The sequence below is a fragment of the Aquarana catesbeiana genome, linkage group LG06 (assembly GCF_042186555.1).
Source record: "Aquarana catesbeiana isolate 2022-GZ linkage group LG06, ASM4218655v1, whole genome shotgun sequence".
Classification (NCBI taxonomy): Eukaryota; Metazoa; Chordata; class Amphibia; order Anura; family Ranidae; genus Aquarana; species Aquarana catesbeiana.
In genome coordinates, this window is record NC_133329.1 from 14,790,070 (window position 1) to 14,934,248 (window position 144,179).

Consider the following 144,179-nt stretch of genomic DNA (forward strand, 5'->3'; position numbering starts at 1 on the left):
TGGTTTAATGTTGCTACATCAATGTGTCTATAATTTATTTGACTATATAGATTAGTAGCTCACCAAAAGTTTCATTGAGATGTTGGAGCTCCCTGTCGTACAGAGAGTCTGTGACGTCTGTGACGTTGAGTCTTCCTCTTCTCTTGGAGTGGTAGAGGATGGCAAAGTTACATTTGAATACCTCTTGCTGAAACTCAAAGAAGTTGTTGGTGATAACGACCGGGCGGACATCTTTCACTACAGAAATGAGGAGAAGAAAACGGACCAGCCACTGGTACAGATCTGGATGCTCTCGGGTGAATATCCCTACAACATGCTTTGTAGAAACCATTTTCACCAGAGGACGAGTTTCTAAAATGAAACACAATTGCAAGGTTTCCATTAGAATATGATCGTCATCACTGGAATATGTGTGATCGGTCACTTAGAGGACGTTATACAAATGAGAAACAAAATTAAAAACAAGTAAACATGATCGCTTACTGGTTAGTTCTGGGACTTTGCAACGCCAAGGGTTCTCCTTGAATTCCCAACAAGAATTACCGTTATGGCACAAAGTTTCTGGGCACTTCACCTTCATTTCTACTATATGGCCAAAAGTATCTGGCACCCCCTCGAAATGATTCAGGTGCTTCCAATGGAGACGACTACTATTGATGCAGTATACAAAGACATTGTAGTCTATTTTGCTTTCAACACTGCAGTATTAGTTTAGTGAAGGCTCTTTTCTTTTCCAGCATAACTGTGCCCCTGAGTACAAAGGCAAGCTCCATAAAGACATGAGCAGGCACAAATACCAACAGATACACTCCAAAATCATAGAAATCATGGAAATCCCGCCCAGAAAAGTGGAGGATTTAATAGAAATAAAGGTGGTGGTAGTTGTGCTGCAACTCCATATTAATGGCCATTAAACTCTATGATTATAATGGTGGAGGCTTTGTAACATGATAACAATGCAGGTGTTCCGTCAGATAAGGCGACCCGTCAAAACTTGTAACGGAAGTGACGTTCCGTGACGGCCATCTTGGTACACCCCGCACTCAGCCACAGTAAGCTTACAGTCTGAAGTCATAGAAATGGTGGAAAGCCCACCCAGAAATGTGGAGGATTTTATAGAAATAAAGGTGGTGGTGGTTGTGCTGCAACTCCATATTAATGGCCATGGTTTTGGAATGGCATGTCCAACAGGCTCATATAAATGTATATAAAGGTAGGAATACCGCACTAACAGAAACAATAAGCCGCAGCATACAGTGCGATTACACCAATATTTAAAAATCTTGTAAAAAAGCTGCGCTAAATTGAAATTAAAGTCCATACAAATAACATCAAAAGGAAAAAAAAGTCCTTCAAGAGCATGAACACCACCACCGTGCACCTATAGACAATAGTGATAATCCACCGTAGTAGTTGATTCAGCTTACCAGATGGCAAGCTTAAAAGGGCAAGTGGCTATAGCCCAGCCAAGGCCTTTTAGCTTGCTGCCGCTCCCGGTGTTCAAATGGCGGGGGGTAAATCTCCAGGCTCACTCACGGTGTCCACATATCCACATGTTGCAATGGAAACCCAGATAGCTCAGAGGAAAGAAAGACTTCATTGCTTCTGGGCTCTCTCTCTGCTCCACCCCCTCTTCTTTCTTCTTTCTCGCGTCATATAAATGTGAAAGCCAGGGGTCCTTAAACTGTTGACCAAACAGTATGAGGGGGTGCTGATAAGTATTGAGCCTTACCCAGAAAAAATTGAGCTAGGAAGCTGTAAATTGCAGGGTGTACTGGCCAATTTATTTGTATACAATGGTGCAAAAATCAACTACCTATGATTTTAACTTATCTTTCTTTTTCAGGTCAAAATTGAACATGGCAGCGCCACCATAAAAATTCAATGTGGAAGAGCACAGGACCATAATCAAGTTCTTGTTTCTCCAAGCGAAAGGTGCGAAGCAGATCCATGATAAAATGTAACAAACTTTGGGTGACAGTGGCCCTTCATATGCAATAGTTGGTTATCAATTTTAAAACGGCCATTTCGGTGTTGAAAGTCAGAAACCCAGTGGAAGGCCTGTTTCTGTCTCTGTGCCTGAAAAAGTCAAAAGTTTTGGGAACCCCTGTGCTGCAAGCTTTCTCATTTCCAAGTCGTTGTGGATAATGGCACCAACTCTCTCACCTGATATTCCCAGATATGTAGCAATACTTTTGGCTGACATTTGGTGGTCCTCCATGATCAATGTCATGGATGGCTTTCACATTTGCAGGTACAGAGACAGAAACAGGCCTTCCACCGAGTTTTTCACTTTCAACACCGAAATGACCAGTTTTAAAATTGACAACCCAACGTTTAACATTTGCATATGAAGGGTCACCATCATCCAAAAGTTGTGACATTTCATCATGGATCTGCTTCACACCTTTCCCTTGGAGAAACAAGAACTTGATTATGGTCCTATGTTCTTCCACATTTAATTTTTCTGGAGGTGCTGCCATGTTCACTTTGGACCTGAAAAAGAAAAATACCTTAAAACCAATCATGCCATACATGGCATGATTTCTGACATTTATAGTCCACATTGGAGAGGTTTACCTGCTATTGCAATTAGTTTGCAGTATTTTAAATGTTTTTTATTGTTATGTATTAATTGTTAATAAAATATTATTGTTTATTTTTCTATGATTGGTGTCTGGAAAGTAAATTTTTTCAACTTCCTTTATTCATTTAACTAATATTTCGAACGTGGCACTGCGCTACTTTAGGCTCCCACTGTTCCATCCTGTGTTGGTGCCTTTTGCAACTCTTTGATTCAACACAAGATTTAGGAGGTTCTATATACCTCATTTACTATCTGGAGAAAATGATGTTACTCCCCAACTTCAACATTCAAAAACAGAGGGGATGGAGGTAATAAGACAGAGAAGGTGGGGGAGAGAGAGAAGGGATGGGGGTAGTGGGGGCTGGATGGGAAGAGGGAGAGAAACACAGTGAGAGAGGGACACAGAGAGGAAGGATGGGAGAAAAGAGACCAATGAGGGAAAAAAAGGAGGAAAAAAAAGAGGAAGAGAGAGGGGAGAGTGAAAAAGGAGGAGGGGGAGGTAAGGAGAGAAAAAGGGGGAGAGGAGAGAATGCAGGGAGGGGATGGGTTAGGGAGACAGAGTAGATGGGGAAAAGAGAGGAGAATAGAGGAGAACAAGAAGGAGGGAGGGAGGAGGAGAGGTGGGGAAGAGAAAGGAGAAGAGAGAGAGGGAAGGAGGAGGGGGAGGGGAGAGATGAGAGAGGAGAGAGGAAAGGAGGAGGGGAGAAGTAAGAGGAGAGAGAGGGGGAGAGAAAAAGAAGGGGGAGAGAGAGCGAAGGAGGGGGAGAGAGGACAGGAAGAGGGGAGAAGGAGGGAGAGAGAGGGAGAGAAGGATGGGTGGAAAAGAAAGGAGGAGAGAGGAGGGGGGTAGAGGGGGGACACAGTGAGAGAGGGAGACAGAGAAGAAGGATAGGTGAAGAGAGACAGATGGGGGAAAGAAAGGAGAAAAAATAGAGAAAAAGAGAGGGGAGAGTGAAAATGAAGAGGAGGAGGAGAGAAGGGGGGGGGGGTTGGGTAGGGAGACAGAGTATATGTGAAAAAGAGAGGAGAAGAGGGGGGAGAATAGGGGAGAAAAAGAAGGAGGAAAGGAGAAGGGGGGGGGGGGGTTAGAAAGCAGAAGAGAAAGAGGAAAGGAGGAGGGGAGGGGGGAGATAGGGGGGAGAGGAGAGAGGAGAGAGGAAAGGAGGAGGGAAGAGAGAAGGGGGAGAAAAAAAAGAAGGGGGGAGAGAGAGAAGCAGGGGGAGAGGGCAATAGAGTTGGAGAGGAGGGAGAGAGAGGAAAGTAGGAGGGGAGAAGGGGGGGGCGAGAGGGGGAGAGGGAGGGGCAGAAAACAAAGGAGGAGGGAGAGAGGAAAGAAGGAGGGGAGAAGGGGGGGCGAGAGGGGGAGAAGGAGGGGGCGAGAGGGGGGAGAAGGAGGGGCAGAAAAAAAAGGAGGAGGGAAAGAGGAAAGAAGGAGGGGATAAGGAGGGGATGAGAGGGGGGAGAAGGAGGGGCAGAAAAGAAAGGAGGAAGGAGAGAGGAGGGGGAGAAGGAAGAGGAGGAGGAGAGAGGGGGGGAGGGGGCGGAAGAGAGAAGTGAGGGAAGAGGGCAAAGGAGGAGGGGTGAATGAGGGGGGAGAGAGGGGAGAGAAGGAGGGGCAGAAAATAAAAGGAGAAGAGAGAGAGGAGGGGGAGAGAGGAAAGGACGGGGGGGTAGATGGTGATAGAAAGAGGGGGGAGAGAGAGGAAAGGAGGGGGAGAGGGGGTAGGAGGACAGAAAAGAAAAGAGGGGGAGAGAGTAAAGGAGGAGGGGAGAAGGAGGGGGTGAGAAAAAGAAGAAGAGGTAGAGAGATGGGGAGAGGTAAAGGATTAGAGAGGAGTCAAGAGAGAATAAGGAGAATATGGAGGGGGAGGAGAGAGATTGGGGGGGGGGGAGAAAGAAAGAAAGAAAGAAAGAAAGAAAGCAAAAAAAAAAAAGCTTATCATCATCTATTATAAAGTATATCTAACATAAAACACAGAAAATAAAATATAACACAGGAATGAAGACTAATGCCGCGTACACACAAGCGGTTTTGCCGTCGGAATAAACTCTGAAGGTTTCTCCGACGGAATTCCGCTCAAGCTGTCTTGCCTACACACGGTCACACCAAAGTCCGACCGTCAAGAACGCGGTGACGTACAACACGTACGACAGGACTAGAAAAAGGAAGTGCAATAGCCAGTAGCCACCCTTTGGGCTCCTTCTGCTAATCTCGTCGGAACTGCAGACAGACGAGCGGGTTTCCCGATAGTAATTAGTTCCGTCGGAAAAATTTAGAACATGTTCTCTATCTAAGTCCGTCTGAATTTTCAACGGAAAAAGTCCGAGGGGGCGTACACACAGTCGGAATATACGATGAAGAGCTCCCATCGGACTTTTTCTGACGGACATTCCGCTCGTGTGTACACGGCATTATAGTAGATGTAAATCGTTTCTCTATAGAGGTATTATATATCACACACTTACTTGGATGTGTATTGCTCTTCCTCTGGTTACGTTTCCAGTATTTGCTGTTTATGGAAAAAAAATTTAATCAATTAGTATAAAATGTTTCCGATCATCGGACGGAGGAGATGCTGCTGACTGCTCCCAGTTCTGTCTTCTATATGTAATATAATGTTACTGACATTGAACTTTATCCTGAACAGCAAACAATAAACATTCTTGTTCATAACGAAAGGGAAAGCATTCCACACTATTCCAGGTTTTTATATGAATGTATCAATAGTTTTAATTATATACAATATGCTGACAGATGAAGCTCTCTGTGGTCATTCCATGTATATGTGATTAGGTGGTCGGTATTGATGGGCACACTGCAGTCTCAGATCATTGTAACATCAACTGACATACAACATACAAGGTAAATCTGACTGACTGCAGTACTTATGAGTTACTGTAGATGGCAGCAGACATATTAAACTCTATGATTATAATGGTGGAGACTTTGTAACATGATAACAATGTTTACAAAACCTTGCAGGTGTTCCGTCAGATTAGGCGACCCGTCAAAACTTGTAACAGAAGTGACGGTCCGTGACGGCCATCTTGGTACACCGCACACTCCGCCACAGTATGCTTACAGTCTGAAGTCACCAAGCGGACATTTTTTTACACCCACCGGAGTCTTGCATTTCACACTTATTTTTACCAGTAAGCTCAGTTTATATTGTGAAATACAGGATTTAGAGGTCCGCGACACTGTTTTGATGTTGAATTTTAAAAGCAGCGGTGTTCTGCCAAATGTGTGAGATTAGCAGGCTTGCCGCTGCTTTTAAAATTCAACATCAAAACAGTGTCACTGACCTCTAAATCCTCTATTTCACGATATAAACTGAGCTTAATGGTAAAAATAACTGTGAAATGCAAGACTCCGGTGGGTGTAAAAAGATGTCCGCTTGCCGACTTCAGACTGTAGGCTTAGTGCGACCGAGTGCGGGGTGTACCAAGATGGCCGTCATGAAACGTCACTTCCGTTACAAAATCTCATGGGTCGCCTAATCTGACGGAACACTTGCTCAAACAAAGTCCGGGTACAAATGTGTGCTGAAAAAAATAAAAAGTATCTAAATCCCAAAACAAGAATGTCATATATTACTGATTACCAGATGTGGTGGCAGCATTAGTTTTCTTTTTTCAATTTTTTTCCGTCTATTTATATTCACCTACTAATCCCGCCAGTAACACACTTCCTGTTTTAAGGTGACAGCGCTCTCTGTACTTTATCTATAGAGGTGTAGAAAGCTTTCTCAAATCAAGAACAGGAAGTGTGTTAGAACTACATAACATCTCCTCTGTCTTTATCTCCATTATATGGGGGGGGTTGAAGTTCACAAAAGAATGTTGAGATTTCTGTTCATATAAAGGGACAGGGGTGCTGGATTTCTGGCAGGGCCAACCTTTTCTTTCAGTACTTGAAGACAATGTATTAAAGGAGAAGTACGGGGAAAGCTTGTTTGGCTGTACTTGTCCTATGGATCATAGGATTGCAGTTCGTTCTGAACTCCTGTCACCCGTTTTCAACAGCAGCAGCGTCCCCCCATCCATGTGTCCAGCCCGCTGATCTACATACAGGGCGCCGGACTATGGATTCCAATGATGGGGGTGTGTTTTTTTGAAGCATGTGATTAGAGCCAGAGGCTCTAATAGGCTTCAAAAAAAGGGTGGGCTTGGAGTGCAGACGGGTGAGGCCCATCATCCAATTGGCTGAAAGGACAGGCGATCCTATTGGACACCTAGGAGAAGGAGGGAGGAGCCGCACTGCGGAAGCCGTCGTGATGCAGAGAGGACACAGGACACATTGCCCGCAGCCCATTGGGGCCCGTGTCCTGCCCACTGACCACCACCCGTAGGAGCGCACGGGGGATGCTGCCAACTGACCAACTGCGGGGGGTTGGTTGTTTGCCGCCTGAAACCCACCGTCACAGAGCCGGTCCAGGCTCGGGGGAAAGATTGCGACCATATCGGGATCCTCCCACATGTCTGGACCGGCACCCGGCTCAGCCTGTTGACTCCTGAGCCGCCCCCACAGTCCAGTGCTGAAGTAAAAGGAGGGGGCGGGGCAGAGCAGACAGCGGTGACTGACGGTTACTAGCTTTTTGTTTAGGGAGCTGTGAGAACCAAGCGATCGGTGGGGTTTGATCGCTCAGTTGCCAGTGTTAGAGCTGGCGGGGGACAGATGCTGCATACAGCTAGGTAAGTATGATTCTGAAAAAAATGTATTCCCATACTTCTCTTTTAAGTCTGAAAAAAAGGAAACTAATACAGCTGCCACATCTGAGGACTGGTAAGCTCCAATAGATGAAATTTTTCTTCTCAAGTTTAGAAGACTAGAGTTATCCAAGTCATAGGAAGGAATTCATATCTGTACAGGAAATGCCCAGCATGCTGGTCTCAGTAGTTCATTCATATTGGCCAATCTTCTTATGGGAAGACCTGCTGTCTGTGAATACACACATTACATTGACCTCTGCTCCAACCGCCATAAGTAAAGCTGAAAAGGACAGCAGCTGTCCCTTTAAAGAGAGGGCAGGGCCAATCTTCTCAGCATTGTCATAGTCTTGGTTCTATTGCCCCGCCCCTGAGGACTCTACTTACTGGAAGAGCAGAAGGAGAGGCTTGTAGCATGCTTCTCAGGGCAAACGCAAGAACTGAATGAGTACATATGATACCATCCAAAATAAAATAATGTTTACCCTGGAGCTGAGCTTTAACTAAGAGCCATAGGACACTGTGATGTGCACCCCTATATACTATATCATGTAAAGGGGCGTAACAGCACGGTGTCTTATAGCTTTGTCGCTCTTAGTTAGAGCCCAGCTCCAGGGTAAACATTATTTTATTTTGGATGGTAGCGCCCACAACAGCTTGTACAGACTTTTAAAAGATTTTTATTTTGGAAGATCCAACGTGTTTCGGGGGCCCTAGAGGATAAAATGGTGGTCATTGCAACGTCACACTGTATTTGCGCACTTTCATGAATTTTAATGCAAAAAAAAAAACCACAACATATAACCCAATTTTTGGTATAAAAAATAAAAAGATGATGTCAGGCCGAGTAAATAGACACCCAACGTGTCAGGCAGTAAAAATTGCGCATGCTCGTGGAATGGCGATAAACTACGGTACTTAAAAATCTCCATAGGCGACACGTTAATTTTTTTTTACCTGTTTAGCGTTACAAAGGAGGTCTAGCCCTGGAATTGTTTCTCTTCCTGCAAAGTTTGCGGTGATACCTCACATGTGTGTTTCAAACACAGTTTACATAAGTGTGCGCGACCTACATATGCGTTTACATTAAAATATATTTATTTATTTTTTACGCTGTCCATTAAATGTATTTCTTTTTTATCACATTTACTGCTATCATAAGAAATACACAAGAAATATAAACATTCCTTGTGATGGCAATAAAGCATGACAGACCCTCTTTATGGAGACATCTGGGGTCTATAAGACCCCAGATCTCTCCTCTACCCTTAAAAGTAAAAAAAAGCAAGTAAAAGCAAAAAAAATTAATAAATAAGAAACACACAACATTGATCTCATGTTGTCTATTAAAAAAAATGGCTCAGTTTACATTTGCCATAACTGGAAGTGACAAAATGCTCATTGCTTCCGATCCCCTAGAGCAGTGATGGCAAACCTTGGCACCCAGATGTTTTGGAATTACATTTCCCATGATGCTCATGCACTCTGCAGTCTAGGTGAACATCATGGAAATGTAGTTCTTAAAACATCTGGGGTGCCAAGGTTCGACATCACTGCCCTAGAGCATAGAGATGATAGGGGACGTTCCAGTTCCCGATCACCTCTATTGTAAGCGGCCTGCAACTGCTAGATCGGATCCCAGGCTGCCCGGTGCGACGGGAGAGCCCAGAAAATAATGTACGTGCGGCGAAGAGGGGGGGGGGGGCGACCCCTCCCACTGTTTGTAAAAGTCATCCAGCAGCTAATCAGTCACTCGGATAACTTTTACAGGTTAGGGAATCTCCGGCTGAAAATGCTAGTACCAGGGTTATGGCCGACAGCTACAGCCATGGTCCTGGTAAACCATGTTGAAACAGCAACATATATATATATATATATATATATATATATATATATATATATATATATATATTGTATTGTGGTCATTAAGTGGTGCACAATTAATCATTAAAAAAATCGCGATCTCGATTCAATCCCCTTCACAATCTCTATAGCAGAGTTTCCCAATTCTTTCATATAACAAGTGTAGAGACTTCTCTGCTCACTCAGCTGTCGAAAGAAAAAAAACAGGCAGTCTGCCAAGTTTGTAGCAACATTGTCTGTGCTAGTAGATAACTAGAAACATTGCAACTCTTCCTTCATAGATCAAAAGGGATAAACTTCTGTCTGTAAATGCAGAAAGTCTAAACCTTTTTCTGACACTTGTTTCTTACAAAGTTAAAATCTGTATTTTTTGCTAGAAAATTATTTGGAACCCCCAAACATTATATATATATTTTTAGCAGAGACCCTAGAGAATAAAATGGCGATTGTTGCAATATTTTACGTCACACTGTATTTGCACAGTGACAGTGGTCTTTCAAACGCAATTTTTTGGGAAAAAATACACTTCAATTACTTAAAAAAAAACAGTAAAGTTAGCCCAATTTTCTTGTTTAATGTGAAAGATGATGTTGACGCCGCGACAATCACTATCTTCTAAGTAAAAAAATTGTGATTCTCATTTTAGCCAGAATCGTGCAGCTCTAGCAGTCATTAGGTGGTGCAGTTGGAATGTATTTTTCCATACAGATACTATAGGTAGTGGTACCCAAATCTATCTTACTGTTAGCTCGATATAATCCATTGTACAGCAACACTCAGACTGAAGGTCTCATTCAGTGAAGGGTCCTTTATGCACTGCTGGGGAACCTCCCTGTACATTGGGAGTTCCTCTAAGACTAAAAACCAGAACTTGGAGTCTGTTGGGCAGTGGTGGACCGTCCATTAGGAGCGCACGGCTGCCGCCCCCCCATCCATGTGTCCGGCCCCCAATCTACATGCAGAGCACCAGACGCAAGGATTCCAATGGGGGTGGGTGGGGGGTTAAGCCCATGATTAGAGCCAGAGGCTCTAATAGGCTTCAAAATAGGGTGGGCTCTGGGCACAGAGCACTGCGCCCCGAGCTCACCCAGTTGTGTGACAATAGCAAATAAATATTGCCACACTGATCCTCCTTACACCCAATCAGGAAGCGGGAGACCTGCCACCCAATTGGCTAAAAGGACATGCGGTCCTATTGGATGCCTAGGAAGAGAAGGGAGGAGATGCATGGCAGAAGCCGCTATGATGCAGAGGACGAGGAGGCGCGATAGAAGCCGCCACCCATAGGAGCGCTGACTGCCGGCAACTTAGATGGGGTAAGTGCACGCAGGGCCGGACTGACCTACCAGGATATCGGGAAATGACCCGGTAGGCCGCCTGCCCCAAGTGGCTTTGAGCTGTGGCTGCAGTGCTCCCCTCCCTCCCTCCTCCTCCTCTTGTGTGTTGTGGAGCTGGGCACTGTAACAAGGTCTCGCCCCCCTAAGCTGTCTCGCGCAATAGATTGAATCAGTGTTCCACCTATCACACAAGCCCCTCTAGGGGGTGGGACCTTGTTAGCGCCGCCTAACACACACAGACCCAGCTCTGCGACACACAGCGGGAGATGGTCGCTGTGTGTGATCCAGGAAATGGTGAGGCTGCATTGGTGGGCACAGAAAGGGTGCATTCATGGGCACAGTGAGGCTGCAATGATAGACACAGAGAGGCTGCATTAAGGGGCACAGTGAGGCTGCATTGACGGCCACAGTGAGGCTGCAATGATGGCCTCAGAGAGGCTGCATTGATGGTTGCAGTGAGACTGCATTCATGGCCAGAGTGAGGCTGCATTCATGGGCACTGTAAATCTGCATTGATGGGCACAGTGAGGCTGCATTGGTGGGCACTGTGAGGCTGCATTGGTAAGCACAGAGAGGCTGTATTCATAGGGCACAGTGAGGCTGCATTCATGGACGCAGCGAGGCTGCAGTCATGGGCACAGCGAGGCTGCATTCATGGCCACAGAGAGGCTGCATTGATGGGGACAGTGAGGCTGCATTGATGGGCACAGAAAGGCTGCATTGGTGGGCACAGTGAGGCTGCATTGGTGAGCACAGTGAGGCTGCATTCATAGGACACAGGGAGGCTGCATTCATGGGCAGAGCAAGACTGCATTAGGGGCACAGAGAGGCTGCATTATGGGGCACAAAGAGGCTGCAATGATGGGCACAGAGAGTCTGCATTGATGGGCACAGTGAGAGTGCATTCATGGGCACAGTGAGAGTGCATTCATGGGCACAGTGAGAGTGCATTCATGGGCACTGTAAAGCTGCATTTGATGGGCACAGTGAGGCTGCATTTTATGGGCACTGGTGAGGCTGCATTGATCTCTTGTACCATGTCTGCAGTCTCTTACCATCTCTTGTACCATGTCTGCAGTCTCTGACTATCTCTTGTATCATGTCTGCAGTCTCTGTATATCTCTTGCATCATGTCCTCAGTCTCTAACCCTCTCTTGTATCATGTCCTCAGTCTCTAAACATCTCTTGTATCATGTCCTCAGTCTCTAAACATCTCTTGTATCATGTCCTCAGTCTCTAAACATCTCTTGTACCATGTCCGCAACCTCTGACCATCTCTTGTCTTATATCATGTCTGCAGTCTCTGAGGGGAAGCTGGAGAGGAGTCAAGTGTGGGAGTGCCGCCGGGATGGGGATCATGGGAGAAGTCAGATGTGTGTGGAGTGGACTGTGGAGAGGAGACTATAGGATAAAACCAGAGCCACCAACCTGGAGCCATCTAACTGAGCCCTGCATGGTGTACCTGAGAGGAGGTCAGTGACAGCGGCACCAGGCCAGTCTGAGGGGGGGGGGTCACTGATGTAAGGGGGAGTGAATACAATAATGTAAAGGGGCACTGATATAAAGGTTTCCCCCTTATTTCAGTAACTCACCCCCTTACCTTTGTGTATTCTTTCTGCGGAAGGTGGTCTCAGGAAACCAGAGTCTCCCCCCACCCACGTTCATAGAGTTCCTGGGGTCCCCCTTGGTGATTGAGTGCAACACCGCCCAGAGGGGGGGGGTAGTGCCTCCCCAGAAGAAAAGCCCACCAGCTGCCACTGGCTTACAAGGTAGCTGGATCACAAGACAGAGAGCTACAAAAAAGACCTCACAGACACTGCAGGTTGACTCTGTAGGTAAAAAGTACCACAAGGGAGCATAAAGGTGTATTGAATCTGAGACATATTAAAATATGCATTTATTTAAAAATGACATTTAATCTGCTGATAGTTTCCTTCCCGTCTCCTCCCTCCCCCTTAATTAACATGCTCATGACATTTTTAAATAAAGCCTTTCCCTTTTAATTGTATGACATCATCATTGTTCATCTCTAGGTTATGCCCACATGTGATGCTGAGCCTCCATGACTGAAGTAACTGAAATCCAATAAATGAAAGGTGCAGGGCCAGGGACAGTCAGGCTGGGCAGGAAAGAGCTGGACGATGTTGGACATTCTTCAGCCAGGAAATGAGGTGGGGCTCTATCTAGCTTGCTGCAGCTTCTAATGCACATTGTTAGATGCTCAATAGGGTGCAGGAATATCAGAATAAGGAGTTTCAGTCCAGGAGAGATTTCAGTTGAGATTTCAGATGTTTATCCAGAGTTCTGCTTGAACCTGTCCCATGTCTTGGTTTGTCATTTTCAGAAGTTCTCACAGGGTCTCCTCCAGCAAGGTGAGGACTTGAAGGTTTTCTTCTTTTCTAAAACTATAATAGTGGAGTAGGAAATATTCGGAACGTTCCTGCAGGTCCTCTTGAGGAATCCAGGTTTGACTCTGAAGATGGTCTGTGGTCTTCAAGAGGAGACGTCTCCGTGACAAGTCCGGGGGTTCAAAAACTTCATTTCTTTTCCTCAAAGGCGACAATTATAATGATGATAACAACTACTGTTATCACGAAACCAATCAAGAGTACAAGAGTCTGCAAACCAAAAACAAGACACAGTGAGAAAATGGATGAAAAATATGAAGCTCAAAGTACACAAACAGCTGAATAACTCCCCCTCCACCCCTCCCTTCCTCCTACGCTATTCATATGTCAGGTATGGGATGGTAACTATAAACACAATGATATAAAATGGAAATAATATCAGCGTTTAGGAACTAGGGTGCTCATCTACAAAAAGAGTAGGGAAGGTATACATATTTTCAAAGAGGTTTTTTTTTTTTATGTCTCCGATCACACTGGGGAGATTTTTCCTCATTTCCTGTGACACCTGGGCAGGAAGGGTCTTTGGAGTGTGGAAAGAAACCGAAGTACCGGGAGGAAACCCACACAGGCACAATAAGAACATACAAACTCCAGGCAGGTAGTGTCATGGTTGGGATTCAAATCGACAACCCTAGCACTGCTAGGTGGAAGAGCTAATCACTTAGCCACTGTGCTGCAAATACATATACACACACCTACATATATACACATATATACACACCTACATATATACACACACCTACATATATACACATATATACACATACACACACCTACAGATATACACATATATACACATACACACACCTACATATATACACATATATACACATACACACACCTACATATATACACATATATACACATACACACACCTACATATATACACACACCTACATATATACACATACACACACCTACATATATACACATACACACACCTACATATATATACACATACACACACCTACATATATACACACACCTACATATATACACATACACACACCTACATATATACACACACCTACATATATACACATACACACACCTACATATATACACACACCTACATATATATACACATACACCTGCAGTCGACACATCTGCAGCAACTGTGTGATGTTATCATGTCACTATTGAGCAAAATCTCTGAGGAACATTTCCACCCCCTTGTTGGATCTATGCCACCAAGAATGAAGGAAAAAGGGGTTCCAACACGCTACTAGCAAGGAGGACCTAATAAAGGAGGTCCAACCTGCTACTAGCAAGGTGTACCTATTAAAGGGGGTCCAACCCAGTACTAGCAAGGTGTACCTATTAAAGGTGGTCCAACCCAGTACTAGCAAGGGGGACCTAATAAAGTGTGTTCAACCCACTACTAGCAAGGTGTATATATATTGTGACAGCAGGCAGGTAAAATCACCTGGTTGCATCCAGGATAACAGATGTGTGTCCTAGATTAAGGCTCTATGCAGATTTTGAGTCCTGCAGGGGTAGAGGTAATGAGCCCAGCTGAATTAAGTTGGCTCATTAAGGCCTCTACAAAAACTCCCAGCATGCTTAGGGAGTTGTGCCATCCTGGAACCTGGTTTTGTGCCTGTTTAGACTGGGGAGAGTGATACCTGCCTGTGGGGTGGGACAAGGCCTGTGTGGCAAGCCTCTTTAAACAGGGAGATAGGTGCTGCCCCCAGCACAAGGCTGCACCTCGCTGATGGCCAGGGAACCTGTGTGTGTAATAAGTGGCCAAGTTGGCAAGGATTTATTTTCATGTTTCTTTTTGTTTTGCTGTTTTTTGTCCATTGCTTATAGTGTAAATAAACCGCACCTGTGCTTTTTCACCTTCACCCTTCCTGATTTTATTTATTTTTTATTGCATATTTGTTACACTTAAATAATTCAGATCATCAAACACATGTTAATATTGCACAAAGATAACCCCAGTAAATACAAAATGCAATTTTAAAATGCAGATTTCATTTTTCAAGGGAAAAAAGCTGCCCAAACCTGCCTGGCCCTATGTGAAAAAGTAATTGCCCCCAATAACTGGTTGTGCCTCCCTTGGCGGCAACAACTGCAATCAAGCGTTTGCGATAACTGCCAATGAGTCTTTCACATCGCTGTGGAATTTGGGCGCACTCTTCTTTGCAGATTTGTTTTCAGCCACATTGGAGGGTTTCCCAGCATGAACGGCCCATTTAAGGTCATGCCACAGATTCAAGTCCGGACTTTGACTAGGCCACTCCAAAACCTGATTTCAGGTTTTTTTTTTGAGTCATTCACAGGTCAGAGATGGACTTGCTGGTGTGTTTGGGATCATTGCCCTGCTGCATAACCCAAGTGCGCTTGAGCTTGGGGTCAGGAACTTATGGCCGGACCTTTTCCTTCAGGATATTCTGGTAGAGTGCAGAACTCATGGTTCCGAGTCTTCCAGCCCCAAACCATCCTCTTACCACCACCGTGTCTGACTGTTGGTATGATGGTCTTTTTATGAAATGCTGTGTTTGTTTTACCCCAGATGCAAACCTTCCAAAAAGTTCAACTTTTGTCTCATCAGTCCACAGAATATTTGCCCAAAAGTCTTGGGGATAATCAAGATGTTTTTTGGTAAATGTGAGATTTGTGTTCTTTTTTGTCAGCAGTGGCTTTGGAACTCTCCCATGGATTGCCATTTTTTTTATTGTTGAATCATGAACACTGATCTTACCTGAGGCAAGTGAGGCCTGCAGGTCTTTAGATGTTGTTCTGGGTTCTTTTATGACCTCCTGGATGAGTTGTCGTTGTGCTCTTTGAGTAATATTGGTAGGCCGGTCGTTCCTGGGAAGGTTCACCACTGTTCCACGTTTTCTCCATTTGTAGACAATGGCTCTCACCATAGTTCGCTGGAGACCCAAAGTCTTAAGCCTCGTACACACGGTACGATTGTTGGCCAGGGATTGTCTGTTGACAGACTGCTGTCCTAAAATCTTACCGTTAGTATGCTTCTTTTGACAATTGTTGTCCAATAGGCTAGTAAATTTTTGGCGGACAATGGTTTGACATCAGATTTCCGTATGGCGAGTACACAAATCTGTCACACAAAAGTCGAAAGTACAAACACGCATACTCGGAATCAATGCTCACCAAACACGAAATTCGCAGAAGGGACCCAAAGGGTGCTGCTCAAGAGCTGAAATTCCTCATAGTACGTCACTACCTTCGTATTTTATTAAAAATTTTCCTTCGCGCTGGTAGATTTGAAAATCAATAATATGGTGACTAAATGATACAAAATGGTACAAGTGTAAATATTGCAGCAAAATGAGGGTGTTCACACCAACACTTGGTACAGTAGATATTTAGAATAAATTTTGCGCAATATTACCAATATTAAATGAATATGCGTAAAAGTGTACGATAAAGTAAAAGCTTTTATATAGTGGTTGCTGCAGCTGTAGTTGCTAGGATCAGCGATCTCTGTGTTGCAACATGTGGCAGTTCCCACTATTTAACAGTGAAGTGATGGTGCTATAGTAAAGTGAAAAACATGCAAATAACTATAATTAAGGATGAGCTTCGTGTTCGAGTCGAACCCATGTTCGACTCGAACATCGGCTGTTCGGTCGTTCGCTGAATTGCGAACGATATGGGCCGTTCGCGCCAAATTTGTGTGGCGCGTCACGGCCCATAATTCACTGTGGCATCGCAGTGCATTGCTGGCTGATGATTGGCCAAGCATGCACTATGACCCGCATGCTTGGCCAATCACAGCGCCGTCTGAACAGAGAGACGTAATTGGCCAAAGCGAAGGAGGCTTTGGCCAATTATGGCTCAGGGGATTTAGTACACGCCCCACACTATATAAGGCCGCCTGCACGGCAGCCCTGTGTAGTGTGTGTTCCGGCGTTCATTCAGAGAGAGAGAGAGAGAGAGACAGACAGTGACATTTGATTTGAGTTAGATAGATTAGGCAGAACAGTCAGTCAGTTAGCTGCACTTACAGTGTATTGTGTATATATATGCATCCCAGGTGTTGCATATATATATTGTGACATTGGGGATTGTTCAGCTCAAGTGGATAGATGCGTTTTAGTGCAGTGAGTCCACATCAGAGAGGCATTTATAGTTAAGGGCCTGGTAGCCCACGTTTATTAAAGGAAAAAACAACAAAAGTCCATCCAGGAATCCCACGCAGGGGTCCAAGCTTCAGCAAGTAAATACAATAGAAAATCCAAATGAAAATGCTAGCCCACCTGGCTACTCTTCAGCAGTATTGCTGCTATAGGGAACAGGCCCCTCAAACAAGCTGCTTGGATGCACACAGTCTTAGGCTCCTTGGTCACACACAGTTTCAAGAGCTTCAATGCACACAGCTTCTGGCTCCTTTGACGCACACAGCTTTACAGCCCTTCAATGCACACAGCTTCTGGCTCCTTTGACGCACACAGCTTTACAGCCCTTCAATGCACACAGCTTCTGGCTCCCTGGACGCACACAGCTTTGAAGCCCTTCAACGCACACAGCATCTGGCTCCTTGGACGCACATAGCTTTGAAGCCCTTCAACGCACACAGCATCTGGCTCCTTGGACGCACATAGCTTTGAAGCCCTTCAACGCACACAGCATCTGTTCTCACACAGAGACAGTTACTAGCAGCCACTGCTCCAACTTCACCTTCCTCCCCCCTTTCTGCTCTCACCAGTCCCTCGTTATATGGGCTGTGTGCACCTGGGCACACACCCTGCTGGCTGTCCACAAGACCCGGACACAGGGTTGGAGATCCCGTCCCACCCAAGACTCTGAAGGATCTCCAAATTACAGAGCCCCATAAGGAACTAGCAAAACCTGGAGAAAACTGCCAGAGCAGTTTTCTCCATTTCAAATTTACACTCTGTAGCTCTGCACTCAGCCAATATGCAGACTCTGTGTCCACTTTAACCTCATTTTCATAGTGACAGAGCCTTGCTCTGCCACATATCCCCCCCTCTTGTTTCGATCCGGAGGGAGAAACACCTGCACCCACCATAGCAGTTGGGACACTTCTGTGCTGGCCATCAGCCACGTAGGCCCAACCCTTTTTTCGGGTGTGCTTCCAGGTACGTCCCACCTTGGATCTTAACAGGGTCCTATAATTCCGTATACTCTGCCTTCCCTTTCTTCTCTTGGGGTTCCTGAGCATACTCTCCTCTCTTGGGGAAACTCTGCCTTCCCTGATCCTACCTTTCAGCTTACAGAAGTCAGTTTTATCTTTCACCACAGTACTTTCAGGTTCAAAAACCTCTCTCTGGTTACCCACGGCAACCATGTCATTATTAACAGCACCAATCATCAGATCACCAATTTCAATGACATCCTGTCGAACACATTCAGTGCCATCTATCTCAGTACTTGTTAGGACCAGACCTGAGGAGGGACAAAACACAGGCAAGCGATTACACCCCAAGGGTCCATAGCACAGCTTCACCTCACCTGTTGTCCAACACTCCATGGGTAACTGATCTAACAAATGACACTGATCCAAGCACAAACTACTTCTTTCTGATGTACACATTACATTTTTGCAGCAACCAACATTAGCACTTTCCTTTACAGTGTCTCCGGGTACTTTAAGTTGTACCTCTTTCTGAGTGATAAAAAGCATCTCTGCTAGTGCGTCTATTTTGGGCCCTACCTTCTCATGAGGTTTAGCGGGTGAAACAGCATCCACGCCCTCTATTGGCCACTGCTCAGCCGCACCTCGGACCACACCAGCAGAGATGTTTATAGTCACTACACCAGCCGGAGAGACCTTTGATGCCTCCAACAGTTCTCCTGGGCGCCTTCCATACCACTCAGTAACTGGGAGCACCCTCTCAGAGAACCTTAAGACTATTTGCCACACTGTTAATAAGCATTGGCCCCACCAATACCATTGTAGATCAAGACTTCCCAGCACAGTCTGTACCACCTGGCTCCACCCATTGGTACTACGCAGCACCACCTGGTCCGACTGCGGTGGAGACACCCAAGTGTACAATGAGTGCGTTTTTACCAACTCCAGCATTTCAAATAAGGTCTCTGTCATCTCTAAACATCCCATGTCTAAATACCAGACCTTTCTAAGGTCTTTTTCCCTGTCCAAGACATGGAGGGGCTCATCCACTGCAGCTTTTGAGTTTGAGACATTTGAAGAGACCTCCACCTCCTTGGAGGTACCCCTCATCACAGCCTGTTGCTCCCCTGGAGCGCTGTCAGACACATGTCTCACACTTAACCCTTCTGCACCAGTGTCAGTGAGCCACTGCAGGTCATTACAAGTCACATTGTCACCTTGACATCCGAGCTGTTGGGCTGTGGACAACACATCTGCTATGCCAGCACCCTGAACAGTTCCTTCAGACTGGAGGGCAATAACCTTCACAGGGACAAACGTGTCCTTGAGCACCAGCCGATCTGCAATCCCTCCATTGGGCATAGCAGGTGTTATGTCCACCACATTATTTAATATTGCGATTGCATTCTCATACCAATTATCCCAGTCTATTGTGGTTCCATCACTTACTCTAGAAGGCCCCACAGGAACCTGGGATTCACTAGCCAAAACATCACCTGTGTCATTTCTATACATATCCCCTTGGGTTGACACATCATCTGACAAGGTAGGCTGTAATACATGCTTTTGCCCTACCTGCTCTGGGGGCGCTACTGACACACACAGCTCTGCACTTTCAGCTTTTGCAGGCTGAATTAACCCCTTGACAACTGGGTTACACTTAGGGTTGTGGGGCTGCGCCCGCACACTCTCACTGTGTGACTCAGTCTTCCTTTGCTTCACCAGAGTAGCACCACAGCCATCCTGGAACACCTCTGGCTCCAACACATGGAGACCCCATGAGACTTCCATGGACAAGCCTGCGCTTCTGGTTGTCACGGGAGATATCCTACTCCGATCATTGTCAGTGAACACATTTGCAACATTTTCAGACATGACATTAAAGGGAACACATTTTTCAATGTCATTATCACCAATACCATCACATTTGCCAACAGTAACACATTTGTCAGCATAACCATCTGAATTTTCATTACGTATAGACATAACTGCTACTTTTGTGGATTGTCTATTACCAACCACAGCCTGTGAGCCTCTCCTCACATCACCCTCTATCTTTAAAGGGGAACTCTTTCCTCCTTGGGCAGCTCCATAGCTGACCTGGGAAACTCTCTGCTCCATCACTGCAAGCTCCTCTGAAGTTTCCCTGGGCAACTCTGCAGCACCTGTCACTAGGGAACATGGCACAAGAACAGTTTTGGTCACCCCTAGTTTAACCTCTCCAGCACTCTGCTGGATTATAGCAGGCACATGCATAGTCCCCATGTTCATTTGAGTCTTTAACCTTGCTGTCAGCTGGTCTTCACCATGTGCCTCTCCACTACTCCGGTTAGCACAGTGCAGCAAGTCTATGTCCATTTGCACTGCGGATCTTCCCGCTGGACACACTCCCATGTCACTAGGTTCAGTCCCACAAACTGAAACAGTCTTACCATTTTCAGTGGCTGGCATCATACCCTTCACTTGAGTGCGCTGTCTCTCAGCTGCATCCATACCAGCTACTTCCTCTGGGTGGCCACAGGACGACACTGCAGCCTTTCCAGACTCTTCAGCGTTGTTCCAGAACCTTGGGCAAGTAAAAATTCCATGCCCCACTTGACCACATTCCAAGCACGGTACTGGTAGCTGAACTTTACTTTCTTGGAATCTCCTTGATGACTGGCTCTCTGTTGCCACAGGATACCACTGGTCATGACCATCAGCAGACAGACTCCTTGGATCCCCGACATCCCTGTTGGCCTGGACATTGCTTCCACAGATGACCATATTCCTCTTTTTCACACGCTGTTGTCCACCTGGCTTCCTGTTGCCAGGGGAAACTTCTTTCATTTCCTTTTTAACTGGGGATGACATGATTAATTTACCCCAGGTCACAGAAATTTCACACTTGGAAAAATTCTCTGGCGTGGCTGGGGCATGTGGTGAAATACCCTCTAGCCATAGAACCCTTTCCCTTGCTTCAGCAAGGATTGCTTCCTTTTTCTGTTTGGAACGCCCCATGCTTGCTGTCTTACACACAGCAACTTGCAACACACTTCACAGCAAAGAGAAAAAAAAATTATGTGATTCTCCTTTCACAGGTACACAACCTGCATGCAACAGAGAGAAAAAATATGTGATTCTCCTTTCACAGGTACACAACCTGCATGCAACACAGAGAGAAAAAATATGCGATTCTCCTTTCACAGGTACACAACCTGCATGCAACACAGTCCATCAAACTTCTGTGCAATGCTGTTCGCCTGGCTGCCACACACAGCTAGCAGTAGTTCCTGATGCGACTCACCATGGAGCAAGGACCTAGATTCAACCGTCTACATGCCCGCATTCGAGCACCACTTGTGCCATTGGGGATTGTTCAGCTCAAGTGGATAGATGCGTTTTAGTGCAGTGAGTCCACATCAGAGAGGCATTTATAGTTAAGGGCCTGGTAGCCCACGTTTATTAAAGGAAAAAACAACAAAAGTCCATCCAGGAATCCCACGCAGGGGTCCAAGCTTCAGCAAGTAAATACAATAGAAAATCCAAATGAAAATGCTAGCCCACCTGGCTACTCTTCAGCAGTATTGCTGCTATAGGGAACAGGCCCCTCAAACAAGCTGCTTGGATGCACACAGTCTTAGGCTCCTTGGTCACACACAGTTTCAAGAGCTTCAATGCACACAGCTTCTGGCTCCTTTGACGCACACAGCTTTACAGCCCTTCAATGCACACAGCTTCTGGCTCCTTTGACGCACACAGCTTTACAGCCCTTCAATGCACACAGCTTCTGGCTCCCTGGACGCACACAGCTTTGAAGCCCTTCAACGCACACAGCATCTGGCTCCTTGGACGCACATAGCTTTGAAGCCCTTCAACGCACACAGCATCTGGCTCCTTGGACGCACATAGCTTTGAAGCCCTTCAACGCACACAGCATCTGTTCTCACACAGAGACAGTTACTAGCAGCCACTGCTCCAACTTCACCTTCCTCCCCCCTTTCTGCTCTCACCAGTCCCTCGTTATATGGGCTGTGTGCACCTGGGCACACACCCTGCTGGCTGTCCACAAGACCCGGACACAGGGTTGGAGATCCCGTCCCACCCAAGACTCTGAAGGATCTCCAAATTACAGAGCCCCATAAGGAACTAGCAAAACCTGGAGAAAACTGCCAGAGCAGTTTTCTCCATTTCAAATTTACACTCTGTAGCTCTGCACTCAGCCAATATGCAGACTCTGTGTCCACTTTAACCTCATTTTCATAGTGACAGAGCCTTGCTCTGCCACAATATATATATATATATATATATATATACACTGTATTCAGTTTAGCTAGATCCGTTCCTGTTATCTTCCTACTGACAGGCAGGCTTGTCTTGTTACAGTATTTACAGCTACCTGAAGAAAATTACTGGTGTTCTTTTGATCCTATTAGTACCACAGTCAGGCAGCTAGACTATTTACAGTTAGTGTAGTGCGTCCTGCTCACAGTGTTCAGCTAAAACTACAAGTTAGTGCTGTGCGTCCTGCTCACAGTGTTCAGCTAAACCTACAAGTTGGTGTAGTGAGACCTCTGCACAGTGTTCATCTCAAGCTACAAGTTAGTGCAGTGCGTCCTGCTCACAGTGTTCAGCTAGATCCGTTCCTGTTATCTACCTACTGACAGGCAGGCTTGTCTTGTTACAGTATTTACAGCTACCTGAATGAAATTGCTGGTGTTATTTTGATCCTATTAGTACCACAGTCAGGCAGCTAGACTATTTACAGTTAGTGTAGTGCGTCCTGCTCTCAGTGTTCAGCTAAAACTACAAGTTATTTTTTTGCGAGCTCTGCACAGTGTTCACCTAAAGCTACCTGTAGAAGGTTGGTGGTGTTTTCCTGATCCTATCACTACCGCAGGCAGCTAAAAAAGCTACAAGTGAGTTTTTTGCGAGCTCTGCACAGTGTTCAGCTAAAGCTACCTGTAGAAGGTTGGTGGTGTTCTCATACTACAGGCAGGCAGTTGATTTTGCTAGCTGCAGTATCAGTATATATATATATATATATATATATATATATATATCCCAGCTTAGTGCAGCTACAGGCCATTAGTATGTCTGGAAGGCCAAGAAGGAGAGGCAGACAGTCACAAGCCAATAAGAGAGGGCAAGCAGGCTCTGTGTCTAGTGCTGGTCGTGGAGACGGTGCATCCTCGTCAGCACGTGGCCGTGGGACACGCTTGGCCTTTTTTTCAGCAGCTGGCCGTGTTGAGCCGCAACATGCGGAAGACTTGGTCGAGTGGATGACCAAGCCGTCCTCATCCTCCTCATCCTCTCACACCCATGCCCAGGGTACTTTGTCTGGCAAAGCAGCGGCCTCTTCCCTCGGCTCAATGTCATCAGTGACTCCTTCCCTAGCCCCACCATGTCCTCCTGAGGAGTCCCTCGAACTGTTTGACCACAGTGTTGGGTACATGCTCCAGGAGGATGCCCAGCGTTTGGAAGGCTCTGATGATGATACTGAGCTTGATGAAGGCAGTAACATGAGCACGGACAGAGGGGGTGCCCAAGAAGGACAGCAATCTGGCAGTCATGCTCCCCCTGCTGCAGAATACTGCCAGGTTTGCTCCAGTGATGAGGAGGGAGGGGATGATGAGGTCACTGACTCAACGTGGGTGCCTGATAGGAGTGAGGAGGAGGAGGAGGCACATTACCAACGAGGCAGGATGCCCTCCAGGGGCCAGCCTAAGGGCAGCACATTGACTGCATCACACCCCAAAGCTCCACATGTGCAGGGCGCTGCAGTCTCTGCGCGTTATTCAAAAAGTTCTTTGGTGTGGGCCTTTTTTGAGACGAGTGCATCAGATCGCACCGCTGCTATTTGCAACATATGTCTCAAGCATATCTCGCTGGCCAAAACATCTCCCGCTTGGGTACCACATGCTTGACCAGACATATGTTGACCTGCCATGAAGTTCGTTGGCAAGCGTATCTAAAAGACCCACACCAAAGAACAAAGAGGACCTCTCCTTGCTCCTCATCTGCTGAGATTTCCAACCCCACTAGACCTTCAGTCCTCTCTGAGACCTGCACTGAGAGGAATGAAGGTGTAGAATTAGGTGTGTCACAGCCAAGTACTTGTGGGCAATCTGCTTTTGGTACACCGACGTCAGATTGTACCAGGCAAATTTCCCTGCCCCAGCTGCTGCACCGCCGAAAGAAGTTTGCTCCCAGCCATCCACATACCCAGCGGTTGAATGCTAGCTTGGCAAAATTGCTAGCACTTCAACTGCTGCCTTTTCAGTTGGTAGACTCTGCCCCCTTACGTGAGTTTGTGGAATGTGCGGTTCCTCAGTGGCAGGTACCCAAACGCCACTTTTTCTCACGGAAAGCGATTCCGGCTCTCTACCGGCATGTGGAAGGCAATGTACATGCCTCGCTGGACAGGGCGGTCAGCGGTAAGGTGCATATTACCGGTGACTCATGGTCCAGCAGGCATGGACAGGGACGTTACCTAAGTTTCACGACGCATAGGGTGACTCTGCTGGCAGCTGGGAAGGATGCAGGACAAGGTGCAGTAGTGTTGGAGGTTGTTCCGCCACCACGCCTTCAAAATGCTAATGATTGTGACACACCTCTCTTCTCCACCCCCTCCTCTTCTTCTTCCTCCATGGCCTCTTCCTTTGCTTTGTCCTCGGAACCAGCGGTGCTCCGTAGCCGTTCAAGGGGCTACGCAAGTACGCAGGCCAAAAGATGCCATGCGGTGCTTGAGCTGGTGTGCTTGGGGGACAGGAGCCACACTGGGGCAGAGGTTCTGTCAGCTCTGCAGGGGCAGGTTCAGAGGTGGTTGACGCCACGCCAACTTAAGGCAGGAATGGTGGTTTGCGACAATGGCACCAACCTCCTCTCTGCTCTCCGACAGGGACAAATGACCCATGTGCCCTGTTTGGCTCACGTCCTTAACTTGGTGGTGCAGCGGTTCTTGGGCAGGTACCCGGGCTTACAGGATGTCCTGAGGCAGGCCAGGAAAGTCTGTGTGCATTTCCGCCGGTCATATAATGCCAGTGCTCGGCTGACGGACCTCCAAAAGGAGTTTAACCTGCCCAAGAACCGCTTAATCTGTGACATGCCCACCAGGTGGAACTCAACGTTGGCCATGCTGCAGCGGCTGCACACGCAGCAGAGGGCCATCAATGAGTACCTGTGCGACTATGGCACCAGGACAGGGTCAGGGGAGCTTGTTTTTTTTTCCCCACGCCAGTGGGCCATGATCAGGGATGCATGCACTGTCCTGTCACCATTTGAGGAGGCCACGAGGATGGTGAGCAGTGACAGTGCATGCATCAGTGACACTGTCCCCCTTGTCCACCTGTTGGAGCACACGCTGCGTGGAATAATGGACAGGGCACTTGAGGCAGAACAGAGGCAGGAAGAGGAGGACTTCCTTAGCTCTCAAGGCCCCCTTTATCCAGACAGTGTTCCTGCGTGCCCACCGATCACACAGGAAGAGGACGAGGAGGAGGAGGAGGAGGAGGAGGAGGAAGATTGTGTCAGTATGGAGGTGGAGCCTGGCACTCAGCATCAGCAGCAGTCTTTAAGGGATCAGTCCCAAGAAACACATGGACTTGTACATGGCTGGGAGGAGGTGGCTGCGGACCATGTCGTCCTTAGTGACCCAGAGGACTCCGGACCGAATGCCTCAGCAAACCTACGCTGCATGGCCTCCCTGATCCTGCAAAGCCTGCATAAGGATCCTCGTATTCGTGGTATCAAGGAGAAGGACCAATACTGGCTGGCAGAATTAATGTAATAGAAGGGTATGACGCTGTTCTTTTATCTAAATGATGGTTCCCTACCTGCGTATTTGTATATTTCTTAGTTCAAAACAAGGTACCTGTATATAAATTCCTAGATGTACCCAAGACGTATAAATATCAGATAGTAGTATCCTTAAAAAATTTCACAGTGTTGAACGAACTATATATATATAAATAAACCATAAATATATATATAAAATAATACTGGTGGTGGTGTCAAATTCAGATAGTAGTACCCTTAAAAAATTCCACAGTGTTGAACGAGCTATATATATATATAAACAAACCATAAATATATATATAAAATAATATAATAATAATGGTGGTGGTGTCAAATTCCATACATAGTATTACTAGTTAATACAACAATACAACGTGTCACGTGTCTTCATCTAGTCCCCAGATGAAGACACGTGACGTGTCGTAACGCGTAGGGATTGGCTGGAGCGGCACAAGCTGAAACGCAAGTGAGAATGCGCTGAGAACGCCAGACTTTTCACCCATTTTACTCTGCCCGTTTTTATTGTATTAAATGTAAGAGCATGATCCAAATAAACACCCCCCTTTGATTACAAAAACAATATCACACTAGTGGAGCCTTTCTTCTCTTTCCCTCCCCCATTTTTATCTCTCCTGATATTGAGTTACACCAGAGCGGAGTGACTGAGAAGAAAGCATGGAGAGATAAGCACTTAGAAGGAGAGGCTCCCAGACAGTGCTTCCACGCCTTAAGGATTTAATTACCAAAGCCTGATTTTTACAATTTTAAGGTGAGAGATCTGTGAGACCATACTAGGAGGCACCACTATAAGAATATTATACCCAGCACACAAGATAACACAGATCTGAATAGAAGAACTATTTTATACCTTTCCAACAGCGCCATCTATCTATGAATTTATGAACTTTTTATTTTTAATTCTGCAATGATATCACCTGCACTTTTAAGGTCACATTTAAGTGAATTGTGATTGCACTATTTTATAGATTTACTGTTGGCACCTTTTTTGTGTAAAATTTATTTTATTTTTTGACGGGTTGCACTTAATATTATTTATCCAGTTTTTTACAAGGATTATTTATTCACAAGCATTTATTTATTCACGATAATTTATTCATGATATCCCAGCTTGCTTTTATTCATGACAATTTTTTTGGCATTATAGATATTTGCACGTTTTTCACTTTACTATAGCACCATCACTTCACTGTTAAATAGTGGAAACTGCCACATGTTGCAAAACAGAGATCGCTGATCCTGGCAACTAAAGCTGCAGCAACCACTATATAAAAGCTTTTACTTTATCGCACACTTTTACGCATATTCATTTAATATTGGTAATATTGCGCGAAATTTATTCTAAATATCTACCTTCGTATTTGTTGCACGACAATTGTGTGCCATTAGTATGCAAGACAAGATCCCGGGACACGCCCCTTTGACAACAATCAGACGCTCGGTTGGCCAACAATCGTAACGTGTGTGCAAGGCTTTAGAAATGGCTTTATAACCCTTTCCAGACTGATACACGTTAATTACTTTGTTTCTCTTCTATACATAAAATTTCTTTAGATGGCGACATGAGGAGTTGCTTCTTGAGATCTTTTGGCGTGCTTCCCTTTTTTAGACAGGCTTTTTTTTTTTTTTTTTTTTTTTTTAAGAGAAGTTCCAGGCTCCTTCAAAAAAAGTAAAAAAAAAATCAGCAGCTACAAATACTGTAGCTGCTGACTTTTATATTAGGACAATTACCTGTCCAGGAATCCAGCGGTGTCTTCATCCGAGCTGAATTTTCAATCGATTATCGGGTGCTACCCAGTGGTGTATTTAGGTTTTGTGCTGCCCTAGGCCTGACTAAACATTTGCACCCCCCTAATTTAAATACTGCCCACCCCTTCCTGCCGAGGACACAACCCTTCCTGATTAAGACCCACCCTATCATCTGTAAACCACACCCCTTCCTCTTTAGGCTCATTTGGCACCTTTCAGGGGGGAGGGAGGAACGGGTACCTGTTTTTGACAGGCACCCTTCCCCACTCCCGGGAGACTGCGCTGCCCCCTCTGAAGTTCGGCCCCCTCCTCCTCCTTCCTCCACTGGGCCATTCAGAAAGTGCAACACGCTTCGCACATGTGCAGTAGGGAACTGACCGCTTTCCCTTACCATGAATAATGGTGGCAAAACCTGAGAGCCAATCCAAATATCGGCTGAGGTGTCGAAATTGCGGGATCCCTGGACAGGTAAGTGTCCTAATATTAAAAATCAGCAGCTACAGTATTTGTAGCAGCTGAGTTTGAATGTTTTCGGTGGGGGTGGCGGGGGGGGGGGGCGCAGAACTCTTAATGAGTTTGCATTGGTTTCAGCATTGATGGAGCACTTTATTGCAATATCATGAGCTGCATATTAATGCACTTTCACTAAATGTGGACAGTTTAATGAGTATGCATTTATTTTAGTGTGCATGGAACACTTTGCACATGCAAGTGGCCGCTGGTGCTCAAAATTTTTTGGGGGGGCGCAAACAAACTAAAAAATTCACAAAATAAGACATCAATTGCAGCCTCACTGTGCCCCATCAAACGTAGCCACTGTGCCCATCAAACTCAGCTACTGTGCCCATCAATTGTAGCCACTGTGCCCATCAAACGCAGCCACTGTGCCCATCAAACGCAGCCACTGTGCCCTCCACTGTGCCCTCAAAAGCAGCCACTGTGCCCATCAAATGCAGCCACTGTGCCCATCAAACGCAGCCACTGTGCCCTCCACTGTGCCCTCAAAAGCAGCCACTGTGCCCATCAAATGCAGCCACTGTGCCCATCAAACGCAGCCACTGTGCCCATCAAATGCAGCCACTGTGCCCATCAAATGCAGCCACTGTGCCCATCAAACGTAGCCACTGTGCCCATCAATTGTAGCCACTGTGCCCATCAAATGCAGCCACTGTGCCCATCAAACGCAGCCACTGTGCCCATCAAACGTAGCCACTGTGCCCATCAAACGTAGCCACTGTGCCCATCAATTGTAGCCACTGTGCCCATCAATTGTAGCCACTGTGCCTATCAAACGGAGCTACTGTGCCCATAAATTGTAGCCACTGTGCCCATAAATTGTAGCCACTGTGGCAAACGCAGCCACTGTGCCCATCAATTGTAGCCACTGTGCCATCAAATGCAGCCACTGTGCCTTCCACTGTGCCCTCCAACGCAGCCACTGTGCCCATCAAATGCAACCTCTGTGCCCATCAAATGCAGCCTCTGTGCCCATCAATTGTAGTCATTGTGCCATCAAATGCAGCCACTGTGCCTTCCACTGTGCCCTCCAACGCAGCCACTGTGCCCATCAAATGCAGCCACTGTGCCCATCAAACGCAGCCACTGTGCCCATCAAACGCAGCCACAGTGCCCATCAAACGCAGCCACTGTGCCCAAACGCAGCCACCATGCCCATCAAACGCAACCACCGTGCCCATCAATTGTAGTCATTGTGCCATCAAATGCTGCTACTGTGCCCATAACACCGATATAATTTATTCAATAAATTTTACCCGCTGCTGTCCTGGGGGTTTCCCTCATGCTCCTTTCTCTCTCCTCCTGCTCCTGACGTCACAGCCAGACCCCGCCCTGAGGTGCCGAGGAGAAGGAAAACATAAGGCTCCACCTCCGCTAATGGGGGCGTGAGTCACGCGCCCCCCCCACAACACTCTGCCAAGCACGCCCAAACACAGTGGGGCCGCTACAGCAAGCCAGCTGCCGTGGGCTGCATATGTGCGGGGCCAGCCGCAGGAGCCGGGAATAGGGCAGATGGGTGGGAGGGCTTTCTCTCATGCGCCGCCCGCCCTAGGCCTAGGCCAAAAAACAGCCCTGGTGCTACCACAGCCATATTCACTAAGGGAAACTGGCATTGAAGTCTTGTGCCTTTACAGCTGGTTCCCTAAGGCACGCTGCCCTCTGTGAATGGCCCAGCTGCGGGGAAAAGAGGTAAACTCAGTCAGAAGTGGGAGCGGGTACAGTACCTGTCAAAATCAGGTACCTGCTCCCCCCCAAAAGGTGTGGAGGAGGGGGGGAGGCAGACAAGCGGAGCTTCCTCTTTTAGGTGGAGCTCTGCTTTAAATGATTTCTTGATTCAATAGGTCTGGCACCAAGGGCAGGGGGGGGTTACTTTTTCACAAAGAGCCAGGCAGGTTTGGACAGCCCCCCCCCCCCCCCCTTAATGAATGAAATCATCATTTAAAAACTGCATTTTGTATATTACAATTTGTTTGATGATCTGAATAATTTAAAGTGTGACCAAAAAAAAAAAAAAAGGGAGTGGGGCAACTACTTTTTCACATCACTTTTATATATTCACACACACCTCACATTTTTGTAAATATTTTCTTCTATCTTTTCATGTGATAACACTGAAGAAATGACACTTGTCTACAATGTAAAGTAGTGAGTGTACAGCTTGTATAACAGTGTAAATTTGCTGTCCCCTCAAAATAACTCAACACACAGCCATTAATGTCTAAACTGCTGGCAACAAAAGTGAATACACCCCTAAGTGAAAATGTCCAAATTGGGCCCAAAGTGTCAATATTTTGTGCGGCCAACATTATTTTCCAGCACTGCCTTAACCCTCTTGGGCATGGAGTTCACCAGAGCTTCACAGGTTGTCACTGGAGTCCTCTTCCCCTCCTCCATGATGACATCAGGGAGCTGGTGGATGTTAGAGACCTTGTGCTCCTCCACCTTCCATTTGAGGATTCCCCACAGATGCTCAATAGGGTTTAGGTCTGGAGACATGCTTGGCCAGTCCATCACCTTTACCCTCAGCTTCTTTAGAAAGGCAGTGGTCATCTTGGAGGTGTGTTTGGGGTGGTTATCATGTTTGAATACTGCCCTGCGGCCCAGTCTCTGAAGGGAGGGGATCATGCTATGCTTCAGTATGTCACAGTACATGTTGGCATTCATGGTTCCCTCAATGATCTGTAGCCCCCCAGTTCCGGCAGCACTCATGCAGCCCTAGACCATGACACTCCCACCACCATGCTTGACTGTAGACAAGACACACTTGTCTTTGTACTCCTCACCTGGTTGCCCCCACACACGCTTGTCACCATCTGAACCAAATAAGTTTATCTTGGTCTCATCAGACCACAGGACATGGTTCCAATAATCCAGGTCCTTAGTCTGCTTGTCTTCAGCAAACTGTTTGTGAGCTTTCTTGCGCACCAGCTTTAGAAGAGGCTTCCTTCTGGGATGACAGCCATGCAGACCAATTTGATGCAGTGTGTGGCGTATGGTCTGAGCACTGACAGGCTGACCCCCCTTCAAACTCTGCAGCAATGCTGGCAGCACTCATTCATCTATTTCCCAAAGACAACCTCTGGATATGACGCTGAGCACGTGACCTCAACTTCTTTGGTGGACCATGGCGAGGCCTGTTCTGAGTGGAACCTGTCCTGTTAAACCGCTGTATGGTCTTGGCCACCGTGCTGCAGCTCAGTTTCAAGGTCTTGGCAATCTTCTTATAGCCTAGGCCATCTTTATGTAGAGCAACAATTCTTTTTTCAGATCCTCAGAGAGTTCACCGGGGAGGGAAAACGGCTAATTGGGCCCAATTTGGACATTTTCACTTAGGGGTGTACTCACTTTTGTTGCCAGCGGTTTAGACATTAATGGCTGTGTGTTGAGTTATTTTGAGGGGGCAGAAAATTTACACTGTTATACAAGCTGTACACTCACTACTTTACATTGTAGCAAAGTGTCATTTCTTCAGTGTTGTCACATGAAAAGATATAATAAACTATTTACAAAAATGTGAGGGGTGTACTCACTTATGTGTGATACTGTATATACATACAATACGCCAAACAGCACAGAGACAAGCCTCAAACCTTCTGGCACAAAGTCATTTGGAGTGATGAGACCAAAATTTAGCTTTTTGGCCACGACCATAAACGCTACATTTGGAGAGGAGTCAACAAGGCCTATGATGAAAGGTACGGAGGTGGATTGCTGATGTTTTAGGGATGTGTGAGCTACAAAAAGGCACAGAAAAATTTAGTCGAAATTGTTGGCAAGATGAATGTAGTATGTTATCAAAAAATACTGCAAGAACATTTGCATTCATCAGCCAGGAAGCTGCGCATGGGACGTATTTGGACATTCCAACATGACATTGATCCAAAACACAAGGCCAAGTCGACCTGTCATTGGCTACAGCAGAATAAAGTGAAGGTTCTGGAGTGGCCATCTCAGTCTCCTGACCTCAATATCATTGAGCCACTCTGGGGAGATCTCAAACGTGCCGTTCATGCAAGACAGCCCAAGAATTTACAGGAACTGGAGGCTTTTTACCAAGAGGAATGGGCAGCTTTACCATCTGAGAAGATAAAGAGCCTCATCCACAAATACCACAAAAGACTTCAAGCTGTCATTGATATTAAAGGGGGCAATACACGGAATTAAGTACTGGGGTATGTAAACTTTTGATCAGGGTCATTTGGGTAGTTTCTGTTGTCATAAGAGCAAACACAGATGATTGATAATAAATGGCTTCAGCCAAACATTAACCATGAGTGAAAGAAAAGTTTGTGTTATCATTCAAGAAATCATAAAATTCTGCCAGGGTATGTAAACTTATGAGCACAGACTATATATAGTGGGGACAGAAAGTATTCAGACCCCCTTAAATTTTTCACTCTTTATATTGCAGCCATTTGCTAAAATCATTTAAGTTCATTTTTTTTCCTCATTAATGTACACACAGCCCCCCATATTGACATAAAAACACAGAATTGTTGACATTTTTGCAGATTTATTAAAAAAGAAAAACTGAAATATCACATGGTCCTAAGTATTCAGACCCTTTGCTGTGACACTCATATACTGTATATAACTCAGGTGCTGTCCATTTCTTCTGATCATCCTTGAGATGGTTCTACACCTTCATTTGAGTCCAGCTGTGTTGGATTATACTGATTGGACTTGATTAGAAAAGCCACACACCTGTCTATATAAGAACTTACAGCTCACAGTGCATGTCAGAGCAAATGAGAATCATGAGGTCAAAAGGAACTGCCTGAAGAGCTCAGAAACAGAATTGTGGCAAGGCACAGATCTGGCAAAGGTTACAAAAACATTTCTGCTGCACTTAAGGTTCCTAAGAGCACAGTGGCCGCCATTATCCTTAAATGGAAGACGTTTGGGAAGACCAGAACCCTTCCTAGAGCTGGCCGTACAGCCAAACTGAGCTATCGGGGGAGAAGAGCCTTGGTGAGAGAGGTAAAGAAGAACCCAAAGATCACTGTGGCTGAGCTCCAGAGATGCAGTCGGGAGAAGGGAGAAAGTTGTAGAAAGTCAACCATCACTGCAGCCCTCCACCAGTCGGGGCTTTATGGCAGAGTGGCCCGACAGAAGCCTCTCCTCAGTGCAAGACACATGAAAGCCTGCATAGAGTTTGCTAAAAAACACCTGAAGGACTCCAAGATAGTGAGAAATAAGATTCTTTGGTCTGATGAGACAAAGATAGAACTTTTTGGCCTTAATTCTAAGCGGTATGTGTGGAGAAAATGAGGCATTGCTCATCACCTGTCCAATACAGTCCCAACAGTGAAGCATGGTGGTGGCAGCATCATGCTGTGGGGGTGTTTTTCAGCTGCAGGGACAGGACGACTGGTTGCAATCGAGGGAAAGATGAATGCGGCCAAGTACAGGGATATCCTGGAAGAAAACCTTCTCCAGAGTGCTCAGGACCTCAGACTAGGCCGAAGGTTTACCTTCCAACAAGACAATGACCCTAAGCACACAGCTAAAATAAGGAAGGAGTGGCTTCACAACAACTCCGTGACTGTTCTTGAATGACCCAGCCAGAGCCCTGACTTAAACCCAATTGAGCATCTCTGGAGAGACCTAAAAATGGCCGTCCACCAACATTTACCATCCAACCTGACAGAACTGGAGAGGATCTGCAAGGAGGAATGGCAGAGGATCTCCAAATCCAGGTGTGAAAAACTTGTTGCATCTTTCCCAAAAAGTCTCATGGCTGTATTAGTTCAAAAGGGGGCTTCTACTAAATACTGAGCAAAGGGTCTGAATACTTAAGACCATGTGATATTTCAGTTTTTCTTTTTTAATAAATCTGCAAAAATGTCAACAATTCTGTGTTTTTCTGTCAATATGGGGTGCTGTGTGTACAATATGGGGTGCTGTGTGTACAATATGGGGAGCTGTGTGTACAATATGGGGTGCTGTGTGTACATTAATGAGGAAAAAAATCAACTTAAATGATTTTAGCAAATGGCTGCAATATAACAAAGAGTGAAAAATGTAAGGGGGTCTGAATACTTTCTGTCCCCACTGTATAATATTATATAAATATATATATATATAATTTATTTATTTATTTTAATTTAAAAAAAAAACACACACACACGTACACATATACACAGGAGACATGCATATGTACTCTACTTACCACGTTTACCTCTTGTGCTGTAAAAAAACAAAAAAAAAAAATTAAAAAAAAAGGAAGAAGTCAGTCCTGGATCCAGAAATCATTTACAAACATTTCACAATGAGAAATATTTATCCATGAATGAATTTTACTTCCTGTAGTTGTATAGTTCTCTCCAAAATACAAAGACCTTCCAATTCTTCCCCTGAGGAGCTCACACTCTAATACCTATCCATACAGTACATTGAGGAATTTTTATCTTAGTTCTGATGATGTGGCTTCTTTCCCATTGATTTATGGGAAGGTGGTGGTGAGGAAATCTGTGATGTGCAGTCTCAGTGGAGTATCCATCTCCACCCACATAGGCTCCATAGAGAATCAGAATGTAAACCCCAAAAGCTTACTTTATACTTACAGTTATAAAAAACACAAGGCTGAAATACACATTTTTACTGCCCTCCCTCCAACTGCACCCCAATAACTTATGTTCTAGGCTGATTACTTATTATGGCCAGATATCTATAAGAAAATGGCCGCCGCCCCATTTCCGGCGACTCTAGCTACGGGAAAATGGCCACCGAACATATGAAATTACATGCACATATAAAAGGACACTTCCAGTGCCAATAGTTGTCCCCTGATGAAGTCACGTGACTGTGACGAACACGCATTGGGATGTTAGGCACCGGAAGTGACGTCGGAGAGCTTGCTGCTTGTTTTTGTTTTGTCTTTTCCACATACCGTATATATTAGAGTATAAGCCAACCCGAATATAAGCCGAGGCATCTAATTTTACCACAAAAAACTGGGAAAAGAGGGTAAACAATGCCAATTGGGTAAACAATGCATGCCTCACTGTGCCCATTTGCAGCCATACTGTAGGTCCCCAAGCTTCAAACTCAGTAGTTAAGGGTTCCTCGATGCCCCCTAGCTGCAGCCAAAATTTGGGGTCTCTGGACCCAAAGGGTCCCAAATTGACATTGCTGCAGATGGACACAGTTGACCAACTTCGGGGCCCCGTATGTCAGTGCCACTTGGTGCTAGGAACCTAGCACTACAACATATCCAAAGCTGGGGTTCCTAGCACCAAGAAGCCCCGAGATACCAAGCCCCAAAATCGGTTCAGAAAATGTCAAGCACTTTTTTGCAGCAGAGAATAACATTTTCCTAACTAAATTTGGGGCCCCGTATCTTGGGGCCACCTGGTGCTAGGAACCCCAGCTTTGGATATTTTGTAGTGCTAGTTCCACTGGGTTTGCACACCAAATTTGGATATATTGGAGATATGGGGCCCCATAGTCGGTTCGGAAAATGTCATTCTCTGCTGCAGAAAAGTGCTTGACTTGAGTATAAGCCGAGGGGGGCATTTTCAGCACAAAAAAATGTGCTGAAAAACTCGGCTTATACTCGAGTATATACGGGATTTAAATGTGAGTACCTTGTTTTATTTTTGCCGTTTTTCAATAAATCTTTTAAAATACTACACCATCGAGCCAGTGGCATCTCCAGCTTTCATATTTAGGGGGGGCACATGGGGGGACAGGGACAAAAGTAGGGGGCCAACTATAAAATGCAATATATATATATATATATATATATATATATATATATATATATATATATATATATATATATATATATCCTGGGGCCCTTTACTACGATCCAACGGCCCTTTCACATGTTCTGCAGTGAGCTCCCTTCCTACTGTATTGGGCCCCCCCCCCCCAGGGTGGCAGAAACAAGAGATATATGTCACCAGCATACCAAGAAAATAGAAGGGTCCAAAGCAGTGGGGGAACTATCAGGCTTGCAAAGGTTGTCTTGCCACCGGGCCCTGGTGTTCTGCCACTGTGGGGTTCCCCAGCCTCCTCTTGCTGTCCTGCCTCTGCTATTGACAGCACTGGTCTGGCATCTCTTGGAATTTACAGGCTGGTTCTCCAGTCTGTTCAGTCTGTTTTTACAGTAACTGAGAGTCCTGGTGAAGTCCTTCCTGCAACTCGCTCTTCTCCCTGCCATGAGGATGCAGGGGAAGGAGCAGATCGGGCGGCCGTGGTTGTGTGAGCGCTCGCATTATGCAGTGTCAGCGAGCAGAGAGAGGGGGGAGGAATCACCCGCAGGAGCTGACTGGGGACGCTCTCCCTCTCAATAGAGACTGTTTTACTCCAGCGGCGGCCCGAGTAAGATGCGGCGCATCCACTACGAATGCAAACAAAAAGACATTGCCTTTTTGTAAGAAAAAAAAAATATTTAATTGGGGGGTGTGACGGGAGAATCCCTTGGAAAGTAGGGGATGCCCTTGTTTCAGCTCCCCATACACCTCTTATGTCTAAGTCACCCTGTGCTATCCTGGCACAGGGTGAGTGAGAAAATATATCTTGGACTACTTAAAATGGAAGAGTAATATTTGTCCACAATATCTCCCAGGATGTATGTAGAGACTATTCTTGGTTTGATTGATTCTGAACTCAACATGTTAATTGAGTGAGCTGATCACATTAGCCTCCAGGACTGGCTAGGAGACGAACAGTCTACTCCTACTATAGTTGTTGATGACTAGGCTGAGGGGGGGGGGGGGATTGTTGTTTGTATTGCTAATTGTAATTAGCTCCTGCTTTTATGTTTATACTACTGTGTGAAGCTCGGTGACCACAAGTCTGTGTCCTACAGGTCATGTCTCTGAGTCATCTGGTCTGGGTAAATGATTTAAAAAACTAGCTCATGTTAATTAGGTTAATTAGGTTACAGGTGTATTGTTAGAGTAATATGAGCAGGAGGGGGGAACCTCCTCTTCTGCTGTATATAAGACTGTATTCTGGTTCTAATAAAAATAGTCCATGTTAGCAGTGAAACAAGTGTTGCCTTGTTTTGTGCTTGGGAGCATTTGGAATATCTGATATCTGAGTCCAGACTGGGAAGAAGTGGGATACTGACGGAAGCACTTAAGTGGAGTGTGGGACATTCCGTGACAGGGGGGCACATGGTGGGGCACAGCATAATGTTGGGGGGGGTCAGGGCCCCCTCTGCACCCTCCTAGGGACGCCATTGCATCGAGCATTCCTCCTGTTCTTCCCTTTACATCTCCCCACGCCCACTAACAAGGCTTACTGGTATAGCCACGCTTGGCAAACTCTGACTGCAGACACAGATACATATCAGCAGATCCGGAAACGCCAGACTGGGAGGCTGCCAGACATCCAAATCCACAGGGAACATATTGGTCACCCACAAAGACATACTTATATGCTGTTACCTTACAGCAGTAAGGTAAGGGGACAACCATACATCACATTTCACTGAAGACAGGAAGTCTCCAGTTATTCTCACTCCATCCAAGAGAGTAGTCACCAGCACTTCATAAGATTTTTTGCACTGAAGATAAAAAGTCACTATCTATCCCACACTTTATACAAAAGAGTATCACGCACATACTAGCACTTTAGTTTACTCGTTTATATTTTATGTAAAGAAGATTCCGTATATATATATATATATATATATATATATATATATATATATTTACATGGACTTTTCTGTAATGCTTGAAATCATTATTGCTTTCACTTGAGGAAAAAGGAGAGTATATGATATCTCTCCTCACTGTATACATTAGCTATCAACAATTGGGGACATCATTTGTTTTTTTTGTTACAGGAATCGCCTCTATCTACTGTATGCGTATTTGATACTTTTGCACTTGGTCACTTTATTTTGCACACTTGCACAATTTTGTTGTATTGTTTCATTGATTGCAGCGCATCTTTTATCTTATATTTATACTAGGGTTCTGATATTACCTTTATAGTATAGGCAGTAGTATACGATTCATTTATTGTGTGGCGCGGGGATACCATTTACCCCATTAACTTCCCACCATATAGTAAAATGGCGGTGGGCGGGATCCCCTCTTGTTCCGGACGATGTCATAGGCCAGTGATGGTGAACCTTGGCACCCCAGATGTTTTGGAACTACATTTCCCATGATGCTCCACTACACTGCAGAGTGCATGAGCATCATGGGAAATGTAGTTTCAAAACATCCAGTGTCAGCGCAGCGATCGCTGTCACGTCGTGTTCCTAGGGCATGGCGCGACCCCGATCTGGATAAAGAGCTGATGACGTGGCTCTTTAACCATGTGATTGGCTGTGTCCAATCACAGTCGACCACATGTAAACGCGGAAGTGTTGTTTTTCGGCTCTCCTCGCCTCGCACACCGTCAGTGTGAGGCGAGGAGAGCCGATCAGCGGCATTTCCTCGCAGCAGAGACTGTACAGGTAATCAGGGCACCGATCATCAATGTAGCCCCAGCAGTGCGACCAATCAGTGCCCATCAGTGATGCCAGTCAGTGCCTGCTCAGTGCTGCTCATAAGTGCTGCCTATCCGTGTCACCCATCAGTGCCCATCTGTGCCCACCAGTGCCACTTATTAGTGTCCACCAGTGCCACCTATCAGTGTGGCATATTAGTGCCTCATCAGTGCCCATCAGTGCAGCCCCATCAGTACCCATCAGTGCCGCCTCACCAGTGCCCATCAGTGCAGTCCCATCAGTGCAGGCCCATCAGTGCTGCCTCACCAGTGCCCATCAGTGCCGCCTCACCAGTGCCCATCAGTGTAGCCTATCAGTGCAGCCCATCAGTGCAGCCCATCAGTGCAGCCTATCAATGCCCATCAGTGCAGCCCATCAGTGCAGCCTATCAATGCCCATCAGTGCAGCCTATCAATGCCCATCAGTGCAGCCTATCAATTCCCATCAGTGCAGCCTATCAATTCCCATCAGTGCAGCCTATCAATGCCCATCAGTGTAGCCTATCAGTGCCCATCAGTGTAGCCTATCAGTGCCCATCAGTGCAGCCTCAGCAGTGCCCATTAGTGTAGCCTATCAGTGCCCATCAGTGTAGCCTATCAGTGCCCATCAGTGCAGCCTATCAATGCCCATCAGTGCAGCCTATCAATGCCCATCAGTGTAGCCTATCAGTGCCCATCAGTGCAGCCTCAGCAGTGCCCATCAGTGTAGCCTATCAGTGCCCATCAGTGCAGCCTATCAATGCCCATCAGTGCCGCCTATCAATGCCCATCAGTGCCGCCTATCAATGCCCATCAGTGTAGCCTATCAGTGCCCATCAGTGCAGCCTCAGCAGTGCACATGCGTGAAGGAGAAAAAAAATACTTATTTACAGAAGCTAAGAAAAATTTCTTTTTTTTTTCCAAAACTTTTGGTTTTTTTTTTTTTTTTTAAATAAAAAAACCCAGTTGTGATTAAATACCACCAAAAGAAAGCTCTATTTGTGTGATAATTTCATCAGGGTACAGTGTTACATGACCACGCAATTGTCATTCAAAGTGTGAGAGCGCTGAAAGCTGAAAATTGGCCTGGGCAGGAAGGGGGGTGAAAGTGCCCGGCATTGAAGTGGTTAAGCTGCAAAGGTACACAAATGCCAAAACTGCAAGCAAGAATGATCTCCCATCACATTCAGAGGGAAGCACCACTTGCACAATTTGTCCGATTCTCCTGAATGCAGCCACGCCAACCCCCCCCCCCCCCAACTGCATCCATGGCTGCAGAGCAGTAATGCAGATTTTTAACCACTTGCCTACCGGGCAACACTTCTCCTCGCTGAGCGGCATTTCTTTAAATATTTTTTACTTTGGTACATATCCCCCTAGGTTGGTGCACAGCTTCCCATACAATTTTTTTTCTATGCCAACCTCCTGCCTATTCTGCCTTGAAAATGGCCCAAACTGATTTGAAAGCACCCATTGACTTCAAAGCGGTTTGGATTTGGCATTCCAACAACCTCACACAATTCCAATCCCAGGATGTTTGGCTCATCTCTATTCAGGACTTCATCTGAGCCTCTCCAATCCTCTGGAACTTCCTACCCTCATCTAATGAAAGAAGAAAAGTCCAGGCGGCTGTCCTGCAAGCACTGTAGCCCACCTATTAATGATTTTTTGAATAGGACAGTATAAAAAACACCTAAGTAGTCACAGTGGGAGAGAGAGAGAGGTTAACGTGTTTCACCCTTATAGTGCTTAATGATTAAGTGCTAAGAGGAGTATGAAATGCGTTTAGTAGTCACAGTGGAGGAGAGAGAGGTTAACGCATTTCGTACTCCTTATAGCACTTAATCATTAAGCACTAAAAGGATGAAACATGTTAAGCAGTCACAGTAAGGGGGAGAAAGGTTAACACGTTTCATCCTTTTAGCGCTTAATGATTAAGTGCTATAAGGAGTACGAAATGCGTTAACCTCTGTCCTCCACTGACTACTAAATGCTTTTTATACTCCTCTTAGCACTTATTCATCAAGCACTATAAGGGTGAAATGCGTTAACCTCTCTCTCCCCCACTGTGACTGCTTAGGTGTTTTTATGCTGCTCTGTTCATAAATGGTTAAAGGTGGACTACCGAGCTTGGAGTGTGGCCGTCCAGACTTTTCTTTTTTCATTAGATTGGGGTAGAAAGTGACAAAGGATTGGAGAGGCTCATTACATGCACAGGTGTGAGAAATGGGCTGACATCTGCACAAAGTGTGTGTGAGGGGTGCATGAAAGTGGACGACCTGGGGCAACACATTCCTACCCCAACCTGTCTGCCTGTAGGTGATCCCCCAAATATCTCTACAGGGAAGCCTATCCTGCCTCCACCTAACGGCTGTACCTTTCAACTCATCCCCCTCACATTGATTACCTTTTGTATCACTTGCCCCTCCCCTTTAGTTTGAAAATTCCTACAAAATTCGACAAATTGAAATTCGACAAATTTGTCAATCCGGAAATATTTAAATTAACGAAAACCCATTTAACAAATTTGTCCTAAAACGAAAAGTTTTGATAATATGGAAGAACGAAAATCTGAAAAATTAAAGGAACGAAAATCTGAAATTCGAAAATCCAAAACAACAACTAATAATAACTATTGAAAAATATATAAATATAGCGCTCACAAAATAAATGAATGTGAATGAGATATAAATAATATGCCAAAACAAAGTCCAAAAAACAAGTGACTACAGGCGCTTCAATCCAGAGTGAGGGCAAGACAGGTACTTCAAAAGATTCAGGTGCACAACACCCCCTCATGTATCCCCACTCACCAGATCAACACGAACCCCAGCTTTTCAGTCTGGTGGGTTATTAAAGGCTTGGTATGGTTGTCTTTGAGATGGTAGATGGGAAATCAGGTCATCAGATCCAGGGTTCCTTGGTGAAGAGTTGCAGCCAGACATACACGTACCCAGAAGTAAAAAATATACGAATAGTGAAGTACCATCAAAAAAGGTTTATTTAAACAAAGGATGGGTACTTACAAAAAGATAACATTGAACAAGCATCAAGCATGGAGCCGTTCGTGTAAAAACACCGCACGCTAATAACGGTGTATGTCTGGCTGCAACTTATACGTCTTACAACTTACGTGTATGTCTGGCTGCAACTCTTCACCAAGGAACCCTGGATCTGATGACCTGATTTCCCATCTACCATCTCAAAGACATCCATACCAAGCCTTAAATGACCCACCAGACTGAAAAGCTGGGGTTCGTGTTTATCTGGTGAGTGGGGATACACGAGGGGGTGTTGTGCACCTGAATCTTTTGAAGTACCTGTCTTCCCGTCACTCTGGATTGAAGCACTTGTAGTCACTTGTTTTTGGACATTGTTTTGGCTTATTATTTATATCTCATTCATTTATTTTGCGAGCGCTATATTTATATATTTTTTCATGTTTGTCAAGTGATTAGCACTTTGTGTATAGCAGCTGCATTTTTTATTTTTCACTGATTTGGAATTTTTTTTTATGTCATTCCATTAGCGCAAGTATATATATTTAGTATATATTTTTTTGAATAATAACTATTACTAACTATTAAATTATAGGTATTGGAACTTCCTTTAAAATGTGGCTCTTCGTGAACGTAACAAATAAGAATTTAACCTAAGTTACGAATCCTCCGAAATAACAAATTTCACATCTAAACTAATGGAACGTAACTAAATAATAATAATAATGTTTTATTATTAATTTGTTACGTTCCAATAGTTTTAGATGTGACATTCGTTATTTCGGATAATTTGTAAATCTTCGGATAAATTCATATTCGTTACGTTCACTAACAGCCAAATTTGAAAGTAAATTCCTATACCTATAATTTAATAGTTAGTTATTATTTCTGATTTTCCAATCTTGGCTCTTTAAAATTTTCGAATTCTGGATTTTCATGAATTATCGAAATAATGAATGCAGCATCTTAGCGAATATAGTGTAAAATATTTCAAATTTTTTTTCAAAGTAATAAATTTATTTGAAATAATTAATTAATATCAGGACAAATGACCTAAAGAAAAAAAAAAAAAAAACCACAATGAAACGAAAACAATTTTTTTGGAAGTGCACGTCTAGCTCCTATGAGTAGAGCCCTCCTGTCCTGAATTGTATTGTACCCTTGCAGGTGTAAATGTGCTAATTAACATGACAGTTATGGGCTGAAAAAAATGTAAAAGGTAGACCAAAAATGAAACATAAAATCAAATGTATATTACCAATCTTGCCGGAGACAATGAAAAAAATTGGAAGCTCCAAATATGTTGTTACCTTTTGTTATTTTTGCCCTAATCTTCTCTATCTTCTCCTTGGAATGGATCATCATGCCCTGTTGATAGGGGCGGTTGTCTGAGGTCCCGCCCCCTCCGCTGCGGTCATACAGACTCTTCTCATCTTCGTTCATGAGGATTAACAACCCCGAAAGCTGATTAATTAGTGGCTGATCATGGAGTATCTTGTTGTAGACCGCCAAGTCATCAGTTTCCATGTCATCCACCAGCACGATGACCCGCTCTCTTCCTGGAGGGAATGAGATTGTCTATGAAACACAGTGTACACAGCAAACTGAATGTTGTCTAAGGGTTTACATCTACTTTGGGAGGAAAAAAAGAAAGAGAGAGAGAATATGAGTAGAGTCTTACAATATTTTTTTTTTCAGAAAGGGTAAAAAAAAGCCTACCCCCTGCCAGAATGCTGCAGAGAAGGACCCTTGTTCTGTGGGAAAGCAATGGTATCCATGCAGAGCTCCAACAAGCCCACTACTAAGTCAACCTTAAATCACTGCAATCAGAATATCTCATGCTCTGTCACGTACCTGACAGTTGAGCCTGACGTGCAGAGGGAAGACCACTCATAGAACCCCTGTTCAGGGACCACCGATGTTTTAACAGTGGCCGCAAGAGCGTGGTGGTGCATGGGTGCCTGGATCGTCTTCCGTGTGGTGGATGTGTCACCAGGGTGGACCAGCAGGTTAAACGGAAGGCTTTGGCAAGCCAGCAGATTCCGGGCTGATGGCAGCAGAAAGCAGGGACCAGGCAAGCGCACACAGAGTAGAAGAGATACAGGATGTGTGGTCAGACAAGACAGGGTTGGCAACAGATGATAAGAATGCAGGCATAGATGGCAGGCAAAGAATGATCAGAATGCAGGCAAGGTTCGGCAACAGGATATCAAGCAAAGGAGAAATTAAGCAAAGTCAACAAGGGAAGCCAGGGACAGGATAATGGATGAATGAATCAGATAAGGATCAGAGGAACAGGTATATACAGGGTACAAGCTGCAGATCAGACAGCAAAGCACTAGTGCACCTGCTGCACTTACATACAGTGGGGACGGAAAGTATTCAGACCCCCTTACATTTTTCACTCTTTGTTATATTGCAGCCATTTGCTAAAATCATTTAAGTTCATTTTTTTTCCTCATTAATGTACACACAGCACCCCATAGTGACAGAAAAACACAGAATTGTTGACATTTTTTGCAGATTTATAAAAAAAAAAAAAAGAACTGAAATATCACATGGTCCTAAGTATTCAGTCACTTTTCTCAGTATTTAGTAGAAGCCCCTTTTGATCTAATACAGCCATGAGTCTTTTTGGGAAAGATGCAACAAGTTTTTCACACCTGGATTTGGGGATCCTCTGCCATTCCTCCTTGCAGATCCTCTCCAGTTCTGTCAGGTTGGATGGTAAACGTTGGTGGACGGCCATTTTTAGGTCTCTCCAGAGGTGCTCAATTGGGTTTAAGTCAGGGCTCTGGCTGGGCCATTCAAGAACAATCACGGAGTTGTTGTGAAGCCACTCCTTCGTTATTTTAGCTGTGTGCTTAGGGTCATTGTCTTGTTGGAAGGTAAACCTTCGGCCCAGTCTGAGGTCCTGAGCACTCTGGAGAAGGTTTTCGTCCAGGATATCCCTGTACTTGGCCGCATTCATCTTTTCCTCGATTGCAACCAGTCGTCCTGTCCCTGCAGCTGAAACCCCCCCCACAGCATGATGCTGCCACCACCATGCTTCACTGTTGGGACTGTATTGGACAGGTGATGAGCAGAGCCTGGTTTTCTCTACACATACCACTTAGAATTAAGGCCAAAAAGTTCTATCTTGGTCTCATCAGACCAGAGAATCTTATTTTTCACCATCTTGGAGTCCATAAGGTGTTTTTTAGCAAACTCCATGCGGGCTTTTATGTGTCTTGCACTGAGGAGAGGCTTCCGTCAGGCCACTCTGCCATAAAGCCCTGACTGGTGGAGGGCTGCAGTGATGGTTGACTTTCTACAACTTTCTCTCATCTCCCGACTGCATCTCTGGAGCTCAGCCACAGTGATCTTTGGGTTCTTCTTTACCTCTCTCACCAAGGCTCTTCTCCCCTGATAGCTCAGTTTGCTCTAGGAAGGGTTCTGGTCATCCTAAACGTCTTCCATTTAAGGATTATGGAGGCCACTGTGCTCTTAGGAACCTTAAGTGCAGCAGAATTTTTTTTTGTAACCTTGGCCAGATCTGTGCCTTACCACAATTCTTTCTCCATCACCACTGTATGGCATTTGGGTGCCAATGTTTGTTGGTGAGCACGCGTACCCATTGGCGCGTGTGCGCATTATGGGCACTTGTGGGATCGCGCCTGGGCATTAGCGTACACCCTTCAGTACCAGCAGTTCTATGGCCAGCACGTCCCTGCCATGCTCTCTGCTGATTTGAAAGCTCTGACTCAACAGGGGACATGTTGGACCTCTGCAGAGAGAACACGGCTTCTGCACAGAAAGGCTTTTCCACAAAGGCTGTGGCTGCTTTCTAAAAAACTGCATGACTATGAATGAAATGGAAATGAATAAAACATCCCCTTAATATTATATAGGAAAAGTGGCTGCCTCCAGCTTGAGTCACATGACTAAAGCCTAGACATCGGTCATCATGTGGTCTTCACCAGTTAATTTTCTTAAAAAAAGTAGCTACAGAGAGCTGAGCAGAAAAGCCTGTCCCCTGCCAGCATGCTGCAGATAAGGATCCTTGTTCTCTGTGTGAAAGCAGCGGTCTCTCTGCAGAGGTCTGAAACACCACCTGCTGCTTCAGGGCTATAAAACTGTAATCAGAAATTCTCATATTCTCTACTGATTGGAGGGCTCTGCCACAATGGGGGGGGGGCATATTTGACCTCTGCATCCACATATAAGGAAAATGTTCCTTCTCTGCACCATGCTGGCAAGAAGATGGTCTTTTCTATCAAAAACTGTAATCCTATGAATGAAATGCAAGTTACTAACATAACCCCCCTAACATGTAGGAAAATAGCCTCACTCGAGCAGAAGTCATGTGACCAGTTCCTTGCCATTGGTCATGGTCACATGGTCTCCATCTCCACAACAGCAAAACGTTGAAACCAATGCCGGAGGCCACTGAGAAACTTCTCTTCTGTGTTCTTCCAGCAGGCAGTACATTATTTACATCTGAGTCTGGTGTTGGTTACCACAATGTGAAGGAAATTGCTCACAGGAAATGGTGAACATTAGATAACAACATGTTGTAGGTAATGTATGCAGCGTTAGTGTCGGTTCACACAGAGTTGACTTGTCAGGCAACTCAGCCACCCAACAAGTCTGCTCCGTTCTGTACTATGGAACCGTTCTAATAGGAGAGGCTCAAGTCGCTCCGTCTTAGAAAAAGGTTCCTGTACTACTTTGGGGCGAGTTCAGGGCGGCTTCCATTGACTTCTATACAGAAGTCACTTTGAAAAGCCGCTGAAGTCGTGTGCAGATCGCCTTGCATAGACGCACTGTAAGTTGGGTCGCCCCTGTGTGAATCGGCACGTAAAGTGTCCCTCCGCCAGATGGCTAACCTACAGCTGAAACATAGAAACCGTCAATGATCACTCCAGCTTTGGGACCCCCTATAACTGTCCTATAAAAGTAGGGGGGGCAATACTATGCCAAATCTGCAGCTCGTATAACTCTTACCGGCCAATTCTACCTCTCCCTTCTATCAACTCACAGAGCAGCCACTCCCACTGCAAGCCCACTTTTAAATTGCGTATTGCATGCAAAAACTGCACGATCAACTTTAGATCATTAGAATGGATACATAAAAATACAGTAAATCCTTGGATTGGGAGCATAATTCGTTGCGGAAACATGCTTGTAATCCAAAGCACTCGTATATCAAAGCGAATTTCCCCATAAGAAATCATGGAAACTCAAATGATTCGTTCCACAACCAATTATTCATAGGTCCTTCAGTTTATAGTCCATATAAAAAGATTATAGCAATGTGATCAGGTTGTGTAACCATAAAATGTCCATCCACAAACGGAAGCCTCCACAAGGGGATTAGAAGCAAAATCCAGCAGGAGCTCCAGAGTATAAAAGAGAAGAGAGGCGCCTCCAAGTGTAGCAATATGTTGCTAAATGTTGTACCTTCATTAAATATAACCACATTGCTACACTTATAGGCGCCTCTCTTCTCTTTTATACCCAGTTGTGACATAATTTTTGCATATCAAGACACAATTTATTAAAACATTTTGCTTGTCTTGCAAAACGCTCTCAAACCAAGTTACTCTCAAACCAAGGTTTTACAGTACATATATATATATATATATTACACACACTGAGCAGGTGGATGGCTAGTCTGTGTCTGCTTATGCAGAGCAGACACAGACCACTCTCCTCTATGGGCAGTCAGAAGTAAACAGACTGCCTGTCCATTTACACCCGACTGCAATCCAATCTGATAGATGGATGGGGAATGGATCCCCATCCGTCTGTATTAAGCAGATCTGATTGCATTGGATGTCAGTGGGTGTAAATGAAAACACATCTCCGTTTACATTCGCTGCTCCATAGAGGATAACAGAGGGTCCGATCGGGTCAGCCTGCAAAATTGACAGGCAGACCCGATCGGTCTACCCGTGTCAAAGGAGACTTAGTTTGTATCTCCCTATCTGGTGCCTGATAAATGTTTATAAACAATGTTACTTTGTATCTCTCTATCTCCTGTCTGATCAATGTTTATAAACAATGTTACTTTGTATCTCTCTATTTCCTGTCTGATCAATGTTTATAAACAATGTTACTTTGTATCTCTCTATCTCCTGTCTGATCAATGTTTATAAACAATGTTACTTTGTATCTCTCTATCTCCTGTCTGATCAATGTTTATAAACAATGTTACTTTGTATCTCTCTATCTCCTGTCTGATCAATGTTTATAAACAATGTTACTTTGTATCTCTCTATCTCCTGTCTGATCAATGTTTATAAACAATGTTACTTTGTATCTCTCTATCTCCTGTCTGATCAATGTTTATAAACAATGTTTCTTTGTATCTCTCTCTCTCTCTCTCTCTCTCTCTTCCTAACAAGAGCACTTTTTGCGATTCGGCACTGCGTCGCTTTAACTGACAATTGCGCGGTCGTGCGACATTGCACCCAAACAAAATCGACATCCTTTTTTTTTTTTTACCACAAATAGAACTTTCCTTTGGTGGTATTTGATCACCTCTGTGGTTTTTATTTTTTGTGCTATGAACAAAAAAAGAGTGACAATTTTGAAAAAAAAAAAGCTATCTTTTTTACTTTTTGCTATAATAAATATCTCCAAAAATTATATAAACAAAAGTCTCTCTCAGTTTAGACCGATATGCATTCTTCTACATATTTTTGGTAATAAAAATCACAAAAAGCGTATATTCATTGGTTTGCGCAAAAGTTATAGCGTCTACAAAATAGGGATAGTTTTATGGCATTTTTATTATTTTTTTTTTATTAGTAATGGCGGTGATCTGCGATATTTATCATGACTGTGACATTATAGCGGACACGTCAGACACTTTTGACACTATTGTCATTTATACAGCGATCAGAGCTATAAAAATGCATTGATTACTGTGTAAATGACACTGGCAGGGAAGGGGTTAAACACTAGGAGGGGATCAAGGGGTTAAGTGTGTCCTAGAGAGTGATTCTAACTGTGGGGGAGGATGGGCTACCACCGACATGACAGCAAACACTGCTCCCGATGACAGGGAGCAGTTATCTGTCATGTCACCAGGCAGAACGGGGAAATGCCTTGTTTACATAAGATTCTCCCCATTCTGCCGCTCCGTGACACGATTGTGGGACACCGGCGGACATCGAGTCTGCAGGACCCGCAGGCACGGTCACAGAGTAAGTGGTGGGCGCGCGCCCACAATGCCGCGTCTTTAAGGGGACGTACAGGTACGCCCATTTGTGCAGCCGTGCCATTCTGCCGATGTATATCGGCGTGAGCCGGTCGGCAAGCAGTTAAAGTGTTACTAAACCCAGTAATATGAAAAAAGTTAATCTGCCCAGCCACAGTGCCTACAGCTTATAAATCTTCTACATTTTACATTAAAATACTGCCACTATATACCTTTTTGGCTGATCTCTATACCACGGTCACATGATAACCTGCAGAGTTTATCCAGAGCTGTGTGTTCAGGTAGGAGGTGATTTCCACTCTAGCCTGTATACACGCCCACATGTGTGATGTCAATATCATGTGACCTGGCTATCTCTGAGCTCTGTTCTCTCCAGCATAAAGGACACAACTGAGCATGTGCAGGTTGGTTAACCTGCCTGTGTGTTACATATAGTTACATAGTAGGTGAGGTTGAAAAAAGACACAAGTCCATCAAGTCCAACCTATGTGTGTGATTATATGTCAGTATTACATTGTATATCCCTGTATGTTGCGGTCATTCAGGTGATTATCTAATAGTTCCTTGAAACTATCGATGCTCCCCGCTGAGACCACCGCCTGTGGAAGGGAATTCCACATCCTTGCCGCTCTTACAGTAAAGAACCCTCTACGTAGTAATGTTAAACCTCTTTTCTTCTAATTTTAATGAGTGGCCACATGTCTTGATAAACTCCCTTCTGCAAAAAAAGTTTTCTCCCTATTGTAGGGTCACCAGTCCGGTATTTGTATATTGAAATCATAAGCGTCTCTTCTCCAGAGAGAATAGAATAGACCCTTTATTAGCTTTGTTGCCCTTCTTTGTACTCGCTCCATTTCCAGTACATCCTTCCTGAGGACTGGTGCCCAGAACTGGACAGCATACTCCAGGTGCAGCCGGACCAGAGTCTTGTAGAGCGGGAGAATTATCGTTTTATCTCTGGAGTTGATCCCCCTTTTAATGCCAATATTCTGTTTGCTTTGTTATCAGCAGCTTGGCATTGCATGCCATTGCTGAGCCTATCATCTACTAGGACCCCCAGGTCCTTTTCCATCCTAGATTCCCCCAGAGGTTCTCCCCCCAGTGTATAGATTGCATTCATATTTTTGCCACCCGTATGCATTATTTTACATTTTTCTACATTGAACCTGATTTGACATGTAGTCGCCCACCCCATTCATTTGTTCAGATCTTCTTGCAAGGTTTCCACATCCTGCGGAGAAGTTATTGCCCTGCTTAGCTTAGTATCGTCTGCAAATACAGAGATTGAACTGTTTATCCCATCCTCTAGGTCGTTTATGAACAAATTAAATAGGATTGGTCCCAGCACAGAACCCTGGGGAACCCCACTACCCACCCTGACCATTCAGAGTACCCCCCATTTATCACCACCCTCTGAACTCGCCCTTGTAGCCAGTTTTCAATCCATGTCCTCACCCTATGGTCCATGCCAACGGACCTTATTTTGTACAGTAAACGTTTATGGGGAACTGTGTCAAATGCTTTTGTAAAATCCAGATACACCATGTCTACGGGCCTTCCTTTATCGAGATGGCAACTCACCTCCTCATAGAAGGTTAATAGATTGGATTCATGAAGAATCGTTCTTGCCAAACCATACCGATTACTGCTAATGATACTGTTTTCATTACTAAAATCTTGTATATAGTCCCTTATCATTCCCTCCAAGAGCTTGCATGCTATTGATGTTAGGCTAACTGGTCTGTAATTCCCAGGGATGTATTTTGGCCCTTTTTTAAATATTGGTGCTACATTGTCTTTTCTCCAATCAGCTGTTACCATTCCAGTCAGTAGACTGTCAGTAAAAATTAGGAACAATGGTCTGGCAATTAGTTGACTGAGTTCCCTAAGTACCCTCGGGTGCAAGCCATCTGGTCCCGGTGATTTATTAATGTTAAGTTTCCCAAGTCTAATTTTAATTCTGTCCTCTGTTAGCCATGGAGGTGCTTCCTGTGTTGTGTCAGGAGGATAAACACTGCAGTTTTGGTTATTGAAGCCCCCCGATTCACTCGTGAAGACTGAGGAGAAGAATAAATTTAATACCTTCGCCATCTCCCCATCCTTTGTAACCAGATGACCTTCCTCATTCTTTATGGGGCCAATATAGTCTGCCCTCCCTCTTTAATACTTAAAGAATTTCTTGGGATTTTTTTTGCTCTCCTCTGCTATGTGTCTTTTGTGTTCTATCTTGGCCGATCTAATTGCACCCTTACATTTCTTGTTGCATTCTTTGTAAAGTCTGAATGCTGATGATGCTCCCTCAGCCTTGTATTTTTTTAAGGCCTTCTCCTTTGCTTTTATATGATTTTTTACATTGTAGTTAAGCCACTGTTTGCTCTTTTAAATTTATTTCCCATTAGGATGCACTAGCCAATACCCTTTTTTAATATGCTCTTAAAGCAAACCCATCTTTCCTCTGTGTTCTTTGTTTCTAAGATTTTATCCCAATTTGTAACCAGATGTCCTTCTTCATTCTTTACGGGGCCAATATGGTCTGTCTTCCCTTTTTTACTGTTTACATACTTAAAGAATTTCTTGGGATTTGTTTTTGCTCTCCATTGCTACGTGTCTTTCATGTTCTATCTTAGCCGCCCGTGTTAGCTGGCCTTCCCCAGATAGACCCTACAGGAGGGGGAGGATCTATGCATACAGGATCAAAGAGCCTTTTTACACAATGCGGAGGATTAACCCCTTACATTCCACAGTGAGTATAACAAGCATGCTATGCTGCATATACAGATTACTGATTTTACTGTTGTGGGTTTAGGGAAGGAAGGAAGGAAGGAAGGAAGGAAGGAAGGAAGGAAGGAAGGAAGGAAGGAAGGAAGGAAGGAAGGAAGGAAGGAAGGAAGGAAGGAAGGAAGGAAGGAAGGAAGGAAGGAAGGAAATTATACTGTATATAATTTGTATCATGTATTCATAGAATTCTGAGTGTGTGCATCAGAGAGATAAAGACAGAGATGGTGACAGTTTAAGAGAATTGCAGTTAGATCATATCTGTCACATGGAACACACCAGATAACATTTCTGAGTTTATATTTCTGCTTTTCAATCTAAAAATACTCTTGTCCTGTATGTCGGGTGTAATTCTCGGTATCTGTTCTTATTCTGTATGTATGGACTCTGCACAGTACCACTTCCCTCACTGTAATTCTCAGTATCAGCCTCACCCAGTTTCTCGGACAGATGTCTCAGCTCCTGGTCATACAAGGAGTCGGTGACGTTGGTGACGTTCAGCCGTCCTCTCCTCCTGGTGTGATACAGAATGGCGAAATTGCACTTGTCGATCTCTTGGGTCAGCTGAGTGGAGTGACCGCACATGACGTTGGACACAAGGACTGGACGGACATCTTGGACCACTGACCGGAACTGCGGTGATAGCAGCAGGTTGATGAGCCAGTAGTACGTCTCATCGGACTCTCTGGAGAAGATCCCCACCACCATATTCTTGTACAGACCCATCGCTGGTCCTTACTGAGCCTGGGGGGGGGGAGAGCAGACAGTCACATATTACAACACTCAGGAAATGCTGACACTGCACTTTGTGTGCCAGTCATTGGCTGGCAGGGAGAGGCATTAACCCCTTCATGGCTGGGAGGTCATCAAATCTGTGACCAGAGAATGTTTGTTTTTTTTCTCAGATGGTTGTTCTTCTGTCTGTCTTCCTCTGCTGCAGGGACAGAAAAGAAAGACAGAGTCTCTCTACAAAGCAAAATGTAAGGGGAAGTCCAGACAAGGCAATTTTTAATTACTACAGTGATGTGGTTTAATCTTTTTGGCGCTCATACATGTTCACCCTTCATGGTCCAATTCTACATCTCCACAATGGATCAATAACTGTATCTTAAAATAAAGTAAGGTATACTTTTTTTTTTTTTAATTTTTTTTTTAGGAGGGGAGTGACTTTGCTTCCTTTTTGTTTTGTTTTTTTTTTGGCAATATTGTTTTGCAAAAGATGTTTCATTTTCATAGAGCATTTTTTTTCTATTTTGACCAGCATTTGACATTTTACTGTAAATAAAAACTATACATTTTATCCTAAAATGTGTCCTATTCAAAAGTAGATATGTGCAATTCGTTTAGTTCCAAATTCGTTTAACGAATTTCAACAAATTAGTTAATTCGGAAACATCTGAATTAACGAAAAACCGGCTTAACGAACTTTTCCAAATATTCGTAAATTCGAAAGAATTCATAAATTAGGAAATTCAATAAAAATTTGTAAATTTGTAAATCCGAAAACCTGAAATAATAACTAACTAATAATAACCTAACTATTACTAACTATTAAATGATAGGTATTGGGATTCCCTTTCAAATTTGGCTGTTGGTGAATGTAACGAATACAAATTTATCCAAAGTTACGAATTATCCAAAATAATGAATGCCGTATGTAAACAGATGGAATGGAACTAATTAATAATAAATAATAATAAAACATTTTTATTATCTTTGTTTATTATTATTATTAATTCATTACTGCATTTTTTTTTTTTAGATGCGGCAATCGTTATTTCAGATTATTCGTAACTTCGGATAAATTTTGCATTCGTTACGTTCACTAACAGCCAAATTTGAAAGGAAATCCCAATACCTATAATTTAATAGTTAGTCATTATTTCAGATTTTCAGAATTTCCAAAATTTCAAATATTCGAAAACATTCCTTAAATGGCTTTTCGGAAATTCGGATGTTTCCAAATTAACGAATTTGTCGAAATTCGTTAAAAAACGAATTCGGAACAAAACTAATTGCACATGTCTAGTTATTACGATGAGAGCAATCCTCTAAGTCTGCGATTTTTAACTGGAAGCTGCGGTTCGTGTCTGGGATTGTATTGAACAATAATACATCGAAAAATTATTATTATTATTAATTTGTTTAGTTCCATTTGTTTAGATACGGCATTTGTTATTTCGGATAATTCACAACTTCGGATAAATTCGCATTTGTTACGTTCACTGACAGCCAAATTTGAAAGGAAATTCCAATACCTATAATTTAATAATTAGTAATAGTTAAGTTAGTTAATTATTCAGATTTTCAACTTTACAAATTTTTTCGAATTTACGGATTGCGATCATAAAAAATGAAACAAGAACAAACTAATTTTTCAGCAGTGCACACGTCTATTCAAAAGGACACAAAATGATGTGGTTGAAAGCATGACAAAGTTATTTGAAAACTAAAATGTTTTTGGGGGTTTTTTGCTCATTTTCTTGTTATGTGACACTAGTAAAAGGAAAAAAAAAAATCATATTAAATGGTGAAAAGTCTGAAGGTAATGTCACAGGTTTCCTGTAGAAAAAGGAACTTGAGATGTAATCTCTATTTAGGTTTGTAGATTATATGGTTTTCAACAGTTCACACCATTGCAGTCAGTTCCAGAAAAAAAAAAAAGTAGAACAAGCTGCATTTTTCCTGTACTGGAACACTGTAAAACACATCAAAAACGCATAGGAATGCACCAAAAACAACACTGAAACAAGCATGTCCTTATTTAGGTTAAGAGAAAAAAAAGGGGGACTGCATCAAAAAATGCACCAAAAACATACTGGAATGCATCTGGAACGCAACTGGGCGGTGCATTTTTGATGCATTTTACAGTGTTCCAGTGCAGGAAAAATGCAACGTGTTCTACTTTTTTTTTTCTGGGGCTGGAACTGCAAGCACTGGTGTGAACTATGCCATTGAAAAGCAAATAACCTACTTTCCATACATTTTTGATGCAGAAAAAAAAAACGCACTGGACTGCATGTGGTATGAAGTGGCCCTTAGGCTGGCTGGTTAGGCAAAGCTGAGACATTTTACTGCACAGCTAAGACAGACTGTATAGTGTGTGTGTGTAATCATATGCATATATATATATATATATATACACACACACATACATATATACACATACATACATACATACATACATACATACATATACACACACAGTGTAAATTTGCTGTCCCCTCAAAATAACTCAACACACAGCCATTAATGTCTAAACCGCTGGCAACAAAAGTGAGTACACCCCTAAGTGAAAATGTCCAAATTGGGCCCAATTAGCCATTTTCCCTCCCCGGTGTCATGTGACTCGTTAATGTTACAAGGTATTTTTTTCACAAGGGTGAAAAAAAGAATTGTTTCTCTACATAAAGATGGCCTAGGCTATAAGAAGATTGCCAAGACCCTGAAACTGAGCTGCAGCGCGGTGGCCAAGACCATACAGCGGTATAACAGGACAGGTTCCACTCAGAACAAGCCTCGCCATGGTCCACCAAAGAAGTTGAGGTCACGTGCTCAGCGTCATTTCCAGAGGTTGTCTTTGGGAAATAGAAGTATGAGTGCTGCCAGCATTGCTGCAGAGGTTGAAGGGGTGGGGGGTCAGCCTGTCAGTGCTCAGACCATACGCCACACACTGCATCAAATTGGTCTACATGACTGTCATCCCAGAAGGAAGCCTCTTCTAAAGATGATGCACAAGAAAGCCTGCAAACAGTTTGCTGAAGACAAGCAGACTAAGGACATTGATTACTGGAACCATGTCCTGTGGTCTAATGAGACCAAGATAAACTTATTTGGTTCAGATGGTGTGAAGCGTGTGTGGCGGCAACCAGGTGAGGAGGACAAAGACAAGTGTGTCTTGTCTACAGTCAAGCATGGTGGTGGGAGTGTCATGGTCTGGGGCTGCATGAGTGCTGCCGGCACTGGAGGGCTACAGTTCATTGAGGGGACCATGAATGCCAACATGTACTGTGACATACTGAAGCATAGCATGATCCACTCTCTTCGGAGACTGGGCCGCAGGGCAGTATTCCAACATAACGACCTCAAACACACCTCCAAGACGACCACTGCCTTCTCCAGACCTAAACCCCATTGAGCATCTGTGTGGCAAATGGAAGGTGGAGGAGCGCAAGGTCTCTAACATCCACCAGCTCCGTGATGTCGTCATGGAGGAGGGGAAGAGGACTCCAGTGACAACCTGTGAAACTCTGGTGATCTCCATGCCCAAGAGGGTTAAGGCAGTGCTAGAAAATAATGGTGGCAGGGGTGTAACTACCACCATAGCGACCCACGCGGACGCTATGGGGCCCGCAGCCGAGTGGAGCCCGATGAGGATGAGCAGGGATGGGCTGGGCTGATTGACTGTAAAAAGACTGATGTGCTGCAAGCTGCGAACTGCGCATGAGCAGTTCCGCAGTTGGCGGAGTGATACTGCTCGGGCGAATCCAGAGGGAGGCTGACAGGGCTGGATAACAGCCCAGAAGCATGCAGGAGTGTTTGTGCTGTGAGCGGACATCTGTCCTGTCACAGTGCTGTTCCCTGCTTCTGAGCGGACACTCTGTATCCATTCACAGCAAAGCTGAATGGAAGAGGGTCGATCCGCTCTGCCTCCTCCAGCCCCCTCTCTCACTGTGCCTACCCACACTCTGAGCAGCCTGTGTGCTGTGTCTGTGAATAGGTTATGTGGGTGGGAACATTTAACCTGAGAGCAGACAGTGTTCTGTATAGGATGCTCTGGAAGCTGATGACTGAGCCTCCTGCTGGGTCCTTCCTTCCAAGTGCGTGAGCTGTGACCAGCCTCTCCCCCCTCTTTCCCTTCCTGCTTGCTTCCAAATTCCTCTCCCCCTCCCTCTCTGCCAATAAGGAGGTTTCTTTTAGCAACCTGTGCAGTACCTGGTCATGTGTACTATGATGTGGGCTCACACTGGTGTGCTGCAGTGTTGGTGATCTCACTGTCTTCCTTCATGTTACCCCCCACCAGTCAAATGCAGCCTCACTGTGCCCATGAATAGCAGCCTCACTGTGCCCATGAATAGCACCCTTACTGTGCCCATGAATAGCAGCCTCACTGTGCCCCTGAATAGCAGCCTCACTGTAACCATGAATAGCAGCCTCACTGTGCCCATGAATAGCAGCCTCACTGTGCCCATGAATAGCAGCTTCACTGTGCCCATGAATAGCAGCCTTACTGTGCCCCTGAATAGCAGCTTCACTGTACCCATGAATAGCAGTCTCACTGTGCCCATGAATAGCAGCCTCACTGTGCCCATGAATAGCAGCCTCATTGTGCCCATGAATAGCAGCCTCACTGTGCCCATGAATAGCAGCCTCACTGTACCCATGAATAGCAGCCTCACTGTGCCCATGAATAGCAGCTGCACTCTGCCCATGAATAGCAGTATACAGTATACTGCATTGAATTTTGCATTTTATTTATTATATGGTTATTTACATTTTTGTTTTGTTGTTCAAAATTAATATAAGCTGTTGCCTGGGTACTGTGCCACATGAGTGTGGTAATCTGTTGTTTAATGGCATTAGTTATTTTTTTGTGTGTGGGGGGGCTGATGTTTGCAGGGGGGGGGGCTGTTTGCAAGGGGGGGGGGGGGCATACAACATTTTGCTATGGGGCCCTGTAATTTCTAGTTATGCCTCTGAATGGTGGCCACACAAAATATTGACACTTTGGGCCCAATTTGGAAATTTTCACTTAGGGGTGTACTCACTTTTGTTGCCAGCAGTTTAGACATTAATGGCTGTGTGTTGAGTTATTTTGAGGGGACAGCAAATTTACACTGTTATACAAGCTGTACACTCACTACTTTACATTGTAGACAAGTGTCATTTCTTCAGTGTTGTCACATGAAAAGATAGAAGAAAAGATTTACAAAAATGTGAGAGGTGTACTCACTTTTGTGAGATACAGTAAAGTTTGGGGATTGTAGCTCCACAGGACCGAGTGCAAAACTGTTAAACGTTAAAACAAAAAGGATTTTATTGTCAGCAAGCAAATCAAAAATAAGGCTTCCAGCAGCACACAAGCAAAAAATACAAAATTCAGCACAAAGTAAAAGTGAAAAGGCACCTACAGTTTGTGGATGGGTCTTCTCCCCCGAGGTTTTACCAGTCCTTGGTAAATCTTTTAGCAACCTCCGGCAAACTTACAGCTCTTCAAGACCGATTTAGTCACCACCGCCCCTCCTCGCACTACTTCCTGTGTTGAAGAGTTGCTTCCTGGGGGCTCTTAACCCCGTGTGTGCCTGAACCCGAATGTCAAATATCACTTCAGAGCCTCCGAAATTCCGGGTCCCAAATATCTCTCTATTAACACAGAGAGAACTGCGAGTCAGTCCTCTCCTGATTACTTCAATACTGGACACTTACACCCCTTTCCTGTCCAGGCCAATTTTCAGCTGTCAGCGCTGTCTCTGTTTAAATGACAATTACGCAGTCATGCTACATTGTACTTAAACAGAGGTTTTGTCATTTTGTTCCCACAAATAGAGCTTTCTTTTGGTGGTATTTGATCACCTTTGTGATTTTTATTTTTTGCTAAACAAATACAAAATGACCTAAAATTTTGAAAAAAAAAAGTTTTTCTTTTCTTTCTGTTATAAAATTTTCTAAATAAGTAAGTTTTCTCCTTCACTGATGGGCACTGGTAGGCGGAACTGATGGGTGTCACTGATATGCAGCACTGATGGGCATTGATAGGCGGCACTGGTGGACACTCATGGATGGCACTGGTGGGCACTGAAAGGCTGCAGTGACGGGGACTTATGAGTGGCACTGATAGGCGGCACTGATGGGCACTGATACGTGGCACTTATGGGCACTGGTAGGCGGCACTGATGGGTGTCACTGATGAGGTGGCACCAATGAGGTGGCACTGATGGGCACTGACGTGCACTGATAGGCGGCACTGATGGGCACTGGTAGGTGGCACTGATGGGTGGCACAGATATGCAGCACTGATGGGCATTGATAGGCAGCACTGATGGGCACTCATGGATGGCACTGGTGGGCACTGAAAGGCTGCACTGATGGGGACTTATGAGTGGCACTGATAGGCGGCACTGATGGGCACTGATACGTGGCACTGATGGGCACTGGTAGGCGGCACTGATGGGTGGCACTAATGAGGTGGCACGAATGAAGTGGCACTGATGGGCACTGACGTGCACTGATCGGCGGCACTGATGGGCAATGGTAGGCAGCACTGATGGGTGGCACTGATGTGCAGCACTGATGGGCATTGATAGGCGGCACTGATGGGCACTCATGGATGGCACTGGTGGGCACTGAAAGGCTGCACTGACGGGGACTTATGAGTGGCACTGATAGGCGGCACTGATAGGCACTGATACGTGGCACTGATGGGCACTGATATGCTGCACTGATAGATGGCATTGATAGGCATCACTAATGGCACTGGCAGGCATTGGGGATGGGCACTGATTGGCAGCTGCCTGGGCACTGATTGGCATTTCCCTGGTGGTCTAAGGTGGCATACCTGGTGGTCCAGTGTGGTGGCCATTCCTGGTGGTTCTGGGTGGGCATCCGGGGGGGGGGGGCTGCGCTGATAAACAATGTCAGGAGAGCAGCCGATCAGCTCTCCTCTACTCATGTCTGTCAGACGCGAGTGAGGAAAAGCCAATCAGCTCTTCCTGTTTACATCCTGATCAGCCGTGATTGGACAAGGCTGATCACGTGGTAAAGATCCTCCGTCAGAGGCTCTTTACCGAGATCAGTGTAGCGGTGTGTCAGACTAACACACTGCACGACCAATCGCTGCGCGAGAGCGGTCGTTCTGGAGGGCCATCATATGACGTCCACCCAGAACGAGAGCCGCGCCGCCCAGCCATCATTTGACCGCCGGCAGGCGGGAAGTGGTTAAAGCTATTCCCAGGAATTCCTCACCCATCCTGGGTGACCCCCTGAATACTATCACACTTCCCTTAAAGGGACCACAACCCAAATATTGGTGATATATAGTACCCGTCCAGGACCCAACCTTGGCAACCTGTACAATATATTTGTATATACAAAAGTCCGATGGTTTTGTGTACACACGATCAGACTTTGCTCCATCGGACTTTTGTTGCCGCCAAGTTTGTCTGTTCGCACACCCAACATTTGTCCGATGAAAACCGAAAAAGTTTGTCCGATGGAGTGTACACACGGTCGGATGTTGCCTTAAAACAGCTAATTTGCATGTTTGTTGTCAAAAAGTCTGATCGTGTGTCCGGGCCTTTACAGCGCCTTGCAAAAGTATTCACCCCCTTGGCATTTTTCATGTTTTGTTGCCTCACAACCTGAAATTAACATGGATTGTTTGAGGATTTGCATCAATTAATTTATAGAACATGCCCACAACTTTAAAGATATATTTTTTTTTTTTTTTACTGTGAAGCAAACAACAAATAGGACAAAATGACAGAAAAAGTCAATGTGCATAACTATTCACCCCCCTAAAGTCAATACTTTGTAGAGCCACCTTTTGCCGCTATCAAAGCTCCAAGTCTCTTTGGATAAGTCTCTATGAGCTTGCCACATCTTACCACTGGGATTTTTGAACCGCCGTCCTAGCCTCAAATCACACACAGAGTGGTACAGCATTTGCTCAAGAACATCCCTGTATTTAGCACCATCCATTTTCCCTCAACTCTGACCAGTTTCCCAGTCCCGACTGCTGAAAAACATCCCCCCAGCATGATGCTGCCACCACCATGTTTCACAGTGGGGATGGTGTTCTTTGGGTGATGTGATGTGTTGGGTTTGCGCCAGACATAGCGTTTTCTTTGATGGACAAAAAGTTAAATTTTAGTCTCATCAGACCAAACTCAAAACGTGCCATTTTGTTTTTTGCTGAAAGTAATGTCTTTCTTCTGGCCACTCTGCCATAAAGCCCAACTCTATGGAGCGTACGGCTTATTGTCGTCCTATGGACAGATACTCCAGTCTCTGCTGTGGAACTCTGCAGCTCCTCCAGGGTTACCTTAGGTCTCTGTGCTCCTCTCTGATTAATGCCCTCCTTGCCCGGTCCGTGAGTTTTGGTGTGCGGCCGTCTCTTGGCAGGTTTGCTGTTGTGCCATGTTCTTTCCATTTGGTTATGATAGATTTGATGGTGCTCCTAGGGATCATCAAAGATTTGGATATTTTATTAGAACCTAACCCCGACTTGTACTTCTCTACAACATTGTCCCTTACTTGTTTGGAGAGTTCCTTGGTCTTCATGGCAGTGTTTGGTTAGTGGTGCCTCTTGCTTAGGTGTTGCAGCCTCTGGGGCCTTTCACAAAGGTGTGTCTATGTAATGACAGATCATGTGACACTTAGATTGCACACAGGTGGACATCATTTCACTAATTATGTGACTTCTGAAGGTAATTGGTGGCACCAGAGCTTTTTATGGGCTTCATAGCAAAGGGGGTGAATACATACGCACATGCCAATTATCAGTTTTTTTTATTTCTGAAAAATAGTTTTATGTATATATTTTTCTAATTTTACTTCACCAACTTAGACTATTGTGTTCTGATCCATCACATATAATTCAGATTAAAAAAACATTGAACTAAAGGCTGTAATGTAACAAAATAGGTAAAAAGCCAAGGGGTGAATACTTTTGCAGGCACTGTATATGTGATTTCTTTCTCAAATCAAGAACAGGAAGTGTGTTAGAACTACATAACATCTCCTCTGTCTTCATCTCCATTATATGAGGGGGGGGGTTGAAGTTCACAAAAGAAAGTTGAGATTTCAGTTCATATAAAGGGACAGGGGCGCTGGATTTCTAACAGGACCAACCGTTTGTTTGGTTGTACTTCTCCTATGGATCACAGGATTGCAGTTCTGAACTCCTGTCACCCGCTTTCATCCATTTGTCCGGCCCCCTGATCTACATGCAGGGCGCCGGACTATGGATTTTTCAATGACGGGGGGCGTGTTTTTTTGAAGCATGTGATTAGAGGCAGAGGCTCTAATAGGCTTCAAAAAAGGGTGGGCTTGGGGCGCAGATGGGTGAGACTCATCATCCAATTGACTTAAAGGACAGGTGATCCTATTGGACACCTAGGAGGAGGAGAAGGGAGGAGCCCCACTGCGGAAGCCATCGTGATGCAGAGAGGACACAGGAGATGCTGCCCGCAGCCCATTGGAGCCAGCATCCTGCCTGCCACCCATAGGAGCGCACAACCCGGCTGCTGCCTGCCGCCTGTAGGAGCCCACAACCCGCCTGTAGGGGCCTGCAACCTGGCCGCTGCCTGCCGTCCGTAGAAGCCTGCCTGCAACCGATGGGGTAAGTGCCGCGGGGGGGGTGCTGCCAACTGACCAACTGTGGGGGGTTAATATAGTGGTGGCTAGATGGTACCATGAGATACAGTACCTCATCCCCAAATAAATCAAGTAACTAGTGGGTATAGGGACAGGGGATTATAGCGGTACTAGGGTGAAGAAAATACAAAAGGGATAAAAAAGTTTTAAAAAACAAAAATTACAAAGTTTATTTATTGGTAATAATACATACATAGAAGAAACATATAATATAAATTTACATTAAAATAGATTTGTATACTGTATACGACCCAAAGTAAGGTGGAATAGGCCTGGGTGTTGGTACTTCAGGTAGGTCTGTGCTACCGGTTTTGGTGGTGACACCTCAATGCATGACTGTCCAGCCTTTACACCGAATAAATTATCTCTCACTGTACACGTAGTACTGTTTTGCAAAGTAAATGTATTGACATGTTGTCTTTCTGTATCCCTACATATAGACCCTTCCATATATCCAATTTTGAGCTCTTGTTCCCTGAGGAAGCCAATGTTTTGGCGAAACATGTAGGAAATTGAGCCTTATTTTTACGGCCATCTCCATCTGGCCTATTCCACCTTACTTTGGGTCGTATACAGTATACAAATCTATTTTAATGTAAATTTATATTATATGTTTCTTCTATGTATGTATTATTACCAATAAATAAACTTTGTAATTTTTGTTTTTTAAAACTTTTTTATCCCTTTTGTATTTTCTTCACCCTAGTACCGCTATAATCCCCTGTCCCTATACCCACTAGTTACTTGATTTATTTGGGGATGAGGTACTGTATCTCATGGTACCATCTAGCCACCACTATATTTACTGAGTATCAAAAAGCTTCAGTGCTTACTGTCCTCTTGGCTAGATTTGGGCCCTCATAGGAATATTGAGTACTACTATATTATTTTCCTCATCTCATTGTTATTCTGGTAACTTCTTCTGCCCCTGTAGGTCTCGACCTATCTAAAACATTTAAATTACTTTTTACGGTTATCCCTACTTACTGTGTTCTATTACTGTGACAACTTTGTATTTCTTTGCTGTGTTTTTTGTGCATTTTAGTGCTGTTTGGGGATCTATCAGGTGCAGCCATGGCAGATTTCTGTGGAGAGGCCTGGGAGGGTCTTATGACGCGTATCCAGGCATCTCAAAATGCCTCTACTATGACTGATGCTGAACTGGACAGGGCATTTATCAGATTACAACGCCTTCTGGAAAAGAAAGCCAGAATATACTGGCATAAAATTTATTTTGGTAAATATGCTGAACACAAGATTATTCCTTGGGGATTAAGAATACAGCTATTCCCCAATATTAAAAAAATCAATGATTCATTAAGGGCATCTTGGGAGAGCAACCTTCTGTCATGCTCCCTCAACATGCTCTCTATGCTATGCAATGAATATTCCACCAAATTGGCGCATCTTGATGTTGCGATCAATCGATGGTATACTGACCACGCACAAGGTGTGTCCTCCCCCAGGTATAGCAAACGGGAAAAAACCCTGCGGGCTCACCTGGAGGAATACACACTCACAATAATCAATGATAAAGAAAGTAAATTTCTAAGAGACTTAGCGGCCCATGAAAATGGGTATGCTTACAATTGGGATACCACCAAGGAAACTAAATCTAGAAACAAGCCTTTTACCTCCAAGGTACCCACTTCTAATAATCATGCTTCTAACACTTTGTCTGCTTCCTTCTCGTCCAGCACTTCTACTGTATATCAAGATTTGACACAGGAACAACTGGCTAAAAGAAGAAAAGGTGACCTATCGGCCATGTCCTCGGAATCACTACATCGCACGCTCGGACCTGTTCCTTCCTCTCACTCATCCACGGTTCACCCCAAGTCTTCTCACGTGTCCACTCCTTTCACCAAAGCACAATCAAAGTCATCAGCGATACCAAAATCATCCACCACCAAGGCTCCTGCAGCCACACCGGCACTCCCTCACTCTCAAATGCACACTGTCACTCGGAGGGTAAGTGAACCCGCTATCACCTTCATGTTCCCAGCTAACTCATTACCTGCGGATCCTAAACTTGCACCTATTTTTTTAGGACAGGGCCAGGACCTTCCCTCCAGTCCAACCCCCAATTCACAAACCCAAACTTTGGTGATTCACGAAGATCATCCACTCCCGATGTAATCAATTTATCATCTATCCCACTAAATCAGGATCAGATTCATGTACTTCAACTGGGCCTTACATTTTGTCCATCGAATGACTTTGATAGATTTGCCTTTATCAAAGACATTCATCTTTTTGCACGTAGATTGCTGTACAAAGTGATCTATGACAAATCTTCCCCTAGTACAGTACCCACTCAAGAAACAGGGCCCTCTCAACAGGTCCCCACTTTAGCTGAAATACAAGCTCTTGAGGAGCTGATGTCACTTTGGGAGGAGGGCGACACCGACGGTGACGACCCTCGGGACCACGATCCCGGGGTCGCCGCCCTCGGTGTCCCCTTCCCCCCTCCCACCTCTTTCAAATCCAAATCCACCAACTTTCCGAATCTATCTACAAACCCCAATATTTGGGCCTTTGTACAACAGGTCACTACCACCATTGAAGGAATTAACCCCACCCTCTCTTCCCCTTCAAATATAACCCCAGCTCTTACCAAAGCCATTAAATCCCTTCAAAACCATCCAAAACTCATCATTAAGCCAGCCGATAAGGGTGGTAATGTGGTGGTGATGGATGTGTCTTTTTATGAACAAATGTGTCTTGACATCCTCAACAATAGGGATTGGTATAGACCTATTTCCAAATCACTGATCGACCATTACATATCCGAATATCAACAGTTAATATTCGGAGCTTACCAAAACGGCACCATAGACTCCAATACATGGAAGTTCCTTAGTGTCAGAGAACCCACTACTCCCACCTTTTACTCCCTTCCTAAACTTCACAAATCCCTTGATCATCCCCCGGGCCATCCAATTGTATCTGGACGACAATGTTTTACTGAATCTGCCAGTGCATTGGTCGACAAATATTTGGCACCCCACGTTATGGCTCTGCCCTCATACATCAAGGACACTATCCATCTCCTTCGGATACTTGAAAGTCAAACTTTACCAAAAAATACATTGTTGGTAGCCCTTGACGTGGAAAGTCTTTACAATACTATTCCCCACAACAGAGGCATTTCAGTTATTGGTAAATTAATTCGGGAAAGAGGTCCCAAATATGACACCTATGGTGACTTTGTCCTTGAACTATTAAAGTTTATACTAACACGGAATTACTTTATGTTCGGCTCCTCCCACTACCTCCAGGTGCAGGGTGTGGCTATGGGGACCAAGTGTGCCCCTGCTTATGCCAACCTGTACCTGGGGGGGGTGGGAGAGGGAACTATTCGATTCGGTCCATCTCACTCCTTACCTGTCCAGGGTTATATCCTGGTACAGGTATATAGACGACATATTGCTATTTTGGTCAGGCACCAAAGAGGAACTTGTTTTGTTTGTTCAGCACCTTGCCATAAACACGTTCAACCTTAAGTTCACCATGGAGTGCAGCCAGTCGCAGATCCATTTTTTGGACCTCCAGTTTGCAATCCAATGGCCAAACTTATACTGCCCTCTATCGTAAGCCCTCTTCGGGCAATACAATACTGCATGCCCACAGTGCCCATCCTAGACCTCTCCTTCGGAGTATTCCGTTCAGCCAATACCTGAGGATAAAACGTAATTGTACCTTGGAGGAAGATTTCCTCAAGGCAGCTCATGATTTGTATAATAGACTCTTGGATAGTGGCTATAGCCACTCTCTTTTGAAAAAGGCCTTTAATAAGGTAAAGAAACTCAACAGAAAGGACCTGGTCTTTTCCGATAAACCACCGGACACCAGACAACCGACACGACTTATCACCCAATTTTCCAATCAACACATTCAAATTAAGCAAATTCTTAATCAATTTTGGCCTTTATTAACATCAGATCCTACAATTGCCAAATATGTAAAAACATATCCTGACATTACATATCGCCGATCCCCTTCACTTCGTGATCGACTTATTAATAGTCATCATGTGACTGACATCGCACATACGTCCACTGCCACGGGGACATACCAATGTGGCAGATGTGACATATGTGCTTTTGTCACTAATTCTAAAGTGGTGACCCTGCCTAATGGAAATACTCCTGCCATTAGACATCGGGTCACCTGTGCCACCGTGGGAGTCGTTTATTTGGCACAGTGCCAATGCGGCTCATACTACGTTGGCAAAACTAAACGTTCTTTTCAGATTCGCATCCGTGATCACATCAAACCGTTATACAAAAATATTACTACTACTGCCATTAATCGGCATATTGCCTCCCAGCACAATTTTGATCCTCACGTCATTCTATTCTCCGCACTTGAACACGTTCCTATACATGTTAGAGGCGGAAGCATAGATAATAAACTACTACAGCTTGAAACAAAATGGATTCACATATTACATGCTACCAATTTCCCTGGACTCAATGAATATATCAGTTTCAAACCCTTTCTGTAACATCCATATCTTGATTAGCTACATTTGCAAATATATTATATATCTCTATCTTCAATGCTCACTCTTCAGTTTGCGTCACTTATAGGCTCCTGCTCACCCTTTTCCTTTTTCTTTTCGTTTTTCTTGTCTTTCTGTTTCTTTGGCCCTTTTTCATTTTTGCCATGGCTGCACCTGTGGTTCCCCCCACAGTTTATGCAGGTCCTTTATACCATCATGACCTGTGATATTTGTTAACACTTAAATTTCCATTTCTTATATATATTTCTAAGCATTATCTGGAATTTTGTTTAATCTGTGCTTGTATTTACAAATATGCCATTTTGACAATTGTATCAATATATCTTTTTGACTCATTTGTTCCCAATGTTGTTACAGTCTACCTCAATTATGATTTGCATTCATTGTCTGTTTTTCTGCAACTGGGACCCTGTGGTTCTCTATGTCTGTTATACACTTTATGGCTGGACACTGTGCGCTGATACACAGGCATCTCCCGCCGTCCCTACGGACCTTATGGACTGTCGGGCTAATGGGGGCTATGTGTCACCCCACCCTGTGTCTCTGCCCACTTTCTATCCTGCATTTGGTGTGTCCCACCACCGGATTGTAATAGTCTCCTGGATTTCCGGCGCCTTGTGGGGCTGTGTGGCTGTGGCTTCCTCCTCGGGAGGTGCATTGCCAGCGTTGTTTGTGCCTGTACGGACGCCCAGGGCAGAACTCCTTTGTCTGCCCTCGGTGTCCGCGCATTACTCAGACTCTCTGGTCCCCTGTTCCCATCGGCGATTAGGAGGTGATGACGCCTTGGTACCTCCCATCCCTTGGCGATCCACTCCTCCATTTGCTATGTGGTCCGTTGGATCTGAGCATGCGCCCGCGGTGCATGTCGGAACTTGTGGTTCCGAGGCACCGCACGTGTGCGCATGCGCGGACGCCCTTTACTCGCGTCCGCACACCTGATCAAAGTTTGATCAGGTGTGAGGGGTATATGAGCAACCGGGCAGTCCCTCAGCACACATGCTGGACGAGGGACGTGCCTGTCTATGCTCCACACATAGCAACAAGGTAATTACTTTTAACTACATCCAGTATAATCTTGGTTAATATTATTACTTACCAAGCTCTCACTATTTTCTTTAGGAGTTTTTTTTGGACATATTTTCTCTTGATAATCTTGCATATTGACTTTGCATGAGCTACATTATCTGCTATATGGCCGATCAGGTAATATGTTCCTTGCGTTTTTAGTAGTTTCATTATTTCCTTCAACATAGTTTGTGTTGTTTTAATTTCTCTCCCTTATATCCATTTCTCCTTAGGACTTATTGTTCCTATCGTTTTTCTAATTAAAATTCTACTACAACGCACTATGTACAACTAAGCGCGCCAATAGCCCCCCATTTGATAGTGTACCCCATTACGTAAGTCCATTTTTGAGGAATTTTTATTGGTTACCTTTATAAACGATCACCTGTCCTACTCTTAAAGCAATTTATTTTTCCATCTAGGCCTTTTTTCAACTCTTTGCCGATTCTGCCAATTGCCTTGTTGTGTGTGTGCATCCATCTACAGGCCCCCTGTGTCCACTGCAATCTACTGTTTTTTAAGAAGTTTGTGAGTTTAATACATTTTTATTCAATAGTACACATACAGTGTTTGTTTCGGTCTATGTAATTGATGCATTAATCGCATCATTCGTAGCACCCCCCTACATGTTAAACTTGATATGTACTCACATACTTCCAATACATTCCTTTGCCAGGTCTGCTGTGTACCTCTTGCAGGCCCACTATACGGCGCGGCTTGCTCCATTCCCCTTGTGGCGACGCCCCCTGCGGGCCCTACCCTGGGTGTTGGTACTTCAGGTAGGTCTGTGCTACCGGTTTTGGTGGTGACACCTCAATGCATGACTGTCCAGCCTTTACACCGAATAAATTATCTCTCACTGTACACGTAGTACTGTTTTGCAAAGTAAATGTATTGACATGTTGTCTTTCTGTATCCCTACATATAGACCCTTCCATATATCCAATTTTGAGCTCTTGTTCCCTGAGGAAGCCAATGTTTTGGCGAAACATGTAGGAAATTGAGCCTTATTTTTACGGCCATCTCCATCTGGCCTATTCCACCTTACTTTGGGTCGTATACAGTATACAAATCTATTTTAATGTAAATTTATATTATATGTTTCTTCTATGTATGTATTATTACCAATAAATAAACTTTGTAATTTTTGTTTTTTAAAACTTTTTTATCCCTTTTGTATTTTCTTCACCCTAGTACCGCTATAATCCCCTGTCCCTATACCCACTAGTTAACTGCGGGGGGTTGATTGTTTGCCGCCTGAAACCCACCGTCACAGAGCTGGTCCAGGCTCGGGAAAGATTGCGACCATATTGGGATCCGCCCACATGTCTGGACCAGCACCCGGCTCAGCCTCTCGATTCCTGAGCCTCCCCCTCCACAGCCCAGTGCTCCAGTAAATGGGGGGGGCAGGGCAGACAGCGGTGACTGGCAGTCACTAGCTTTTTGTTTAGGGAGCTGTGATAACCGAGCGATCGGTGGGGTTTGATCGCTCAGTTGTCAGTGTTAGAGCTGGTGGGGGACAGATTCTGCATACAGCTAGGTAAGTAGGATTCTGAAAAAAACGTATTCCCATACTTCTCTTTTAAGTCTGAAAAAAAGGAAACTAATGCAGCTGGCACACCTTAAGACTGGTCTACTCTAATAGATGACATTTTTCTTAAGTTTAGAAGACTAGAGTTATCCACAGGGAGGAAGTCAGAACTGTACAGGAAATGAAAAGCATAATGAGCTAGTATGCATCACATACTAGCTCATTATGTGACACTTACCTGCAAACAAATCCATCGCTGTCCCCTGTGCAGGCTGCGTCCATCTTCTCCCCTCTTACTTCCGGGGACCGCGGACTCCGGCTCTGTGACTGGCCGGAGCCACGTGATGTCACTCCCGCGCGCACGTCAGTAACAACGTGGGGGAAGAAATGGCACGGAGGTCCGTTTCTTCACAGTGCATGCGTCGATGACATCATCAGCGCACTACAAGTGAAATATCTCTTAAACAGCGCACATTTAGGAGATATTTCCACTACCTATAGGTAAGCCTTATTAGCCTTATTCTTGGCTTACCTATAGTTAAAAGTCACTAGGGAGGGTTTACAACCACTTTAAGTCTGAAAAAAAGGAAACCAATGCAGCTGCCACATCTGAGGACTGGTAAGCTCCAATAGATGACATTTTTCTTCTCAAGTTTAGAAGACTAGAGTTATCCACATGGAGGAAGTCAGATCTGAGCCAGTGGAAAGCAGTTGCTCCCAGATGGAAACTGAGGAAGATAGAAATCTAACAAGGAGAATCAGGAGAAATGAGCAGGTGGAGACATCTACCAGCAGCGCAGCACTCCAGGGCATCCACCAGCAGCACAGTGCTCCAGGATAATATGCAGGCATCCACCAGCAGCGCAGCACTCCAGGGCATCCACCAGCAGCACAGCGCTCCAGGATAATATGCAGGCATCCACCAGCAGGCATCCACCAGCAGCGCAGCACTCCAGGATAGGCAGGCATCCACCAGCAGTTCTGCAACCTTCCTAGAGGATAGGCCAGATGCTAGCAATGGAGCATCCCATTAACGAGGCAGTGCCCATACTAGCCTCCCAGATGTTCTACAGTATCCAACATGGCTGCCCGATACGTCAGTAGAACCTGTAATTCCCCTTTTTACAGCCCAGGCAGTAAAATTTTATAAGGTGTGTGACAGGGTCATGGGTTACACATATGACTTTATCATTTATGAGGAACAAGTGGCAAAATTGTCTGGCAGCTGATCCAACCATTGCTTGGGAAAGGTTACCACCTAAACGTAGAAAATTTCTACACGAGTCTCCCACTTTTCCGCCATTTGCACCAAAAGAACACTGCACTGTGGCCTGTGGGACAGCACGGACAAAATGCAAAGGCTTCCCACTGAGATTGGTCACCAAGAAATTGAAGCAGGGTGAAATGGCCAGTATGCGGACTGAAGAGGTACTAGCGCTGAAGTGGAGAGATAAAAAAAGAGATGTCTACATCCTTTCTACAATGCATGATGACGCCTTGGTGGAATTGCAGAGAAGAAGAGGCCCCATCCAGAAGCCAAAATGTGTGCATGAGTACAACCTAGACATAGGGGCAGTGGCATCACTAGGGGGGGGGCAGAGGGGGCCATGTCCCCCCAACAATATACTGTGCCCCCCTATGTGCCCCCAACTAAAAAAATGGACACTGGGAATGCAGGGGACTGGTATGGACTGAGCCACTGTGTTGCTGGCTCCGGCTCTGCCTCCACCTCCTGAATCCACTCCCGGCCACTGGTTGCTATGACCGCCTCACGTCTAGCAACCAGTGACGTCAGAGCCGGCACTGATGTCTCTCTATCCCCTCCTTCCTTTCCCGCACTGAATGATACACAGCCGATCCGCTCCTTCCCCCCTCCTCTCTCCTGTGTGTGTACCGCGGGAAGTGTGAGCTCCTTAGCTTCACACTTGACTTCCCTGGAGCACACACAGGAGAGGGGAGGGGGAGAAGGAGCGGATCGGCTGTGTATCATTCAGTGCGGGAAAGGAAGGAGGGGAGAGAGAGACATCAGTGCCGGCTCTCAGGCTCTGAGCTGCTCTATGCAGGGACAACCCCCCCCCCCCGAGCATCAGTCAGTTTCACAGCAGCCAGGCTAGTGTAGCCTATCAGCTGCAGGAGCCGAACTGCAGACGCTGGATGCCGGCTCAAAATACATTTGTCCCCGATCTGCCTGCATTGTAAAGCAGGTCGGTTCTTGAGAGGTCCCGTATGATGTCGGGAGGGAGGAAGGCACTTATGTGAGCTTAAGCTACCTATTGGCTGGGAAGGCAGCAGGGGGCAGTGCTTCTGCCTCCTCAGCCAATGGGTGCACACAGTGCATTGTCCTTCCCTGTAAATTCATATCGCGGGCTTCCAGAAGCTACAGAAGTTCCTGCAATGATGGAGGTGAGAGAGGAGAAAAGTCACTTTCACTTTCACCCCCAGCTTTACTTTCCTTCCCTCTGTGTAGTACATGGCTCCACATTCTCCTGATAAAACTATGCAGTATGCAGTGATCAGACACACCAATCCTCACCATCCTCACCCCATCCCCTTTCCACCTCACTATCTGCTGTTACTTTCTGCTCTCCACTCCCAGAATTCTGTACTGAACACATCCTGCAGCCTCCAGTCTCAGATTTGGGCATTCCAGACTAGGAGTCCACACACTGACTGTGTGCATGACACCCTTCCATTCCCAGCTTACTTCCAACGGTTCTGCAGCCTCATACATTCTTTACAATCCTTAAATATATTTTTTTCTTTCAGCCAGCAGGCTAGTCTAGTACTAGAGTGAGACTCAGACTGCAGATGTTGCTACAATATACTGCTGTTACTACTTTTGACAAAAATAGTAAAAGTATACAGTGCAAACACTGTCTGCAGCCATGAAAGATACAGCCACAGCACCTGTGATCATCATTATCATGCTGATGATCACACTGTACAGCCTATATACAGTACAGTCACATGAAGTACAGTGTAATCATCAGCATGATAATGATGATCACAGGTGCTGTGGCTGTATCTTTCATGGCTGCAGACAGTGTTTGCACTGTATACTTTTACTCCAGGCTTTTTTTCAGCTGAAATGTGGCACTCCTGAAATCTGGACTCTGTACGTAGCACACCCTGTACTCAGCACGTAGCACACCATGGACCCTGTACTCTGCATGTAGCACACCATGGACCCTGTACTCTGCACGTAGCACACCATGGACCCTGTACTCTGCACGTAGCACACCATGGACCCTGTACTATGCACGTAGCAGACCATGGACCCTGTACTCTGCACGTAGCACACCCTGGACCCTGTACTCTGCACGTAGCACACCCTGGACCCTGTACTCTGCACGTAGCACACCATGGACCCTGTACTCTGCACGTAGCACACCATGGACCCTGTACTCTGAACGTAGCACACCATGGACCCTGTACTCTGAACGTAGCACACCATGGACCCTGTACTCTGCACGTAGCACACCATGGACCCTGTACTCTGAATGTAGCACACCATGGACCCTGTACTCTGCACATAGCACACCATGGACCCTGTACTCTGCACGTAGCACACCATGGACCCTGTACTCTGCACGTAGCACACCATGGACCCTGTACTCTGCACGTAGCACACCCTGAATTCTGTACTCTGCACATTGCATACCCTTAACTCAGTACTCTACACGCAGCACACCCTGAACTCAGTACTGAACTCAGTACTCTGCACATAGCACACCCTGGACCCTGTACTCTGCACCTAGCACACCCTGAACTCAGTACTCTGCATGTAGCACACCCTGGGTATGGTATGGATATAGAATTGCATTTTATAGTTGGCCCCCCTACTTTTGTCCCTGTTCCCCCATGTGCCCCCCCTAAATATGAAAGCTGGAGATGCCACTGCATAGGGGGGGTGGATATGAACGACCAGATGATGCAGCCCTACTTGGCCACCAGGAGATCACTGATTTGGTACAAGAAAGTCGCCATTTATTTGATGCAACTAGCCCTGTTCAATTCATATATTATTTTTTCTAAGTGCACCCAAAATTCTAAAATTCCAAGAAGACGTTGTTACAGCCCTTCTCTATCCCCATGGCCAAGCCCCTCAACTTATTCACTCCGATTCATTAGCCAGACTCCATGAAAGGCACTTTCCTGAAATCCTCCCTCTTACCCAAACAGGTCGCAAACCCCCCCAAAAATTTGGTGTGTGTTCAAGTAGAGGAATTCACCGTGACACCCGATACTACTGTCCCCAATGTCCCTCCCAGCCAGGCCTCTGTATTTGATCGTGCTTTCGGAGCTATCATAATTCACTACACTATTAGTAAAGTGAAGATGATTTTTTTCCAGTTTCCACTATCTGCCATTTCTGTGAATGACCTGGACTGTTAACGACTATGCCTCTGCCAAACATGTTTCTGCCTCCAACGTGAATTGACCTTGGCCTGTTAAATGACCGTGCTTTTTATCTGCCACTGTATTTAAAATTAGACTTGAGAAACTTAACATTAATAAATTACTGGGACCAGATGGCTTGCATCCGAGGGTACTTAGGGAACTCAGTCAAGTGATTGCCAGACCCTTGTTTTCAAATTTTTACAGTCTACTGACTGGAATGGTACCAGCTGATTGGAAAAAAGCCAATGTAGCACCAATATTTAAAAAGGGCCCAAAATACATTCCTGGTAATTACAGACCAGTTAGCCTAACATCAATAGTATGTAAACTCTTGAAGGGGATGATAAGGGACTATATACAAGAGAAATAAAACTTTTTCGCAGAAGAGAGTTTAACAAGACTCGTGGCCGCTCATTAAAATTAGAAGAAAAGAGGTTTAACCTTAAACTACGTAGAGGGTTCTTTACTGTAAGAGTGGCGAGGATGTGGAATTCCCTTCCACAGGTGGTGGTCTCAGCAGGGAGCATCCATAGCTTCAAGAAACTATTAGATAAGCACCTGAATGACCGCAACATACAAGGATATACAATGTAATACTGACACATAATCACACATAGGTTGGACTTGATGGACTTGTGTCTTTTTCCACCTCGCCTACTATGTAACTATGTAACTGTACAGCACAGGGGTCTCACATATGTGAGGGGCTCCAGAAAAGGTTTTCCGAGTGGATAAAACATTTTTCTCTGGGTTTTTAATTTTCTCAAATTAGGGTCTGGAGACTTGGAGGCTTCGTAGAGATTTGGGTGAGAAGAAGCCCCTACCCCTGTCCTCAGGTCTTACCTGACCAAGACCCAATGTACAAAGTGCTGCCTGTTGCCACCTGAACTGGTCATGCCTCTGCCTGCCACCTGAACTGGCCATGCCTTTGCCTGCCACCTGAACTGGCCATGCCTTTGCCTGCCACCTGAACTGGCCATGCCTATGCCTGTTATCTGAACTGCCTGCTAAACCTTGGACTGTACTGAACCATGTTCATACTTTTCCATATCTGTCTGTTACCTAGACAATTCCTGGACATTTCCTTTGGCTGTCTGGACAAATGCTTTAACTGCTCTGGAACGGTATTCCTGCCTGCTAAAACCACAGGTGAGCTTTTTTTTACCCTTTGCTCAGCAGAATGTATTTTGGGGTGTAATTCTTGGTGTGTACATGCTATGTGTTAAAAGCCTGAAGGTGCTACTTGCATGTTGGGCTTCTGTATGTGGCCAGGTAGTGAAAAAGTCTTACACATGGGGTATAGCCATACTCAGGATGAGTAGCAGAATGTATTTTGGGGTGTCATTTTGACTATGTACATGCTACGTGTTAGAAAGATCTTATAAATTGACAACTTTCTGAGAAAAAAATAGGTTTTAATTTTCTTTCCACATTTTCCAAAAACTTGTGGAAAGAAATGACATGTTCAAAAGACTCATTATGCCTCATAGAATATACATTGGGTTTTCTTTCCAAAATGGGGTCATTTTGTGGGTAATTTCATTGTCCTGGTGCTCCAGGGGCTTCAAAAATGTGATAGGTACTCAGGAAATGAAATGTGTAATTTATGCCTTTAGAACGCCTGATAGTGCTATATGGATGTTGGGCCTCTGTATGTGACCAGGCTGTGGAAAAGTCTCACACATGGGGTATTGCCATACTCAGGACAAATAGCAGAATGTATTTTGGGGTGTAATTGCAATTATGCTTGCACCATGTGTGAGAAATAACTTTTAAATATGACAATTTTCCAAAGCACCGTGGGGAAAAAATTGCAACTTCAAAAAATTCACTATGCCTCTTAATAAATACCTCAGACTGTCTTCTTTCCAAAAAGGGGTCATTTGGGGGGTTATTGTACTGTCCTGACATTTTAGGGCCTCAAGAAATGAGATAGGCCATCAGTGCATTAGGATTGATACATTTTCAATAATTCGTAGCATGGCTTGTAGACTCTATAACTTTCACACAAACCAATGATCATACACTTATCAGGATTTTTGTTACCAAAGTAGTAGAATACATTTTGGCCTAAATTTTCCACAAAATTTGATTTTTTTTTTTGGTTTCTTTTAAAAGAAAAAGTAGAAAATTTTGATTTTTTTTTCAAAATATTTGCTCTTTTTTCGCTTATATCACAAAAAATAAAAAAATGAAGTGGTGAATAAATACCACCAAAAGAAAGCTTGATTTGTGTGAACAAAATGATAAAAAATTCATTTGGGTACAGTGTAGCATGACTGAGTAATTGTCATTTAAAATGAGAGAGCACTGAAAGCTGAAAATTGGTCTGGGAAGGAAGGGGGTGAAGGTGCCTGGTATTGAGGTGGATAGCAGAGTTTCCCAATTCTTTCATGTAACAAGTGTAGAGACTTCTCTGCTCACTCAGCTGTCGAAACCGGGCAGTCTGCCAAGTTTGTAGCAAAATTGTGTGTGCTAGTAGATAACTAGAAACATTGTAACTCTTCCTTCTTAGATCAAAAGGGATAAACTTCTGTCTGTAAATGCGAAAAGTTTAACCACTTAAAGTCTAAACCTTTTTCTGACACTTGTTTCTTACAAAGTTAAAATCAGTATTTTTTGCTAGAAAATTACTTGGAACCCCCAAACATTATATATATATATTTTAAGCAGAGACCCTAGAGAATAAAATGGCGATTGTTGCACTATTTTATGTCACACTGTATGTGCACAGTGGTCTTTCAAACGCAATTTTTATGGGAAAAAATACACTTCAATTAATTAAAAAAAAAAAAAAACAGTAAAGTTAGCCCAATTTTCTTGTTTAATGTGAAAGATGATGTTGATGCCGCGAGAATCATGATCTATCTTCTAAGCAAAATTTGTGATTCTCATTTTAGCCAGAATCGTGCAGCTCTAGCAATCATTAAGTGGTGCAGTTGGAATGTATTTTTCCATACAGATACTATAGGTACCCAAATCTATCTTACTGTTAGCTCCATAAAACCCATTGTACAGCAGCACTCAGACTGAAGGTCTCATTCAATGAAGGTTCCTTTATGCACTGCTGGGGAACCTCCCTGTACATTGGGAGTTCCTTTAAGACTAAAGACCAGAACTTGGAGTCTGTTGGGCAGTGGCGGACCGCCCATTAGGAGCGCACAGGTGCTGCCCCCCATCCATGTGTCCGCCCCCCTAATCTACATGCAGGGCACCGGATGCAAGGATTCCAATGGGGGGTGGGGGGTTAAGCCCACGATTAGAGCCAGAGGCTCTAATAGGCTTCAAAAAAGGGTGGGCTTCGGGCACAGAGCACTGTGCCCTGAGCCCACCCAGTTGTGTGACAATAGCAAATAAATATTGCCACACTAATCCTCCTGCCAGCCAATCAGCATGCGGGAGACCTGCCACCCAATTGGCTAAAAGGACAGGCGTTCCCATTGGACGCCTAGGAGGAGAAGGGAGGAGACGCATGGCAGAAGCCGCTATGATGCAGAGGAGGAGGAGGCGAGATAGAAGCGGCCACCCATAGGAGCGCTGACTGCCCGCAACCTAGAGGGGATAAGTGCGCGCAGGGCCAGACTGACATACCAGGATACCGGGAAATGACCCGGTAGGCAGCCTGCCCTTTGAGCTGTGGCTGTGGCTGCAGAGCTCCCCTCCCTTCCTCCTCCTCCTCTTGTGTGTTGTGGAGCTGGGTCTGTGTGTGTACTGCGGCACTGTAACAAGGTCCCGCTCCCCCAGGCCATCTCGCGCGATAGATTGAATCAGTGTTCCACCTATCATACAAGCCCCTCTAGGGGGGTAGGACCTTGTTAGCACCGCCTAACATACACAGACCCAGCTCCATGACACACAGCGGGAGATGGTCATTGTGTGTGTAAACCAGGAAATGGTGAGAGGCTGCATTGGTGGACACAGCGAGGCTGCATTGGTGGGCACAGAAAGGCTGCATTCATGGGCACAGTGAGGCTGCAATGATAGACACAGAGAGGCTGTATTAAGGGGCACAGTGAGGCTGCAATAATGGGAACAGAGAGAGGGAGAGAGAGAGGCTGCAATGATGGGCACAGAGAGGCTGCATTGATGGGCACAGAGAGGCTGCATTCATGGACACTGTAAATCTGCATTTGATGGGCACAGTGAGGCTGTATTGATTGACACAGTGAGGCTGCATTTCATGGGCACTGGTGAGGCTGCATTTCATGGGCACTGGTGAGGCTGCATTCATGGACACTGTAAATCTGCATTTGATGGGCACAGTGAGGCTGCATTTCATGGGCACTGGTGAGGCTGCATTGATTTCTTGTACCATGTCTGCAGTCTCTGACCATCTCTTGTACCATGTCTGCAGTCTCTGACCATCTTTTGTATCATGTCCACAGTCTCTAAACATCTCTTGTACCATGTCCACAACCTCTGACCATCTCTGGTCTTATATCATGTCTGCAGTCTCTGAGGGGAGGCTGGAGAGGAGTCAAGTGTGGGAGTGCCGCCGGGATGGGGATCATGGGAGAAGTCAGATGTGTGTGGAGTGGACTGTGGAGAGGACAATATAGTAAAAAACCAGAGCCACCAACCTGGAGCCATCTAGCTGAGCCCTGCATGGTGTAACTAAGCCCTGCATGGTGTACCTGAGAGGAGGTCAGTGACAGCGGCACCAGGCCAGTTTGAGGGGGGGGGGTCACTGATGTAAGTCGGAGTGAATACAATAATGTAAGGGGGCACTGATATAAAAGGTTTCCCCCTTATTTCAGTAACTCACCCCCTTACCTTGTATTCTTTCTGCAGAAGGTGGTCTCTGGAAACCAGAGTCTCCCCCCACCCACGTTCCCAAAGTTCCTGGAGTCCCCCTCGGTGATTGAGTGCAATGCCGCCCAGAGCAGGGGGGGGTAGTGCTGGTTGTTTGCCCCCCCCCAGAAGAAAAGCCCACCAGCCGCCACTGGCTTACAGTGTAGCTGTATCACAAGATGGAGAGCTACAAAGAAGACCTCACAGACTCTGCAGGTTGACTCTGTAGGTAGAAAGTACCACAAGGGAGCATAAAGGTGTATTGAATCTGAGACATATGAAAATATGCATTTATTTAAAAATGACATTTAATCTGCTGATAGTTTCCTTCCCCATCTCCTCCCTCCCCCTTAATTATCATGCTCATTACATTTTTAAATAAAGCCTTTCCTTTTTAATTGTATGAGATCATCATTGTTCATCTCTAGGTTATGCCCACATGTGATGCTGAGCCTCCATGATTGAAGGAACTGAAATCCAATAAATGAAAGGTGCAGGGCCAGGGACAGTCAGGCTGGGCAGGAAAGAGCTGGACGATGTTGGACATTCTTCAGCCAGGAAATGAGGTGGGGCTCTATCTAGCTTGCTGCAGCTTCTAATGCACATTGTTAGATGCTCAATAGGGTGCAGGAATATCAGAATAAGCCGTTTCAGCCCAGGAGAGATTTCAGTTGAGATTTCAGATGTTTATCCAGAGTTCTGCTTGAACCTGTCCCATGTCTTGGTTTGTCATTTTCAGAAGTTCTCACGGGGTCTCCTCCAGCAAGGTGAGGACTTGAATGTTTTCTTTTCTAAAACTATAATAGTGGAATAGGAAATATTTGGAACGTTCCTGCAGGTCCTCGAGGAATCCAAGTTTGACTCTGAAGACGGTCTGTGGTCTTCACGAGGAGACGTCTCCGTGACAAGTCCAGGGGTTCAAAAACTTCATTTAGTTACCTCGGTGACAATTATGATGATGATAACAACTGCTATTACCGAGAAAACAATCAAGAGTACAGGGGGCTGCAAACCAAAAACAAGACACAGTGAGAAAATGGATGAAAGATATGAAGCTCAAAGTACACAAACAGCTGAATAACTCCCCCTCCGCCCCTCTCTCCCTCCTCCTACGCTAGTCATATGTCAGGTATGGGATGGGAACTATAAACACAATGATATAAAATGGAAATAATATCAGAGTTTAGGAACTAGGGTGCTCATCTACAAAAAGAGTGGGGAAGGTATACAGTAAATATTTTTCAAATAGTTTTTTTTTTTTTTTATGTCTCCGATCACACTGGGGAGATTTTCCCTCATTTCCTGTGACACCTGGGCAGGAAGGGTCTTTGGAGTGTGGAAAGAAACCGAAGTACCCGGAGGAGACCCACACAGGCACAATAAGAACATACAAACTCCAGGCAGGTAGTGTCATGGTTGGGATTCAAATCGACAACCCTAGCATTGCTAGGTGGAAGAGCTAATCACTTAGCCACTGTGCTGCAAATACACATACACACACCTACATATATACACATACACACCTACATACATATATACACATACACACACCTACATATACAGTATACACACACCTACATATACAGTATACACACACACCTACATATACAGTATACACACACACCTACATATATACACATACACACACCTACATATATACACATACATACTTACACACAACCAGCCAATCACATGGCAGCAACTCAATGCATTTAGATATCTAGACGTAGTGAGGACGGCTTCAAACCGAGTATCAGAATGGGAGAAGAAAGGGGATTTAAGTGACTTTGAACGTGGCATGGTTGTTGGTGTCAGACGGGCTGGTCTGAGTATTTCTGGGATTTTCACACACACAACCATCTCTCGGGTTTACAGAGAATGGTTTACAGAGAATGGTGGGAAAAAGAGAAAATATCCAGTGAGCGACATTTGTGTGGAGGAAAATGCCTTGTTGATGTCAGAGGTCAGAGGAGAATGGGCTGGTTCCAGATGATAGAAAGGCAACAGTAACTCAAATAACCACTCGTTACATCCAAGGTTTGCAGAATACCATCTCTGAACGCACAACACAATGAACCTTGAAGCAGATGGGCTACAGCAGCAGAAGACCACACCAGGTGCCACTCCTGTCAGCTAAGAACAGGAAACTGAGGCTACAATTGGCACAGGATCACCAAAACCGGACAATAGAAGATTGGGAAAACGTTTCCTGGTCTGATGAGTCTGGGTTTCAGCTCCGGCATTCAGATGGTGGGGTCAAAATTTGGCGCATGGATCCATCCTGCCTTGTATCACTATTTAGGCTGGTGGTGGGGGTGTAATGGTGTGGGGGATCTTTTCTTGGCTCACTTTTAGTACCCATCATGCATGGTTTAAACACCACGGCCTACCTGAGTATTGTTGCTGACCATGTCCATTCCTTTATGACTACAGTGTCCTCATCTTCTGATGGCTCCTTCCAGCAGGATAATGCACCATGTCACAAAGCTCCAATCATCTCACCACTGGACAATGAGGTCCCTGTCCTCCAATGTCCTCCACACTCACCACATCTCATCCAATAGAGCACCTTTGGGATGTGGTGGAATGGAAGATTCACATCATGGATGTGCAGCCGACAAATCTGCAGCAACTGCGTGATGTTATCATGTCACTATGGAGCAAAATCTGAGGAACATTTCCAACACCTTGTTGGATCTATGCCACCAAGAATGAAGGAAAAAGGGGGTCCAACCTGGTACTAGCAAGAGAGACCTAATAAAGGGGGTCCAACCCGGTACTAGCAAGGTGTATATATATTGTGACAGCAGGCAGGTAAAATTGCCTGGTTGCATCCATGATGACAGATGTGTGTCCTAGATTAAGGCTCTATGCAGATTTTGAGTCCTGCAGGGGTAGAGGTAATGAGCCCAGCTGAATTAAGTTGGCTCATTAAGGCCTCTACAAAAACTCCCAGCATGCTTAGGGAGTTGCGCCATCCTGGAACCTGGTTTTGTGCCTGTTTAGACTGGGGAGCGTGATACCTGCCTGTGGGGTGGGACAAGGCCTGTGTGGCAAGCATCTTTAAACAGGGAGATAGGTGCTGCCCCCAGCACAAGGCTGCACCTCGCTGATGGCCAGGAAACCTGTGTGTGTAATAAGTGGCCAAGTTGGCAAGGATTTATTTTCAGGTTTCTTTTTGTTTTGCTGTTTTTTGTCCATTGCTTATAGTGTATAAACCGCACCTGTGCTTTTTCACCTTCACCCTTCCTGATTTTATTTATTTTTTATTGCATATTTGTTACACTTAATTCATTCAGATCATCAAACAAATGTTAATATTGCACAAAGATAACCCGAGTAAATACAAAATGCAATTTTAAATGCTGATTTAATTTTTTAAGCGAAAAAAGCTGTCCAAACCTGCCTGGCTCTGTGAAAAAGTAATTGCCCCCTAAACGTAATAACTGGTTGTGCCTCCCTTGGCAGCAACAACTGCAATCAAGCATTTCTGACAACTGGCAATGAGTCTTTCACATCGCTGTGGAGGAACTTTGGCGCACTCTTCTTTGCAGAATTGTTTTCAGCCACATTGGAGGGTTTCCCAGCATGAACAGCCAATTTAAGGTCATGCCACAGATTCAAGTCCGGACTTTGATATGGCCACTCCAAAACCTGAATTCAGTTTTTCTTTTAGTCATTCACAGGTCAGAGATGGACTTGCTGGTGTGTTTGGGATCATTGTCCTGCTGTATAACCCAAGTGCGCTTGAGCTTGGGGTCAGGAACTGATGGCCGGACCTTTTCCTTCAGGGTTTTCTGGTAGAGTGCAGAACTCATGGTCCCATCAATGACTGCGTCCAGCCCCAAACCATCCTCCTACCACCACCGTGTCTGACTGTTGGTATGATGGTCTTTTTATGAAATGCTGTGTTTGTTTTACCCCAGATGCAAACCTTCCAAAAAGTTCAACTTTTGTCTCATCAGTCCACAGAATATTTGGCCCAAAGTCTTGGGGATAATCAAGATGTTTTTTGGTAAATGTGAGATTTGTGTTCTTTTTTGTTAGCAGTGGCTTTGGCCCTGGAACTCTCCCATGGATGCCATTTTTGCCCAGTCTCTTTTTTTTATTGTTGAATCATGAACACTGATCTTACCTGAGGCAAGTGAGGCCTGCAGGTCTTTAGATGTTGTTCTGGGTTCTTTTATGACCTCCTGGATGAGTTGTCGTTGTGCTCTTTGAGTAATATTGGTAGGCCGGTTGTTCCTGGGAAGGTTCACCACTGTTCCATATTTTCTCCATTTGTAGATAATGGCTCTCAGCATAGTTCGCTGGAGACCCAAGGTCTTAAGCCTCGTACACATGGTACGATTGTTGGCCGGGGATTGTCTGTTGACAGACTGCTGTCCTAAAATCTTACCGTTAGTATGCTCCTTTTGACAATTGTTGTCCAACAGGCTAGTAAATTTTTGGCGGATAACGGTTTGATGTCAGATTTTTGTATGATAGAGTATACAAATCCGTCACACAAAAGTCGAAAGTACAAACACGCATGCTTGGAATCAATGCTCACCAAACACGAAATTAGCAGAAGGGGCCCAAAGGGCGGCGCTCAAGAGCTGAAAGTCCTCGTAGTACGTCACAACGTTTATGTTTGTTGCATGACAATTGTGTACCATTGGTATGCAAGACAAGATCCTGGCACACGCCCTTTTGACAAAAATCAGACACTCGGTTGGCCAACAATCATACCGTGTGTACAAGGCTTTAGAAATGGCTTTGTAACCTTTCCAGACTGATACACGTCAATGACTTTGTTTCTCTTATTTACATGAATTTCTTTAGATGGCAACATGAGGTGTTGCTTTTTGAGATCTTTTGGCATGCTTCACTATTTCAGACAGATTTTCTTTTTTTTTTTTTTTTTTTAAGAGAAGTTCCAGGCTCCTTTAGAAAAAGTAAAATAAATCAGCAGCTACAAATACTGTAGCTGCTGACTTTTATATTAGGACTTGGGATGAGCTTCGAGTTTGAGTCGAACTCATGTTCGACTCGAACATCGGCTGTTCGCCACTTTGCCGAACAGTTTGGGGTGTTCGCGGCAAATTCGAAAGCCACGGAACACCCTTTAAAAAAGTCTATGGGAGAAATCAAAAGAGCTCATTTTAAAGGCTTATATGCATGGTATTGTCATAAAAAGTGTTTGGGGACCCGGGTCCTGCCCCAGGGGACATGTATCAATGCAAAAAAAGTTTTAAAAACTGCCGTTTTTTCGGGAGCAGTGATTTTAATAATGCTTAAAGTGAAACAATAAAAGTGTAATATCCCTTTAAATTTTGTACCTGGGGGGTGTCTATAGTATGCCTGTAAAGGGGCGCATGTTTACCGTGTTTAGAACAGTTTGACAGCAAAATGACATTTCAAAAGGGAAAAAAAAGTCATTTAAAACTACTCGCGGCTATTAATGAATTGTCGTTCCGACAATACACATAAAAGTTCATTGATAAAAACGGCATGGGATTTCCTCACAGGGGAACCAAAATTGAAAAAGAATTTCCCCGTGATGTCAGAGGGGGGAGGGGCCACCTGTTACGTAACCGTGTGACCCCGCCCCCTCTGACATCATGGGGAAGCCATAGGGAAGTCCCCGTCAAGCCCCTCAGAGGGGGTCAGGTCGCCCCTGTTTTATCGGAAGTGTCAGAAGAAGAGAAGCGTCACACAGCGGGAGCCTCCCATGGATGTGGAGCAGCCCAAGAACAAATCGGGGAAGAAGACGCCGCAGAAGAAGATGCCGGACGAGAACACCGGAGCAAGAAGCAGAGGATCAGAGGAAGAAGATGGAGGAAGAAACCGAAGGAAGAAAGGAAGAAGGAAGAAGACCCGAAGAAGATGAAAAGAAGACTTTAAATAAAGGAATTATCAAAAACTGTCTCTTGTCATTTTTGACACTTTTTTTGTGAAATGGTAGGGGTACTTTTGTACCCCATTACCATTTCACACAGGGGGGGGCGGGACCTGGGGTCCCGTTGTTAAAGGGGGCTTCCAGATTCCGATAAGCCCCCCCGCCCGCAGACCCCCACAACCACCGGCCAAGGGTTGTGGGGACGAGGCCCTTGTCCTCATCAACATGGGGACAAGGTGCTTTGGGGACTACCTCAAAGCACCCTCCCAATGTTGAGGGCATTTGGCCTGGTACGGTTCAGGAGGGGGGGAGCTCTCTCGTCCCCACTCTTTTCCTGCGGCCTGACAGGTTGTGTGCTCGGATAAGGGTCTGGTATGGATTTTGAGGGGGACCCCCACGCCATTTTTTAAAACAATTTTGGTGCAGGGTTCCCCTTAATATCCATACCAGACCTGAAGGGCCTGGTATGGAATTTAGGGGGACCCCCACGCCATTTTTTTTTAAATTTTGGTTCGGGGTTCCCCTGTGGGGAAATCCCATGCTGTTTTTATCAATTACCTTTTATGTGTATTGTCGGACCGACAATTCATTAATAGCCGCGAGTAGTTTTAAATGACTTTTTTTCCTTTGAAATATCATTTTGCTGTCAGATTGTTCTAAACATGGGAAACATGCGCCACTTTACAGGCATACTATAAACACCCCCCAGGTATGAAATTTAAAGTAATATTACACTTTTATTGTTTCACTTTAAGCACCCCCCAGTTTGGTTCGCATCCAGAAAATGCGAACAGGCAAAAAATTTGTTCGAACACGGGAACACCGTTAAAGTCTATGGGACTCAAGCATGAAAAATCAAAAGTGCTAATTTTAAAGGCTAATATGCAAGTTATTGTCATAAAAAGTGTTTGGGGACCTGGGTCCTGCCCCAGGGGACATGGATCAATGCAAAATTTTTTTTAAAAATGTCTGTTTTTTTCGGGAGCAGTGATCTTAATAATGCTTAAAGTGAAACAATAAAAGTGAAATATTCCTTTAAATTTCATACCTGGGGGGTGTCTATAGTATGCCTGTAAAGTGGCGCATGTTTCCAGTCCGAGAGCAAAATGACATTTCTAAAGGAAAAAAAGTAATTTAAAAGTGCTAGCGCTAGTGCCGTCTATTAATGAATTGTCGGTCCCGACAATACACATAAAAGTCATTGAAAAATTTGAAAAAAAAAAAAAAAAAAAAATGCGTGGGGGCCTCCCAAAATTCCATTACCAGGCCCTTCAGGTCTGGTATGGATATTAAGGGGAACTCCGTGCCAAAATTTAAAAAAAAAATATGGCGTGGGGTTCCCCCCAAAAATCCATACCAGACCCTTCAGGTCTGGTATGGATTTTAAGGGGAACTCCGTGCCAAAATTAAAAAAAGGCATGGGGCTTCCCCCAAAAATCCACACCAGACCCTTATCCGAGCACGCAACCTGGCAGGCCACAGGAAAAGAGGAGGGGGACGAAAAATTGCGCCCCCCCCTCCTGAACAATACCAGGCCACATGCCCTCAAAATTGGGAAGGTGCTTTGGGGTAGCCTGAAGGGCCTGGTAATGGAATTTTGGGGGACCCCCACGCATTTTTTTTTTTTTTTTTCCAATGACTTTTATGTGTATTGTTGGGACCGACAATTCATTAATAGCCGGCACTAGTGCTAGCACTTTTAAATGACTTTTTTTTCCTTTAGAAATGTCATTTTGCTCTCGGACTGTTATAAACACGGGAAACATGTGCTACTTTACAGGCATACTATAGACACCCCCCAGGTACGAAATTTAAAGGAATATTTCACTTTTATTGTTTCACTGCTCCAGAATCACTGCTCCGGTTAAAACGCCCGATTTAAAACTTTTTTTTGCATTGATCCATGTCCCCTGGGGCAGGACCCAGGTCCCCAAACACTTTTTATGACAAAAACTTGCATATTAGCCTTTAAAATTAGCACTTTTGATTTCTCCCATAGACTTTTAAAGGGTGTTCCGCGGCTTTATTTGCCATGAACACCCCAAATTGTTCGCTATTCGGCGAACAGCCAACTCATGTTCGACTGGAACAGATAGCCCACCCCTAGTAGTGAGTGTACAGCTTGTATAACAGTGTAAATTTGCTGTCCCCTCAAAATAACTCAACACACAGCCATTAATGTCTAAACCACTGGCAACAAAAGTGAGTACACCCTTAAGTGAAAATGTCCACCATTTTCCCACCACCATGCGTTTCTTCAGTGTTGTCACATGAAAAGATAATAAAATATTTACAAAAATGTGACTGAGGGGTGTACTCACTTTTGTGAGATACTGTATATACATACAATATGCCAAACAGCACAGAGACAAGCCTCAAACCTTCCCGCACAAGGTCATTTGGAGTGATGAGACCAAAATTTTGCTTTTTGGCCACAACCATAAACACTACATTTGGAAAGGAGTCAACAAGGCCTATGATGAAAGGTCCACCATTCCTACTGTGAAACACGGAGGTGGATCGCTGATGTTTTGGGGATGTGTGAGCTACAAAGGCACAGGAAATTTGGTCAAAACTGATGGTAAGATGAATGCAGTATGTTATCAAAAAATACTGGAGGAACATTTGCATTCATCAGCCAGGAAGCTGCGCATGGGACGTACTTGGACATTCCAACATGACAATGATCCAAAACACAAGGCCAAATCGACCTCTCATTGGCTACAGCAGAATAAAGTGAAGGTTCTGGAGTGGCCATCTCAGTCTCCTGACCTCAATATTATTGAGATCTCCCTAGAGTGGCTCAAACGTGCCGTTCATGCAAGACAGCCCAATAATGTACAGGAACTAATTGCCAAGAGGAATGGGCAGCTTTACCATCTGAGAAGATAAAGAGCCTCATCCACAAATACCACAAAAGACTTCAAGCTGTCATTGATGTTAAAGGGGGCAATACACGGTATTAAGAACTGGGGTATGTAAACTTTTGATCAGGGTAATTTGGGTAGTTTCTGTTGCCATTATGATTTAAAAAGAGGAAACACAGTTGATTGATAATAAAATGTCTTCAGCCAAACACTAACCATGGATGAAAGGAAAGTTTTAGTGTTATCATTCATATTTCCAGAAAAATTTCCAAGAAATCAAATTCTGCCAAATTCACACACACGCACACGCATGTACACATATACACAGGAGACATGCATATGTATTCTACTTACCACGTTTACCCTTTGTGCTGTAGAATAAAAAAAAAAAGGAAGTCAGTCCTGGATCCAGAAATCATTTACAAACATTTCACAATAAGGAATATTTATCCATGAATGAATTTCACTTCCCGTATTTGTATAGTTCTCACCAAAATACTAAGACCTTCCAATTCTTCCCCTGAGGAGCTCACACTTTAATACCTATCCATACAGTACATTGAGGAATTTTTATCTTAGTTCTGTTGACGTGGCTTCTTTCCTATTGATTGATGTGAAGGTGGTGGTGAGGAAATCTGTGAGTCTCAGTTGAGTATCCAGCTCCACCCACATAGAGAATCAGAATGTAAACCCCAAAGGCTTACTTTACACTTACAGTTATTAAAAAAGCACAAGGCTGAAATACATTTTTACTGCCCCCCCTCCAACTGCACCCCATTAACTACCTCTCGCCCTCCATATAGTAAAATGACGGTGGGAGGGATCCCCTCTCGTTCTGGGGCGATGTCATAGGGCGTTGCCCCAGTGTCGGCGTAGCGATCACTGTGACGCCGTGTTCCTAGGACATGGCGCGACCCTGATCTGGGTAAAGAGCTGATGACGCGGCTCTTTAACCATGTGATTGGCTGTGTCCAATCACAGTTGATCACACGTAAACGCGGAAGTGCTGTTTTTCGGCTCTCCTCGCCTCTCACGCTGTCAGTGTGAGGCAAGGAGAGCCGATCAGCGGCATTTCCTCGCAGCGGAGAGTGTACAGGTAATCAGGGCACTGATCATCAATGTTGCCCCAGGAGTGCCACCAATCAGTGCCCATCAGTGATGCCAGTCAGTGCTGCCTATCTGTGCCCACCAGTGCCACCTATCAGTGCGGCATATTAGTGCCTCATCAGTGCCACCTCACCAGTGCCCATCAGTGCCCGCTCACCAGTGCAGCCCTATCAGTGCCCATCAGTGGCGCCTCACCAGTGCCCATCAGTGGCGCCTCATCAGTGCCCATCAGTGTAGCCTATCAGTGCCCATCAGTGCTGCCCCATCAGTGGCACCTCACCAGTGCCCATCAGTGGCGCCTCACCAATGCCCATCAGTGGCGCCTCACCAATGCCCATCAGTGGCGCCTCACCAATGCCCATCAGTGGCACCTCATCAATGCCCATCAGTGCAGCCTATCAGTGCCGCCTCACCAGTGTAGCCCATCAGTGCCGCCTCACCAGTGTAGCCCATCAGTGCCGCCTCACCAGTGTAGCCCATCAGTGCCACCTCACCAGTGTAGCCCATCAGTGCCGCCTCACCAGTGTAGCCCATCAGTGCCGCCTCACCAGTGTAGCCCATCAGTGCCGCCTCACCAGTGTAGCCCATCAGTGCCGCCTATCAGGGCCCATCAGTGCCGCCTATCAGGGCCCATCAGTGGCACCTCACCAGTGCCCATCAGTGTAGTCTCATCAATGCCCATCGGTGTAGCCTATCGGTGCCCATCAGTGCAGCCGCAGCAGTGCCCATCCGTGAAGGAGTAAAAAATACTTATTTACAGAAACTAAGAAAAACTTTTTTTTTTTCAAAACTTTTGGTCTTTTTTCTTTTTTTTTTTTTTTTTAAAATAAAAAAACCCAGTTGTGATTAAATACCACCAAAAGAAAGCTCTATTTGTGTGAAGAAATTGATAACAATTTCATATGGGTACAGGGTTACATTATATTGTTATTGCCACGCCACCCCCCCACACACACACACACACACACACACACCATTCATTGCACATGGCTGCAGAGCAGTAATGAAGATTTTTAACCACTTGCCTACTGGACAACACTTCTCCCCGCTGAGTGGCATTTCTTTAAATATTTTTTTACTTTGGTACCTATCCCCCCAGGTTGGTGCACAGCTTCCCATTCATTTTTTTTAATGCCAACCTCCTGCCTATTCGGCCTTGAAAATGGCCCAAACTGATTTGAAAGCACCCATGGACTTCAAAAGGGGTTTGGATTTGGCATTCCAACAACCTCACCCAATTCCAAACCCAGGATGTTTGGCTCATCTCTATTCAGGACTTCATCAGATCCTCTCCAAATCTCTGGAACTTCCTACCCTCATCTAATGAAAGAAGAAAAGTCCAGGCGGCTGCCCTGCAAGCACTGTAGCCCACCTTTATTAACCATTTTATGAACAGAACAGTATAAAAAAAACACCTAAGCAGTCACAGTGGGAGAGAGAGAGAGAGAGAGAGGTTAACGCGTTTCACCCTTATAGTGCTTAATGATTAAGTTCTAAGAGGAGTATGAAATGCGTTTAGTAGTCACAGTGGAGGAGAGAGAGGTTAACGCATTTTGTACTCCTTATAGCACTTAATAAGCACTAAAAGGATGAAACATGTTAAGCAGTCACAGTGAGGGGGAGAAAGGTTAACACGTTTCATCCTTTTAGTGCTTAATGATTAAGTGCTATAAGGAGTACGAAATGCGTTAACCTCTCTCCTCCACTGACTACTAAACTCATTTCATACTCCTTTAAGCACTTAATCATCAAGCACTATAAGGGTGAAACGCGTTAACCTCTCTCTCCCCCACTGTGACTGCTTAGGTGTTTTTATGCAGCTCTGTTCATAAATGGATAAAGGTGGACTACCGAGCTTGGAGTGCGGCCGTCCAGACTTTTTTCTTTTTCATTAGATTGGGGTAGAAAGTGCCAAAGGATTGGAGAGGCTCATTACATGCACAGGTGTGAGAACTGGGCTGGCATCTGCTCAAAGTGTGTGTGAGGGGTGCATGAAAGTGGACAACCTGGAGCAACCCATTCCTACCCCAACCTGTCTGCCTGTAGGTGATCCCCCAAATATCTCTACAGGGAAGCCTATCCAGCCTCCACCTAACGACCGTACCTTTTACTTTCCCCGTCAAATCATCCCCCTCACAGTGATTACCTTTTGTATCACTTGCTCCTCCCCTTTAGATTGTAAGTTCCTATTAGACATGTGCAATTTGTTTTGTTCCGAATTAGTTTTTTTTTTTTATAATCTTTATTGTATATTTTTTTCCTGTTTATACAACAAATACACATCCATAAAACTTTCTTGGATATATTGAAAATACAATTTTACAATTGATTCATAAATCTCTATCCTATATGTAAATTTCATACTTATGTCTTTTATTTACCTAACCACGTCAACACGCCCCTCAAGCAAATAATCATTCATTCACGGAAAAAAAAAAAAAGGGGAGGAACCAAACAGACAAAAAGGCTCTATATATAATTAGATAAGCTTACTGAGGTTCTAAACTCCTCCCATTTTTGCCATGTTTTTAAGGTTTGTTCCTTTAAACCTACTTCTGTAGCTATCATCAGCTCCAGGGACTGCATCTCGCTTATCTCTCACACCCATTCCTCCATAGAGGGAACTACCGTCTTCCTCCATTTAGGAGCTATGACGGTCCATGGTGCTGTTAGCATATGTCTTAAAGCGGGATTCCGTCCCTGAAAAAAAAAAAATTTAAAGTCAGCAGCTACAAACACAGTAGCTGCTGACTTTAAATAAGTACTTACCTATCTCGGGTCCCCCATCCTAACTAAGGGAAACAGGCAGTGGAGCGGCTCGGCGCTCTGTGAATGACCCTGTGGTGTTCTGGGAACACACACAGTTCCCAGAAGGCAACGGGGCCACTCACCGAGGAGCAGAACACGCCGTAGAAAAGGAAGAGGCAGATTAGGTAGACTGCCTAGCAACAAGGGTTTAGGTAAGTTTAATTTTTTTTTTTTTTCAAATGTTTTTTTTTTATTTTTTTAGGATTTTTCATGCAATTTTTTTTTTTAGGGTGGCCCTCCACCTTAAGATGCCTCTTTTAATGGTTTTCATAGAGCCAGGGATCATTGATCCAACTGACACTAATATATCTGGTTGTGCATTTTCTCCTGTAATACTTTGGTATATATTATAGATTTGACCAGATTAGATAGATTTGACCAGAATATATGAAGCCCCGGGCAGTAATACCAGATGTGTGACATTGTGCCTTCTTGCATTTTGACATCTCCAACACACCTCTTCATTTTCCTTATTTATTTTATGCATGTCTACTGGGCATCTATACCATCTTACAAGGATTTTATAACTCCTTTCCTGGTGTCTATTTGATAAAGATAATTTATGTGTTAATGAAAATTCTTTTCCCCCCCATTTTGTTCTGGGGATGGTTATCCCCAGTTCTTCCTCCCAACTAGTTAAATAAGTCAGCTGTGGTTCCTTTTTTTTTTTAATGTAAGTGTTTATATACTATAGATAAGACATGAGCTGGTCTATGTTCTTGTAATAAAATTTGTTCAAATTCTGTTAATGGTCTATCTAATAAAAAGTTATTTTTGTCACAGACTGAATATATATGTTTAAAGTTGTTGATACTGCATCCATTTGGCCTTATTTTCTAGACCCAAGGAGTCTAGTGGGGGGGGGGCATATTCTCCACCAGGGTCTGGACCACCCGTTTTTTTTTGTTTTGTTTTTTGACGAAATGCGTTAATTTGGAAATATTTGAATTAACGAAAACCCGTTTAACAAATTTGTCCTAAAACTAAAAATCTGAAATTCCAAAATAATAACTAATAAAAACTAACAAATTATAGGTATTGGAATTTCTTTTAAAATTTGGCTGTTAGTGAACGTAACAAACACAAATTTATCTGAAGTTACAAATCATCCGAAATAACGAATGTCACATCTAAATGAATGGAACGTAACTAAATAATAATAATAATAATAATGTTTTATTATTATAAATTTGTTACGTTCCAATCATTTAGATGTGACATTCGTTATTTTGGATGATTCGCAACTTTGGATAAATTTGTATTCGTAACGTTCAGTTACAGCCAAATTTGAAAGGAAATTCCAATACCTATAATTTAAATAGTTAGTTATTATTAGTTAGTTATTATTTCTGATTTTGGTTGTTTGAAATTTTCGAATTCTGGATTTTCACGAATTATTGAAATAATGATTACCACCTCTAAGCGAATGGAACGTAAAAAATTTAAAATTTTTCCAAAGTTACAAATTTATTCTAAATAATGAATTTCGATCAGAACAAATGACCTGAAAAAAAAACAAAAAAAACACAACAACGAAACGAAAACAAACTAATTTTTTGGCAGTGCAGATGTCTAGCTCCTATGAGTAGGGCCCTCCTGTCCTGAATTGTTTTGTACCCTTCGCAGGTGTAAATGTGCTAATTACCATGACAGTTATGGGCTGAGAAAATGTAAAAGGTAGACCTAAAATTAAACATAAAATCAAAATGTATATTACCAATCCTGCCGGAAAAAAATTGGAAGCTCCAAATTAATACGTTGTTACCTTTTTTAATTTTTGCCAAAATCTTCTCTATCTTTTCCTTAGAATGGATCCCCATGCCCTGTTGATAGGTGCCGCTACCTTCGCTCCGGTCATACTGACTCTTCTCATCTTTGTTCATGACAATTAACAACCCCGAAAGCTGATTGATTAGTGGCTGATCATGGAGCATCTGGTTGTAGACCTCCGAGTCATCAGTTTCCACGTCATCCACCAGCACGATGACCCACTCTCTTCCTGGAGGAAATGAGATTGTCTATGAAACACAGCAAACTGAATATTGTCCGGTGAGGGTTTTTCATCTACATCTACTTTAAAAGAAAAGTTTGGGAGAAAGAAAAGAAAAGGAAAGGAAAAGGAAAAGGAAAAAGGAAAAGGAAAAGAGAGGAGAGGAAAGGAGAGGAATCGAAAGGAAAGGAAAAGGAAAGGAAAGAAAGACCTAGGTGGATGCAGCATTGATACAATTCTGCATCTGTCCCTCACCCGTTCTGCAGTGAGAACTGAGAAATCAAAAACCACTGATCGCTCAGTTCTCCACCCTCCGCTCTGACTGTCAGTCAGCGGCTCTCTGCTCTCCCCTCCAGCACTCACTGGTGCGCTGGGCTGTGGACTTGGCGGGATGGACTGATTTAGGCTCTTTGCGGCTTCTCTAAAAGGCCGAGCCAGCTGCCGGTCCAGGCTTCTGGGCAAGATCCCGGCCATATGGTTGGGATCTTTTTCACAGCCTGGACTGGATTTGTGAAGTTGGCCTGGGAGCGAGCTTCAACCCACTTTTGGCTGAAAATGGTCACAGGAATGTAGAAGGAACTGCACTCCTGTGATCCATAGGAGATGTACAGCCAAAAAAGCTTTGGCCATACTTCTCCATGAAGCCCAATTGGATCTTCAGTTTAAATCAGCCAAATTTATTCCAGGTGCATAAAATAAAATATGAGTAGAGTCTTACAATCAATTTTTTTCCCAGAGAGGGTTAAAAAGCCCACCCCCTGCCAGCATGCTGCAGAGAAGGACCCTTGTTCTGTGGGAAAGCAATGGTTTCTATGCAGAGCTCCAATAAGCCCACTACTAAGTCAACCTTAAATCACTGCAATCAAAAGATCTCATGCTCTGTCACGTACCTGACAGTTGAGCCTGACGTGCAGAGGGAAGGCCTCTCATACAACCCCTGCTCAGGGACCACCGATGTTTAAACAGTGGCCGCAAGAGCGTGGTAATGCATGGGTGCCTGGATCGTCTTCCATGTGGAAGATGTGTCACCAAGGTGGACTAGCAGGTGAAACAGCAACCAGCAGATTCCGGAACAATCAGAATGCAGGCAAGGTTTGGCAACAGCATATCAAGCAGAGGAGAGATTAAACAAAGTCTACAAGGCAAGCCGGGGACAGGATAATGGATGAATGAATCAGATAAGGATCACAGGAACAGGTATATACAGGGTACAAGCTGCAGATCAGACAGCAAAGCACTAGTGCACCTGCTGCACTTATATATGGCATTTGGGCGCCAATGTTCATTGGTGAGCATGCGTGCCCATTGGCGCGTGTGCACATTATGGGATTGCGCATGTGCATTAGCCTTTGCCCTTCAGTACCAGCAATGCTTTGGCCAGCACGTCCCTGCCATGCTCTCTGTTGATTGGAAGGCTCCGTCTCAACAGGGGACATGTTGGACTACCAATGTTTTAACAATGGCTGCGAGAGCGTGGTGGTGCATGGGTGCCTGAATCGTCTTCCGTGTGCTGGATGTGTCACCAGGGTGGACCAGCAGGTTAAAACGGCAGGCTTTGGCAAGCCAGCAGATTACGGGCTGGTGGCAGCAGAAAGCAGGGACCAGGCAGGTGCATGCAGAATAGAAGAGATACAGAATGCGTGGTCAGACAAGCCAGGGTTGGTAACAGACGATCAGAAGTAGGCATAGACGGCAGGCAAAGAACGGTCAGAATGCAGGCAAGGTTCGGCAACAGGAGATCAAGCAGAGGAGAGATTAAGCAAAGTCAACAAGGCAAGCCAGGGACAGGATAATGGATAGCAAATGTAGTCAGAGGAAGCCAGGTCAAACACAGGAATCAGATAAGGATTACAAGAACAGGTATATACAGGGTACAAGCTGCAGATCAGACAGCAAAGCACTAGTGAACCTGCTGCACTTATATGTGGCATTTGGATGCCAAAGTTCATTGGTGTGGGTGTGCATTATGGGCACTTGTGGGATCGCGCCTGCGCATGAGCATTAGGATTCGCCCTTCTGTACCAGCAATGCTATGGCCAGCATGTCCCTGCCACGCTCTCTGCAGATTGGAAAGCTCTGACTCAACAGGGGACATGTTGGACCTCTGCAGAGAGAACACGGCTTCTGCACAGAAAGGCTTTTTCACACAGGCTGTGGCTGCTTTCTAAAAAAAACTGCATGCCTATGAATGAAATGAGAATTAATAAAATGTCCTCTGAATATTTTATATAGGAAAAGTGGCTGCCTCCAGCTTGAGTCACATGACTAAAGCCTAGACATTGGTCATGTGGTCTTCACCAGTTAATTTTCTTAAAGTAGCCACAGGCTGAGCAGAAAAGCCTGTCCCCTGCCAGCATGCTGCAGATAAGGATCCTTGTCCTCTGTGGGAAAGCAGCGGTCTCTCTGCAGAGGTCTGAAACACCACCTGCTGCTTCAGGCCTATAAAACTGTAATCAGAAATTCTCATGCTCTCTGCTGATTGGAGTGCTCTGCCACAATGGGGGGGGGGGGGGGTATTGGACCTCTGCATTCACGTATAAGGAAAGGTTCCTTCTCTGCACCATGCTGGCAAGGAGATAGGCTTTTCTATCAAAAACGGTAAGCCTATGAATGAAATGTGAGTTACTAAAAAAAAACCCCTATCATGTAGGAAAATAGCCTCACTCGAGCAGAAGTCATGTGACCAGTGCCTTGACATTGGTCATGGTCACATGGTCTCCATCTCTACAACAGCAAAACCTTGAAAGCAATGCCGGGGCCACTGAGAAACTTCTCTTCTAGGTTCTTCCAGCAGGCAGTACATTATCTACGTCTGAGTCTGGTGTTGGTTACCAGAATCTGAAGGAAATTGCTGAATTCACAGGAAATGGTGAACATAACACATTGTAGATAATGTATACAGCGTTAGTGTCGGTTCATACATGGGTGACTTGTCAGACGACTCAGCCACCCGATGATTCCGCTCCGTTCTGTACTATGGAACCGTTCTAATGGGAGCGTCTCAAGTCGCTCCGACTTAAAAAAAGGTTCCTGTACTACTTTGGAATGACTTCAGGGCGACTTGCATTGACTTCTATACAGAAGTCACTTTGCAAAGTCGCTGAAGTGGCGTGCAGATCACCTTGCATAGACGTGCTGTAAGTCGGCTTGCCCCTGTGTGAACCGGCACTTAACCACTTCAGCCCTGGAGGATTTTACCCCCTTTCTGATCACAGCATTTTTTGCAATTCGGCACTGCACCGCTTTAACTGACAATTTTGCGGTCGTGCAACGTTGTATCCAAACGGCCGGTTTCGTCAGTGCATTCTGACATCATCAGGGATCGTACGAACAGACACTCCGCCTCCTTAAATACACACATCAATCAAAGGCATCCCATCCGGTGACATCCCGCCTCGCAGAGGGATTAACCAAAATTGAAAAATAAAATTAAAGGAAACACTGCCACCTTGTGGCCAGCAAGCAGAATACGGTTATAAAATTATTAGGACATCTAAACTGCCATCTTGTGGATATATGCCAGATTACACAACTGAATAAAGTGTCATTTTATGAATAAATCAGGATACAAAAATAAATAGATAAAAAAAATTAAATAAATATAGTGAAATAAATAAAATGAAGTAAAATATATAAATAAAATAATGGAATTAAATAGATTCAAAATTAAAATTATTACCTAAATTTGGAGGAGATATAAGAAGAATATAAAGGGATGAGACCGGAATGGATTACCCCTACACAATCTGTATGGATATGAATCAATAATTGGACAGATAACAATTTAGATCAATGTCGACATTGATACCTGCCAGAGTAAGTGTATTCAATCGATAAATCCATTCCGTTTCGTTTTTGGATATTCTCTGAACCATATTTCCTCCCCTCCAATCAGCATCCAGTTTGTCAATCCCAAAAAATCTAGCCAAGCTAGGATCCTGCCGATGGTGGATTCTAAAATGGTTAGAGAGACTGTGTTTGGGGAAACCGTTTTTAATATTTGTGAGGTGTTCATTGATACGTGTGCAGAGGTTTCTCTTGGTACATCCGTCGTACTGCAACCCGCATGGGCAAATAATGAGGTACGTGACATAGGTAGATTTGAAGGTGCTGAATTTGCCTATTTTGTAGTCTTTGCCCGTGCTGAAGGATGTGAAGTGTTCTACTTTTCTCATATTATTCCTAGTTACCGTATTTATCGGCATATAACACGCACTTTTTTCCCCTGAAAATCAGGGGTAAATCGTGGGTGCGTGTTATAGGCCGATCCCCGCCGATTTTGTGTGATCGGAGCGATCGCGCCAATTGCCGCGATCGCCGCCGACATACACAGCCGTGGGTAGATTCAAATATGGCGCCGAGACTGCAGGGATTCGTCGGAGCCGAGATACACATACCCGAGTGTTCTCGGCTTTTTTCGGTGCCGCCGTCACGCCCAGTCCCGCCCTTGGACCTGTGTTATGTCCATCATAGGGCGGGACTGGGCGTGACTGTGAGCTGCACCGAAAAAAGCCGACAACACTCGGGTATGTGTATCTCGGCTCCGACGAATCCCTGCAGTCTCGGCGCCATATTTGAATCTACACACGGCTGTGTATGTCGGCGGCCAGTGCACAAAGCTGCACTGACATGGCTGCACTGAGGCAAAGCTGCATGGGCAAACCTGCACTGACAAAGCTGCCCTGGGGCAAGGCTGCACTGGGGCAAAGCTGCACTGGGGCAAAGCTGCACTGACAAAGCTGCACTGGGGCAAGGCTGCACTGACAAAGCTGCACTGACACTGAAAAGGCTGCAGATGGACAGATAAGGCTGCATCGATGGGCATTTTAATGTAAGTTTTTTTCCCTTAAACTTCCCTCCTAAAAGTTTTTTTTCCTTAAAATTCCCTCCTAAACTTTGGGTGCGTGTTATACGCCGGCACGTGTTATACGCCAATAAATACGGTAATTTGCAGGCTTTACAATTCCTACAATAAAAAAAACCCTTTGAGATCCAAGAAAGTGGGAGCTCTCCTGGGGGGGGGGGTTAATACATTCGGGGCTAGTTTATTTCGTAAATTCGGTGCACGCCCATAGATGAACCTAGGACATTCTGGTAGGAAGCTAGACAAAGTCCTGTCTCCCAGCAAAACTGGCCAGTGTTTTGAAAAAATGTTATAGTCCCTATTGAAACTAGTCAGAAAAGGAACATAGTCCAGTTCACATTTCTCTTTGGTATTATCTTTCAAGAGTTGATCCCCATCCATCCATGAAATAAGTAATTGGGTGGCCCTGAGATCTTTTTCCCGGTACCCTTTTTCTTTGAATCTGTCAACCAATAGATTAGATTGAGACATGTAATCTGACATTGAATCACAATTACATCTAATCCTTAGTAGTTGCCCCTTAGGTATCCCTTTGAGCCAGTTCGGATGATGGCAGCTGGCCGTGGGTATAAAACTATATTTCTACCGGTGCTCTTGAACTAAACACATTTGAGGTGCTCATTGATACTGAGAATTTTGTACGTAAATTTAATATCAAAAAACATTTTGCAGAGAAACGAGTTCTTAACACTCAGCCTATAGAATCAGAATATCAACACAGCGGATTGAGAAATCAATCAGTCTTTAATCCCAAAAAGTAATCTAATCATTTTCTCGAGACGTTTAAAAGTATGGTTGAGCAAGATATTCCCCAAGTACCCTCAGATGCAAGCCGTCTGGTCCCGGTGATTTATTAATGTTAAGTTTCCCAAGTCTTTTTCTAATTCTGTCCTCTGTTAGCCATGGAGGTGCTTCTTGTGTTGTGTCATGAGGATAAACACTGCAGTTTTGGTTACTGAAGCCCCCCGATTCACTCGTGAAGACTGAGGAGAAGAATAAATTCAATGCCTTCCCCATCTCCCAATCCTTTGTAACCAGATGTCCTTCCTCATTCTTTATGGGGCCAATACGGTCCGTCCTCCCTCTTTTACTGTTTACAAACCTAAAGAATTTCTTGGGATTTTTTTTTGCTCTCCTCCCCTATGTGTCTTTCGTGTTCTATCTTATGCCGCGTACACACGAGCGGACTTTACGGCGGACTTTGCCCGGCGGACTGGATTTCGTCGGACAATTCGATGTGTGTGGGCTCCAGCGGACTTTGTTTTCTCAAAAGTTGGACGGACTTAGATTTTAAACTTGTTTAAAATTTATCCGTTGAAATCGAGTCCGGTCGAAAAGTCCGCTCGTCTGTATGCTAGTTCGACGGACAAAAAGGCACGCTAGGGCAGCTATTGGCTACTGGCTATGAACTTCCTTGTTTTAGTCCGGTCGTACGTCATCACGTACGAATTCGACGGACTTTGGTGGATTGTGTGTAGGCAAGTCCGTTCATTCACAAAGTCCGTCGGAAAGTACGTCGAAAAATCCGCCGGGCAAAGTCCGCCGTAAAGTCCGACCGTGTGTACGCGGCATTAGCCACCCTTACATTTCTTGTTGCATTCTTTGTAAAGTCTGAATGCTGATGATGATCCCTCAGCCTTATATTTTTTGAAGGCCTTCTCCTTTGCTTTTTATATGCTTTTTTACATTGGAGTTAAGCCACCCAGGACTCTGTTTGCTCTTTTAAATTTATTACCCAATGGGATGCACTAGCTAATGCCCTTATTTAATATGCTCTTAAAGCAAACCCATCTCTCTTTCGTGTTCTTTATTTCTAAGATTTTATCCTAATTTGTAACCAGATGTCCTTTCTCATTCTTTATGGGGCCAATATGGTCCGTCCTCCCTTTTTTACTGTTTACATACTTAAAGAATTTCCTGGAATTTTTTTTGCTCTCCTCCGCTATGTGTCTTTCATGTTCTATCTTAGCCACCCGTGTTAGCTGGCCTTCCCCATATAGACCCTACAGGAGGGGGAGGATCTATGCATACAGGATCAAAGAGCCTTTTTACACAATGCGGAAGATTAACCCCTAACGTTCCACAGTGAGTACAACAAGCATGCTATGCTGCATATACAGACTCGTTTTTACTGTTGTGGGTTTAGTGACACTTTAAACGGGTTGTAAAGGTGAAAAAACTTCGACCAAACTGCCGCCCCCAGCCCCCCAGTTTTACTTACCTGACCCCTCGAAAGTCAGTCGCTCGCTCCCGACATCCATTTCGCCGCTCAGCCTGGCCGCTGATTGGCTACAGTGGATGGATTGAAAGCAGCGCAGCCATTGGCTTGCGCTGCTGTCAATCACATCCAATGACGCGGCGCGCCGGGGGGCGGGACCGAGTGATACAGTGAGCGACTATAGCCGCCGGCTGTATCATGGGAGCGCGCCCGCAAGAACTAACCATCATGCGAGGGAGCTTGCATTAAGGTGGTTAGTTCTCTCGGGGAGGAGCTGAAACAGCCGCCGAGGGACCCCAGAAGACCAGGTTCGGGGCCACTCTGTGCAAAACGAGCTGAACAGTGAAGGTAAGTATAACATGTTTGGTTTTTTTTTTGTTTGTTATTACCTTTACAACCCCTTTAATGTTACTTTGTATCTCTCCAACTTCTGCCTGAACAATGTTTCTCCGTAAATAAGAGAGAGAGAGAAAGAAAGAAAAAAAAGAAAATTATTATACTGTATATAATTTTTATCATGTATTCATGATGGTGACAGTTTAAGAGAATTGCAGTTAGATCATATCTGTCACATGGAACACACCAGATAACATTTCTGAGTTTATATTTCTGCTTATCAATCTAGTAATACTCTTGTCCTGTATGTCGGGTGTAATTCTCAGTATCAGTTCCTATTCTGTATGTATGGACTCTGCACAGGAATACTTCTCTTGTCCTGTATGTCGGGTGTAATTCTCGGTATCTGTTCCTATTCTGTATGTATGGACTCTGCACAGTACCACTTCTCTTGTCCTGTGTGTCGGGTGTAATTCTCGGTATCTGTTCTTATTCTGTATGTATGGACTCTGCACAGTACCACTTCCCTCACTGTAATTCTCAGTATCAGCCTCACCCAGTTTCTCGGACAGATGTCTCAGCTCCTGGTCGTACAACGAATCGGTGACGTCAGTGACATTCAGCCGTCCTCTCTTCTTGGTGTGATACAGAATGGCGAAGTTGCACTTGTTGATCTCCTGGGCCAGCTGAGCGGAGTGACCGCACACGGTGTTGGACACAAGGACTGTGCGGACATCTTGGACCACTGATCGGAACTGCGGTGATAGCAGCTGGTCGATGAGCCACTGGTACGTCTCATCGGACTCTCTGGAGAAGATCCCCACCATCACTTTCTTGCACAGACCCATCGCTGGTCCTTACTGAGCCTGGGGGGGGGGGGGAGATCAGACAGTCACATATTACAACATTCAGGAAATGCTGACACTGCACTTTGTGTGCCAATCATTGGCTGGCAGGGAGAGGCATTAACCCCTTCATGGCTGAGAGGTCATCAAATATGTGACCAGAGAATTTTTGTTTTTATTTCTCAGATGGTTGTTCTTCTGTCTGTCTTCCTCTGCTGCAGGGACAGAAAAGGAAGACAGAGTCTCACTGCACAGCAAAATGTAAGGAGAAGTCCAGACAAGGCAATTTTTAATTACTACAGTGATGATTATTATTATTATTATTATTATTATTATATTATTATACAGGATTTATATAGCGCCGACAGTTTACGCAGCGCTTTACAACAACATTAGGGCAGACAGTACAAGTGCAATACAATTCAATACAGGAGGAATCAGAGGGCCCTGCTCGTTAGAGCTTACAATCTAGGAGGGAGGGTCGAGTTATACAAAAGGGTAATAGCTGTGGGGGATGAGCTAATGGAGAAAATAATGCAGTTGTTAGATGGAGGCAGGATAGGCTTCTCTGAAGAGGAAAGTCTTCAGGGATCGCCTAAAAGTGGATAAATTTGGAGACAGTCTGACAGATTGGGGTAGGGAATTCCAGAGGATGGGCGAGGCACGGGAGAAGTCCTGGAGGCGGATATGGGAGGAGGTGATGAGGGAGCTAGAGAGCAGGAGATCTTGGGAGGAACGGAGATGGCGTTTAGGTTGGTATTTTGAGACTAGGTTAGTGATGTAGCTGGGGGCAGAGTTGTGGATGGCTTTGAAACTTATTGTTAGTATTTTGAATTTAATTCATTGGGTGAGTGGCAGCCAATGGAGGGATTGGCAGAGAGGGGTAGCAGACACTGATCGGTTTGTAAGGTGGATGAGTCTGGCAGCAGCATTCATGATGGACTGAAGGGGGGATAGTCTATTTAAAAGGTAAGCCAATGAGGAGTGAGTTGCAGTAGTCAAGGCGAGAGATAACCAGGGAGTGAATCAGGAGCTTTGTAGTTTCACTGGTTAGAAAGGGACGTAGTTTAACCACTTCAGCCCCGGAAGGATTTACCCCCTTCCTGACCAGAGCACTTTTTACAATTTGGCACTGCGTCGCTTTAACTGCTAATTGCGCGGTCATGCAATGCTGTAACCAAACAAAATTTGCGTCCTTTTCTTCCCACAAATAGAGCTTTCTTTTGATGGTATTTGATCACCTCTGCCGTTTTTATTTTTTGCGCTATACACGGAAAAAGACCGAAAATTTTGAAAAAAAATGATATTTTCTACTTTTTGTTCTAAAAAAAATCCAATAAACTCAATTTTAGTCATACATTTAGGCCAAAATGTATTTGGCCACATGTCTTTGGTAAAAAAAATGTCAATAAGTGTATATTTATTGGTTTGCGCAAAAGTTATAGCGCCTACAAACTAGGGTACATTTTCTGGAATTTACACAGTCTTTAATTTATGACTGCCTATGTCATTTCTTGAGGTGCTAAAATGACAGGGCAGTACAAAACCCCCACAAATGACCCCATTTTGGAAAGTAGACACCCCAAGGAAATTGCTGAGAGGCATGTTGAGCCCATTGAATATTCATTTTTTTTGTCCCAAGTGATTGAAAAAAAAAAAAAAAAAAATTACAAAAAGTTGTCACTAAATGATATATTGCTTACACAGGCCATGGGCATATGTGGAATTGCACCCCAAAATACATTTAGCTGCTTCTCCTGAGTATGGGGATACCACATGTGTGGGACTTTTTGGGAGCCTAGCCGCATACGGGGCCCCGAAAACCAATCACTGCCTTCAGGATTTCTAAGGGCGTACATTTTTGATTTTACTCCTCACTACCTATCACAGTTTTGAAGGCCATAAAATGCCCAGATGGCATAAAACCCCCCCAAATGACCCCATTTTGGAAAGTAGACACCCCAAGCTATTTGCTGAGAGGCATGTTGAGTCCATGGAATATTTTATATTTTGACACAAGTTGCGGGAAAGTGACAATTTTTTTTTTTTTTTTTTTTTTTTTGCACAAAGTTGTCACTAAATGATATATTGCTCACACAGGTCATGGGCATATGTGGAATTGCACCCCAAAATACATTCTGCTGCTTCTCTTGAGTACGGGGATACCACATGTGTGGGACTTTTTAGGAGCCTAGCCGCGTACGGGACCCCGAAAACCAATCACCGCCTTCAGGATTTCTAAGGGTGTACATTTTTGATTTCACTCTTCACTGCCTATCACAGTTTCGGAGGCCATGGAATGCCCAGGTGGCACAAACCCCCCCCAAATGACCCCATTTTGGAAAGTAGACACCCCAAGCTATTTGCTGAGAGGCATGGTGAGTATTTTGCAGCTCTCATTTGTTTTTGAAAATGAAGAAAGACAAAAAAAAAAATTTTTTTTTTCTTTTTTTAATTTTCAAAACTTTGTGACAAAAAGTGAGGTCTGCAAAATACTCACTATACCTCTCAGCAAATAGCTTGGGGTGTCTACTTTCCAAAATGGGGTCATTTGGGGGGGTTGTGCCACCTGGGCATTCCATGGCCTCCGAGACTGTGATAGGCAGTGAAGAGTGAAATCAAAAATTTACGCCCTTAGAAAGCCTGAAGGCGGTGCTTGGTTTTCGGGGTCCCATACGTGGCTAGGCTCCCAAAAAGTCTCACACATGTGGTAATGTGGTATCCCCGTACTCAGGAGAAGCAACAGAATGTATTTTGGGGTGTAATTTCACATATTCCCATAGCATGTTTGAGCAATATATCATTTAGTGACAACTTTGTGCAAAAAAAAAAAAAATAATAATAATTTGTCTCTTTCCCGCAACTTGTGTCACAATATAAAATATTCCATGGACTCGACATGCCTCTCAGTAAATAGCTTGGGGTGTCTACTTTCCAAAATGGGGTCATTTGGGGGGGTCCTGGCATTTTATGCACAACATTTAGAAGCTTATGTCACACATCACCCACTCTTCTAACCACTTGAAGACAAAGCCCTTTCTGACACTTTTTGATTACATGAAAAAATTATTTTTTTTTGCAAGAAAATTACTTTGAACCCCCAAACATTATATATTTTTTTAAAGCAAATGCCCTACAGATTAAAATGGTGGGTGTTTAATTTTTTTTTTTCACACAGTATTTGCGCAGCGATTTTTCAAACGCATTTTTTGGGGAAAAAACACACTTTTTTACATTTTAATGCACTAAAACACACTATATTGCCCAAATGTTTGATGAAATAAAAAAGATGATCTTAGGCCGAGTACATGGATACCAAACATGACATGCTTTACAATTGCGCACAAACGTGCAGTGACAACAAAATAAATACATTTTTAAAAGCCTTTAAAAGCCTTTACAGGTTATCACTTTAGATTTACAGAGGAGGTCTACTGCTAAAATTACTGCCCTCGATCTGACCGTCGCGGTGATACCTCACATGCATGGTGCAATTGCTGTTTACATTTGACGCCAGACCGACGCTTGCGTTCGCCTTAGCGCGAGAGCAGGGGGGACAGGGGTGCTTTTTTTTTTTTTTTTTTTTCTCTTTATTATTTTTTTGCTTTTTTATCTTATTTTAAAACTGTTCCTTTCATTTTTTTTTTTTTAATCATTTTTATTGTTATCTCAGGGAATGTAAATATCCCCTATGATAGCAATAGGTAGTGACAGGTACTCTTTTTTGAAAAAATTGGGGTCTATTAGACCCTAGATCTCTCCTCTGCCCTCAAAGCATCTGACCACACCAAGATCGGTATGATAAAATGCTTTCCCAATTTCCCAATGGCGCTATTTACATCCGGCGAAATCTAAGTCATAAAATGCTCGTAGCTTCCAGTTTCTTAGGCCATAGAGATGTTTGGAGCCACTCTGGTCTCTGATCAGCTCTATGGTCAGCTGGCTGAATCACCGGCTGCATTCTCAGGTTCCCTGTTGAGACAGGAGAGCCAGAGAAAAACACGGAAGACGGTGGGGGGGGGGGAGCATTCTCTCCCACTGCTTGTAAAAGCAGTCTAGAGGCTAATTAGCCGCTAGGATTGCTTTTACATGAAAGCCGACCGCTGGCTGAAAAGAATGATACCAAGATGATACCTAAACCTGCAAGCATCATTCTGGTATAACCACTCAAAGTCGTGAATGCTGTACCTGAAGACAAAAATATGGTTAACAATAAAGCACAGTAAACGGTAAAGTATAAAAAATTGCAGACCTGAAAAGCAAACATGATAAAACATAATAACAATAAAACATTGCAGAATAGAATACAGTAAAAAAGAGCAGAACAATAGAGAGAATAGAGAGAGAGAGAATAGAGAGAGAACAATAAAACGACAACTATTATTTTTTATTTTATATTTTTGTTTGTGTTTTTTTTTTTTTTTTTTTTTACACTTTTTTTGTAACTGTAACTTTTATAACTGTAACCGGTTCCAGGTTCGGGTCTCTCAAAATGCGATGGCATCTTGGGAGACCCTGTGAAAGTGTGTCCTAGTCTGTGCAATGCTGTACCCTACGCTAATACTCAACTAGTGAATGGTAGCGTTCAAAACATTCACCAATGCAAAGACCAGGATTGTCAGGACAGGAGGGACAATAATAGCGGGTGTCACGCCTATATCCGCGCTTGCTGCAGACACAACATCTTTTTTGGGGGGGTTCGTTGGGTAGGGGTACTCGGGAGGACATAAAAATGCCTCTCATGCAGCCGACTGCATTTGGTTGGGGATGTGAATGGGGGAAGTACGGGCGCTGCAGAAGTGGTGGGTTCCCAATTAGGATTGGCGAATGCAGCAGGAAGGGCACTATGGGCACGACGGGCCTGTGTTTGTCTTCTTGGTGGCAGCGGGACACTATTTGTGCTTGCCACCTCACCAGCTTGAACTGCACTTATGGGACTCGCCACGTCACCAAGTGTTACTGCAGTGCTGGTTTGACTACGACCGGGGTGTACTAGGCCGCTGGCGCTTGCCAGTTCACCAAAACGCTACCAAAAAAACTGTTAACGATCGCAGGGATCAGGCCTGACTCTGCGAACGCTGCAGTTATGCATTTAGTGTTTTGTAAGTGACAGTGATCGATCGATACTGCACTTGGGTGGGCTGGGCTGGGCCGGGCGGAGGGGCAAAACGCAGGTGCTAGCAGGTATCTGGGCTGATCCCGCTAACACTGCGTTTTTGGGAACCCTAAACTGCTGGGGACGCCAGTATAGATCTGATCGGATCAGATATTGATCAGTTCAGATACTATACCACTAAGGGAGGTGTACGGTGCGTGGGTGTTAGCGCTACTGGCACTAACCTGACGCTGCCTGGGGCTGGTGCTTGCCAGTTCACCAAAATGCTACCAAAAAAACTGTTAGCGATCGCAGGGATCAGGCCTGACTCTGCGAACGCTGCAGTTATGCGTTTAGTGTTTTGTAAGTGACAGTGATCGATCGATACTGCACTTGGGTGGGCTGGGCCGAGCTGGGCGGAGGGGCAAAATGCAGGTGCTAGCAGGTATCTGGGCTGATCCCGCTAACACTGTGTTTTTGGGAACCCTAAACTGCTGGGGACGCTAGTATAGATCTGATCGGATCAGATATTGATCTGTACAGATACTATACCACTAAGGGAGGCGTATGCTGCGTGCGTGGGTGTTAGCGGTACTGGCGCTAATCTGACGCTGCCTGGGGCGACGCATATCACCGTCGGGTGATCAGGGGGCTAAATCTTTATTCGGTAATAAACGGCGGGTCCCCTGACACTATAAAAAATAAACAAACTAACCAGCGTCACCCGTAACGGTTATACAGTGATCAGTGGTGAAAGGGTTAACTAGGGGGCAATCAAGGGGTTAAAACATTTATTAGTTAGTATATGGGGGTCCCTGTCGCTATAAAACGCTGACGGCGAACCTAAATATTTACGTCCCTAACTAGCGTCACCAGCGACACTAATACAGCGATCAGAAAAATGATCGCTTAGCGACACTGGTGACAGGGGGTGATCAAGGGGTTAAAACTTTATTAGGGGGGTTAGGGGGGTACCCTAGACCTACAGGGGGCCTAACACTCACTGCCCTGACACTGTAACTGTCACAAACTGACACCAATACAGTAATCAGAAAAAAAAAAAAAAAAACCTGCTTGGTGTCAGTTTGTGACGGGGGGGGGGTGATTGGGGGGGGATCGGGGGGCGATCGGGGGGGGGGATCGGGGTGTTTAGTGTGCCTGGCATGTTCTACTGTGTGTAGTGTGTTGGTGCACTTACATTACAGTCTTCTCTCCTCGGCCCGGAACGGAAAATACCGAGCCGAGGAGAGATGACATCATTTCCTCTGCCTCTGTGTACAATACAGAGGCAGGGAAATGATCCCATTGGCTGAGAGCGATCGCGAGGGGGGGGCCACGAATGGATGGCCTCCCCCTCACCTCCGATCGCCGGGGGAGATTTGCCGACCGCCGCAGGCACCGGGGGGGGTCCGATCGGACCCCCCACCCGCGGGCAGGCAAGGACGTACATATACGTCCTTTTGCCTGCCCGTGCCGCTCTGTCGACGTATATAGTCGTGCGGCGGTCGGCAACTGGTTAGAGATGTTGCGGAGGTTGAGGCGGCAAGCTTTGGAAAGTGATTGGATGTGGGGCTGAAAGGAGAGTTCAGAATCTAGGATAACACCTAGCACCCTGACATGTGTGGACGGGTGGATGGTTTTGCCATTGCTCTTGACAGAGAAGTCAGGGGAAGAGGCACGTGGGGGAGGAAATATTATAAGCTCAGTTTTGGACAAGTTGAGTTTGAGGAAGTGGTGTGACATCCATACAGATATGTCGGTTAGTAAGTTAGTGATGCGTGAAGAGACTGATGGAGTGAGTTGAGGGGTGGAGAGATAGATTTGTGTGTCATCAGCATAGAAATGATATTGAAAGCTGTGAGAGGCTATCAGCTGACCCAGGGAAGAGGTGTAGATTGAAAATAAAAGAGGTCCAAGATAAAAGAGGTCCAAGAACAGAACCTTGGGGGACCCCGACAGAGAAGGGAAGAGGAGTGGAGGAAGTAGAATTGTAAGTGACACTGAAGGTGCGTTGGGATAGGTAGGATGAGAGCCACTGAAGAGCACAGTCACGGAGACCGATGGAGTGAAGTTTTTTGAGGAGGAGGGGGTGGTCAACCGTGTCAAAGGCAGCTGAAAGGTCCAGAAGTAGGAGTACAGAATAGTGTCCGTTGGTTTTTGCAGTTAGTAGGTCATTTGTGAGTTTTAAAAGAGCAGCTTCTGTGGAGTGTTGAGGGCGAAATCCAGATTGAAGGGGATCAAGAAGGTTGTTTTTAATGAGGTGGTCACTCGGTTGTAAACCAGGCGTTCAAGGAGTTTAGAGGAAAAGGGGAGCAAGGAGATAGGGCGTAGGTTGTCAAGATTGGTGGGGTCCAAGGATGGTTTTTTGAGTATGGGGGTGACCAGTGCATGTTTTAGAGCATTGGGGAAGACGCCAGAGGTGAGGGAGAGATTGAAGATGTGGGTTAGAGAGTGTAGGATGGAGTCAGAGGGTGACCGTAGCATTTGAGAGGGAACAGGGTCCAGGGGACAGGTAGTTAGGTGGGCGATAGAAAGGAGTTTAGCAACTTCGTCTGGAGTAGTAGATTTGAATAGAGGTAGTGTCAGTTGTATCTGTTGACATGGGGTCTTAGCTGGGGGAGATACCTGTAGAGTGGAGATTTCATCACGGATTGTATCAATCTTGTTTTTGAAGTGATTAGCGATTTCCTGGGCAGTGAGTAAATCAGTGGGGGGAGGCGGTGGAGGACAAAGTAGAGAGTTGAAGGTAGAGAAGAGTTTACGGGGATTGGATGAGAAGGTATTAATAAGAGTTGTAAAATAGGTTTGCTTGGCAGTGTGGAGGAAAGAATAGTATTTTTGGAGGGCAGATTTGTATTGGTTGAAGTCTTTGAGAGACTTAGTCTTGTGCCACAGACGCTCAAGAGCGCGACTACGTTTTTTGAGAATTTTAGTGTCATCTGTTTGCCAGGGTTGTAGGGGTCGAGGCCTGATTCTGCGTGTAGTGAGGGGAGTGAGCTTGTCCAGGGTGGAGGACAGAGATTTATTGTAGATGGATATGGCTTGGTTGGGGCAGGACAGGGGGGAGATTTTGTCATAGAGGTGGTCGGTAGCAGAGTAGAGGAGAGAGGAGTTGAAGTTGCAAAAGTTTCTACGGGTGACGGTTAGGCGATTGGAGGGAAAGGTGGTGGAAGACAGGGGGAGAGAGAAACTAATAAGGTGGTGGTCGGAGAGAGGAAAAGGATTGTTTGAGAAGTTGCATGGAGTGCATAGGTAGGAGAATACAAGGTCAAGGGTGTTGCCATCAGAGTGAGTAGAAGCCTGTACCCATTGCTTCAGGTCAAATGAAGAGGTTAGACTAAGAAGTTTAGAAGTAGCAGGAATGTTTGTATTAGCAGGGATGTTGAAATCACCGAGAAGGATTGTGGGAATTTCCGAAGCGAGAAAGTAGGGTAGCCAGGCAGAAAACTCATCAAGGAAAGTCGATAATGGTCCAGGGGGCCGGTAGATCACAGCAATTCTTAGGGAAGTGGGAGAGAATAGACGTATACAGTGGGCTTCGAATGATGAGAGTGAAAAAGAGGGAGGAGGGTGAATAACCTGGAAGGTGCTCTGGGGGGATAGGAGGAATCCCACTTCACCTCCCTTGCGTCCATTAGGCCTGGGGGAGTGAGTCCAGTGAAGGCCACCCTGGGAGAGGGAAGCAGGAGAAGGGGTGTCATATTCGTGGAGCCAGGTTTCTGTGAGAGCAGGTAGATTAAAGGAATTAGTGACAAAGAGGTCATGAACAGCAGTGAGTTTGTTGCAGACAGAGCGGGCGTTCCAGAGGGCGCAGGAGAGAGTGAGGCTGGTGTTGGCAAGAAGAGGAATGGAGACTAGATTGTGTAGATTGCGACTACTGCCAGAGGGTGTAGGGTGATGGTGATGGGTGTGTTGGGCACAGTTAAATAAAGTGGGCCCAGGGTTTGGGGAAATATCTCCAGCGATTAGGAGAAGCAGAAGAGTGAGGGAGGTAATATGAGAATATGATTTGTATGAGGGGACATGCTTCAGTATCCTGGGGGGTATGTTAGCAAGTAGGGATGAGCTTCGAGTTCGAGTCGAACTCATGTTCGACTCGAACATTAGCTGTTCGCAAGTTCGCCGAACAGCGAACAATTTGGGGTGTTCGCGGCAAATTCGAATGCCGCGGAACACCCTTTAAAAGTCTATGGGAGAAATCAAAAGTGCTAATTTTAAAGGCTTATATGCTAGTTATTGTCATAAAAAGTGTTTGGGGACCCAGGTCCTGCCCCAGGGGACATGGATCAATGCAAAAAAAAGTTTTAAAAACGGCCGTTTTTTCAGGAGCAGTGATTTTAATAATGCTTAAAGTCAAACAATAAAAGTGTAATATCCCTTTAAATTTCGTACCTGGGGGGTGTCTATAGTATGCCTGTAAAGGGGCGCATGTTTCCTGTGTTTAGAACAGTCTGACAGCAAAATGACATTTGGAAGGAAAAAACACATTTAAAACTACCCGCGGCTATTGCATTGCCGACAATACACATAGAAGTTCATTGATAAAAACGGCATGGGAATTCCCCCCAGGGAAACCCCGAACCAAAATTTAAAAAAAAAAAAAAAATGACGTGGGGGGGTCCCCCTAAATTCCATACCAGGCCCTTCAGGTCTGGTATGGATATTAAGGGGAACCCCGCGCCAAAAAAAAAAAAAAAAACGGCGTGGGGTTCCCCCAAAAATCCATACCAGACCCTTATCCGAGCACGCAACCTGGCAGGCCGCAGGAAAAGAGGGGGGGACGAGAGTGCGGCCCCCCCCCCTCCTGAACCGTACCAGGCCACATGCCCTCAACATTGGGAGGGTGCTTTGGGGTAGCCCCCCAAAACACCTTGTCCCCATGTTGATGAGGACAAGGGCCTCATCCCCACAACCGTGGCCGGTGGTTGTGGGGGTCTGCGGGCGGGGGGCTTATCGGAATCTGGAAGCCCCCTTTAACAAGGGGACCCCCAGATCTCGGCCCCCCCCCCGTGTGAAATGGTAAGGGGGTACTTACCCCTACCATTTCACTAAAAAACTGTCAAAATAGTTAAAAATGACAAGAGACAGTTTTTGACAATTCCTTTATTTAAATGCTTCTTCTTTCTTCTATCTTCCTTCATCTTCTTCTTCTTCTGGTTCTTCTGGTTCTTCCTCTGGCGTTCTCGTCCAGCATCTTCTCCGCGGCGTCTTCTATCTTCTTCTCCTCGGGCCGCTCCGCACCCATGGCATGAGGGGAGGCTCCCGCTCTTCTCTTCATCTTCTTCTTCATCCTCTTCTCTTCTTCATCTTCTTCATCTTCATCTTCTCTTCTTTTCTTCTGCGGGCCGCTCCGCATCCATGCATGGAGGGAGGCTCCCGCTGTGTGACGGCGTCTCCTCGTCTGACGGTTCTTAAATAACGGGGGGCGGGGCCACCCGGTGACCCCGCCCCCCTCTGACGCACGGGACATGACGGGACTTCCCTGTGGCATTCCCCGTGACGTCACAGGGAAGTCCCGTCAAGTCACCGTGCGTCAGAGGGGGGCAGGGTCACCGGGTGGCCCCGCCCCCCGTTATTTAAGAACCGTCAGACGAGGAGACGCCGTCACACAGCGGGAGCCTCCCTCCATGCATGGATGCGGAGCGGCCCGCAGAAGAAAAGAAGAGAAGATGAAGAAGATGAAGAAGAGAAGAGGATGAAGAAGAAGATGAAGAGAAGAGCGGGAGCCTCCCCCCTATGCCATGGGTGCGGAGCGGCCCGAGGAGAAGAAGATAGAAGACACCGCGGAGAAGATGCTGGACGAGAATGCCGGAGGAAGAACCAGAAGAGTCAGAAGAACCAGAAGAAGAAGAAGATGAAGGAAGATAGAAGAAGCATTTAAATAAAGGAATTGTCAAAAACTATCTCTTGTCATTTTTAACTATTTTGACAGTTTTTTAGTGAAATGGTAGGGGTAAGTACCCCCTTACCATTTCACACAGGGGGGGGGCCGGGATCTGGGGGTCCCCTTGTTAAAGGGGGCTTCCAGATTCCGATAAGCCCCCCGCCCGCAGACCCCCACAACCACCGGCCACGGTTGTGGGGATGAGGCCCTTGTCCTCATCAACATGGGGACAAGGTGTTTTGGGGGGCTACCCCAAAGCACCCTCCCAATGTTGAGGGCATGTGGCCTGGTACGGTTCAGGAGGGGGGGGGGCCGCACTCTCGTCCCCCCCTCTTTTCCTGCGGCCTGCCAGGTTGCGTGCTCGGATAAGGGTCTGGTATGGATTTTTGGGGGAACCCCACGCCGTTTTTTTTTTTTTTTTTTGGCGCGGGGTTCCCCTTAAAATCCATACCAGACCTGAAGGGCCTGGTATGGAATTTAGGGGGACCCCCCCACGTCATTTTTTTTTTTTTTAATTTTGGTTCGGGGTTTCCCTGGGGGGAATTCCCATGCCGTTTTTATCAATGAACTTCTATGTGTATTGTCGGCGGGTAGTTTTAAATGTGTTTTTTCCTTCCAAATGTCATTTTGCTGTCAGACTGTTCTAAACACAGGAAACATGCGCCCCTTTACAGGCATACTATAGACACCCCCCAGGTACGAAATTTAAAGGGATATTACACTTTTATTGTTTGACTTTAAGCATTATTAAAATCACTGCTCCTGAAAAAACGGCCGTTTTTAAAACTTTTTTTTGCATTGATCCATGTCCCCTGGGGCAGGACCCAGGTCCCCAAACACTTTTTATGACAATAACTTGCATATAAGCCTTTAAAATTAGCACTTTTGATTATTCATGTTCGTGTCCCATAGACTTTAACGGTGTTCGCGTGTTCGAACGAACTTTTTTCCTGTTCGCATGTTCTGGTGCGAACCGAACAGGAGGGTGTTCGGCTCATCCCTATTAGCAAGTGGGCTTATGCCGCGTACACACGGTCGGACTTTTCGTCTACAAAAGTCCAACGGACGCTGACGGACTAAAGCTGGCTGGTAATCCGATCGTGTGTGGGCTTCTCCGGACTTTCAACGTACTTTTTTAGCCTCAAATCCGACGGACTTTAGATTTGAAGCATGCTTCAAATCTTTACGTCGTAACTACGACGGACCCCGAAGTCCGCTCGTCTGTATGCTAGTCCGACGGACAAAAAAACGACGCATGCTCATAAGCAAAAACTAAACGGAAGCACTCGGTCTAGTAAAACTAGTGTTCGTATTGTAGGTAGCACATTCATCACGCTGCAAAATCTGTGATCGTTGAATGCAGCGCATTTTATTTCTTCTTTACGAAGGCTCTATAAAGAACGAAGGTGTTTTGCTGTTCATAATCAGAGTTCTCCCAAACTGATTTCTGGATTCTTTTTTCTCTTTGATCTCATGAATGATATAGTATGCATTTTAAAAACAATGTTTCCATACTAATAATACTTTTTCCCCTTTTTTTTTTTTTTTTGCAAAGTTACCACAAAGAACCCATTATTCTTTTTTTTTTTTATAGTGATTATTTTTTAGTTTTTAGATAAAGTTAACCCAAAGCACCGTTTTTGGTTATGTTAATTTTTTTATTTTCAAGACTTACCACTTGAACATTATTAACATTAGTAATGTATTTTTGGTGTGTTTTTTCCAAACTCAATGAGATTGTTGTCCCTTGTTAATTTAACATTGTGTGTAAAATCAATGATTTAAAAGAAAACACATAAAGTCTTTTGCTAAACTCAAAAAAGATCCATTTATTCATGGTCAAAATAAAATAAAGAGGAAGTCAACGCTGGAAAAAGTCGGTGTACCAGAAAATTGGGATCTTGCGGAGTCCATATAAGAGGGAGCACAATCTGGTCCAAGAATCCCAGAGATCAACAGCACCAGCAGATGATCTAGATGTCCCCAGACTGTGGTCCTACAACAGCCTGCGTCTTCTGTCAGACCAGACTGAACCCAGGTCATCACTTTCTTCTCTTCCCTGCAGCCTTTCCTCCACGCTGCCCTGCAGCCTTCCCTGTAGCCTTCTTTTGAGGCTGTGGCTCTGGTGTTTCAGTTGTGGCAGGAGGAGGAGGAGGAGGGGGGGCTGCCTCATGTAGTTGGGTGTTTTGTGTTAGCGTGCCCTGCAGCCCCTTATGGATTGTTTCCCCAAATAGGCGCTCACAAATGAGGCGCTGCTCCCAATCCATCTGAAGAAGCCTGCTGGCTAAGTAGCAGCCATAGGATTCTTCCGCTTCGGGGGGGCTCCTTAAAAAAAGGGTGGCCTCTTGCATGAGGCGCAGGGATGCGTCCTGTGTGACCATCCCCTTCCTGGCCCTTTTTTTGGGAAGGTGGAGGGGAGGCACTTGGGATTCGGTCAGGCTCCTACTGGGCCCAGCCACCTCACTTGGCCCAGCCACCTCACTTGGCCCAGCCACCTCACTTGGCCCAGCCACCTCACTGGGAGCAGCCACCTCACTGGGAGCAGCCACCTCACTGGGAGCAGCCACCTCCTGCCTGACACTGGGCCCAGCCTCCTCCAGGATGATGGTGAATCCGGCCTCCTCCAGGCTGTCCATGGGCCTGGTCTCCTCCTGCCTGCCACTTTCCCCACATTCCTCCTGGATGGACTCATCCTGTGTATAAAAAAAGGACAATAGTTTGAGTATATTTTTTTGGGTTCATCAATGACACACAGTTTGCTTCTCATGAATAGCAAATTCAATGTGAATACATCTCTTTAATAAAAGAGTCTAATCAGACACCCTAATTATTTCAAGCAGGTGCCAAACATATTTAGCCACTACTGTCAATTGATATGTATACACAATTTTGAGTGCAAAATTATTTTAGACAATTATAACATCCAGTTAACATCATTAATATTAGTACAGTAAATATTTGTTAAAATAATTTACCTGACTCCAGATGGTCATATCTGGTTCATCCAGGATGGAAGACCCAGCTTGCTCCTCATCAGCCTTTGCTGGGGTGGAGGGAAGGGTGGAGGGAAGGGTGGAGGGAAGGGTTGAAAGTGATGGCCTGGCTTCATTCTGGTCATCCAGAAAACGGAGTTGATTGTAGTACCACAGCCTGGGTACATAAACATCATCTGCTGATGCTCCTGATCTCCTTGATTCCTGGATCTTCTTATGCTCCCTCTTATACATGTTCCTCAAGACCCCAATTTTCTTGAGCAATGTCTCCATTGTTGCTTCCGGGATGGTCGCCTGGACAAAGGCCAGAAGTCTCTCCAGCGTTGACTTCCTCACATGCTTTGCATAATACTGAGGGTGTTTCACCTCCCACAAATTCCTCATCTCTCGATATTTCGAAAAAATAGCTGTAAGGAACTCTGGATCCTTAAATAGGGGATTCATTATATCTGGAAAAGATGAAGACAAAAAACACTTTTATTATAGGTTTCTGCTAACCCCTCATCATCTTCTCCCTATGTAGGCCTCATCAATCTATCAAGCCATATAGGCCGCTTGCTACAAAGTCATGACCATAAAACCCAAAAAATATATATCTAAAATTACCTTCGTTTTGTAACGTCCTGGTCCACTATCACCTACCACAGAACGTACGTACGACACGTGCGCAAGGGCCCTCTTTATACACTACGCATGTGTGAAACTCCGCCTGCGTCGCCCGCCCCTGACGTTCGAAATTAACTCATGTTCTCCGCCCCCTAATTCGACGCACAGAACGTACGTACGACACGTGCGCAAGGCTCTTTATACACTACGCATGTGTGAAACTCCGCCTGCGTCGCCCGCCCCTGACGTTCGAAATTAACTCATGTTCTCCGCCCCCTAATTCGACGCACAGAACGTACGTACGACACGTGCGCAAGGCCCCTCTTTATACACTACGCATGTGTGAAACTCCGCCTGCGTCGCCCGCCCCTGACGTTCGATTTTAACTCATGTTCTCCGCCCATTTTTTGTTACGGCGCGTAGTGGAGTTAGAGAATGGCGGAGACACCTGAAATGTTGACGACCTCAGGTAGTGGAGACAGCCCGGAGGCTGGAACGTCAACTAAATCTATGAGGCCTAGATTTAAGGCCTCTAATATGAGTTTTAAAGAGATGGTGGAGATGGTGGCCATTCTTCACAAAGACGACTATGATGGGAATTATGGGCCGTACGCACGGCCAAATTTGCGCAAGGCCAAAATAATGGCGAAGGTCGTGGAGACTTTGCAGGCATCTTTTGGGGTCCAGCGCTCCAAAGATCAATTGAGAAAAAGATGGTCTGACCTGAAACTCAGGGAGCCGGATCAATACCGACGTATCCGGAAAGTTCTTAAAAAAAGTAAGTACTTGTCGTGTTTTTCTCTTGTGTTTATTACCTTGTATACTGCTCCATGTGCTTTTCCTTCCTATCCGATTTTTTGTTCATCGTTTTAAACGATCTTTTAATAAACCTCGTTACATATCTATAGATAGATCTAATATATATATATATATATATATATATATAGATCTATATATATAGATAGAGAGAGACATATATAGATATATAGATATAGAGAGAGAGAGAGAGAGAGAAATATATAGAGAGAGAGAAATATAGAGATAGGTAGATAGATAGATATAGAAATGTAAAACATTCTTTTTGAATATTTTAAGTTATCTTAATTTTTTTTCTTTACATTTAGTTAGATATTTATAGATTTTGTTCCAGATATAGAGAGAGATCAAAAGATTATTAACTATATTTTGAGATATTGATATCTATCTATCCGATATGTCTTTATAATTTTAAATATTGAGGTAAAATAGGAACTCTACACAAACCACTTCACTACAAATGTTGGAAAATTACTATGTACTAAAATATCTGTGTGCTAATTAGATTAATAATTTTTTGTTTCACATAGGGGAAAAATCACTCAGCCAACAAGAAGACAGTCCACCCCAAGCAAAACATGATTGGGAAATCAGCCCAAGTCCCACTGAGGATGTGGAGGAAGGAGAGGTGGGCGACATGGGCACCCCACCAGGTGAGTGTCTGACACACCAGCTTACGTTAATCTATGCATGGCTGCCTTTTGTTTAATGTAATTTGTCTACTCTATTTTAGGGGATCTGGTTGTGCTTCATTCAAGCAGCAGTGCCACCCCCGAGGATGTGGAGGAATTAGGCTACATGGGCACCCCACCAGGTCAGTGTCTGAGACAACAGCTTTATTTATGGTAAGGTAAACTATGTATGTGTGCATATTTCTAAAGACATTTTTTGGTTTCATTCCACTTTAGGTACAACAACAAGAAGTGACTATTTCACCTCTGAAAGTGCCCAACGGCTAATTGGTCAAATAATGGCCTGGAATAAAGACATGGATGAAATGCGTAATCGGCTGGATCGTATGCAGCAGGAAATGAAGGACATGATTGATGTTTTGGGTCGAATCTAAATGCCCTTTTTTAAACCCCAAAACATCAATCATGTCCTTCATTTCCTGTTTTGCTGACCCCATTCTGGGCCTTCTCTTTCTTTTTTTGGCAGAACATAAATGGCTGTTTAACCTAATGTAAAAAAGGAGGGCTGTTTCTTGTAAATACCTCAAAAATCCACAAAAAAATAAAACTTGATTTTCTCAAAAACCCAAAAAAAAAATAAAAAAATTGATTTTAAAAACCCTAAAAAAAACTAAAAAAATTGATTTTAAAAAACCAAAAAAAAACTAAAAAAATTGATTTTAAAAAACCAAAAAAAACTAAAAAAACTTGCTTTAAAAAAAAACAAAAAACAACAAAACTTGATTTTCCAAAAAAAAAAAAAAAAGCCTGTTTGCGAAAATCAAAAAGCCAAAAATATTTTTTTGTGGATTAGGTAGAAATATTTAAATATAATTATATTTTTCTACATTATTAAGATATCATTATATTTTTGTCTATGAACATTTTATACTAAATGCAGAACTGAATGCATAACAACCATTAATAAAAACATCTCCTTATAGGATTTAAAAAAATGTGTGGTTTGTTATTTCAAGGCTCAGTATCAGTTTGGTTATAATTGTAAAAAAGTTGTTTACAGTGGCAATGGAGCTTATTTAGACATTTAAAATTACAATACAGTTGGCACTACAACTGCTCGACCATAACCTAGGAGACAGCCCAAAAGAAAGGCAAGCAATAAATATAATGCCAGATTTCCTCAATATTTTTTTTATTGTAAAAAATTATATATCCTGGCCCATTGCAATGGCCCCCCTACCCATAAAATAATTAACATATTGCTGTCTAACTTGACGGGCACTTTGGGGGGCCAAGCCAGTACGGACAGTATCCAGGCCTGTAAGGTTGGCTTCTATTTGTCCGGCCTCAGGCCCAACTGTGCCTATATAATTGGGAGAATGCTTGTTTAAAAAGTTGTGCAGAATGCAGCACGATAAAATGATAAAATTAAGTTTGTATTCCGCCAAATTAATGGCTGTTTGAAACAGGCGGAACCGGCTGGCCAGAATTCCAAACGCATTCTCAACCACTCTTCTAGCTCTGGCCAGCCGGTAATTAAAAACCCTCCTCTCCGGGGTGAGGGTTCTTTGGGGGAATGGCCTCATGAGGTGCTTGCTGAGAGCGAAGGCTTCATCGGCAATGAAGACAAAGGGGAGTCCTTCCACGTTATCCTCATCAGGTGGCAATCCCAGGCCACCACTCTGGAGACGCTGGCAGAACTCCGTCTGGGCAAATACTCCTCCATCCGACATCCGGCCATTCTTCCCCACGTCCACATATAAAAAATCATAGTGTGCCGACACCACCGCCATTAAAACAATACTGTGGAACCCCTTATAATTAAAATAATATGACCCCGAATGGGGTGGTGGCACAATGTGGACATGTTTCCCATCTATAGCCCCTCCACAATTGGGAAAGTCCCAACGGCTGGCAAAATGGGATGCCACAGTCTGCCATTCCTGTGGCGTTGAAGGAAACTGGGGAATCAAACAAGAAAACCAAAATCAATTAATTTGGAAGCTAACATTGCAAGAAAATTAGACAATTAAAAACATTATTCCCCAGCATCAGTATAACATTCAATAATTTAATTCTTCTGGAATAACTAATATGGAAAGGCACACTTATCAGATTGCTCACCCCCTCTGATGGAACATTGATTACATTTTAGGGGGTTGTGAAATCCCTAAAAAAGATTACTTTTAGGACACGCAGGAATTTAGGGACTAAAAAGGCTACAAGACTGCAGTTGTCGCACTCTGCAGGTGCAGTTGCTAACCAGCTTACAGTAAATGAGGTAATGTAAAAAGGCATTCATGTTGCAAGGAGTACACAATCACAGGCAAGGGCAATTAATGAAAACACTTTGAGGCTTGCATATGATTTGATGATGGAAATCAGCAGAGCTTCTGCTCATTTACTAAAGCACTGGAACAAATGCACTTGTAGAGTGCACATGCATTTTGCAAACTGCAACATATATTTGCTTTAGACAAATCAACACCACAGAACATTCAAGCAAATTTTAACGAGGGTGGGGGTGGGGGGGTTGTGAAATCTAGATAATTGCTTATTAGCAGCACACTATTTGGAGTGAGTTTAGGTGGGGGGGGGGTGGGGGAGTTGTGAAATCTAGATAATTGCTCATTAGCAGCACACTATTTGGAGTGAGTTTAGGTGGGGGGGGGGGGTGGGGGAGTTGTGAAATCTAGATAATTGCTCATTAGCAGCACACTATTTGGAGTGAGTTTAGGTGGGGGGGGGTGGGGGAGTTGTGAAATCTAGATAATTGCTCATTAGCAGCACACTATTTGGAGTGAGTTTAGGTGGGGGGGGTGGGGGAGTTGTGAAATCTAGATAATTGCTAATTATAAGCACACTAAATACACTCAAACAAAATACATTCCAAATGAGTAGACTAGGTGGATATGTTCCCATCACTTCATGCTGGGAAGGTTATTGAAGGAAAATATACATGCATGACAAAAAATAACAGGAAAAAATTCCAGCATGTGTGAGGATAAAAAAGGGGACATTCACACTATATTGCAATGATGGTAAGTAGTGTTTGAAGCAAGAAATACATCACATTATCAAAGATTACATAAAAGAACATGTGATGCTAATAAAAGAAAAATATCTTACCTTAATATAGTCCTTCTGCAGGACCTGTATGATGGCAGAACAGGTCTCTGGGATAATGATCCCCAGAGCCTGGGGGGAGATGCCTGTCGAGAACTTAAGGTCCTGCAGGCTTCTCCCTGTGGCCAAATACCGCAAGGTAGCGACCAGCCTCTGCTCCGGAGTGATGGCTTGCCTCATGCAGGTATCCTGCCTGCTGATATAGGGGGTCAGCAAAGCCAACAAACGGTCAAAAACGGGGTCCGTCATCCGGAGAAAGTTCCTGAAATCCTCAGGATTATTCTCACGGATCTCACGGAGCAAAGGCATGTGACAGAACTGGTCACGCTAGAGCAACCAATTCTTGGTCCATGAACTCCTCCTCGCCCTGTTCATGGACTGGTCTTGGGCTGAAGAATAAACTACAGCACCAAGCACATACAATGCACGAGCTCTACGACGAGTACGTACAGGTAACATGGCTTCAAAACGGTCGGCTGGTCAGAACGCACTAAACAGAACGCACTGAAGAACAGCAAGGCCTGTGAAGAACGACCTGAAAATCAGGAACGAGCGGCCAATAAAACAAAGATTTCTCAATGCCAACTGACCAAACGCACTGAAAAGCAGATACAAACCTCACAAGCACAGACTGAACAACAGTTAAAACGAACTGAAAAATACGAGTCTCACAAGCGCGAATCGTCTCTCACCAAACTTCTACTAACACGAGATAAACACGAGATTAGCAGAAGGAGCCCAAAGGGTGTCGTACGGGCTATTGAACTTCCGTTTTATAGTCTCGTCGGACTTGGTGTACGTCACCGCGTACTAGGCTGTCGTACTTTTGTGTGGTCGTGTGTAGGCAAGTCCGTTCGTAAGAAAGTCTGCCGCAAGTCCGCCGAAGGTACGTCGGAAGTATGTCGGACAGGCTGTCGGACTTTTGTAGACAAAAAGTCCGACCGTGTGTACGCGGCATTAGAGTTAGAAAGAGGTGATGAGTGCAGTAATAGGGGGAGGGGAGAAGTGTCGGTGATATGTACAGGTTGTGGGGTGGAGCAGAGGGATGTAGAAAAGAGAGTTTGAGGAGAGAGGCAGCAATTGTGAAAAGGAGGAGAGGTAAAGAGTGCATGTTTCAGAGAGGAAGATGATAAAATTAGGAAATGGGGTCACCTGCAGTCTTTTATAGTTTGCTTTGTGCAAATCGCTGAAGGGCAAGAGCAGAAGTGTCACTTATTTTCAGAACCCCACTTCTTTGGAAGAACCCCCTGTATGTGCAGCCCCCTGTATGTCTTCCCCCGTAAGGAAGGCCTTGTTTTTATACTGTGTGTTGAGTGTGGGTTGAATCTGGCAATTAATCAATTAGGAGGGGATATTAGCAACACAGCTAGCAGGGCATAACTTTCACACCACAATCAAACTGCAAGGGGACTAAAAGGCCAAAATTGTAAAGATAAGGCAACCCATAATTTAGGTAAGACTTAATGGCTAAATAAACATTGAAATAATGTGAGCATGGCTACAGATGGAGTTGAAACAGTGGTGACAAACAGGTTTACCCAATAAGCTTTTTTGCAGTCATGCAATGTTCAGTTTTAAGGTATGTGGAGATATAAACGCAGGTTTACCCAATAAGCTTTTTTGCAGTCATGCAATGTTCAGTTTTAACCTCTGATGAGTTTTAACCTCTTTGGCGCTCATACCTGTTCACCATTTATGGACCAATCCTACATCTCCACAATGGATAAATAACTATCTTAAAATAAAGTAACGTAGTGTATAAATTTATTTATTTTTATTTATTTATTTGAGGAGGGGAGTGACTGTTTTTTTCTTTTTTGGCAATATTGTTTTTCAAAAGATGTTTTATTTTCTATAGAGCATTTTTTTTCTTCTATTTTGACCAGTATTTCTTGACATTTTACTGTAAATAAAAACTATACATTTTATCCTAAAATGTGTCCTATTCAAAAGCAGACATGTGCAATTTGTTTCGTTCCAAATTCGTTTAACGAATTTCGACAAATTTGTTAATTTGGAAAATTAACGAAAACCTGCTTAACAAACTTTTCCAAATATTTGTAAAAATTTGTAAATTCTAAAAAAATTCTTAAAATAACCACTTACCACCCAGGCCAATTCCGACATTTCTCTCCTACATGTAAAAATCACCATTTTTTTTTTTTTTTCTAGAAACTTACTCAGAACCCCCAAACATCATATACAGGTAAAAGCCAGTAAATTAGAATATTTTGAAAAACTTGATTTATTTCAGTAATTGCATTCAAAAGGTGTAACTTGTACATTATATTTATTCATTGCACACAGACTGATGCATTCAAATGTTTATTTCATTTAATTTTGATGATTTGAAGTGGCAACAAATGAAGATCCAAAATTCCGTGTGTCACAAAATTAGAATATTACTTAAGGCTAATACAAAAAAGGGATTTTTTAGAAATGTTGGCCAACTGAAAAGTATGAAAATGAAAAATATGAGCATGTACAATACTCAATACTTGGTTGGAGCTCCTTTTGCCTCAATTACTGCATTAATGCGGCGTGGCATGGAGTCGATGAGTTTCTGGCACTGCTCAGGTGTTATGAGAGCCCAGGTTGCTCTGATAGTGGCCTTCAACTCTTCTGCGTTGTTGGGTCTGGCATTCTGCATCTTCCTTTTCACAATACCCCACAGATTTTCTATGGGGCTAAGGTCAGGGGAGTTGGCTGGCCAATTTAGAACAGAAATACCATGGTCCGTAAACCAGGCACGGGTAGATTTTGCGCTGTGTGCAGGCGCCAAGTCCTGTTGGAACCTGAAATCTCCATCTCCATAGAGCAGGTCAGCAGCAGGAAGCATGAAGTGCTCTAAAACTTGCTGGTAGACGGCTGCGTTGACCCTGGATCTCAGGAAACAGAGTGGACCGACACCAGCAGATGACATGGCACCCCAAACCATCACTGATGGTGAAAACTTTACACTAGACTTCAGGCAACGTGGATCCTGTGCCTCTCCTGTCTTCCTCCAGACTCTGGGACCTCGATTTCCAAAGGAAATGCAAAATTTGCTTTCGTCAGAAAACATGACTTTGGACCACTCAGCAGCAGTCCAGCTCTTTTTTTCCTTAGCCCAGGTGAGACGCTTTTCGCGCTGTTTCTTGGTCAACAGTGGCTTGACACGAGGTATGCGGCAGTTGAAACCCATGTCTTTCAAGCGTCTCTTGGTGGTGGATCTTGAAGCACTGACTCCAGCAGCTGTCCACTCCTTGTGAATCTCCCCCACATTTTTGAATGTTTTTTTTTTTTTCACAATCTTGACCCTTACACAATATTCTAATTTTGTGACACACGGAATTTTGGATTTTCATTTGTTGCCACTTCAAATCATCAAAATTAAATGAAATAAACATTTGAATGCATCAGTCTGTGTGCAATGAATAAATATAATGTACAAGTTACACCTTTTGAATGCAATTACTGAAATAAATCAAGTTTTTCAAAATATTCAAATTTACTGGCTTTTACCTGTATGTTTTTTTTTTAGCAGACACCCTAGAGAATTAAATGGCGTTCATTGCAACTTTTTATCTCATACGGTATTTGCGCAATAATTTTTCAAACGCCTTTTTTTTGGGAAAAAATAAACGGTTTCACTAATTAAAAAAATAACAAAACAGTAAAGTTAGCCAAATTTTTTATGTATAATATGAAAGATGATGTTACGCCGAGTAAACAGATACCTAACATGTTACGCTTTAAAATTGCGCACACTCGTGGAATGGCACCAAACTTCGGTACTTAAAAATCTCCATAGGCGACGCTTTGAAAATGTTTACAGGTTACCAGTTTAGAGTTACAGAGGAGGTCTAGGGCTAGAATTGTTGCACACGCTCTAACGCATGCGGCGATACCTCACATGTGTGGTTTGAACGGCGTTTACATATGTGAGCGGGACGTGCGTGTGCGTTCGCTTCTAAGCGCAAGCTACCGGGGACAGGGGCATTTATCTTTTTTTTTTTTTTTACACTTTTTTTACATTTTTATTTTTCTGATCACTTTTATTCCTATTACAAGGAATGTAAACATCCCTTGTAATAGGAATCTATTGTGACAGGTCCTCTTTATGGAGAGATGCGGGGGCAGTAAGACCCCACATCTCTCCCTCAAGGCTGGAGAGCATGAGATTGAGAAAAAAAAAAAAATCACTGATCTCATGCTGACGTTATGACGTCACCCGGGCGTGACGTCATAACGTCGCGCCCGGGCCTCCGACGGTCATAGAGATGACTGGTGACCATCTGGTCACCGGAAATCTCTATGGTCGTCATCCGACACCGGCCGATTCTTTCTCCAGGCCCCCGATGGCACAGGAGAGCCCGGAGAAGCACTGGATGGTGGCAGGAGGTTGGGGTTATGTCCGCTCCCATCGCCTAAAAGAATGATCAAGCGGCGGAACTGCCACTACGATCATTCTTATCATGCACAGAATCGCCGGCTGGAAAGAATGATATCTGAATGATGCCTGTAAGTACACCCGTCATTCAGATATCCCCTCACGAAATCAAGGACGTCATTTTATTCTGGCTTGGTAGGGAAGTGTAAGAACTTTTCCAAATATTTGTAAAAATTCGTAAATTCGAAAAAAAAAATCATATATTAAGAAATTCGAAAAAAAATTTGTAAAATTTGTAAATCCGAAAACCTGAAATTAATAACTAACTATTAAATTATAGGTATTGGGATTGCCTTTCAAGTTTGGCTGTTGGTGAACGTAACGAATACAAAAGTTACAAAATATCCGAAATAACAAATGACGTATCTAAACAAATGGAACGAATTAATAATAATAAAATATTATTATTATTATTATTTTTGTTTATTATTAATTCCTTACGTTCCATTTGTTTAGATGCGGCATTCGTTATTTTGGATAATTCGTAACTTCGGATAAATTTTGTATTCGTTACGTTCACCAACAGCCAAACTTGAAAGGAAATCCCAATACCTATAATTTAACAGTTAGTCATTTATTTCAGATTTTAGGACTTTACGAAATTTCGAATATTCGGAAACATTCGTCCAAATGGGTTTTTGGTAATTCAGATGTTTCCAAATTAACTAATTTATCGAAATTCGTTAACCGCTTGCCGACAAGCCACCGCAGTTTTACTGTGGTAGAATGCCACGGGCAGGCGAATCGACGTTATGTTACGTCGCTTTCCTAGGTGGCCACTAGGGGCGCGTGCGTCCTGATGACCGCTGGGCTTCCGCGATCGCTTGTGACACGGCGAGAACTGGGATCTGTGTGTGAGTGTGTAAACACACAGTTTCCGGTTCTCTGAGGGGAGAAGAGGCTGATCGTGTGTTCATACAGAGTATGAACAGCGATCTGTCATCTCCCCTAGTCAGTCCCCTCCCCCCTTCAGTTAGAACACAGTGAGGGAACACACTTAACCCCTTGATCGCCCCCTAGTGTTAACCCCTTCCCTGCCAGTGACATTTTTACAGTAATCAGTGCATTTTATAGCACTGATCACTGTATAAATGCCAATGGCCCCAAAAACGTGTAAAAATTGTCCGACATGTCCGCCATAATGTCGCAGTCATGATAAAAATTACAGATCGCCGCCATTACTAGTAAAAAAAAAAAAAAATAATAATAAAAATGCTATAAATCTATGCCCTATATTGTAAATGCTATAACTTTTGCGCAAACCAATCAATATACACTTATTGCCATTTTTATTACCAAAAATATGTAGAAGAATATGTATCATCCTAAACTGAGAAAAAAAATGAGCTTTTAAAAAAAAAAGGGGATATTTATTATAGCAAAAAGTAAAAAATAGTTTTTTTCAAAATTGTCGCTTTTTTTTATAGCGCAAAAAATAAAAAACCGCAGAGATGATCAAATACCACCAAAAGGAAGCTCTATTTGTGGGGAAAAAAAGGACGTCAATTTTGTTTGGGTACAATGTCGTACGGCCGCGCAATTGTCAGCTAAAATGATGCAGTGCCGTATCGCAAAAAAGTGCTCTGGTCAGGAAGGGGGTAAAATCTACCGGGGCTGAAGTGGTTAAAAAAAACTAATTCGGTACGAATCGATATGCAAATGTCTAGTTATTATAGGACTGATGTGAATGTACAATGTATATGTAAAGCGCTGCGTAAATTGATGGCGCTATATAAGTACCTGAAATAAATAATAAAATTACGACGAGAGCAATCCTCTAAGTCTGCGATTTTTAAATATAGCTTGCGGTTCGTGTCTGGGATTGTATTGAACAACAATACATTGAAAATGAATTATTATTATTTAATTAATTTGTTTCGTTCCATTTGTTTAGATACAACATTTGTTATTTCGGATAATTCATAACGTCGGATAAATTTGTATCCGCTAGGTTCTCTGACAGACAAATTTGAAAGGAAATTCCAATACCTATAATTTAATAGGTAGTAATAGTTAAGTTATTATTAGTTAATGATTTCAGATTTTCAAATTTTTGAATTTCCAAATTTATACGTTTTTTTCTAATTTTCGGATTGCGATCATAACGAATGAAATGAAAACAAACTAATTTTTCGGCAGTGCACATATCTATTCAAAAGGACACAAAATGATGTGGTACAAAGCATGACAAAGTTATTTTGAAAACTAGAAAAAAAAAAAAAAAAATAAGTGTTTTGGGTTTTTTTTTTGCTTGTTATTCGACACTGGTAAAAGGAAGAAAAAAAAAAAATAAATAATCATATTAAATGGTGAAAAGTCTGGCAAGGTAATTTCACAGGTTTCCTGTAGAATAAGGAACTTGAGATTAAATCTCTATTCAGCATCAAAAACGCATGGAAAGTAGGTTATATGGTTTTCAATGACATTGTAAATAAAGTAGAACATGCTGCATTTTTCCTGAACTGGACTGTACTAGAACAATGTAAAACACATCAAAAACGCACAGGAGTGCACAAAAAAACCAAAAAAAAAAAACACACACACTGGAACAGGCATGTCCTTATTTAAGGTTAAAAAAAAAAGAGGGGGGAGAAAATGCACTGCATCAAAAATGCACCAAAAAGGCATCAAAAACATACTGAAACGCATGAAAAACGCACACGCAGAAAAGCATCTGGAACGCATCCAGGGCGGTGCTTTTTTGATGCATTTTAAAGTGTTCCAGTCCAGGAAAAATGCAATGTGTTCTACTTTTTTTTTCTGCAACTTGAACTGCATTGAAAACCAAATAACCTACTTTCCATGCGTTTTTGATGCAGAAAAAAAAAAAAAAAACGCACTGGACTGCATATGGTATGAAGTGGCCCTTAGGCTGGATGGTTAGGCAAAGCTGAGACATTTTCATGCACAGCTAAGACAGACTATATAGTGTGTGTGTGTGTGTGTGTGTGTGTGTGTGTGTGTGTGTGTGTGTGTAATATATACACACAGTATAAATTTGCTGTTCCCTCAAAATAACTCAACACACAGCCATTAATGTCTAAACCTCTGGCAAAAGTGAGTGCACCCCTAAGTGAATATGTCCAAATTGAGCCCAATTAGTAATTTTCCCTCCCCGGTGTCATGTGACTCGTTAGTGTTCAAGGTCTCGGGTGTGAATGGGGAGCAGGGGGGTTAAATTTGGTGTTATCACTCTCACTCTCTCATACTGGTCGCTGGAAGTTCAACATGGCACCTCATGGCAAAGAACTCTCTGAGGATCTGAAAAAAAAGAATTATTGCTCTACATAAAGATGGCCTAGTCTATAAGAAGATTGCCAAGACCCTGAAACTGAGCTGCAGCACGGTGGCCAAGACCATACAGCGGTTTAACAGGACAGGTTCCACTCAGAACAGGCCTCACCATGGTCCACCAAAGAAGTTGAGGTCACGTGCTCAGCGTCATATCCAGAGGTTGTCTTTGGGAAATAGAGGTATAAGTGCTGCCAGCATTGCTGCAGAGGTTGTAGGGGTGGGGGGTCAGCCTGTCAGTTCTCAGACCATACGCCGCACACTGCATCAAATTGGTCTGCATGACTGCCATCCGAGAAGGAAGCCTCTTCTAAAGATGATGCACAAGAAAGTCCGCAGACAGTTTGCTGAAGACAAGCAGACTAAGGACATGGTTTACTGGAACCATGTCCTGTGGTCTGATGAGACCAAGATAAACTTATTTGGCTCAGATGGTGTCAAGCGTGTGTGGTGGCAACCAGGTGAGGAGTACAAAGACAAGTGTGTCTTGTCTACAGTCAAGCATGGTGGTGGGAGTGTCATGGTCTGGGGCTGCATGAGAGCTGCCGGCACTGGGGAGCTACAGATCATTGAGGGAATCATGAATTCCAACATGTACTGTGACATACTGAAGCAGATGATGATCCCCTCCCTTCAGAGACTGGGCCGCAGGGCAGTATTCCAACATGATAATGACCCCAAACACACCTCCAAGATGACCACTGCCTTGCTAAAGAAGTTGAGGATAAAAGGTGATGGACTGGCCAAGCATGTCTCCAGACCTAAACCCTATTGATCATCTGTGGGACATCCTCAAATGGAAGGTGGAGGAGCGCAAGGTCTCTAACATCCACCAGCTCCGTGATGTTGTCATGGAGGAGTAGAAGAGGACTCCAGTGACAACCTGTGAAGCTCTGGTGACTTCCATGTCCAAGAGGGTTAAGGCAGTGCTGGAAAATAATGGTGGCCACACAAAATATTCACACTTTGGGCCCAATTTGGACATTTTCACGTAGGGGTGTACTCACTTTTGTTGCCAGCGGTTTAGACATTAATGGCTGTGTGTTGAGTTATTTTGAGGGGACAGCAAATTTACACTGTTATACAAGCTGTACACTCACTACTTTACATTGTAGACAAGTGTCATTTCTTCAGTGTTGTCACATGAAAAGATAGAAGAAAATATTTACAAAAATGTGACTGAGGGGTGTACTTACTTTTGTGAGTGTGTGTGTATATATATATATATATATATATATATATATTTCCATACAAACTCTAGGAAACAGCACCAGCAACCAGGTGTGTTCTCAATCAAAACAGTCAATTAAATAATATACGAGGGTTACCACAGTGAGCATATCTTATATCGAAGAAAACCAATATCTTCACACAATCCTGCTCTTTCTAATGACTTACCTGCATGATGCACCAGAAATGGAGCTCTGAGTGATCAGCCCCTGAATAGCTCCATATACACAACACATGAGATGCTGAAGAGGTGTAACCACTTATTAACCCATTCATAGCAAACGCTAGCCCATCCAATGGGGATTCTTAGTTCACATAAATTGCAATACATGTTCAAGCTGGTCAGCTGCATCAAGGAGATCCTTCTCCGGCCAGTCCCTACTTTATCATGCAGATTACGAACTTGTATTTGCTAAATTTGCATACCCTTGAGAGCAGGGATAAATGGAGCTAACATGGGGCAAACGGACACAGCTGGAGATGAAATGACTTGCAGACCAAAGTCCAACCATGCACATCTCCACAAGGAGAAATCACACAAATGTCTAGGAGGGCGGACAACACCAGCAGGTACAAAGAGTTATCTGAGCCGGGTGTGTTACTAAAATAATCAATATATACTACAAGGAGGTCACAGTACAGTGAGCAAAAACGAATAGCTTCATAATAATATATAGTAACTTCAGGCACCCCTGTCCTTTAATTACTATATACAGTAATATATATACCGTATATACTCCAGTATAAGCCGAGTCTTTCAGCACATTTTTTTTGTGCTGAAAATGCCCCCCCTCGGCTTATACTCGAGTCAGGTTATCTGCCGCCGCGTCAGTACTGATGCAGGGAAGGAAAGCCATATTACACCATACATTGTCCCTTCCTATTCACAGCAGGGCTGTGTGTATATGAAGTCTGCGCCATCTAAGCCATCCCGCCTTCTCCTCCTCATCCTTCTGTGACGAGGAGGAGGCGGAGCTTTGTTACAGTGGCTGTGTGCATAGGAAGTCTGCGCCGTCCACTGTAACAAAGCTCTGCCTCCTCCTCGTCACGGACGGGCGAGGAGGAGGCGGGACAGCGCAGACTTCCTATACACACACAGCTACTGTAACAAAACTCTGCCTCCTCCTCGTCACGGAAGGATGAGGAGGAGGAGGCGGGATGGCTTGGACGGCGCAGACTTCATATACACACAGCCCTGCTGTGACTAGGAGGAGACAATGTATGGCGTAATATGGCTTTCCCTCCCCGCATCAGTGGCGGATAAGGTACATGGGCACAGTGAGGCTTGCAATGGGCATAGTGAGGCTTGCAATGAGCACAGTATGGCTTGCAATGGGCATAGTGAGGCTTGCAATGGGCACAGTATGGCTTGCAATGGGCACAGTATGGCTTGCAATGGGCATAGTGAGGCTTGCAATGGGCACAGTATGGCTTGCAATGGGCATAGTGAGGCATGCAATGGGCACAGTATGGCTTGCAATGGGCATAGTGAGGCTTGCAATGGGCATAGTATGGCTTGCAATGGGCACAGTGAGGCTTGCAATGGGCACAGTATGGCTTGCAATGCTCATAGTGAGGCATGCAATGGGCACAGTATGGCTTGCAATGCTCATAGTGAGGCATGCAATGGGCACAGTATGGCTTGCAATGGGCACAGTGAGGCTTGCAATGGGCACAGTGAGGCTTGCAATGGGCACAGTGAGGCTTGCAATGGGCACAGTGAGGCTTGCAATGGGCACAGCATGGCTTGCAATGGGCATAGTGAGGCTTGCAATGGGCACAGTATGGCTTGCAATGGGCATAGTGAGGCATGCAATGGGCACAGTATGGCTTGCAATGGGCATAGTGAGGCTTGCAATGGGCACAGTATGGTTTGCATTGGACATAGTGAGGCTTGCAATGGGCAGAGTATGGCTTGCAATGGGCATAGTGAGGCATGCAATGGGCACGGTATGGCTTGCAATGGGCACAGTGAGGCATGCAATGGGCACAGTATGGCTTGCAATGGGCATAGTGAGGCATGCAATGGGCATAGTATGGCTTGCAATGGGCACAGTATGGCTTGCAATGGGCATAGTGAGGCATGCAATGGGCTCAGTATGGCTTGCAATCGGCACAGTGAGCCTTACAATAGGCACAGTATGGCTTGCAATGGGCATAGTGAGGCTGAAAATGGGCACAGTGAGGTGGCAAATGGGCACAGTGAGGCTGCAGATAGGCATTGTTGACCCTCTTTTCCACTTACAGTAGCTGCTGCATTCTCACCCTAGGCTTATACTCGAATCAATAAGTTTTTCCGTTTTTTTGTGGTAAAATTAGGAGCCTCGGCTTATATTTGGGTCAACTTATACTCGAGTATATACGGTATGTGTATATATATATATATATATATATATATATATATATATATATATATACATACTGTATATATACACATATATTAACCTTTTGTAATATTTTTTCTTCCTCTGCTTCTTATTTACCAAGGAAGGCAATACTAAGTGGATTAAACCTCAGGTTTGAGATCCCATACACACTATACAACTTTTGTTGTCTGATTTCCTTAAGGCCCCTTTCACACTACTACGACTTCAAAATTGCTTGATTTTGACGCAATGTTGCCGCAATTTCAGGGAGACTACTTTGAAGTCGTCACGACTTGAAGTCATACTAATATGAATGGTTGTCATTGGAAACCATGGGGGACGACTTGTCATGTGACTTTTGAAGTCGCAGGACAAGTCGCACAAGTGTGTGGATTTACCAGAACCATGTAGTGCAAGGGCCTGCCCGATTGCATACAAATTGAAACTCTTTTGCCGCGTACACACGGTCGGATTGTCTGACCGTGTGTACGCTCCATCAGACATTTGCTGTCGGACTGTCCGCCACCAAATGTTTGATAGCAGGTTCTCAAATTTTCCGCCAACAAAGCTTTGTTGTCAGAAAGTTGGATCGTGTGTACACAAGTCCGGTGCACAAAAGTCCACGCATGCTCGGAATCAAGCAGAAGGAGCCGCGTTCCCACGTTCGTAATTGTTGGCCAACATTTGTGTGACTGTGTGTATGCAAGACAAGTTGGAGCCAACAACCTTCGAACAAAAATCCACGGTTTTGTTGGCGGAAAGTCCAATCGTGTGTACGGGGCATTAAGGTTTGACCTCATATTATATGGTTTTGGTAAATCTGAAGGAAAAAATCTGCAGAAAATTGGATAGTGTGTATCCAGCTTCAAGTGCTGCTGAGATGATACATAAGATGAGATGACAGAATTCATTGTAAATGGAGCTGTGGGTGTAAATAAAGTGACTACAGGTGCTCCAATCCAAATTGAAGGAAAAATAAGGTGCTTTCAATAAAATTCAGGTGTGCAACACCCCCTCATGTATCCCCACTCACCAGATCAGAATGACCCCCAGCTTTTCAGACTGGTGGGTCAATTAAAGCTTGATAAGAACATCCTGGAATGACTGATATGGTGATAAGTCTTCAGGTCTAGAATTCCTTTAAGGGTTTCTCAGCCAGAAACAACAGGTGCCCAGAAGTAAATACAAAAGGGAACTGATAGTGAAGTACCATTATTGAAAAAGGGAGTGGGTACTTACAACAAGTAAGATAAAAACAAGCCTCAAAATTAAGCTGTGGGTGTAAAAATGCCATTCCTGGCATGCGTTCCACCGGAAGTGACGTCAGTGATACTGGAAATAGCGTCAACGTTTCGCCTTCCCACAGTGTGTCATCAAGGACCTAATTTCCAGCTAGCTGAGCCATCTTAAATAGGGGGCGGAGGAGAAACGCCCCTCCAGCGGACCATTCAAATTTGGCATAGCGGCCATTTTGTTGGTGGGACAAAAGACTCGCTCCTAGGGATAGAGCACAATCCATAGGAGAGACAAAGACGCCATTTTGTTGGTTTGATTAAACAAACAAATACTTAAAAAGAATCAGTAGACGTCAATTCAGGTTAAATAGTGAAGAAGACTGGGCCAACTCTAGCAAAAGAGCGGGCAAAAGAGCAGAAGATAGCGGAGGAGCCTGGCAGAAGACACCGGAGAGTGGGAGAAGATCTGGAGAGTGGGAGAAGAGGCTGGAGAGAGCGGAGAAGTCGGAAGAGATCCCCCCAAGTCTAAAGAGACCCACGGAGCTGCTTAATAAATTACTTTAAAAACCTGTCTAGTTTGTTTTTTTTTTTTTTACACTTTATTTTCCCCCAGGTGAATGGGTAGGGGTACGATGTACCTCATACTCATGCACATAGGGCGGGGGGCCGGGATCTGGGGCCCCCTTATTAAAGGGAGCTCCTGGATTCCGATAAGCCCCCCGCCCACAGACCCCGACAACCAACGGCCAGGGTTGTCGGGAATAGCCCCTTGTCCTCATCAACATGGGGACAAGGTGCTTTGAAGTGAGGGGGCCGCAGTGTGCCCCCCTGCCCCAAAGCACCTACCCCCCAATTTTGAGGGCATGCGGCCATGTACGGTTCAGGAGGGGGGGTGCTCGTTCGTCCCCACCCCCTTTCCTGACCGTCCGGGCTGCATGCCCAGATAAAGGTCTGGAATGGATTTTGGGGGGACCCCCACGCCGTTTTTTCGGCATAGGGGGTTCCCCTTAACCACTTGCCGACCGCCGCTTGCTGATGTACGTCCCTTTTTGGGGACGGATATCGTTGTTATGGCAGCAGCTAGCTGCCATAACCCCGGTATCCCTGTTTTCCTGCGGTGGTTGGCTTTCAGATAAAAGTGGTCTCTGCGGCAGATTCGCTGCGAGATCACTTTTATCGGTGGCGGGTGAGGGCCCCCCCTCCCGCCGCGATCCGGTGCCCTTCGCCGCTTACCGGAGCCGTCGGCAGTGGCGGAGGTGATCGCATCTGTTGCCTAGCTGTGCATGGAGACAAGTGAGGGGAAGATGGCGCCCACTCGTCTCCATGACACTGCAGGGCGGAAGCAACGTCAAAACGTCACTTCCGCCAATACGTCGTAAAGGCACATTCTTTTCAATATCATTTTTTTAAATCACTTTTTTTTTTATTATTGCATTTTAGTGTAAATATGAGATGTGAGGTCTTTTTGACCCCAGATCTCATATATAAGAGGACCTGTCATGCTTTTTTCTATTACAAGGGATGTTTACATTCCTTGTAATAGGAATAAAAGTGACCCAATTTTCTTTTTTTAAACAGTGTAAAAATAAATAAAATCATGTAAAATAAATAAGAAAAAAAAAAATGTAAACTCCGTCTCGACGAGCTCGTGCGCAGAAGCGAACGCATATGTGAGCAGCGCCCGCATATGAAAACGGTGGTCAAACCACACATGTGAGGTATCACCGCGATCGGTAGAGCGAGTGCAATAATTCTAGCCCTAGACCTCCTCTGTAACGCAAAACATGCAACCTGTAGAATTTTTTAAACATCGCCTATGGAGATTTTTGAGGGTAAAAGTTTGACGCCATTCCACGAGCGGGCGCAATTTTGAAGCGTGACATGTTGGGTATCAATTTACTCGGCGTAACATTATCTTTCATAATATAAAAAAAATTGGGCTAATTTTACTGTTTTCTTATTTTTTTATTCAAAAAAGTGAAATTTTTCCAAAAAAAAGCAGGCTTTTAAGACCGCTGCGCAAATACGGTGTGAAAAAAAGTATTGCAATGACCGTCATTTTATTCTCTAGGGTCTTAGAAAAAAAACAATATATAATGTTTGGGGGTTTTAAGTAATTTTCTAGCAAAAAAAAAGCTAAAATTCAAAATGAGGCTGGTCTTTAAGTGGTTAAAATCCATACCAGACCCAAGGGCCTGGTATGCTCTTGGAGGGGAACTCATGCCGGTTTTTTATTTAAAATTTGGTGTGTAGTTTCCCCTCAAGATTCATACCAAACACAGTGCCTGATATTGGCGGGGATCCATTCTTTGAAGTCGGACGCGTCTCTGACTTCAAGTCGCAGGGCAAAGTCGGATCCAAAGTAGGACGAGTGTCGTGTCGCACCAGTGTAAACCTGGCCTCAGTCTGGTTCAGTAGGAATCACAATCATGGGAAAGACTGCTGACCTGACAGTTGTGCAGAAAACCATCATAGACATCCTCCATGAGGAGGGAAAGCTTCAAAAGGTAATTACAAAAGAAGTTAGATGTTCCCAAAGTGCTGTATCAAAGCACGTTAAGTTAAGTGGAAGGGAAAAGTGTGGAAGAAAAAGGTGCACAAGCAGCAGGGATGACCGTAGCATGGAGAGGATTGTCAGGAAAAGGCCATTCGAAAGTGTTGGGGACGTTCAGAAGGAGTGGACTGAGGCTGGAGTCAGTGCATCAAGAGCCACTACACACAGACGGACCCTGGACATGGGCTTCAAATGTCTTATTCCTCTTGTCAAGCCACTCCTGAACAACAAACAACGTCAGAAGCGTCTTACCTGGGCTAAAGAAAAACAGACCTGGTCTGTTGCTCAGTGGTCCAAAGTCCTCTTTTCTGATGAGAGCAAATTGAGCATCTCATTTGGAAACCAAGGACCCAGAGTATTGAGGAAGAATGGAGAGGTACACACTGCAAGATGCTTGAAGTCCAGTGTGAAGTTTCCACAGTCTGTGTTGATTTGGGGAGCCGTGTCATCTGCTGGTGTTGCTGCACTGTGCTTCATTAAGTCCAGGGTCAACGCAGCCGTCTACCAGGAGATTTTGGAGCACTTCATGCTTCCTTCCACAGACGAGCTCTATGGGGATGTTGACTTTATTTTCCAGCAGGACTTGGCACCTGCCCACACTTCCAAAAGCACCAAAACCTGGTTCAATGACCGTGGGATTACTGTGCTTGATTGGCCAGCAAACTTGCCTGACCTGATCCCCATAGAGAATCTATGGGGCATTGCCAAGAGAAAGATGAGAGACATGAGACCGAACAATGCAGAAGAGCTGAAGGCCGCTATTGAAGCATCCTGGTCTTCCATAACACCTCAGCAGTGCCACAGGCTGATGGCTTCCATGCCACGCCGCATTAAGGCAGTAATTGCTGCAAAAGTGGCCCAAACCAAGTACTGAGTACATATGCATGCTTCTACTTTTCAGAGCTCTGATAATGTTCTATGTACAATCCTTGTTTTATTGATTGCATGTAATATTCTAATTTTATGAGATTGTGGATTTGGGGTTTTCATGAGCTGTAAGCCATAATCATCACAATTATGACAAATCACGGCTTGAACTATCTTGCTTTGCATGTAATGAGTCTCTCATATATGAGCTTCACCTTTAAAGTTGCATTAGTGAAATAAATGAACTTTTGCATGATATTCAAATTTTTTGAGTATCACCTGTATAAGGTATAATCAGCAGTGTGTGCCGGCCATTAAACAGCTAATCATCTGTAGAAAGGTGTGAGCTCCAGATGCCTTCCTGTATTTGCTCTTCCCCTCCCTCCTCTCTGTAAATACTCCTCAGAGTCTTATCAGCCTTCAATACTCCTAGCAGCCCTTCCCTGCTCAGAGGGAACTTTGCCTTTCTTATTGGAGCCCTGAAGCCCGGCTCTGGTCTGTCATATAATTGTATCCAGATCTGGTGATCCTCCAATGGTGCAAATCAGGGTTGTCCTTACCTAGAGTCTCTCACCCAATCAGAACATGACCTGGTGCAGTAGAAGTGCTCCTGGACCTCCCCTGAGGGTCCGTGTCATGTGACCTGTGATGTAAGGAAAGCTTCTCCTTGTTCCACGCCGGGGTTCACTCTGTAGCACCACCTATGCACTTACCGTAAGTACCTTCCCCACCATGACTGGTGCACATTCTATGGTGCCTGCACTGCCAGAACTCAAGCATGTTGAAGGAAAAATCTTCATTGCTTTGGCTTCTGCTGGTTAATCATTTGATTCTTTATAGTGGATGCTGCTACCGGAAATATCAAATGTAGCACCAGTATTTATGAGGGGCTGTAGGGAACACAATTTTTCTAACCATCTCCTATATCATGTCCATGGTCTCTGATTACCTTCTGTAATATGTCCCTAAGCCCCATCCCTTGTAGCACATCCTCAGTCTCTAAACATCTCCTAGAGCAGGGGTCTCCGAACTGTGGCTCTTTGCTAGCCTTTATGCGGCCCTTTGCTTTTATTCCTCCCATTGACACTAACAATGGGGCACTATTCCTCCCACTGACACCAACAATGGGGCACTATTTCTTCCACCGTTTCCAATGATGGGACCTCCTACTAATAGGGACACTACTCCTATTGACCACTAACCCTAAGGTTATATTTATTCTCACTCGTGCTGAGCCCGTGACATTTTCTGCCCCTGCTGGCCAAAATCCGGCCCTCCTAAAGTCTGAAGGACAATAAATTGGCCCTTTGTTTAAAAAGTGTGAAGACCCCTGTCCTAGAGCATGTCCCCAGTTTCTAACAGTTACCTGTAACATGTCCTCCGTCTCTAACAGTCTCCTGTAGTATATCTCTAGTTTCTGACAGTCTCCTGTAGTATATCTCTAGTTTCTGACAGTCTCCTGTAGTATATCTCTAGTCTCTAATGCCCCGTACACACGGTCGGACATTGATCGGACATTCCGACAACAAAATCCATGGATTTTTTCCGACGGATGTTGGCTCAAACTTGTCTTGCATACACATGGTCACACAAAGTTGTTGGAAAATCCGATCATTCTGAACGCGGTGACGTAAAACACGTACGTCGGGACTATAAACGGGGCAGTAGCCAATAGCTTTCATCTCTTCTTTTATTCGGAGCATGCGTGGCACTTTGTCCGTCGGATTTGTGTACACACGATCGGAAATTCCGACAACGGATTTTGTTGTCGGAAAATTTTATAGCCTGCTCTCAAACTTTGTGTGTCGGAAAATCCGATGGAAAATGTGTGATGGAGCCTACACACGGTCGGAATTTCCGACAACAAGGTCCTATCACACATTTTCCGTCAGAAAATCCGACCGTGTGTACAGGACATTACAGTCTCCTGTAGTAGATCTCTAGTCTCTAACAGTCTCCTGTAGTATATCGCTAGTCTCTGACAGTCTCCTGTAGTATATCTCTAGTCTCGGACAGTCTCCTGTAGTAGATCTCTAGTCTCGGACAGTCTCCTGTAGTAGATCTCTAGTCTCGGACAGTCTCCTGTAGTAGATCTCTAGTCTCGGACAGTCTCCTGTAGTAGATCTCTAGTCTCGGACAGTCTCCTGTAGTAGATCTCTAGTCTCGGACAGTCTCCTGTAGTAGATCTCTAGTCTCGGACAGTCTCCTGTAGTAGATCTCTAGTCTCGGACAGTCTCCTGTAGTAGATCTCTAGTCTCGGACAGTCTCCTGTAGTAGATTTCTAGTCTCGGACAGTCTCCTGTAGTAGATTTCTAGTCTCGGACAGTCTCCTGTAGTAGATTTCTAGTCTCGGACAGTCTCCTGTAGTAGATCTCTAATCTGGCCTTCAGGAAGAAGCTCAAGACCCATCTCTTCTGAAGACCCAGATGGGCACCGGTGGCAAAGCGCCTTGAGGCAATTTAGTTTGCATATGTAGCGCTATGCAAGTTACTCATTCATTGATTCATTCATGCATATATCTCTATTCTCAGACAGTCTCCTGTAGTATATCTCTAGTCTCTAACCACCTCCTGTAGCATGTCCCCAGTCTCTAAACTTCCCCTGTAGCATGACCCTGGTCTCTAGCAATCCCCTGCACTATACTACATCCTTTGGCAGTCTCCAGTAACGTTATTGATCTGAGGCCCCATACAGACCCTGCGTAGGGGGAACAAGCGTTCCCATTTGCAATTTTTAACCTCTGCCGGACCGCTCCATGCAGATATACTGCAGCAGGGCGGCCCTTCTGCACATTTTGTGCACTGGGTGACCCATTCCCTCTGTGATTGGACACAGCGGGAGCCAATCAGCGGGTCCAGCGGATGCGATGTTCGCCTGCACCCCACGATCGTTCTCAAGAAAAAGGCAGACCGCCGTTTTGCCATCTGCCTATGTAAACAAGTCAGACTGCCGTACTGTAAGAGGGGAAGATGGAGATCTTGTGTTTCTGCTAAGCAGGAACACGGATCTCTGTCTTTCCCCAGTCAAAGCACCTCCCCCCCCGCACACACACACACACACACACACACAATAAGAAAGCACTCCCAGGGAACACATTTAACCCTTTGACCGCCCCTGATGTTAACTCATCCCCTGCCAGTGTCATTAGTACAGTGATAGTGCATTTTTTTAGCACTGATCACAGTATTATGCCCTGTACACACGGTCAGACATTGATCGGACATTCCAACAACAAAATCCTAGGATTTGTTCCGACGGATGTTGGCTCAAACTTGTCTTGCATACACATGGTCACACAAAGTTGTCGGAAGATCCGATCATTCTGAGCGTGGTAACGTAAAACACGTACGTCGGGACTATAAACGGGGCAATAGCCAATAGCTTTCATCTCTTTATTTATTCTGAGCATGCGTGGCACTTTGTCCGTCAGATTTGTGTACACACGATCGGAATTTCCGACAACGGATTTTGTTGTGCTCCTACGGTTCCTCCAGAGGTTGCTAGGGATTCCTTGAGCAATTTCTGCCTCTCAGATAAGTTCCCACTGACACCATTGATCTGATGTTTAGCTATCTGTAAGGGGGTAATTCTTCCCAATGACCACAAGTGTAAGAAGCATTCTTCCCACTGGCATCACACTAATGTATCATGAGTTGTAGATAAAGTACCGTATTTATTGGCGTATAACACGCACCCCAATTTAAGAGGGAAGTTTTAGGAAAAAAACGTTTTTTTTTTTTTAAATAAACCACTTTGAAGCAAAATAATGGTCAGTGAGCATCAATGCAGCCTGATTAGTGCCCATCTGCAGCCTCAATGCAGCCTGATTAGTGCCCATCTGCAGCCTCAATGCAGCCTGATTAGTGCCCATCTGCAGCCTCAATGCAGCCTGATTAGTGCCCATCTGCAGCCTCAATGCAGCCTGATTAGTGCCCATCTGCAGCCTCAATGCAGCCTGATTAGTGCCCATCTGCAGCCTCAATGCAGCCTGATTAGTGCCCATCTGCAGCCTCAATGCAGCCTGATCTGCACCCATATGCCGCCTGATCTGCGCCCATCTGCAGCCTGATCTGCGCCCATCTGCAGCCTGATCTGCGCTTGTCTGCAGTCTGATCTGCGCTTGTCTGCAGTCTGATCTGTGCCCATCTGCAGCCTGATCTGCACCCATCTGCAGCCTGATCTGCACCCATCTGCAGCCTGATCTGCACCCATCTGCAGCCTGATCTGCGCCCGTCTGCAGCCTGATCTGCGCCCGTCTGCAGCCTGATCTGCGCCCGTCTGCAGCCTGATCTGCTCGCATCTGCAACCTGATCTGCGCCCATCTGCAGCCTGATCTGCGCCCATCTGCAACCTGATCTGCGCCCATCTGCAGCCTGATCTGCGCCCATCTGCAGCCTGATCTGCGCCCATCTGCAGCCTGATCTGCGCCCATCTGCAGCCTGATCTGCGCCCATCTGCAGCCTGATCTGCGCCCATCTGCAACCTGATCTGCGCCCATCTGCAGCCTGATCTGCGCCCATCTGCAACCTGATCTGCGCCCATCTGCAACCTGATCTGCGCCCATCTGCAGCCTGATCTGCGCCCATCTGCAACCTGATCTGCGCCCATCTGCAACCTGATCTGCGCGCATCTGCAACCTGATCTGCGCGCATCTGCAGCCTGATCTGCCCCCATCTGCAACCTGATCTGCGCCCATCTGCAGCCTGATCTGCGCCCATCTGCAGCCTGATCTGCGCCCATCTGCAGCCTGATCTGCGCCCATCTGCAACCTGATCTGCGCCCATCTGCAACCTGATCTGCGCCCATCTGCAGCCTGATCTGCCCCCATCTGCAGCCTGATCCGCCCCCATCTGCAACCTGATCTGCGCCCATCTGCAGCCTGATCTGCGCCCATCTGCAGCCTGATCTGCGCCCATCTCCCCCATCAATCCAGCTGCCTGATTAAGCCTCACCATCTCTCAATGCATGAAATCACAGAGCTGTTATCTCCTGTTTACTCGGCTCTCAGTCGGCACTCACATACACAGTCCCGCCTCCGCCATCGGCATTGGACCAGCTCCTGTGATAGATGGAAAACCGGTCCAATGCCAGTGGCGGGACTGTGTGTGTGTGACGTGAGAGCCGAGTGGAGAGGAGATGACGACTCTGCGAATTCCGGCGGCGCTCGTCCCCCTCCTTCCCCTCCAAGGTACGCTGTCGGCGTATAACACGCACCCGTGATTTGCCCCCTATTTTCAGGGGAAAAAAGTGCGTGTTAAACACCGATAAATACGGTAATTCTTAGCAGGGTTTCCCTGAGAATGGAAAGTTATTTCAAGGGTTCCTCTGTGTTGAAAAGGCTGAGAAAGGCTGCTCTACACCTTGGCACTTGTGCCTTACCTTCACACCTGAAATTCCTGTCTCAACACCCAGACAGGAATTGTGCAGGAGGCCACCATCGTCATCTCAGGCTCTGCATACAGGTACATGACATTAGTGGTAAATAACGTAACATTATGAGTGGAGGATGGGCCCCTTGTTGGATGTTTGACGACTCTCAGAGCTGTTAATGGGTAATGTGGGACGCTGTTTACCAAAGAAAAACTCCCGCCCTCCCTACATTGCTTCATATGTAGCACAAAATCTTTCTCCTCCTTGCAGAGAACAAATTCCAGACATGGTATAATGCAGAATAACCCAATAGAGCATGCATGCCATGCAACGCAGGGACATTATTTCCCAGTTTATTGAAGGACTATCCTGTGTTACGACCATATGTTCCACCCTCCCCTCCGAGCCTGGTATTGCAGTGTTGAGTAGTGAGATTCTGGTCAATATTACCTTGTAACGGTGGGAGGAGGTTGAGGGTCTCCGTCAGTATAATTTCACCGGTGATCCGGAAGTTTGGTGATTTTTAGATGAGCGGTCACCTCTGTATGAGAACAATCAGCAATGGGCGGAGAGGTTTATGTTTGCTCACATCAGCTTGATGCCAAAGAGCAATGAGGCTTAACCCCTTCACACCTTAACACCCCCTATGGACCAGAGCAATTTTTTTTTTCATTTGTGCCACAGGTTTGTTTATTTGGCAATACCTCTGTCATTACTTAAGATAACAAAGTAACATATTAATACAATAATATTTTACAAGGCTTTTTTTTTTTTTTTTTTATGTTATTGTCTTGCAAAATGTTTATTTTATTTATATATATATATATATATATATATATATATATATATATATATTGTAAATCTTTTCTTCTATCTTTTCATGTGACAACACTGAAGAAATGACACTTTGTCTACAATGTAAAGTAGTGAGTGTACAGCTTGTATAACAGTGTAAATTTGCTGTCCCTTCAAAATAACTCAACACACAGCCATTAAGTGAAAATGTCCAAATTGAGCCCAGAGTGTCAATATTTTGTGTGGCCACCATTATTTTCCAGCACTGCCTTAACCCTCTTGGGCATGGAGGTCACCAGAGTTTCACAGGTTGTCACTGGAGTCCTCTTCCCCTCCTCCATGATGACATCACAGAGCTGGTGGATGTTAGAGACCTTGCGCTCCACCACCTTTCGTTTGAGGATGTCCCACAAATGCTCCATAGGGTTTAAGTCTGGAGACTTGCTTGGCCAGTCCATCACCTTTACCCTCAGCTTCTTTAGCAAAGCAGTGGTCATCTTGGAGGTGTGTTTGGGGTGGTTATCATGTTGGAATACTGCCCTGCGGTCCAGTCTCTGAAGGGAGGGGATCATGCTCTGTTTCAGTATGTCACAGTACATGTTGGCATTCATGGTTCCCTCAATGAACTGTAGCTCCCCAGTGCCGGCAGCACTCATGCAGCCCCAGACCATGACACTCCCACCATCATGCTTGGCTGTAGACAAGACACACTTGTCTTTGTACTCCTCACCTGGTTGCCCCCACACACGCTTTACACCATCTGAACCAAATAGGTTTATCTTGGTCTCATCAGACCACAGGACATGGTTCCAGTAATCCATGTCCTTAGTCTGCTTGTCTTCAGCAAACGGGCTTTCTTGTGCATCATCTTTAGAAGAGGCTTCCTTCTGGGATGACAGCCATGCAGACCAATTTGATGCAGTGTGCGGCGTATGGTCTGAGCACTGACAGGCTGACCCCCCCACCCCTTCAACCTCTGCAGCAATGCTGGCAGCACTCATACGTCTATTTCCCAAAGACAGCCTCTGGATATGATGCTGGGCACGTGACCTCAACTTCTTTGGTCGGCCATGGCGAGGCCTGTTCTGAGTGGAACCTGTCCTGTTAAACCGCTGTATGGTCTTGGCCATCGTGCTGCAGCTCAGTTTCAGGGTCTTGACAATCTTCTTATAGCCTAGGCCATCTTTATGTAGAGCAACAATTCTTTTTTTCAGATCCTCAGAGAGTTCTTTACCATGAGGTGCCATGTTGAACTTCCAGTGACCAGTATGAGAGAGTGAGAGCGATAACACCAAATTTAACACACCTGCTCCCCATTCACACCTGAGACCTTGTAACACTAACGAGTCACATGACATCGGGGAGGGAAAATGGCTAATTACTGTAGGCCCAATTTGGAGATTTTCACTTAGGGGTGTACTGACTTTTGTTGCCAGCGGTTTAGACATTATTGGCTGTGTGTTGAGTTATTTTGAGGGGACAGCAAATTTACACTGTTATACAAGCTGTACACTCACTACTTTACATTGTAGACAAGTGTCATTTCTTCAGTGTTGTCACATGAAAAGATAGAAGAAAAGATTTACAATAATGTGAGGGGTGTACTCACTTTTGTGAGATACTGTATATATATAATATATGTAGCAAGGTCCCAGGCATCCTTTGATCTAATGAGAACCTCCAGGGCCAGGGATAGCTGACATCCTTCTGTGAGTGGTGGGTTGTGAGGCATTGTGGGTGTAGAGTAGTTAAAGTTATTGGGCGCCAGACACTTCTTGAATGCAAAATAAAGTTTATTTCTCTTAACAAACTTTTTTTTGGGGGAGAGAGA

General features: G+C 44.6%; 2 protein-coding genes across 5 annotated transcripts; both read right to left on the reverse strand.

The window, feature by feature from the left end:
* Nucleotides 1-12,361: 12,361 nt before the first annotated feature.
* Nucleotides 12,362-57,826, reverse strand: LOC141148168 (uncharacterized). Of its 2 annotated transcripts, XM_073635356.1 has the most exons (6): nt 57,582-57,826; nt 57,404-57,459; nt 51,885-52,194; nt 42,779-43,027; nt 34,208-34,224; nt 12,362-13,115 (listed from the first exon to the last, which is right to left on the reverse strand). In XM_073635356.1, the coding sequence occupies exons 3-6, from the start codon at nt 52,174-52,176 to the stop codon at nt 13,035-13,037; spliced, it is 639 nt and encodes a 212-aa protein (XP_073491457.1). In that variant the 5' UTR covers nt 52,177-52,194; nt 57,404-57,459; nt 57,582-57,826; the 3' UTR covers nt 12,362-13,034. The 2 variants fall into 2 exon arrangements, with proteins under 2 accessions (XP_073491457.1, XP_073491456.1); XM_073635355.1 differs by lacking the exon at nt 57,404-57,459 and having other exon boundaries at nt 57,582-57,816.
* Nucleotides 57,827-92,425: 34,599 nt separating this feature from the next.
* Nucleotides 92,426-142,159, reverse strand: LOC141147508 (uncharacterized). Of its 3 annotated transcripts, XM_073634741.1 has the most exons (4): nt 142,108-142,159; nt 142,004-142,056; nt 100,768-101,077; nt 92,426-92,802 (listed from the first exon to the last, which is right to left on the reverse strand). In XM_073634741.1, the coding sequence occupies exons 3-4, from the start codon at nt 101,057-101,059 to the stop codon at nt 92,441-92,443; spliced, it is 654 nt and encodes a 217-aa protein (XP_073490842.1). In that variant the 5' UTR covers nt 101,060-101,077; nt 142,004-142,056; nt 142,108-142,159; the 3' UTR covers nt 92,426-92,440. The 3 variants fall into 3 exon arrangements, with proteins under 3 accessions (XP_073490842.1, XP_073490841.1, XP_073490843.1); XM_073634740.1 differs by having other exon boundaries at nt 142,004-142,154; XM_073634742.1 differs by lacking the exons at nt 142,004-142,056; nt 142,108-142,159 and adding an exon at nt 141,563-141,712.
* Nucleotides 142,160-144,179: the final 2,020 nt, after the last annotated feature.

Excerpts from the sequence above, each read along its gene's own strand:
- LOC141148168 (XM_073635356.1), bottom strand. The coding sequence starts at position 52,176 with ATGGGTCTGTACAAGAATATGGTGGTGGGGATCTTCTCCAGAGAGTCC. Across the intron at positions 43,028-51,884 it reads ACATCTGTCCGAGAAACTGG|GAAGAGAGCGGGTCATCGTG; the intron begins GTGAGGCTGATA and ends CATTCCCTCCAG.
- LOC141147508 (XM_073634741.1), bottom strand. The coding sequence starts at position 101,059 with ATGGGTCTGTGCAAGAAAGTGATGGTGGGGATCTTCTCCAGAGAGTCC. Across the intron at positions 92,803-100,767 it reads ACATCTGTCCGAGAAACTGG|GAAGAGAGTGGGTCATCGTG; the intron begins GTGAGGCTGATA and ends CATTTCCTCCAG.